Genomic DNA, 144179 nt, shown 5'->3' with positions numbered 1-144179 from the left:
CAGGCCATTGCTTCTCATATCGCCTCTATAGATATTGTGCTGCTCTTTACATATACATGCTGTGTATAAATAGGCAGTGTAGAGGATGATCCAGTAACTTCCTGTGAAATTATATTTGAAGGTTTGCTATTAATAAACTTCAGTCCAAGTCATTCACTGCCACTGCACGTCATCAATCATACAACGGTGCTAAAATGCCAGACTCTTATCAGAAACAACCCCAAATACCAGAACACATTCTTCTGATCCAGACTAAACTCTGTAAAAAACATGTCGAGATAAAGTGCCACAGCTTCTGGTATCATATGTTGTTCTATCTGCGACTGTCAGGCATGCCCATACTATGCAGAATGAGCCACAGCATGTGGGAGCATTGCAGTGCTTTGATTTAAAGGAAGTGGAATATGCCTCAATATTCAAACAAACAGTGTGTGTGCGGTGTGAAAAAGCAATAAAAGATTAAATGATTATTGAAATGCATCCCAATTTAAATGATGCCATTTCGAGTTCAACTTAACAGGAGAAGCCTGCTTTTCAACACAATTGAAACTAAAAGATGATTAGTGATGTAACAATAGTGTAATGTTAAAATGCTGTGTTACAGTTTGAAATAGGAAGATTCAGAAAGATTAGGCAATCACCAAAAAAGACTATTCATTAATTGTGAATCACATTGCTTGCTGCACACAGAAAGTAAACCTGACACATTTTTAAAAGCACACTCTGTAGTAATCCCATGAATGTCTCCCGCATGGTCTTGCTTGTCACAAAGTATATCCGAGCCATTAAGACAATCAAGTAAGACAATCGTGCTTCTCAGAATGGGCAGAGCATCTTATTAGCACACGAAAACAAAAAATGGAATGACTGATTTCCCTTAGGTTTTAACCTGAACTTATTGAGCCTGAAAACACATTTTACACCTGCAAATTACAAATGTGACAAATAGGCCTTCACATTCTAAAACAACAAAGAGTTTGCCGTAAAAAGCTGTAACTGCCTTAGACACATCATCTCAGATAAGCCTTCACATTTTAAAACAACACTTTGCTGTAAAAGCTGTAACTGCCTTTTATCATCAAACCTCAAACACAAGGTTCTCTTTTGAGACAGGCTCACAATGATCAAAGCCCAAATCCTTGCATAAAGGCAATTAGCCAACAGCTGCTCAGAAAAGTACATTCTCAAAGGCTTGCACGGTCTTAACGGGCTGTGCCATGCAAGACACTACTCCGGTTTTAGAGAGGCATGCACTGTATATGTCCTTTCCAATTATTCATTCTTTATTCATTAACAATTTTAACATTAGGTAAAAAACAAATCCGTTTAAAGGAATAGTTCACCACAAAATAAAAAAATTTCATAATGTACCATCATATTGTTGCAAACCTCTTTGACTTCCTTTCTTTTGTGGTAAACAAAGTTCATTTTCCTAATAAGATCGTGGTTCAGTTTAAGGTTTGTGGTTCAACTCTGGAAAATAACACTTTCAATTGGTATGTTTATTTTTCTCTAGGAGTAAAAGTCGTACATTTTGGTACGAGCCAACTTTCGCCATCTTGCACTGTTATTTCAGCTTGTCATGAGACCAGGCTGGTCTTTGCTCTATAAGCCTCCCTATAGTATCTATTGTATTCATTTCTTTTTCCAAACAAGTCCAGTTCCTCTGTATTCTCGGCACACCACTTTCCATAGGCCTTTGAGAGAGCATTAGGCTCAATCCACCATTTTTTTCTGTCTACTGATCCACTTCATTCTTATATTGAAGATGGTTTGTATGGCACAATTCACCACCTTTTGAACAAAATTGTACAGTTCTCCTGAGAGTGTGGAAACCATATGGCAAAACTCTCTTCAGCGGCTATTACACTCATTTACCTCTGCACTATTCCCACAATTAGACAGACTTATGTTCTGCGATGTAATAAAAATCCATCTGACTGGGAACTATAAAAAATAATTAGGCCTATATTCCACTTATATACCATTTAATATATTTATAATAATAGTAACATTTATTAAACAAACATATACAATATTTTTGCCAAAACACCATAGTTTATGCAGTACGTGTTTTTTTATTAGAATGGTGATGTATGGATCGAAAAGCCTGTAATTACAGTTGTGAATTACACAGTGATTTCCTGTTTACCTCTTGACTGCTGTTTAGAATGTCAGGGCAGGTTAATCTGGTTTCAACAAGCTTTGCACAGAGCCTTAAGGGTTCCCATATCTTGCGCTGTTTACCACAGGACTGCCCAGCTTGGCCATCGGATCTGCTGTGCGATTAAATCGTGTAGTGCTGTTTCATCACACTTTTAGAGTATTTGGTGTATTTGGTGTTTCCCATGTGCAGCAGTAAATGGCATAGTCCAATAAATAAGAGTGGGGCAATTTTGTCTTTGCACGGGTGGAAAAATCTGTGGCAAAATGTGACCATGTATTCGCATCAGCCCCACTACTTGACTGACCGGCCTGATCCTCGAAGGCCCACTGAGAAGACTCCCGGTAATCCAGATGGGCAGTCCAGTCCTCTACAGAGTTGATATTTTGAAGAACAGTCACTTATGGGCAGGTTTGAGGTGTATTGAAATACATGTAACATTAATAAGTATTTAAAATACAAAATATAAGTAACTGTATTCCACTACAGTTACAATTTAAATAATTGGTATTTAGAATACAGTTACAAAAAGTATTTTGATTACTGAAGAGATTACTTTGCATTTTATTTTCGATTGTATCAATTAATATTTAGTTATTTTTTTCTAGTGAGACCTTTGATATTATGGCAAAAATCATATTCTTGATAATAATTTTTGTATTTTTTTCCTGTACAAATATATAAAAATCCTTAAAACGTGATCAATTAGATTTACCTTGTTTTAGAAACAACACTGCATAAGATATTTAGGTTTTTCAGAGAATGTATTTTTAACATGTGTATTTTGTCTTACTCTACTGGCAGAGATTTATAGTCAAAACAATTGAAAAAATCTACCAGTGCTGAAGAAGTAATCCAAAGTATTTAGAATATGTTACTGACCTTGAGTAATCTAACAGAATAATTTAATTTAATAATTTTTCCTTCACATTGATGTCTTTTGTTTTAAATTACACATGCTTTTTTCTCCACATCAGAGCTGCAGAATATATAAAAGGGAAGGGGTGGTAAAATATTGAAGGACAAATTTTTTCAATCTGTTACACATTTTGTTTCTTTTCTTGCAGCAGCATTTTGCACAATCACAAAAGGTTTTACAGAGCAATTATTTTCTACATGGTCTCATATTGGCTAATCATACCAACATTTTTGCAAAATTATTTTTTACGTGGTTCATTCTACTTATTGCAAAATTACTGGTGAAATGATCACTAGAGGTGCTAATACAACAATGATTTTTATTCACTTCCACACAAATAATGAGTAAAATGGCAGATTATCAGTTCATAAACACTAACTTTTCACCCTGTTGCTCACACAATGCTATCTTATAACATTGAAACACTTTTATTGTAGCACATGACTTGTAAGACAATACATTATATGTTTGCGTTACATTAACTAACGTCTAGGTTACGTATGTAACCTCCGTTCCCTGATGGAGGGAACGAGACGTTGTGTCAGAGAAGCGACACTAGGGGTCTCTCTTGAGCGCCGATATTCACCTCTGAACTATGAAAAAAGGCCAATGAGAGTTGGCAACCAGTATTTGCATGTCCCGCCCGGACATACGGGTATTTAAGCGGCGCAAATACGGGAGTTCATTCAGGATTTTTCTGAGGAGCCGGAAATGGTCCGGCCACAACAGTGGCTCGGCTCAGCGACGTGGCAGGGGAGACACAACGTCTCGTTCCCTCCATCAGGGAACGGAGGTTACATACGTAACCTAGACGTTCCTTACGTAACCTAGACGTTCCCCTTCTGTCGCTCTCTCCACGTTGTGTCAGAGAAGCGACACTAGGGGTCCACTTATAAAAGCGCCACGCGCTGAGCCGTGTACGTGAACTGCTGATACAGGAGCGAGCAGGTATTCTTACGTGCAGGACCGACCAACTGTATCAGGCTGCACGTACCCTTCCCCAATGCCCCATTTAAGCCATCAGGATTCCTTATCGTTACCCTGGAGGGGGGAACAAGGTGCTGGCCGCCAACCTGGGAACTGGCCAAGCCTGGCTGGGCCTCTTTTCTCTCTATGTTTCTCGCATAGAGCAACTTAGGCCGGGGCCCTTACACGCATTGAGGGAGGGGGGGGGGCACGGCCTGGGTGTGATAAGCCAGGGAAATGGCGTCTACAACCCAGTGGGCGAGTCTCTGCTTGGAGACAGCATTCCCTTTCTGCTGTCCCCCAAAGCAGACGAAGAGCTGCTCAGAGCGTCTAGTGCTCTGTGTGCGGTCCAGGTAGATACGTAAGGCACGTACTGGACACAGCAGTGAAAGGGCTGGATCTGCCTCCTCCCGGGGCAGCACTTGCAGGTTCACTACCTGATCCCTGAAGGGTGTGGTAGGAACCTTGGGCACATAGCCCGGTTGCGGTCTTAGGATCACGAACGTGTCTGCCGGACCGAACTCCAGGCAAGCGTCGCTAACAGAGAACGCATGCAGGTCCCCGACCCTCTTGATGGAAGTGAGTGCGATCAGCAGGGCGGTCTTGAGAGAGAGGGCCCTGAGTCCAACTGAGTCAAGCTGCTCGAAGGGGGTTTCTGGAGTCCCGTAAGGATCGACCAAGAGATCCCAGGAGGGGAACAGGTTAGGCCGGGAGGGAGCTATCCTCCGGGCACCTTTAGGAACCTTACAATTAAGTCGGGCTTACCAAGAGACTTTCCGTCTACCGTAGTTGTGGTGGGTCATGATAGGGCGACATACACCTTGAGGGTGGAGGGGACAGCCTCCTCTCCAGCCTCTCCTGAAGAAACACGAGCACTGACCTAACTGCGCGACTTCTGTGGTCTTCGGCTCGGAAGAACACCAGTCCATGTAACAGACGCCACTTTAGGGCGTAAAGATGCCTGGTAGAGGGGCTCTGGCTTGATTGATTATATCTACTGATGGCAGATGGTAGACCGGCTAGATCTTCCGCGATCCCGGCCCAGGGGCCAGACGTGGAGGTTCCAGAGGTCTGGGTGCGGGTGCCAGAGCGTGCCCCGCCCCTGAGAAAGAAGGTCCTTCCTCAGGGGAATTCGCCAGGGAGGGACTGTCGTGAGGAGTGTGAGGTCCGAAAACCAAGTCCGGGTAGGCCAGTAGGGGGCTACCAGAGTGACTTGCTCCTCGGCCCTCCCTGACCTTGCATAGCACCTGTGCAAGAAGGCTCACTGGGGAAATGCGTACTTGCAGCAGCCCCGTGGGCCAGCTGTGTGCCAGCAGCATCTGCCCCGAGGGGAGCCTCTGTCCGGGCATACCAGAGCGGGCAGTGGGAGGTTTCTTGGGAGGCAAACAGGTCTACTTGGGCCTTGCCGAACCGGTCCCAAATCAGCTGGACCGACTGGGGTGGAGTCTCCACCTCCGCCGGGCAAGCTTTGTCTTGACAGCCGTCCGCCATCACATTGAGGTTGCCGGGATGTGAGTGGCGCGCAGTGACTCCAGTCGCTGCTGACTCCATAGGAGGAGACGACGGGCGCAGCTGTGACATGTGGAGGGAGCGCACTCGCCATGGCGGTTTATGTAGGCTACGCACCGTGGTGCTGTCTGTCCTGACTAAGACGTGTTTGTGCCGAATTAACGGAAGAAACTTCTGCAGGGCCAGAAAACAGCCAGCAGCTCTAGGCAGTTGATGTGCCAGCGCAGCAGGCCTCGGTTCCACCGCCTGCGGCTGTGTGCCCGTTGCACACGGCGCCCCAACCCAATTTGGAGGCGTCGGTCATGACCAGAACACGTCGGGACACCTGCTGCAAGGGTACTCCAGCCATTAGAAAGCAAAGGTCTGTCCAGGGTTTGAAGGTCTGGCGGCAGGCAGAGGTAACTTTACGCAGCGTGTCAGCGGCGCCATGCTCGTCTCAGGACTCGAGTCCGGAGCCAGTGCTGAAGTGGTCTCATATGCATCAACCCCAGCGGCACGGCCGCCGCGGAGGATGCCATATGCCCCAGGAGCTGTTGGAAACATTTTAGCAGTTGACCTGAAGCCCCAAACGGCTGAGGTGCCTGAGCACCTGGTCTCTGTGTGCGCATAGTAACTCTCGAGAGTGAGCCAGTATGAGCCAGTCGTCGAGGTAATTGAGTATGCGTATGCCGGCTACTCGGAGCGGGGCAAGAGCTGCCTCTGCGACTTTCGTGGAAGACGCCGAGGGACAGAGACAGGCCAAAGGGGAGGACTTTGTACTGATACGCCTGACCGCTGAACGCAAAACCGTAGGAAGGGTCGATGTCGAGGACAAATTGAGACGTGGAAGTACGCTGCCCTTCAGGTCTACCGCTGCTAACCAATCTAGATGCCGGACGCCAGATAGAATTTGTTTCTGGGTGAGCATTTTGAACGGGAGTTTGGACAAGGTCCGATTGAAAACTCGCGAGGTCCAAGATCGGTCGTAAGTCGCCGCTTTCTTGGGTACAACAAAGTAAGGGCTGTAGAAACCCTTCTTCGCTTCGGTTGGAGGGACAGGCTCTATCGCGCCCTTTAATAGAAGGGAGGCGATTTCTTCGCGACAGGGAATGGGCATGTTGGCCGTGTACTGCGGAAAAATGTACGCCCACGAAGGGGGTGGAGACCTGGCAAACTGAATTGGCGTAACCGAAGTCGAATGGTCCGGTGCAGCCAGCGTGACGGGTTGGGCAGTGAAAGCCACGCCTCTAAACTCCGTACTAGGGGCACCAAAGGGATGGGTGTTTTGGACGTACCTGGCGGGCTTCGCAGCGGTGCGGAACAGGTAACGTGGCGTCGGGAGGCAACGTGGCGTCCCGAGGCTCTGGTGCTGAGAATAAACTCAAAGCACTTACCTTGCTCCGCGCACCTGGCAGGGGGCGGGTTCGTGACTGAGGAGGAGTTCTGATGCTGGCGTCCTCTGGACTCGTCTGAACCGGCCGGCTGGGGAACAGTCATGGGGCTGAAGGCGGGGACACCGCGTCCATGGAGCCGGGACTGTTGAGGCCTGAAAGCAGAGTGCCGTGAGAACGGCATTTGCGGGCCATATGCCCCAGAGACAAAGGAAATAGCTCTTTTATTGAGAATTTGGGTACCGGGAGTCTTCTCAGTGGGCCTTCGAGGATCAGGCCGGTCAGTCAAGTAGTGGGGCTGATGCGAATACATGGTCACATTTTGCCACAGATTTTTCCCCCTGTGCAAAGATAAAGGGGTGCGGCAAATTAAAAAACAAAGGATTCTCCTCCCGGCCCTCCACCGGGGGACGGAGCGGTCTTACCACCTCTGGAGCTAACTGCTTGGACTCTGGGTGCGTTGTCTCAGGAGCGCCTGGGAGCCTTCCGGGTCCTCGAGGGGGTCCGTGAGACAGGGGGCATGCGCTTCCCACGGTTTGCTCGACGCTGGGGCTGAGAGCTGGGCCCGGGTTGAGGCGGAGCAGGAGCTTGTCTTCTGGCCGCGGGAGGACGCCCTCGGCGAGCAGACGGGGCATGGGCCGTGGCGGCAGGCTTGCGGCGAGGCATGATGTGAGAGATGGCCTCCGTCTGCTTCTTTACCGTGGAGAACTGCTGGGCAAAGTCCTCGACGGTGTCGCCGAAGTGGCCGAACTGGGAGACAGGGGCGTTGAGGAAGCGAGTCTTGTTGGCTTCACGCATCTCGATCATGTTCAGCCACAGTTGACGTTCCTGGACCACTAGAGTGGCCATCGCCTGCCCGAGCGCTTGCGCTGTGACCTTCATCGCTCTCAGGGCGAGGTCGGTCGCTGAGCGCAGTTCCTGCAGCCTGTCGGGATCAGGGCCACCCCCGTGCATGTTGGCGGCGCCTTGGCTTGGTGGACCTGCAGGAGAGCCATGGCATGCAGGGCGGAAGCGGCGCGTCCGGTGGCGCTGTAGGCCTCGCTGTCAGCGAGGAGGTTGCTCTACAGGTCCGGAAGGGAGTACGGGCTGAACTCGCCAGGTGGTAGGGGTACCGGGCATAGATGGATCGCAACCGCCCTATCCACCTGGGGAATCGCCAGCGTACCGCGGGCGCTCGCCGCCGAGGGTGGCGAGGGCGGACGAGCCTGTGGCGGTGTGACGAGTGGAGAGGGTGCTCTCCACGAAGACGCCAGCTCGCCATGCACTTCCGGAAAAACGGAACCGGGGCGAGGCTGTGAGCGGCGCGCAGACCCCAGGAACCAGTCATCCAGCCGTGATGGCTGTGGGGAGGATGGAGGGTTCCAATCCAAGCCCACGCTGTTGGCTGCCCGGGAAAGCATGTCAGACATCTGTGCATCAGCCTCAGCCTGGGCATGCAAGCCCGAAGGCGGCAGCCCAGGGGAGTCCTCTGCATCAGATGCCGCGCCCTCTGATGTTGCGGCGAGCTCATCGGCTTCCATCGCAAGAGGGTCGGCTGACTGGCTGTGAGGCGAGTCGTCGCCGCCTCGAGCACGGACAGGAATCAACGAGCGTGCTGGGGCGCGGGTGGTCCGAGGGGGCGTACCCGGCGGAGCTGCACCCGCAGCCATCCCCAAATCGCCTCCATCGCCAGCCGCATCATCCTCAATCCCGTGGGAAGAAGGAGCAATACGGGGGGTAAGCAAGCCACGACCGCAACGTTGTCATGGTCATGTTCTCGCAGTGAGAACATGAACCATCCACAAACGCAGCCTCGGTGTGATCGCTACCCAGACACACAAGACAGCGCCTGTGGCCGTCGGAAGCGGAGAGCACTCTACCGCGATCCAGAAACAACACAGGGGCGGAAGGGCATCTTTATAAAGACGCGCCCTTAAAAGGACGCTCAACGCCGCTGTGTTTTGCTCTTTTAGAGGAAATTACTCTTTAAATAAAATTACTCTTTTAGGGAAAAACTCGTGAGAGTTTTTAAATCTGCACTGTCGATGCTCCAGGGGCAGGAATGCACAGCCGTGCAAACAGGAGAAAGCCGCTGTTGTGCGCCGTGGAATCCAACAGTTATGCAGCAGAGGGATGACAGGAACTCGGTGTGTAATATGCAGCAGTTGCAGACACGACCATCGGCTCCGAAGAAATTTTCTGAATGAACTCCCGTATTTGCGCCACTTAAATACCCGTATGTCCGGGGGCGGGACATGCAAATACTGGTTGCCAACTCTCATTGGCCTTTTTTCATAGTTCAGAGGTGAATATCGGCGCTCAAGAGAGACCCCTAGTGTCGCTTCTCTGACACAACGTGGAGAGAGCGACAGAAGGGGAACTAATCAACTACGAATGCAAGCTTGTTTAAATGTGATTTTGCTCAACTGATGGAGCATTTGCACTTGCATTGCAAAGGACTAGGGTGCGATTCTTGTAGAGTATGCGAGTAGACACAAGAGCTGAAAAGCATGTTCTGTTGATTTAAAACCTAATGGGCATTGGCATTAAAAACGTCATCTATTTGGGATAACTGGAAGTTGATTTTAGTGCTTTTAGGATTCTGAAAAGATGTTTGAAACAATCATAATTTTTTACCTTTTGCACGGTGATGCTAGTGGTACAGAAATGACACACCTCAGCTTTAAAATCTGTAGTTCAGTCATATAGATCTACAGGGCTCTATTTCTTACTAAAAACTAACAGCTGCCACACTGCACACCAAGTGAATGGCAATTTTCAATTTTCAATCTGCCCATTCCATTCCCTCAAAAGCACAAAGTTATGTGCGATTTATGTACAAGGACACCAAGCATTTACTATCGGCTCTCACTCTAAAGAAAATAGCATGTCTATTCAAAGGTGCATTGCATTCCCGTTATAAAAAGAGATGAGTCCAAGCTCAGCAGCTATTCTGTGTGGGTGTGAAAGAGGGCCATTTCCCAGAGATGCTTCTCTTTAAACAGATTAGATGGTTAGCAATAATATTGCAGTGGAGAAATATATTTCTAATTATTTGTGGAAATTATGGAGGCTTGATCATGATTTGGACACCTGCCACTTAACATATCTGTGCATTTTAAACAATGGACAACTCTGAAGTAGAATAGAGGCAAATTGCGTTGTTGTATGCCTCTATTTTCTAAAAAAAAAATCTACATATTAGCAAATTAAGGCACACCTTCAAAAATACATTTAAACATTCTGAAGCAGGGTAAGAAGTATGAATATATTGCAATTTATTTCTATACCCACATTTTCTTTTTACTATTTTTATGTTCCTTGATTTTGCAAAAATCGCAAGATGGTAGGAAAAGTGGTCCTTGAAAAGTGCTCAGTGTGGAGGTGTGACCTGATTTCACACATTTGCTTGTAAGACAAATACACCACATTCCCATACTGTGTTTGTTTCTGTTTATCTCTGGAACAGCAAGTAGAGATACATGGTGTACTCTAGCTTGACTGAATGGTATAATTATGGGCATGCACAGCCTGGTGCGGGCAGTTCAATGCTGAGGGCACCAGATTGATTACCACACAATACAGAGCTGCTAAGAATATCGGAGGACTGCTAAATATATAATCCACACCAATAATGCTCCACCACTGCTATCACCACTCTTCTCCTTACTTGGTAATGAAACCTAGGTTAAAACACTTGCAGTTTGATTTTTTTAATGAGCCTAATTTGTCGAAAGACTGAATGGTTGTATTCTTTTATTATTATTATCATTCCATTAACTCCAGATTATTGACTAAATTCTTCACTTTGATTTAGAAGTGTGATAATGTAATTAAGAGTAATTACGCGTGATAATGTAATTAAGAGTGATATGTTTTAGCAATATTCTGATTCTGGTGGTAATGTATACTGAAGGGTTTTAAACTGTCCATATACAGTAATTTACAACCAAAAGCAAAAAGCTGTTACCACATTATTCTGTTTTGATACAGCTGTGTTCAGCATCCATAATCACCCATAATATTCATAGTCAACAATGTTTTTAATAAAGCTTTTAGGTTAAACCAGTCCTTCTCAAATACAACAGCTACAAGCAGGACACATTTGTCCAATTTCCTAAAATATTTAATGCAATCCCAGTGAAAAACAGTGCAATATCCTCTAGATACAACTATTTTATGTGTCTGCCACTTATGTAGCCATATATTCTTGAGGATAGCCAGAGATGGTGTTAAACACATGTGAATTATTGCAGCACCAGCCAGGTAAAGGACATATAAAAAAAAAAACATTGGAGGTACTGTACGGTTTCTCACACAATTTAAGTGACAGAACTCTGGTGGTCATCCAGAATTCATAGAACAATGGTCACATTTCACATTCGTATCAGTGTTTGCAAGGCAACAATATTTATATTCTCCAAACATTCTGGTTACAGGTTTAGTCTGTATCTGTTTAACCATCTAAAGCCACTATTTCCCAGCAGCATTGGCATAAAAGCTGTCATGACAACAGCAAAGTGGCTCTGATGTGACATTTCATCATGCAGAATCAAAGCCTAAACCCTGAGCTTACCTAAAATTTCATCACTATTCTTTTGATCCCTTCACTGCTATTTATTTTAGGAAAAGTAAAGCTAGTTCCTATTGACCACCAGCAACTATATGTTAAACACTAGTGGATGACTAATATCAACAGAGTCAAAAGAAAGGGAACTCACCAGAAACAGTCTGCATATTGTTGCTTGATGGTGAGCCACCAAGTGGATAAGGGATATCTTTGCACCACAAGCCCCCAGATAGTTTAATGTTGAGTGATGGGATGTTGGCAGAAGCATAACTGTGCAGTTTGTCTGCAGTAATGCAGTGAGTTTTGTTCTGAAGGTTGGCATGCTGCACTGTGCCAGCTCACAGACAACTTAATTTGCTTGTCTTACACCATGGAGACATCCAGACCATACAGCTGCCTGTAAACACATAGACAAGGCATCTACATTCAAGTTATGTATGCCATAGGAAGAATTGTTAGCCTCTTCATTTTAATGGTAGGCAGCCAATTATTTCAATGATGCCCTGATATAATCTCTCAGGGTCCTTGACATTGAGCAGTCAGAAGTACTACAGTAAAGGATATATGATGCTCCAAGGCCTCAACCACAATCCTCTTCAGAGCCCCCTCTTATCACAGTTTTTTTTATACTTTAAAGTTTGGAAAGTGAACTATTGCAGGGTAAACTTTGATAGTGGTGAATGGAAGTGGATGGGAGACCATGGCAAGCAAAGTCGGCATCAGGAGGAAATACATGGGGGGGCATTTAGAATTTCAGAGGGGGTCACATTTTGAGAATGAAAAGCCCCCCATATAAATGCATATTAATGCATATACGTAGATATACAGTATCTGATACTCTGCACCCCTTAATTATTATTTTATCAAAATATAATATATTTATACATCATTAGCAGGACCATACACAGTGCCTCTGCTTTCTTCACTGATCATGGACATTTTCATCTCGACCAACAGAGCAGTTTGTGAAAACTAAATATTAAAATGTGCACCTGATGAACGAAGCAGTGATTTTGTAAAATAAATAGATCATGCAACACAAAATTATTGCAAAACAATATGTAATTGTGTAATTAATTATGTTAAATGTTTATAAACATTTCCAGAGAGGTACATTTCAAATGTTTATATAAGAAGCACAAATATAAAGAAGTTACACTGACGAGCGGAGCAGCACTATACGGTCACTTTTCTGCACCTCGCACATGGACAGCAACTCTCTTAAGTAGCACTTAATGTGTATCCTCACACGTTCATGTTAAGTGCAGTTTTGGGAAATGCACATTAATATAACAAACATTCGTAAAATTGCTCTTAGAAATCTCTCTAAACTGCTAAGATCAATCGTTATGTGGAAACGTGACCCAGATCAGTCCAGAGCCTTTTGCTGGGAGACAAAATTCAAAACGCACCAACTATCTAATCCTTCACAATAGTCAATTCAGTTCACCAAATCATACCCACATATCAGACTTACCAGAAATAATGCTATGTAAATGCTATGAACTATAGCCCTTAACACGTATTTTTAATGTATTCCTACTGTCACTTTTTCAATGGGAAACAATTCCATTTGTCCTGGTTTGAGAATTTCCACAAATTTGTTGTATATGTTTTTTAATTCGCCAAGCTTAAGCTAAAAATCAGGATAATCAAAGACAAATATGATGATACTTCATATGTTTTAGGTTAAATATAATAAACAAATATATGTTATGTCCTGAAACATATTATTATTATTTCTGTTTTTGTTTTTCTTTGTTCTCATGTTGCCTCTGTGGACGAATTGTGTTATGTTTCATACTTCCTGACCACCGGGTTGGTGCTTCGTAGTGAATGTTCTCTTGCGGTTCCTGAGCGGTTCCCCGAGCGAGTAGCAGCCCTACCTTGAGCGTGGCTCGGTAGTAAGCTGGCTGTCGCTGAAGCACGCATGGCAGCCACACTTTGAGCATAGCTTAGCAACGAGCTGCCACTGTATTACATAAGCATTGCAATAGCCTTCCCTTGAGACAGCTTGGTAATAGGCTATTGTAAAGTGAAAACAGAGTAACTCCCCCTTGAGCCTTGCTCAGGAAAGCTTACTTAAAGTGGTGAGTTAATTAATTCTTTAAATTTTCAGTCTCTCTATATAGGTATTGTGTGTATTTGTATGTATGTATATATATATATATATATATATTATTATTGTACTTACATATATATACATGCACACACACACACACACACACACACACACACACATATATATATATATATATATATATATATATATATATATATATATATATATATATATATAAACCAGAGCAGTGTGTCCAATGTGCCAACACACTGGAGTCCTATGATGGCCACCAACTTTGTCCAGCATGTTTAGGGTTGGATCATCTTCAGGAAGCATTCTCCAATCCTTGCATGAATTGTTCAATAATTTCAGTGGCTCAGAGACAGGCTTAGGCTCGCTAGCCTTAATGGTGCACATGAAGATTATGTGACCAAGCCTACCCAAGGTTTTAAAATGTCACACACCTGATAAGGTTGAAAGGCCTCAAAAGAAGAAAAGTTAGGATTAGCACTGCAGGTGCAGTCGGTGTCATCTGTCATTAAATAAGAACCCTGCGAATGTCGTAGTGGAGGAACCTGCGTTATCATACAGGGTATACAAAACATTGACACAATCTCTACAGCAGCATCAAATACCACATTCAAACGCAATCTGTTGGAAGTAGAAGACTCATTATCTGATGCACAATTTACACCCTGCACTGAGCCACAACCAAATACGGCATCTTAACATTTTATGACATCTCACCAACATCTCAAGATTCTTCAAAAAGCCAGACATTCTCCCTGCAGACAGCTATGAAGCTAGCTCTTTCTAACCTGGGACTGGACACCCTGCCATCTCATGGGGCAGGACCCAGTGCCTTTTTCAGGAAAGCAACAGTGGTTAGTGATTTCTCTGTGCAAGCGTGTAGGGATTTTGTTGCTGAGTTTTCAACAGCCTTAAGTTCAGAGACCCAGAGAACATGGGTGAGCCCGGCAGGCCATACCTTTTCTAGTATGAAGGAGGTGGAAGAGAACAACCTAGCTAACATGCCTGCAGTAGACCCTTGCATTGCAGCGCTAGTAGTTTCACCAGACAAGGCACTGCAACCAAATCATGTTGCCCCAGTACTGAATGCAGATGCATGGATGACCTTATTGTTAAGGCTCACAGTGACCCGGGTGGGTGAGGATTTCAAATTCTCTCACTCACCTACTGCTAGCCTTATAAGTCTCATTAATAGACAATGGAGGAGACCAGGCACAGGATTATCTGCGTAATCCACTGAGTACAGACCTGCAGATGATGGATTACATGGCCCAAGATCTAGGCAGACTGGTATGCATACTAGTGTGTGGCCACTACCAAGTCTGATTTGATGCATGCAGAGCCATGATCCGAGCCTGGTCTCTCCTTCCAGGACATGTTTTTAGACCAGCAGTGAAGCACGTCCTGGACCACCGCACTTCCCTGGTCGAAACACTTCAACAGGAGAGTGCATGGAGAGCCTTTTAATTTAGACCCCCGGTACCCAGTGGGAGCTATTCAAGCCTCTCTTGCTTTCCCAACCCTAGACAGATTAGGCAACCATGCTATGATAGCCATAAAGTTGTCTCCCATGAGCCCTGAGCACAGCCTCCACAAAACCACCTTAGTGTTAGGAGTCATGACACCCATTCCAATGACCGACATTGGACATTGGGGCAAGGAAAACCAGAAGTGGACCCACCCTGGCCGATAATGGGGTTTCTGTCAAACCAAAGTTGTGTCTAGGACATCTTGGTGATGACAGAAATTACAGAAGGCTACAGACTGCAATTCCATTATCTGCCCCCTCTAAGTCCTCAACCCAAGGTTAACACGGTTTGAGAACCATATCGGGCCTTGATACTTCCTCAGGAGATTGGTTCTCTCATGAAAAAAGGGAGCAATAGAGAAGGTGGAGCCCCACACTCTAAAAAAATGGTTTTACTGAACTTATTTCATTATTCCAAAGAAAGTAGGGGGTTAGCGACCAATACTGGACCTCCGCCAACTAAACAAGTTTTTAAACGTTCTTTCTTTCCATATGTTGTGCACTGTGGATGTCCTATAAGGTTTTCGACAAGGGGACTGGTTCACCCTGGGGGACCTAAAAGATGCCTACTTTCACATTCCAATGGCCCCAGAGCACAGAAGGTTCCTTTGCTTTGCCTTCAGGGGACATGTATACCAGTTCAGGGTTCTTCCATTTGGCCTGTCTCTGGCTCCAAAAATATTTACCAGATGTTTGCAAGCAGTACTGACCCCCCTGCTGCTCCATGGAGTAAGGATTTTGCCAAATCTGGATGATTGGCCACTGTGTGCCCCTTCAGTGGAACAGGCCATCCATGATACGCATGTACTTTTAGCACACATAAAAGCATTGGGCCTTACAGTAAATAGAGAGAAAAGTAATCTGACACCCTCGCAACGATGCCAGTTCATGGGGATGATAATAGACTCTCAGTCAATGATGGCCTCACTACTACCGCACCGTAATTACACTGATCAGGAGACTGAGACTGAGATTATGAGTAACCTACTTAACCCTGCTGGGTCTGCAGGGACTGCTTACAGCTGCAGCACAGGTTGTTGCACTAGGGGAGCTTCATGTCAGACCCTTGCAGAGGTGGTAGACAGCTCATCAAGTACATCACAAGCATACGTTGGTGCGCATCTCTCGGAAGTGCTGGGCTGTTCTTCAAAGATGGCAATCAATGAACTTCCTTCAATCCGGAATGACCATGAGACAACTCCCATCATGCATGGAGGTAATAACAATGGATGCCTCCAAAACTGGCTGGGGTACAGTGTGGCGTCACAGAGGAGTACAGAGCAAATGGTCAGATCATACTGCACAGGAGCATATAAATCTGCTCGAGTTGTGGGCAGTTTGGCTGGGACAAAAACATTTCCTCCCTGTCCAATGGGGTTGTCATGTAGTTGTGCACGCAGACAACCTGTGTACCGTCTTTCATATAAACCACTATGGGGGTACCAAGTCACAAGCTCTGCTTGCTCTTACACTGAAGCTCTGGACATAGGCTTACCCCAGGTTGCTCTTGTAAAGAACACCATAGCAAACACCCTGTCCCGTAATGCACTGAAGACTGCATCCAGAGGTTGTAAAGAGCATTTGGCAGACATTCAGCAAGGCAAAGGTGGATCTGTTTGCCTCTGCAGATACATCTCACTGCCATCTATGGTTCTCGGAACAGGACCAAGACAGCCCACTAGGTCAGGATGCATTTGCACACAACTGGCCAGACCTATTGCTGTACACATTCCCACCAAACCCTCTCATCTATGCACTTCTAAACAGAGTCCAGAGAGAGAGAGACACCATGTTCTCCTTGTGGCTCCACGATGGCCATCACGGACATGGTTTCCCCTTTTGCTGTCACTCCTAAAGGGGACTCTGTTGGAGATCCCTCTCCGGAAGGACCTCCTATCATATTTAAGAGGGCAGATATGGCAACCTCGGCCAGAATTTCTCCAGCTGTGGCCCATAGGAGCAATTCCAGTCTAGCTCCATGCACTCCAGAAGTTAGACAAACTATTTTGGATGCAAGGGCCCCTTACACCCGTGAAATGTATGATAATAGGTGGAATATATTTCAGGATTGGTGTAAAGACCACCAGTTGGACCCAAAATCCTGCTCAGTCGAGTTGGTGCTTGTGTTCCTGCAATCACTGTTTGAAGCAGGGAGGTCAATATCCACCCTTAGGGTATATGTAGCGGTGCTCTCTAGTCACAGAAGCTTCATTGAGGGATCCTTGCTGGGCTCACATCAGCTGGTAGCTGCTTTTCTCAAAGGAGTGAACAGATTGCCACCACCCCAGAGGGCAAGACTACCACCTTAGGATCTCACTCTAGTCCTAGACATTCTTTGTGGGGCCCCCTTTGTGCCCCTTGACCAAGCCTCCATTAAGTGGCTCTCATTAAAGACCTAATGTCTCCTTGCATTGGTAACCGGCAAGCGTGTCAGTGAACTACATTCGCTTTATGTCATTCCGTCATGTCTCCACTGGGGGGTGCAAGATATTAGTGTGAAGTTGTGACCTAACCCAGCTTTTTTGCCCAAGATCTATTCAGCAGAGTTCATAAATCAATCCATTGAATTCTGAAAGTGATGATGATTGCCGGCGCCTACTATGCCCAGTCAGAGCATTGAGGCATTATGTCTCTGTAAGAGCTGGTATACGATGTATGGACCAGCTCTTTGTGTGCTTTTCTGCAGCAAAAAAGGGTCTCACAGTCTCTAAGCAACACCTTTCCTACTGGGTGATGGAGGTTATACAGAGAGCTTACGAACATGCTGGTCACACATTACCACAGGCCATTCCATTTGAGGTGTCGCAACATCCTGGGCTGCTCTTAGAGGAGTTAACCTATCAGAAATATGTGCAGCAGCCACATAGTCATCCGCCTGCACATTCACTCATTTTTACAGAGTGAATGTTGCTGTATCCACCAATCTGACATCAGCTGTTCTGTCCCAGGAGTAAAGGTTGTATATTAACCACTCCTCAAGACATTGTGGGCTCACATCATCCACTACAAAGCACCGCCCTGGTCACGCATAGTGAGCAAGAACAGAACAGGTATCTGAGGAAGTCTGTTGTGTTTTTTTTAAATTAATTGTGTTTTTTTATTTGGTATCAAAATCACACAATAATCAAATAGAGAATGACAATAACAATAATTGCAATAAAAACAGTATAAAAAACAACAACAATATTAATACAAAATATTACAATAAATAAAATAAATTAACAACAAAATAAAAGAATTAAGAACAATATACATAGGGGTATTACAATCAAAAACATATCTCTAATTACAAAATAAATACAAAAATCCTTAAAAACATTACTTTAACGTGTTGTTGATTATCAAGACCATTTTAAGATATTGGGGAGAGATCATTTGTGTATGGAAACATGGATCTATATAAATGACAAATTCAGCCATTTTAACAAAATAGATGATAGATGTAAATCCACCATAGACCTTATTCATGTTATCGCCATCTATGATTTTTAATGGGAATGACAATGAGACAGTGAGGCATATACTTACAGTCTCTTCAATGGGTTGTACTGCAGTTGGTTTTGAGTCATTCTGTGGACAAAACATTGATAAAATATCTGTTCAAGAACGTTCTGTATACAAAGAACTCCAGACAACATGCGTTGTTGAAAATCAAGGAGCTTTTTACAGCTTTATGCCATTCGTGCCATTGAAGAGATGGTAAGCCTATCCCTCACAGCCTCGTTGTCATTCCCATTATATAAGATGGTTCTAGTGTTAGAATTTAATTTGTTTCCTGTTTGGTTCTTGGATATTTTCATTACTGCTTTCAAAAATATTGACCAAATAAATTTATCTCCAATGTTGGTCTCTTAATTTTTTCTAGAGCTGTATATATATATGTGTGTGTGTGTGTGTGTGTGTGTGTGTGTGTGTATGTGTGTGTGTGTGTGTGTGTGTGTGTGTGTGTGTGTGTGTGTGTGTGTGTGTGTGTGTGAGCATGTATTTATCACTTTGTGGGGACCAAATGTCCCCATAAGGATAGTAAAACCCGAAATGTTTGACCTTGTGGGGACATTTTGTCGGTCCCCATGAGGAAAACAGCTTATAAATCATACTAAATTATGTTTTTTGAAAATGTAAAAATGCAGAAAGTTTTCTGTGAGGGTTAGGTTTAGGGGTAGGGTTAGGTTTAGGGGATAGAATATAAAGTTTGTACAGTATAAAAACCATTATGTCTATGGAAAGTCCCCATAAAACATGGAAACACAACATGTGTGTGTGTGTGTGTGTGTGTGTGTGTGTGTGTGTGTGTGTGTGTGTGTGTGTGTGTGTGTGTGTGAGCAAGGAGGAGGGCGTGGCCAGGCCATGATGGAGCACGGTCGGCTCTGAATCATCTGATCAGCTGTAGAGCGAGATAAGTGGCAGCCGAAGAATCTGGTTAGAGAGAGAGACGCACATGGCCACGTTGCATGTGTGTCTGTGTTCATTTATATTTTATGTTGTTTTAAGTTCATTTATATCATTAAAATTTATGTTTTCTGTTCAGCCAGTTCCCGCCTCCTCCTTGCCCATCCTTATACTGTTACAGTTGTGCCGAACCCCGGGAAGGAGATGTGCCTTCACGGAGTCCTCGCCGCTTCTGTCCACCAAAGGAGCAGCCATTGCCATCTGACTGGGGACAGAGGGGTCACTGACAGCCACCGAGAGCTAGAGGAGTGGTCCCCAGGCAGATGGCCACGGATGCTCCTTTGCCTGACGAAAGTGACAAGGACTCCTTCCCGGGTTTTGGCACCAATGTAACAGTATAAGGACAGGCAAAGAGGAGGCGGGAACCGGCTGAACAGTAAACATAAACTTTAATGCAAAATTCAACATAAACATAACACAAACAGACACACACAATGTGGCCACATGCATCTCTCTCTCAAACCACAAGAATCTCGCAAGAGTGTGATATGGCCCTACATCAGCACTGTATATGGCACTGCTATATACAGTGCTGGTTTAGGGCCATATAGCATGATTGCAAGTGTGATATTGCTTATATACAACAGTTCAATGAACAAGTAAAGAAATTTAGTACGTCATAAAAACGCATTTGTGCATGGAACTACTTACGCGGCAGACCAGAATCTGCCGTTGCTGGTCAAAACAAATGATGCGTCCAAGCCTTCTTCAGTAATTCAAAAATGTCACTTCAGAAATAGTATCATGACTTGTGCTGTTTCGAACAAGATATTTGTATGTATCCAATGCAGAAACTCTATGTAATGCTGAAGTTGTTTGTTTAAAGCTGCTTAAATGAATCTTCCTGGCTCCAGATAAGCTGCACTTAACAACAAGATGATAAACCTGATGACATTGACTGTCTTGATGTCAAGGGATTTAAAATCATTCATGCTTCTTTATAAAAATGTGCTTCTTTATCAAAATTTGCACCTTTCCATTTGAATTAGTACCATTTGTTGCATAAAAAATAGGCTATAATTTTCACAGCAAGTAACAACTTTTACTATATTGTGCATTTACAACTATTGAAATAACATCATTAATTAGAAAATGTTTCAGCCTATTATGTGTAAACAGCCTAAATACATTGATGATGCATGATACATTTTGCAGATTGATTATGTGGATGCAGGATAATTTTATCTAGTCCCAGTCGAGAGCGTTCCCTAGAAAATACATAATATTATCAAAATAATTATAAAATATCTATAAAACTCAACAGTGTAATTAGAAGTTGCATATACAAACATACATGTCTATGTACAGTATATATATCAGGATAACCCCTTGAGATGTAACATCTCATTTTCAAGGGGGTCCTGCACCAATCTATACAGACACAAAAGTTAACCACACAGTACAAAAAAGACACAAACACAAACATATACAAAACAATAACCCGCTCACCTACCCTTGCCCCAAATCAAATATAGCACAAATTTTAAAGTATTATGACAAATATTCGGCCGAATGCATTAAACAACCAATGCATCATTTATCAATATGCCTTATAACAAAATGTAACATGCAAGATAACATCACATCTCACATAGAAATGTCAAAGAAAATCAAGATAATTTTACAAGAAAAATCATAATTATATAGCCTACATACTACTATATGTATTCTACATAAATCATTTAATACCATTTGTCCCTAATTACAAGAACATGTAGTTTTAAGAAAAGAAAGAAGTGACGATTTAAATAAACCAAATGTAGAAATAGACCTCAAAAAAAGAGGAAGGTTATTCCAGTCATGAGGGGCTTTATATTGAAATGCTCTCCTACCAGCTACAGAAAGTAACCTTGGAACCGTAAAAAATGTTGGGCATTGGAGGTGTCTAAGTGAGTATGCTGAGCAATAGGGTATTAGGTGCTGTTTAAGATATGCAGGACAATTAGAATAAACACATTTAAAAATAAACTTAATCCAGTGATAATCCCTTCGTGGTTTAGGTTGCAACCAGTTTAATGAATCATACATAAAACAATGATGAGTTTTAAATGAACAGTTCAATATAAATCTGCAAAGAGAATTAAATATATTTAATTAAGGGGTTTGAGATTGGACTCAAAGGTATTAGTGTAAACTATGTCGGCATAATCAATAATTGGTATTACCAGTTGAGAAATAATTTTTTTTCTGACTTGAGCTGAAAAACAATTAATTGATCTGTACAAAGTATTAAGACATCCATATACTTTCCTAAAGATATTATCAATATATATCTTAAAGGTAAGGTTGGAGTCGATCCAAAGGCCCAAATATTTAAATTCCTCTACAATCTGCAAAAGGGACCCATCTAAAAATTTTATTTCAAAACAGGAAGCACAGCGGCTTTTTTGTATCGTGGAAAACACCATGCAGCAGGACTTCTTCATGTTCAACATAAGTTTATTAATGAACAGCCACTGTTGTACTTTATCAAAGTCAGATTGAAGAGTTCTTTGAACTTGCATCAAATCCCGATCAGAGGTATAGATGACAGTGTCATCAGCATAAAGCTCTAATTCACAATGAAAACAAACTTGTGCCAGGTCATTGATAAAGATTGAAAAAAGTAAGGGGCCTAAAGTTGAGCCTTGAGGAACACCTTTATCAACAATTAAATAATCTGACTGGAATCCTTGGTAAACAACACACTGACGTCTATTATGCAAATAGGAGTTGAACCAGAGCAGAGCATGTTTATTCAAACCAATAGTAGTAAAGCTTATCCAGTAAAAGGTAATGGTCAACCATATCAAAGGCCTTTGAGAGATCAATGAAAGCAGCTCCAATGAAATGACCATTATCAAAACCCGAAAAAACATCATTAGTAAATTTTAAGAGAGCAGTTGAAGTAGAAAAACCGGATCTAAAGCCAGACTGATGTGGAGATAAAATATAATAAGTATTAACGTACTCAGTTAGTTGATTAAAAATTATTTTCTCAAATATTTTAGCAACTGCACAAATTATAGAAATCGGACGATAATTATTCACATCAGATTGGTCTCCACCTTTGAAAAGAGGTTTCACTCTTGCAGCTTTCCAAATTTGTGGCACAGTATAGGTAGTTAATGATAGGTTAAAAAGATCTGCAAGAGGAAACATCAATATGTGAGCTGCAATTTTGATAAACTTAGCTTCCAGATCATCTGGTCCTGCACTACACTTTATTTTAAGGTCCTGTATTACATTAAAGACATCAGTAGGCATGATCTTTTTAAATGAAAAAGAGCCAGCAGGCATGGAAGAATACAAAGACCATGCCAAATCATCAAAGCAAACAGATTTTGAAGTACATAAAGACGAAAAATGTTGATTAAAAGCCTGAGCTATATGCAAAGGATCAGATAAAATGTCATTATCCTTGCATATTTGTTTCACAGCAGTTTTTTTATTTTTGTTAAGAATGTTATTTAAGTGATTCCAGAAGTGCCTAGGGTTATTAAAATCATGAGAGAAACAGTCTCTATAGTAATTAGATTTGGCATTCCTAGTTTCAGTTTTACATTTATTTCTTAACTGCCTGTATATTGTCCCATCTGATTCATCTTTTGAGAAACGATATTTAACCCAAGCTTTATCCCTTTGTTTGAATAGTTGAAGTAAATTAGAATTTATCCATGGTAAATGCCTACCTTTGACTTTAATCGTTCTAACAGGTGCATGTTTATCAATTACGGTTTTTACCTACATTTACATTTATGCATTTGGCAGACACTTTTATCCAAAGCGACTTACAGTGCAATTATTACAGGGACAATCCCCCCAGAGCAACCTGGAGTTAAGTGCCTTGCTCGAGGACACAATGATGGTGACAGTGGGGTTCGAACCAACAACCTTCTGATTAACAGCCCTGTGCTTTAGCCACTATGCCACCACCCATCTAATCCCATCTAATATCTAATAGATCACATATGTAATAATCAGCATTCATATTTTTACATTGCCTTATTGTGATATATTTATAGGGGGAACTCTGTATTTTAATTTTCCAGATGCAGTATATTATAGAATGGTCACTAAAACAGTCTGATAAAACACCCGATTTAATAATCCTATCTGGATTGGAAACAAGGATCCAATCAAGCAGGGTAGAAGAACGGCCATCAACTCTTGTGGGTTCTTTAATTAACTGAGTAAGGCTTACACTACCTAAAAGAGTTCTATCACCTGAGGAAGACCGATCCAACCAGTTATTATTAAAGTCACCCAATATGATCAGTTCATTGTGTCTATCCAGAGAATTAATAGTAGCCAAGATACCATTTAAGGAATCAGTGGGAGCAGAGGGAGGTCTGTAAATATTTCCAATAGTAAGCTGTTTGTTTTCATGAAAAATTATATTAGTAAAAAGACACTCAAAGTTAATTGGCTCAACACTAGGAGAGACACACTCAGAGACCAGATTTGTATCAACATAAGTAGCCACACCTGCTCCTCTTGATCAGCTCTATATAAAACATAATTATCAATTCCCACCTCATCATTAGTGATTTTGTTATGAAGCCATGATTCAGAAATAGTGATTATATTAGGTTTATGTAAAGCAACCCATACCCTAAGAAGATCAATTTTAATAGCAAGGCTCCTGATGTTGAGATGAATTACTTTTAATCCTTTAATTAAATCAATAACTCACAATAAGTAGGCATATAACAAATAATAGGGTAGAAGGAGCAGGTGGCGAGAACAGCAGTATTAACAAATTTAGACAAACAAAAACTAAGACAAATATAAAACGAAACAGACTAAACAAGCCGAACAAAAAATCCATAATTGAGCAGGATAAAGAATAAATGACGGAGTCTCGAAACCCAAAAAATAAAAAAAATTATATATATATATTTGCTTTATTTTAATCATTTATCAGTTCATAATGGTTACACAGTGAAGGCATCAGATAAATTAGCTAATGACTAGACAAATTATGATTAATGCATATGACAAAGACTATTATATTCTGGAGTGCCAGACTAAAAACTCACATTAGCTACATAAGCAGGGCAAAAAGGACAAACCCGATCAGGTCTCAGACTACAACAACCAGCCATCAGCATGGACAAAAGGAAATATTAAAGCAGAAAGTCAAAACAGAACATCTGCTGTCCAAAGCGGTATCAGTAAAAAAGCAAGCCTTCAAAAGAGCAATATGGCCTATCAATGCAAAGAGTAACAAGTTTAAATAATAATAAAAAAAAAACAAAGCCCAAAAACTGCAACACACAGTAAGGAAAAACACCAGATAGTTTTTCCAAGGAAAGCTAGGGGATGGCTTTGTTTTGAATGCTTATGGAAACTCAGATTTTACTGCTGATTGGATAGTTTAATTTGTTTTCGAGAAGTTTAGTTAGTTGTTTAGTTCATTTCTGAAACTATTTTCTGAGGTACAGTATATTTGTGCTTTTTTCAAAATGCTGTTCCTAAAAGCCTTTTTTTTCACAAAGTTGAAAGACCATGCCACAGATTAATGTATTGTAAATACAGTAGACACTTGTAACAACTCAGTTGCCATTAGGAAGCCTGGATAAAGTTTGAGCACTTGCACAGATAATCGTCTCTGTCTCAGGGTTTTTTGTTTTGTGCCTTTGATGGAAATGTTCTTTTGGTCTTGCATTTGACACAATTAATGATGTCAGTTGAGACTAGGAATGGAATAGTTTCACGGCAAACCTTGGTTTTAAAACAGATGGTATTCATACAGTGTATACACATGATATTGCTTGAATATAAAGTCAGTTTTTTTCTGAACTTTCATCAAATCCAAATCAATTATGACAGAATCAGCTACATTCACACAGCATCATTTAAACTTGATGTGATAAAGTAAATCTCTAAATTGCAACTTCCTCATTTTAGATTCAAATTTCACACAATTTTAAAGGCAACACACGTGTGTAGAGTATGAACAGAAAATCATGAACTCATTAATTCTGAATGCAATGCACACATTTTTACAAACGGTCCTAAAACCCCCACACACTGTGACTCCCCATCTAAATCACCAGGTAGTGCCAGCGAGTCTGGGAGTTAGAATGCTTTCTTGACGTTTTTACAACCCAAAGAGCCTCTCCAGAGACACTCGTGATATCGCCATCTACACACTGAAAATCTTAGACACACACGTTCCTACCATTTAAAACCCAGAAATGGCTTATTGTTAAGGAAATATGTTTTATTCCCGTATGCTTGGGTATTTCTGCTGTTATATCAAACTAGTTAAGATTGTTTAGTTGTGTAGTTAAACTCTGAGGGCTTATATAAAGAGTCTAAGAGTATATATTCACTTTTAAGTGTACCAAATACAAGTTTCTTGGTATCAAATTAAACCTTACGACTCGCCCTAGCTGAATATATATATATATATATATATATATATATATATATATATATGGTTACATTAAAATGTATTCTGCTATGTTTTACCATCTTTTGAGTGATTCAAACCACATCTGGACCCTGTTGTAAATTAGGCAAATGGCGAGCCTTGACAAGACAAAGGGAACCATCTCGCGCCAAAACTGAGGAGGTCATTGGGTCATTCCTCCCAAAGGAGGCGTGACCTCCCTACCTTAAAAGTCAGGACCTGGTGTGGAATCGCTCTCTCTTGTCCTCTTGCTCTCTTGCTTTCTTACTCCTTTTTCTCTTCTGAACCTCTTCAAGTTTTCTTCAACTTCTCTTCAAACTCTCGTCAGACATGTCTTTTGTTTTATTTGGCGTTTATCTCAGTCTTTTCCTTGTCTTCGGACAAAGCTCAACACTCTACGTTTTTGGAGCAGTCCGATATCCTCCGGGTGAAAGGACTCTCTCTCAGTTTCAACCATTACTCCTAAGATGCTTTGAACTTCCCGCGAGTGATCCACGCTCCGGAAGCACCAAGAGAAATCCTCCAGCTCACGGACGCAACGAGGACATTCACGCACACACGCAGTCTTGTTCAGCGACACAAAGGTCCATTTTGCAAGTATTATTCCATCTAAATTCAAATGTGTTAGAGTGTGTAATTCCCTTGCTGGCTCTTAAGGTTTAACTGTTGTAACAAGTTTGCTATCCCTGTAATCTCTTTATTTTCCTTACTATTTTACTTTGTTTGTTCTATGTTAAATGTTTGTTGTTAAATGTGTTCTACATTTGTTAAGTTTGTGATATATCCTAGTTCCTTGTATTAAACCCAATTATACGCTTGATTGTCTGTGTTTGTTGGTCATAAAGCAAAGCCTCTTTAATGTGCGATCTTAAGCTACGAGCTGATATTATCAAAGTTAGTTAACGTGCTTTGATTAAGTGAGCTTATACTAAGAATAAACCTTCTGGAGAATTGATCAAGAGTATCGAGCAAAGTGGTTTGCTGGACGAACTGGTTGGCTGCGGTACAGGTTAATTCCATTAAGGTGTTCTGAAAATTAATACAGCCTGTCTGCATATGATGTATATTCCTAATTAATTATAATTCGTTGTGTTTAATTATCTATATATATCTGAAGCAGACTTTTGGGCTATATAACCCCTGTTTTGGGGCAATTTAGAATGTATTGTTATCTAGTTTAAACCGTATGATTAATCATTGATTACAATCATTAATATTAATTGTACATTCCCCAAACCTGAACCAAGAAACCCTACACGTGCAACACACAGACATGTCAGAGCCAGAACCAGAACCCCCCCAAAATGGTTGAAATCCACAGAATGTGTTGAAAACCTAAAAGGTAACATCAGTGTTTCCCAGTTACTCCGTGTGTTAGGTTTTCCGCAAAAAAGTCAACTCAAGCAGGAAATACTTCAAACTAGAAGCACCATCTCCACTAGCACCATTATGAACATGAATGTAAGTGAAAAAACTGTAAATTAGATGAGTTAAAAAAAAAACTTTTACAAAAAACACCAGATAAAATACAGTTGTACATGATTTGTAATGATAATAAGTTGTAATAAGTTGCCTACCTTTTGGAAGAGCCTTCTTGTTGGTAACACACAAATTTCCTGCATTCATTTTCAGTTATAGTCTTTTATTGATGATTTCCTTTTGTGCATTTCACTGTATTTTCAATAACCCTTTCTCATCTTGTTTTTTTAACGAACAAATAACTTTTTACCCTAGTTTTTATGCCACACTTTCAAATGCATTGAAACTCACAGAAATAATTATTTATTTATTTAATCTTTACTTCTAATGTTTTTTCCACCTCTTTAAAGATTTTACTTCTTTATTATTATTCTTTTTTTTACATTTACCTCCCACCAAGCAGTTTCCAGATACACCATATGCAATTTGAGGAGCTGCTAAACATATGTATAAGATATGCATTCCATTTGTACCTCTCTCCAACAGGTTATTCTCTGTTTTAACCCTTAATTGAAAGTCATTTATATTACACTCCTTTCATTTTCAATTTAGAGCCTACTTTAAGCCCTACTAATGTGGTATGTTCTGCTCCATAGATCCCAATTTATTGGTTCAAAATTCTTCTTTTTTTAATTAGTGCAATAAAACTACTCTAAGCTGCTATAAACTCTGCATATGGCATTACATACATCTTAAATTATAGGTTAAGAATAAAAAGTTAATATCATTGATCTGTTTAAAATAAAGGAGTGTACATAGAACTGAAAACTTGTCTGCCCGAAAATGGCTTGCTCCAAAATTCCAATGTCACAAAGTGGAATAGAGAAACACAGGATTGTGATCATTTACACATCAACAATTCATATTCTGTGTAAAGAAACTTGGTTCACCCAGACAGGTTGATGAAACATGTAGGACGTAGGAAGATAAATACTGTTATTCATGTAGGTCTGACCTTTTGTGCACATTTTGTTTTGTGAACCATCATAATGTAATGCAAGCTTTGTACAGAGCCATTATTGAAGGATGGGGCAGTCACAAGTGTTGTTCAATAAACGTTTTAAACTGTTAAAAATCGAATGATTCGTGATTCAGCAAATCAGTTTAAAACATTTTTAATATATAAATATTAAATTAGTTACATGTGCGATTTAAATCATTCCGGGATGGAGCATGTTCCTCACAGCTCTCCCTCTCCCCTCAGATGTGTGCTGCACTCTTCCATCAACTTTCACAGGGTAACGCTTGCTCTCCGTTCCATCCGTATAACTCTCACTGAATCTTTCAGGCACCTTATGTCTGATATCTCCTCCTCATAAACAAATGAGAGCTTGCAATAGTGCTTTTGTTGCGAGTCAAATGCGCTCAAACCATTTGATATAGCTGCCAACTCACTGCATGGCCACTAAATGGTCACTAAAAAATGCCCCTTGTAATGAATTCTTCTATTTTTTTATTCGTAACCTCTGATATAGTGTTACAAACTGATGTTGATTTAATGTTTTGGGAAAAACGTAATACATTCTTAGACTTAAGAATTTGTATTAATGGATGTCGAATAACCAAAATAAGTGATTCTGCCTTCACTGCTGTGAGAACATTAACATGTTTATTGACACAGTATACGCCATCAACCAGATGGCTCTTTTCTCTCGTTTCTCCTCCCTTCCTGACTTCCCAGTAACCTTACGTCTCGTTTGCATAACCGTTGAGCTTTTAGTAGATCATTCCACATCTCCATTTTAGATAATTATATCTTGCTTAACATTCAAGGCAATGAACTTTGCTTTTCAACAATACTTTAACACTCTGTGATGTTTGTTTTAACTCTAACATAGGGACAATTCTTATACTCTTATTAAGTCATAAATGTAAAAAAAATTATACATTCAGCAACACTTCAACAGAAATATTACTTACAGAAGCAATGTCTCTTGAACTCTTTTCAAAACAATTTCCACATCTTTTCAATCAGCCCAGAAGTTTACTTATAAAGACTTGTTTGACTTTACTGCATATATGGATTCATAAATTGAGTCTGTTTGGTTCTACCACAGCACTCCCAGATCTTGTCAGTCTGATTTCTCATAAAAATCTGCAAGCGTGTGCCAATTGTTCTTTAGCCGAAATCGGTATACGTTAACTGCATTTGAAAACACTTCCTCCAGACTCTAAAGCTGTAAGTGTTTCAGAGCATATAAACAAGTATGACATCCATTTATATCCAGGAAAGATACCCAGCAGCCAGTTGTAAAAATAATAGTTTCCAGCTGAACAGGGTGTAAAACAGTGAATAGAAATGCTTATTTTATTGAATCTGCCCCACAACCAAAACCCAAATCTAACCCTAACCATTAGTAGACACAAAATGCAATGTTATGGATAAAATACAGCCATTTTATCATGCTCATGATTGTTTATACAAACGTGATTACTTCCTCGTTTGAATGTGGATTGAACTGTGGTATCCCATGCAACAGACGCAACGTGCTCCCAGTTGTGCCTTGAGGGAAATTAATTGTTGTTGAGCCGTTTCAAATATGCCCGATGGCAGATAGGGCATGTCAGTGAGTCGGCATACTGTTGCTGATACTAAGGTATTGGAACCTTTGGAAATAGCATGCCGACTTCCCATATATTTTTTTAACACAGTTAATGATGGGCAAGGAGGATCGCGAGAACCGACTTGTCAACATAAATCATAATTTAATGAAAACTCAAACCAAAAGCACAAACATAACCACACACGACGGTCATGCCCGTAATTCTCTCTCTCGAACCATCGTCACCGGCCGCCTTTATCCCTCGCGCGCCTCATCAGGCAGATTGGGGACCGGGCGCGCGATTTTCCGCTCCGGCCCTGCCCCCCTCCGCTCTACAGTATTCATGTTGATCTAGTTCTGGGAGTTGAGGGCAGTTTCGGTGTAGCATTAAGCACTTGTTCGGGTGATGCAGAAAGAGACTTTTCTACAGTTTCTGAAGGCTGCACCTTCCGCATACTGTTGAAATGATCACCAGTGGGGATCGCATGTTAATCAAATTGTAGCAATTTTGTCGCACAGTCCCATGAGGCACATTCACTAGTATAGGTAAAATTGTGCAGTTGAATGTTCCTGAACCACAGTTTCTGGCACTTTTGAATCAGTCGCCCAGACTTCACTTCGCTTGTACAAAATTGCTGACTCGATGGCAGGTATTGAAATTTCACATGTGAGCCAGTCTCTTTCTCCTTTCCCTAGAGCGAACAGCAACATCATCAGGGGTTGAAGGATGCAACAATTCAGGAACAACTGGCACTGTAGTGCAAAGCTGTCTACACATTAAGAGCTGGGCAGGGCTGTATCCATTCTCCAAAGGAGTAGATCGGTAGGTAAGTTATGCCAAGTAAGGGTCGGATGCTTTTTTCAGCAATGCCTTGATTGTCTGAACAGCACATTTAGCTTCTCCATTACTCAGGAGAATTTTGGGCTACTTGTAACATGGAAAAATCCATAGGTTTTTGCATAATCATAGAAGTTAAGAAAATTGTGGCCCATAATCAGTGATCAATGTCTCTGGTATGCCATGATGAGAGAAGATTGATTTTAGATGAACAATGACATCAGACGATTTGGTGGTGTTCAAAAGTGCAACTTCCATGTACTTTGTGTTTGAAAGCAAACAAATCTTTCCCGAGTCTCTGCCAAGGCCTGTCTGGATAAACTGCAGGCATGAGTGGCTCAGTATGATTTGTTCTTTCTTTTATGCATGCTCTGTATTTTTGTACAAGCTAATTTCAGTTAGGACAACTCTCTGAGTAGTATAACAAATTTTGTATTCTATATACAAAATATACTGCTACATACAGAGTCCCTTCTGGATACTGGAGTTCCTTGTGTAGACATATTTGCTTCAATGCAGGCGAACCATGACTCGTCATAGGTTATCCGTGGACTGTTAGGAAGAGACAGTCATAGAAGTAGGGAGAGATCTGGGTCTCAGGTCCGGAGACATGTGGAAAGAGGGCAGACTGGTGTTAGTTTGCATTAGGCAATATGTGATACTTATTAAAGTACAGGAGAAGTAAATACGTGATTTTTTGACAGCACATTTACACTGCTTTGCAGTGTCATGAGAGGTTTAGTTACTCAGCATAAAGACACTGCAGTTGCGGCACCTGAACAGCTGAGCATGTGCTCAGCAGGCCAAGTAGATGACAAACATAATGGATTATGATTGGATACCGCCGATTATGAATTAAGATGTGTAAGCCACAGAGGGAATATTCAAGTATTTAATATCTTGTACTTGAACAGTAGGTGCGATCTTGCAATACAGCCTCAGACCCTATTTGTATGTGCGCTCCGGCCCTGCCCCCCTCCACTCCACAGTATTCATGTTGATCTAGTTCTGGGAGTTGAGGGCAGTTTCAGTGTAGCATTAAGCACTTGTTCGGGTGATGCAGAAAGAGACTTTTCTACAGTTTCAAAAGGCTGCTCCTTCCGCATACTGTTGAAATGATCACCAGTGGGGATCGCATGTTAATCAAATTGTAGCAATTTTGTCGCACAGTCCCATGAGGCACATTCACTAGTATAGGTAAAATTGTGGAGTTGAATGTTCCTGAACCACAGTTTCTGGCACTTTTGAATCAGTCGCCCAGACTTCACTTCGCTTGTGCAAAATTCCTGACTCGATGGCAAGTATTGAAATTTCACATGTGAGCCAGTCTCTTTCTCCTTTCCCTAGAGCGAACAGCAACATCATCAGGGGTTGAAGGATGCTACAATTCAGGAACAACTGGCACTGTAGTGCAAAGCTGTCTACACATTAAGAGCTGGGCAGGGCTGTATCCATTCTCCAAAGGAGTAGATCGGTAGGTAAGTTATGCCAAGTAAGGGTCGGATGCTTTTTTCAGCAATGCCTTGATTGTCTGAACAGCACATTTAGCTTCTCCATTACTCAGGAGAATTTTGGGCTACTTGTAACATGGAAAAATCCATAGGTTTTTGCATAATCATAGAAGTTAAGAAAATTGTGGCCCATAATCAGTGATCAATGTCTCTGGTATGCCATGATGAGAGAAGATTGATTTTAGATGAACAGTGACATCAGACGATTTGGTGGTGTTCAAAAGTGCAATTTCCATGTACTTTGTGTTTGAAAGCAAACAAATCTTTCCCGAGTCTCTGCCAAGGCCTGTCTGGATAAACTGCAGGCATGAGTGGCTCAGTATGGTTTGTTCTTTCTTTTATGCATGCTCTGTATTTTTGTACAAGCTAATTTCAGTTAGTACAACTCTCTGAGTAGTATAACAAATTTTGTATTCTATATACAAAATATACTGCTACATACAGAGTCCCTTCTGGATACTGGAGTTCCTTGAGTAGACATATTTGCTTCAATGCAGGCGAACCATGACTCGTCATAGGTTATCCGTGGACTGTTAGGAAGAGACAGTCATAGAAGTAGGGAGAGATCTGGGTCTCAGGTCCGGAGACATGTGGAAAGAGGGCAGACTGGTGTTAGTTTGCATTAGGCAATAGGTGATACTTATTAAAGTACAGGAGAAGTAAACACGTGATTTTTTGACAGCACATTTACACTGCTTTGCAGTGTCATGAGAGGTTTAGTTACTCAGCATAAAGACACTGCAGTTGCGGCACCTGAACAGCTGAGCATGTGCTCAGCAGGCCAAGTAGATGACAAACATAATGGATTATGATTGGACACCGCCGATTATGAATTAAGATGTGTAAGCCACAGAGGGTATATTCAAGTATTTAATATCTTGTACTTGAACAGTAGGTGCGATCTTGCAATACAGCCTCAGACCCTATTTGTATGTTGGTATGAATTTGTTGCTGCATTACACAAGTGGTATGTCTTTCAAAGCGTATAATGCTTGTTGTGCGTGAGTGATCCTAGATGATGCATACCGATTTATGCAAATCGAACTAAAAACTAAAAGAGTATGCTGGCTGTGCAAATAAAGTAATCATATCCACAGGATCAAAGCATGCAAAAAACAGCCGTATGTCCAATTACTGCATGCCTGCTGATTTCATTTTTAATGACAGACTGAAACAATTTGTGGAAGGAAGCTTCCATGATGGTTGGCCTGGTATTACTGTGAGGAGGGTCTGAACAGTATATCTCTGGAAGATGCCTAGCAAGTGTTTCTGCTAGGGAAGACTCTAGACAGACACTGAAATGGTAGAATAGAAGCTGCATCTAAAACACTGGTTCTCAACCAGAGGTGGGGACCCACTAAGTGGCCTCAGCACACTTCCAAGGGCCCTCAAGATCTTTAAAATAATTTAGATAAGGATGATTGATGTAGGCTACGACCGTGGTGCTGTCTGTCCTAACTAGGACGTGTTTGTCTCGAACTAACGGGAGAAACTTCCTTAGGGTAAAGAAAACAGCCAGCAGCTCTAGGCAGTTGATGTGCCAACGCAGCGGGGCCCGGTTCCAACGGCCTGCGGCTGCGTGCCCGTTGCACGCGGCGCCCCAACCCAATTTGGAGGCGTCGGTTGTGACCAGAACAACAAGTCAGGAGGGTAGGCGGACTGGCTGTAAGGCGAGTCGCCGTCACCTCGGGGATGGACGGGAGTCAACGAGCGTGCCGGGGTGCGGGTGGTCCGAGGGGGCGTACCCGGCGGAGCTGCACCCGCTGCCATCCCCAAATCGCCTCCATCGCCAACCGCATCATCCTCAATCCCGTGGGAAGAAGTAGCAACGCGGGGGGGGGCGGCTGGAGTGGCTTGCTTACAGTTGTAAGCAAGCCGCGACCGCAACGTTGTCATGGTCATGTTCTCGCAGTGAGAACATGAACCATCCACAAACGCAGCCTCGGTGTGATCGCTACCCAGACACACGAGACAACGCCTGTGGCCGTCTGAAGCGGAGAGCACTCTACCGCATCCAGGAACAACACAGGGGCGGAAAGGCATCTTTATAAAGACGCGTCCTTAAAAGGACGTTCAACGCCGCTGTGTTTTACTCTTTTAGAGGAAACTACTCTTTTAAATAAAATCACTCTTTTATGAAAAAAACTTGTGAGAGTTCTTTAATCTGCAACTGTCAATACGCCCAGGGGCAGGAATGCACAGCCGTGCAAACAGGAGAAAGCCGCTGTTGTGTGCCATAGAATCCAACAGCATGCAGCAGAGGAATGACAGGAACTCGGTGTGTAACACACAGCAATTGCAGACATGACCATCGGCTAAGAAGAAATTTTCAGAATGAACTCCCATATTTGCGCCGCTTAAATACCCGTATGTCCGGGGGCGGGACATGCAAATACCGGCTGCCAACTCTCATTGGCCTTTTTTCATAGATCAGATGTGGATATCGGCGCTCAAGAGAGACCCCTAGTGTTGCTTCTCTGACACAACGTGGAGAGAGCGACAGAAGGGGAACTTGCAAACTCTCCCCTCATCACATCGTGGTATGCAAGAATAGCGTTTGGTTCTGTGCCCGGAATTGTGCATGGTCCTCGATCACTTCTCCACCCTCTCAGGCGGACGACAGCCACTTCTCCCCGGGCGGACCGGAGTCAACTTCGAGCATTGCAGGTAAGTATCTGTGCAATTGTGCGATCAACTCAAGGTGCTTTTTATGTCACATTTGACACTATTAGCAAGATTGAGCTCATTTGCTGAAAAAAACATCACGCAACAATGTATAAGCAGGTCTCTAGTATGCGAGCAAATGTGAGTGAAAATTACTGCATGTGAATGTGGAAAATAATTTGCCTGCACCGGATGTCTGACACCTGTCATCAAAGCTTATGAACTTATACCATCAGAATCAAAACCGTAAAGCCGCGGGTCCAGACGGCATTCCGGGCCGCGTCATCAGAGCGTGCGCGAATCAACTGGCTGGTGTTTTTACGGACATTTTCAATCTGTCCCTCTCCCTGTCTGTAGTCCCCACATGCTTCAAAACATCAACCATTGTGCCTGTACCGAAGCAAGCTATAATCACATGCTTAAATGACTGGCGTCCTGTTGCTCTGACCCCCATCATCAGCAAATGCTTCGAGAGGTTAATCAGAGATCACATCTGCTCTGTTCTGCCCCCCTCTTTGGACCCATTGCAGTTTGCCTACCGCAACAACCGCTCCACTGATGATGCCATTGCATCTACAATACACACTGCTCTCTCCCACCTGGAAAAAGGAACACATATGTGAGAATGCTGTTTGTAGACTACAGCTCAGCATTCAACCCCATAGTGCCCTCCAAGCTTGATGAGAAACTCCGGGCTCTGGGCTTAAACAGCTCGCTGTGCAGCTGGATCCTGGATTTCCTGTCAGGCAGACGTCAGGTGGTTAGAATGGGCAGCAACACCTCCTCATCACTGACCCTCAACACTGGAGCCCCGCAGGGCTGTGTTCTCAGCCCACTCCTGTATTCCCTGTACACACATGACTGTGTGGCAACACATAGCTCCAATGCCATCATTAAGTTTGCTGACGATACGACGGTGGTAGGTCTGATCACTGACAATGATGAAAGAGCCTACAGAGAGGAGGTGCACACTCTGACACGCTGGTGTCAGGAGCACAACCTCTCCCTCAACGTCAGTAAAACCAAGGAGCTTGTTGTGGACTTCAGGAAGAAAGACGGAGAACACAGCCCCATCACCATCAATGGAGCACCGGTGGAGAGAGTCAGCAGCTTCAAGTTCCTCGGTGTCCACATTACTGAGGAACTCACATGGTCCGGTCCACACTGAGGCCGTTGTGAAGAAGGCTCACCAGCGCCTCTTCTTCCTGAGACGGCTGAGGAAGTTTGGAATGAACCATCACATCCTCACACGGTTCTACACCAGCACTGTAGAGAGCATCCTGACTGGCTGCATCACCGCCTGGTACGGCAATAGCACCGCAAGCACAACTGCAAAGCCCTGCAAAGGGTGGTGCGAACTGCCAGGAACATCATCGGAGGTGAGCTTCCCTCCCTCCAGGACATATACACCAGGCGGTGTGTGAAAAAGCTCGGAGGATCATCAGAGACTCCAGTCACCCAAGTCATGGGCTGTTCTCACTGCTACCATCAGGCAGGCGGTATCGCAGCATCAGGACCCGCACCAGCCGACTACATGATAGCTTTTTCCCCAAGCAATCAGACTGTTGAACTCTTGATCTATCAGGATCAATAATTAGCACTGCACTTTATTAATCTATAATCTCACACTGGACTGTCAACATATTCTCCTCAATACAACTGCTATATATATATATATATACACATATATATTTCATATACTTCCACTTATTGTATTGTATTGTATATTCTGTTCTATATTCTGCATTGTATATAATTACTGTGTTGTGTAAGTATGTGTACATCTGATTTGTAAATTGTTTTGTGTAAGTATGTGTACATTTGATATGTAAATTGTTTTGTGTAAGTATGTTGTTTATTGTAATTGGTATATGTCTCGTCACTGTCATGACTGCTATGTTGCTCGGAACTGCACACAAGAATTTCACCTACTGTTGCACTTGTGTACATGGTAGTGTGACAATAAAGTGATTTGATTTGATTTGATTTGATTTGATTTGATTTGATTTGAAAACACCCTAACCTTAAATACAAATTACATTTTAAACTGCTGAATAAAAAACAAACAGACAAACTAAAATCGTTGGTGACAAACATGTGCGAGTCTGGTAAAACAGTGAAGTATCCATTTTACTTGCTAAGCTACATCACCTAGCAGTGTGCTCTGCTGGTGAAAAAAGCTACTTGTGTGACACACGATGCATGAGTAGATGCAATTTTCTTTAACTGCTAAAGATAGGGTTATATCATTGCATATTTATCTGACCTTTATGACACAACAATTTTGGTGTTTCTACACTAGAGGGCACACAAAATTATTTTTGCCAGTGAGAAATACTTGATCTGGGTTTGTACATTATTTTAGACTATGATGATATTTAAGGTTTATTTGCATACCTCATTGGTCACCTCACATACCCCCAGGGGTACGCGTACCCCAGTTTGGGAAATACTGCTCTAAAATAACGCTGTCTTGCTCATCTATGAGTTCTTTCGATAAAATAATCGCTTCCATGACTGGGTCGTCAGCTGCAGTTTATATATTGCGTTTAGCGGCAGCGTGGTGTAGGAAATTTGGTTGATGTAAATGTACACGGTACAGATTAAAGTGCTCAAGTACCACCACCATTATATATAGGAACATGTGTGTATGTGAGCTAGGAATTACAGTAAATTAAACTGTCATTATTCTACATTATTATGTAAGGAAGTGGACTTCAGGAGAAATCCCCCTCACTCAACCACCAATTCAGGTTCCTGGGCTCTACCATCTCTCAGGACCTGTAGTGGGATACCCACATAAACTCAATTATGAAGAAGGCTCAGCAGAGTGTGTACTTCCTTTGCCAGCTGAGGAAGTTCAACTTGCCACTGGAGCTGCTGACTCCATTCTACTCAGCCATCATTGAGTCTGTCCTGTGTACATATATAACTCTCTGGTTTGGTTCAGCCACCAAATCAGATAGAAGGAAACTACAATGGACAGTGAGGACTCCTGAGAGTATTATTTGCAGGTAGAATCATCCTGGACTCCACACACCCTGCCCACTCACTTTTTGAACTGTTGCCCTTTGCAATTCCATTAATAATGGAATTAGTCATGTTCGACAACCATTATAAATGTGATAAATTACAAATAACTAGATTATTTGTCTGAATAAAATGATCCTCCATTAAAACCGTAATACAACGTCTTGTTGTATCTGCTCATAATTTCTATTGTAAGGAATTAGCTTTAATAAGGGAATTATGATTAATTCACATATTGGAGCAATATTATTCTCATGGCTAATTTAAAATTATATTAGATATTTAGGTACAGCTTTGAAGCAAAATCTTTTAAAAACAGGGATGAGTTTATTTATCAAAATATACCACAGTGAAATTATCTTTGAATACAGACAAACTTTATTGCTATTCTAAACATAAAACTAATCCATCACATGGTGAGTAAAGTGACAGAATGATAAATATGGTGAAAGACTCCCGTTTGTAACGAGGACTCAGGCAAGTTGGGATCCATCTGCGGTTGTTTATTTATAAGCAAAACACAAGTCGTACAGGCAAAGTTGTGGGCAGGCAAACAGAGAATATAGCAGGCAGGCGATAGAGTAACTGGAACAGGCAGAGGTCTGGGCAGGCAGCAAACAAACGTAGTACGGAACAGGCAAGATGTAAACAGGGCAGGCAGCAAACTGACAGGGTCTAAGTAACAGGCTGGATCGGTACACAGAATAACTAGTAAGGGAGTCAGAGAATAACTTGCTTGGTAATGTCGCCGGGGCAAACAAGACTTCGCAAACAAGGACTAAACAGGCACGGTTAAATAGGGTAGGGTAACAGAAAACAGCTGGGGATTAATCAGACCTAGGTATGCGGGCAGAAGGGAAATGTAGTTTAAGTGATCAGAATTCGGGTGAAAGCAATCTCTGACGACTGAGGGAGGAGGCGCCTTCACCGGCATTCGTGACAGAGCCCCCCCCCGCGGGGCTGGTCTCTCTGGGTGGGCCCGATGGAACTCGGCGATGAGGTTGGGGTCGAGGATGTCGCCGGCGTCGACCCAGGATCTCTCCTCCGGGCAGTACCCCTCCCAGTCCAACAGATAATGGATCTGACATCAGAGACGCCTGGAGTCAAGCAGGCTCCACACCAGGAAGGCTTCTTCTCCGCCCACTACCAGGGGAGGGGGGCCGTGGGTCACCTCCTCTTCAGCCCTCGGATCGTCGGCCGGTTTCAATAGGGAGACATGAAAAGTGGGAGAGATACAATAATTAGCGGGGAGTTATAAACGAAAGGTTACAGGGTTAATTTTTCTTAAGATCTTAAAGGGGCCCACATACCTAGGACTGAGCTTCTTGCATGGTAGGCGGAGATGGAGGTCTCGAGTGGAAAGCCACACCCATTGGCCTGGAGCGTAGTCAGGGCCGGGGCGGCGGCGACGGTCTGCTTGTACCTTGGAGCAGTTCATGGCCCGTTGTAGGTGGACGTGGGCCTGTTCCCACACTGCCTCACTGCACTGAAGCCAGTTGTTTACAGCCGGGACCTCAGAGGGTTCGCCGGACCAAGGGAAAGAGGGGGTTGGTAGCCCAGGAGGCACTGGAAGGGGGTCAGGTTGGTAGATGGTTTGAGCAGGGAGTTTTGGGCGTATTCGGCCCAAGGAAGGAATCTGCTCCAGTCAGACTGGTTGTGGTGGCAGTAGATGCGTAGGATCCGATGATCTCCTGGTTGAGTCTCTCTGTTTGCCCATTGGACTGGGGGTGGTATCCTGAAGTAACACTTAGGTTGACGTTGAGGAGGCGGAAGAAAGCTTTCCATACCCGAGAGGTGAACTGGGGCCCCCGGTCGGAGACAATGTCCTCTGGCAGCCCGTAGAAGCGGAACACGTACTGGAACAGGTGTTCGGCGGTTTCAAGGGCTGTGGGCAGTTTGGGCAGGGGTATTAGGCGACAAGCCTTAGAAAACTGGTCTATGACCGTGAGAACGGTGGTGTTTCCTTGGGAGCTGGGTAGGTCGGTGACAAAATCTACAGCAATGTGTGACCAGGGGTGCTGGGGTACGGGCAGAGGCAGTAGGAGGCCGGCCGGTGCTTGTTTAGGGGATTTGGTGAGGTTGCAGGCGTGGCAATTCTTAACGAAGTCGGCGGCATCTTCGGGTAGCGTCTCCCACCAGAAGCGGTTCCTTAGGAGTCGCGTGGTTGTGGAGATGCCGGGGTGTCCTGAGTTCGGGGAGTCGTGCACCCAGTGGAGCGTTCTCTCCCGGAGATTAGGGGGCATGAAGGTCCGGTCAAGTGGACACTCTGGTGGAGGCGGAGCTGTGGCATGGGCCTGGGTAATGTCGGACATGAGGTCCCACTGGACTGGGGCTAGGATCAGCGCTGGGGGAACGATCGGTTCGGCAGAGAGACTTAGGGAGGTGGTTTCATGCTGCCTGGAGAGGGAGTCGGCTTTGACGTTCTTGGACCCTGGGAGGTAGGAAATGGTGAAATTGAACCGGGTGAAGAACAGGGCCCACCTAGCCTGCCTGGGGTTGAGTCTCTTGGCAGATCGGAGGTATTCGAGGTTTCGATGGTCGGTGAAGACCTGGAATGGGTGTCTGGCACCCTCCAGCCAGTGGCGCCACTCCTCCAGTGCAGCTTTCATGGCCAAGAGCTCCCGATTGCCGACGTCATAATTTTGTTCGGCCAAAGACAGTTTGCGGGAGAAGAAGGCACAGGGGAACAACTTAGGGGGGTCTCCCTGGCGCTGGGAGAGAACGGCTCCTATGCCTGTGTTAGAGGCGTCCACCTCCACCACGAAAGGGAGCTCAGGATTGGGATGGTGCAGGATGGGGCGGAGGTAAAACGCTCCTTAAGCTGGGTGAAGGCCTGGAGGGCATCGGTGGTCCAGTGGAGCTTGGTTCTCCCCCCCTTCAACATGGAGGTCAGAGGTGCGGCGACAGTACTGAAGCTACGGATGAACCGGCGGTAAAAGTTTGCGAACCCCAGGAAACGTTGGAGCTCCTTCACTGTGGTGGGTTGTGGCCACTCCAGGACGGCTCGCACCTTGCTGTCATCCATGGTCACCCCTTCTGGGCTGATGACATACCCCAGAAAGGCTACCGACTTCAAGTGGAACTCGCACTTCTCTGCCTTGGCGTACAGCTGGTGCGTGATTAGGCATTTGAGGACCATTCTCACGTGACAGATATGTTCCTCGAGCGAGTTGGAGTAGATCAAGATGTCGTCGATGTACACGATCAGGCAGCGGTTGAGCAAGTCTCTGAACACCTCGTTGACGAAGGACTGGAACACGGAGGGACTGTTGGACAATCCGAACGGCATCACCAAATATTCATAATGGCCGCTGGTGGTGGAAAAAGCGGTCTTCCACTCGTCCCCCTCTCGAATACGGATTAGGTTGTAGGCGCACCGCAAGTCCAGTTTGGTGTAGATCTTGGCGCTTCTCAGTTGTTCCAGGGCCGTGGGAACGAGTGGCAAGGGGTACCGAAACTTGACAGTGACATCGTTCAGACCCCGGTAGTCAATACACGGGCGGAGGGAGCCGTCCTTCTTGCCCACGAAGAAGAACCCGGCTGCCGCCGGAGAAGTGGAAGGTCGGATGAAGCCCTTGGCCAGTTCCTCCTCGATGTAAGACTTCATGGCGAGAGACTCTGGTTTGGACAGGGGAAAGATCCGACCTCGGGGCGGTGTGGCTCCTGGCTTGAGCTCAATGGCGCAGTCGAAAGGTCTGTGAGGAGGCAGCTGGGATGCCTTGGTCTTGCTGAAGGCCTCCCTCAAATCGGCGTATGCAGGAGGTATTTGGGTGGGTTGGTCGGGCGTCCCCAGGAGCTTGGCGGACCCCATGGTGGTGGGAAGAATAGGCCTTAAGCATTTTCCCGAGCACTCGGAGCCCCACTGCGCGATTTGGCTGTCTCACCAGGAGATGCGTGGGTTGTGAAGACGGAGCCAGGGGAGACCAAGGATGACTGGATGTTGAGGGGAAGTTACAACATGGAAGCGTATGGTCTCAGTGTGTAACGCTCCCACCTGCAGAACGAGGTCGGTGGTGGTGTGACTCACTTTGCCTGAACCCAAGGGACGTCCGTCTAGCGCCGCCACTGTTAAGGGAGGACAGCAAGCCGTCAGGGGTACGTTATGTTGCTTACAGAAATCAGCATCAGCTCCTGAATCAACCATAGCGTGGGCGCTTACACTGAAAGCCTGACTATGGAGCTCAATGGGTACCACTAGGCTGGTCCCGGTTAGGGTTGAGGAAAGCAATAAACTCACCCCGGGTCGTTGTGGTTCGGACGGTCGCGTCGGGCAGTTGGCCAGGAGGTGGCCGGCTAAACCGCAGTATAAGCAGAGGCGATGGGCGAAACGGCGCTCTCTCTCCTCCTGGGTCAGGTGAGTATGGTCTAGTTGCATGGGTTCTGGAGCGGCATGCTGTCGAGGTGCTGTTGCGGGCTGCAGAACCCAACCTGGCCGGTCGTCTGGAGCGGATGAGGTTGTCCACGCGGATCGCCAACGAGATGAATTGGTCCAACGGCACTCCCTCATCGCGACATGCCAGCTCTGACTGCAGTTCTGAGTTAGCCCCTGGCGGAAGAGGAGTTTGAGTGTGCTCTCGAGCCAGCCGGTTTGAGTGGCGAGGGTGCGGAAAGTGAGCGCATAGTCAGACGCTGAACGACTTCCTTGGCGGAGTGCCAGGAGTTGTTCCCCAGCGCACTTGCCGCCTTCTGGATGGTCAAACACTTCAATTAAACTCTGCATGAATGAGTCGAATGTGAACTGTGAATAACCCTGATTGGTCCAAATCACGGTAGCCCAGTCGAGGGCTCTGCCCATCAGCAATGAGCTGACGAAGAGGATCTTGCTTTCATCAGTCGGATATAGAGCCGGTTGTTGTGACAAAAAGATGGAACACTGCATCACAAATCCCCTGCACTTCGAGGGTGTTCCGTCGTATTTCTCCGGGAGTGCAAGTCGAGGGTTGGGCGCGGCTTGCGGAGGAGAGGTGGGCGCGGCCGCTAGGCTGGTTTGGTTCGCCGTGGGTGCGTGCGGGTCCTAGGTGCGGAAGTGGGATGTTGCGAGGCTTGGACGACGCGCATTATCTCCTCAATGGCTGACGTCAGCCGCCCGAGCTGATGTTGCTGTGCGGTCAGGCGGCTTGCCTGCGCGGAGAGTTCCTCGGACATGCAAGAGATTACCGCTGGATCGATGGATGGCGAAGTCTTCTGTAACAAGGACTCAGGCAAGTTGGGATCCATCTGCGGTTGTTTATTTATAAGCAAAACACAAGTTGTACAGGCAAAGTCGTGGGCAGGCAAACAGAGAATATAGCAGGCAGGCGATAGAGTAACTGGAACAGGCAGAGGTCTGGGCAGGCAGCAAACAAACATAGTACGGAACAGGCAAGAGGTAAACAGGGCAGGCAGCAAACTGACAGGGTCTAAGTAACAGGCTGGATCGGTACACAGAATAACTAGTAAGGGAGTCAGAGAATTACTTGCTTGGTAATGTCGCCGGGGCAAACAAGACATCGCAAAGAAGGACTAAACAGGCACGGTTAAATAGGGTAGGGTAACACAAAACAGCTGGGGATTAATCAGACCTAGGTATGCGGGCAGAAGGGAAATGTAGTTTAAGTGATCAGAATTCGGGTGAAAGCGATCTCTGACGACTGAGGGAGGAGGTGCCTTCACCGGCGTTCGTGACACCGTTGAGTGTGTGAACTGTAGAGCAGAGACTGAGAGACTTCCTCTGGACTTTTGGTGTCCCGAGTTTTCCTTGGACTCTACATGGCACGGAGGATCTGGATGAAGCAAGAGAGCCGAAGCGAGACCAAGGGACTGTTGCAAGAGCAGGAGAGAAGAGAGGAAGAGGATGTTCTTCATTGGGTAGGAAAGTTTTTAACTGAAATTGGCCACACCCCAAAGGTGTCCCGAGCCAATCAGAAGTGCCTTTTCAGAGTCACATGGTGACAATGGTACACATGGTACAATCCTTTGTGGAGGATTCTTACAAACTCCTGCTCAAAAGTAGAGCATGTTTAATCATGAACTTTTATATCTTGACAACAGTACAAGAGACATGACATTCGTTGTAAACGAGTAAGCATTTACATACTAAATATGACATTCTTTCATGAATATTATACATGTAAGTAACAAAACATGAAAATTATACTGGTTAAATCATTTGTTTTACAACATGGATAATACATTACATGTTGTGAGAAACCTGATTGTGAGGGTATAATATCCAGTTGAATAGTTACCATTCTTAGTAGATGATGAATGAGTATGAGATGAATCATACCAGATTCAATATTATAATAATTGATTTGTCAGTTATAAGTGATTACCAATCAATACACAGATTTGAAAATGTACATCAGCTATAACCATTCATTTGTCAGTTATAACAGTGATCACAGGTCATAGTCATTTTTAGAGTTATCTAGCAAGGCTAGGTAGTGTGTGCATTGTGGGTTTAAATACATTCTCATTTTAGAGAGTTAACACAGTGAAATACAAAGTTTTTACATCCTGTTGTTTGCAGGATAATAATCACGATGTCTCGTGATCATTATATCAGAGGACAAAACAGAGTGTGTTATGAGTCTTTCTTGGGAATTCCAGGGAGTGTGTTCTCTGTCTTTTATTGCTTGTGACCCCTACACCCAGGGGCCTATTTGCAGAGATGGTCTTAATAGCAGTTTAGGCTCCATGCAAGAGTTTTTATGACTCTCTTGGCTTGGTGGAGGGATCTGTCTGATCTGTGAATTGTGTTGTTGTGTTCTTTGATGGCTTTGTTCGTGGATAATCCTACAGTGGGCAGATCGGCATCACCGTTGAAACATTAACACTCTGCCTAGTAGGCTCAGGCATGCCCACGAGATAAGATTTCCTTCAGTGTGTTTGCAGATAGGGATTCTAAGAACTTGTACGATACTCGATCAGCTCCCCTATCTTCTAGGAAAAAGGTACTTTATGGACTGAAGCTCGAGATGAGACATGAAGGTGGGAAAACAAGGAGAAATAGCAAAAAGTTATGACTGCAGGAGTCTTCAGAAACACTGTGTTACCATGCTGCTACAGCCGTACTGCTACAATGCATATGAGGGTTATATAATTTGATGAGGGGAAAAAATAGGTTCTGATTGGTTAATGAAGGAAGGTGTGGCAGGGTGACCTATCAATCTGCGCCACAGAGTTTCCTAACTGAACTTAATTTGTCATTTATTTGAAGTGCCAGCCACCAAACTGATTGGCATGCACTCTCCCTGCACTTTGCTACTTCCTGTTGTCCTTTGTGACAGTTTGGCAAGAACATAATTTCTCAATGCTTATGGTATGACAAGCCTAGTGACCTTCACAAGCAATCCATCTTGCACTGTGAGAAAGGCACATTCTGCCCAGAACAACTTCAGAGGACCTTCATACCTGGCCCGGGCTGGCCAAACGTTTGCTCACATGGACATGCACTTGAGCATATACTGTCAGTTCTCAAGAGTTCCTTCAAAATTTCCATGTATGGAGTGTTGAGGGGGAGGTTATTTATAACCGAGTCACACAGACGTTCGTGAACTCCATCAATTCGGTGTAATTTGGATCCACTTTTGTAATGAGAGGTGCACGCAATATGGTATCAGCGGTTTCACAGACATTTCTCTGGCACATGGGCTATTGAATATCAGAATCAGAATAAGCTTTAAGGCCAGGTGTGCTCACTCAAACAAGGATACATTTTTTTTTGATGTTGATAGGAGAAACAAGCAATTGCACACAGAACATTACAGTGAGACACAGAATATATAACAAGATAAGAGTATAAATAGACATACAAAACAAATAGGACATATAACATAGAATGGTGTATGTACATGTGCAAGTGGTAATATATGTGCAAGGTAGTGGCATGGACAGTTATTGAATTAAATAGGAGTGAATTTACAAATGTACATGACATATTTATACATTATACTTAGTAGATAAGGGATTCCTGAAGGCAGTTTAATTGTTCATTTGGTAAATGGCCTGAGGGTAGAAACTGTTCTTTTGCCTGGTTGTCCAGGCGCTGAGTGCTCTGTAGGGCCGGCCAGAGGACAACAGTTCAAAAAGGGAGTGGGCAGGGTGTGTGGAGTACAGGATGATTCTACCTGCAAATAATACTCTCAGCAGTCCTCACGGTCCGTTGTAGTTTCCTTCTGTCTGATTTGGTGGCTGAACCAAACCAGAGAGTTATAGATGTACACAGGACAGACTCAATGATGGCTGAGTAGAACGGAGTCAGCAGCTCCAGTGGCAAGTTGAACTTCCTCAGCTGGCAAAGTAAGTACAAATTCTGCTGAGCCTTCTTCATAATGGAGTCTATGTGGATATCCCACTACAGGTCCTGACAGATGGTAGAGCCCAGGAACCTTAATTGGTGGTTGAGTGAGGGGGATTTCTCCTGAAGTCCACTATCATCTCCAGTGTTTTGAGCGTGTTCAGCTCAAGGTTGTTGTGACCAAACCAGACAGCCAGCTGTTCAGCCTCCCGTCTGTATGCAGACTCATAAACTTCACAGATGAGGCGAATGGCCATGGTGTCACCAGAAAACTTCAGGAGCTTGACAGAGGGATCCTTTGCAGTGCAGTCATTCATGTACAGGGAGAAGGGCAGTGGAGAGAGAACACATCCCTGAGGAGCACCAGTGCTAATAGTGTGGGACCCGGATTGGATTTTCTCTATTTTTTCCCTCACTTCCTGACTTCCCTGTAACCTTACATTTAATTTGCATAACCGATGAGCTTTTAGCAGATCACCCCACAGTTAATTGATTAAATTTACATTTTTACATAAATGGATAAGATAGTTTTAGATTGTTAGAAAAAATTAATCCCTCATAAAGGAAAAATTGCCCCTGAAACTCAAATAGAGGAGGGGGAATATTGACCATACATGTAGAAGTCTCACTAGCTCCTGCCTCTCTGTCAGAAAGCTGTTGATATACTGCCAGATTGTGGTTGGCACAGAGATGGAATTGAAGGCTGAACTGAAGTCCACAAATAGGATCCTTGCATAAATCCCAGGTCAGTCAAGGTGTTGCCGGATATAATGCAGTCGCATGATGACAGCATCATCCACAGACCTGTTTGCTCTAAGCAAACTGAAGGGGTTCTAGCAGGGTTCCAGTGATGTCCTTCAGGTAGGCCAAAACTAGTCTCTCAAATTACTTTATGACTTCTCTCAAATTACTTTATGGCCACAGATGTGAGAGCGACAGGTCTGTAGTCATTAAGTACTGTGTTTTTTTTTTTGTTTGTTTTTTTGAGACCGGAATGTTGGTGGAGCTTTTGAAGCAGCAAGGAACTTCACACTGCTCCTGTGATCTATTGAAGATCACTGGTATCACAAGTATGAGTACCTCATGAGTCTCATTCTGAAGCGCTGAATTCTGTGAGGAAGTGCGTCCAGAGCTTGAGCTCCAAGAAGACTCAGGAGAGGTTTGTGGTCCATTTCCATTTGAAACTGCTTTCCAATTAAGAAATCCCAGAATCTCTCACACAGGTCTATGTAAAACTCAGTGCCTCTTTTTCCACCTGTGCATACCTCTGTTCCGTCTGTGTGAATGAACATAAGGCATATGCAACAGGCTTCTTCGCCTCTGACCCTCTTTGCAACAGAATGGCACCCAATCAGAAAGATGATGTGTCTGCTGAAAGCTTAGTATCTCTGTTAGAGTCATACATGGCCAAAACTGGTGGAGAGAACAGCTCTTCTTTCAGGGTTTTTAAAGCTTCGACCTGGTCTAATCCCCAGGCCCAATGATTCTGTTTGGAGAGCAGATCTCTAAGTGGTTTAATCCTTTTCAGCAAATTGTGGAATTAATTTCCCGAGCTGATTTACCATACCTAAAAAAGACCTCAGCACACCGACATTAGAGGCCTGCTGCATCTTGAGGATGACCTCTGTTTTGCCTTGATCTGGCTTAATCCCCTCAGATGAAATTGTGTGGCCTAGGAAGCTCCCTGTGTGCTTTGACAGTTCACATTTGTCTATGTTTAGAGTGATGCCAGTGTAGTGGGACAAACAGTGAGTATTACATAGTCATCTCTTTGTAATCATTGTACCACACCCCTGGGTGCATTGCTTGTCCAATCAGAGTTCTTTATGGATCCTATAAAATGAAACCTTATGGCACTGCTTGTGTGTCAGAGCACCGCTTGTACGTCACTGCCTGAGGACCGCCCATTTTCTGGTTTCATTCATCCTACTTTCAAGGTATGTTGTTTGGCTACTAGCTAACTCTCATGTGCTCTGAGGTAATCGGTTTGATTCTTTTTGTCGATTCTGCGGTCAGCTGGCGGCTGTTATTTTCTCAATGATTCCCCTCAACATTATCCCTTGGACGTTTATCCGGCGCTGCTGAGTTACAGGTGTGTTGATGCCTTTTTGATACTTGCGTGGGAGTGCGATTTCTGTATCTACAGCTGGAGTTACGACATAAAGGTATGTGGAACTGTCGCTATTTAGGCGTATTTTTAAATGATTATGTTGTAAATAATTATTTTGTTTGCATTGTAGGAAGAACCATTGGGTTTTAGGAAACCTCTCAGCTGATTAAGCCTGCGTGGGCAACATACTTCAATGCTGCTGTTTTGTCTCTAGATTTGTTTTCTTTGCTTTGATTTGTTCGTTTTGATTTGTTTTCTTTGCTTTGATTTGGTTGTTTTGATTTGTTTTCTTTGTTTTGATTTGTTTGCTTTGATTTGTTTGCTTGGTTGTTTTGATTGGTGCTTTATTTAACCTCTCCTTTGGGTGATCGAGTACTATGTGAATCACCGCCATTTAAGTGCTATATTTATTGGCCTGTGAGGTTAATCTATTGTGTTCTGCTCATAGAGAGTGGTTAATCCATAAACTGAGGTTTTGTCACCATTTTCCCTGTCTAACAACTGCTACTATTCTTGTGCTGTTGAAGTGTTTCATTTCATTTATTATTATTATTATTATTTGTGGTTAACTTTGTTTCAGTTTACAGGAACCGAGACCCAGGGCAGGCTGCTAGCTATCCTCGTGTGGTGGGGACTTCTGTCACTGAGTGACGTGTGTTCACGCTTTCCTTCATTGGTGTGCTGATGTGTGTGTGGTGAGATTCGTGCACTGGGTGGTAAGATTTAATGATAGGAGCCTTGTGCTCGTTCGCTAGCTTATACCTGCCACTGGTAAGCCTCGGTTTCTTGTTGTGTAGTGTTTGTGTTTATGTGTGCAATTTCTGCCTGGGTCATACAGTTTTAATTATAACATGTTTTAAAGTTTCTGCTGGATAATTGTAGCCAATAAAGCTTTTGTATTTTTGGTAGCCACGTCTTGGGTCTTGATGTGAAACAAGTGAACCTGTGTGCCCTTTGTGGGTTATCTATTTAAAGATTGATATTTCCCTGTTTGACAGGGTGGCGTAGTCAGCTATACTAGTTTTGCCCTGCTTCCTCCTAACGCCATGTTACACCAGCATTATGCATTTTCAGTAACACTGCATGCAGCCTTGCATCATGCTCCTCCTGTGTTATCCCCAGAAAAGCCCATCATCCATGTGACACACCACCCCTTCCATACAATTTGTCATCTCCTTCATCATCCTGCTTTCAAATTGTGTTGGCGCAGAGGCAATTCCGAATGGAAGGTGATTAATAGAAACTCCTAATGGGTGTGATGAAGGTGGTGCATTGTGCAAATTCCTTTGTTTGGGGAATTTGCCAAAACCCCATGTTGGCATCAAGTTTACTGAAAACTCTAGAATTGTAATGTCTATATTCTCAAGCTGTTTGACCAGTTTAAGCTGTGTGATTGCTGGTCTGCCAAGCAATCTCTCCACCGCTTATAATGGTAATCTTCTGAAGACATCATTGGCTTCATCGCCCATGCAGTAGATGATGGTGTTCACTTGGTTCTCATGAGAAGACATATGCAGGTTGATAGCTTGGCGAAACCTCTCAAATCGCTGTATCCACTAGTTCACTCCTGTGTTTTAGAGAAATCAAACAGCTCCGGCGGCTTTATACTGAAATTAGCACTCGGCACTTGTGCGCACACATTCCGAACAGGTACTTTGTCGGTACCATCCATGCTGTCATCCCTGCTCGATGTGAATTTCACCCCTAAACTAAACTGTGAACTAGGCTACACTCTTTACAAGTGAACGAGTCACCACAAGCAGTGTACTTCTGACACCATGTCGAAGAACCGAAATAAATGAGTCCACCTTCACGGCTGTGGGAATGTTAACATGTTTATTGACACAACATATGCCATCAACCCAGATGCCTCTTCTCTCTTTTCTCCTCCTTTCCTGAGTCCCCTGTAAACTTATGTCTCATTTGCATAACCAATGAGCTGTCAGTAGATCACATCACAATTAATTGATTAAATTTAAAAAAAATTATATAAACTGATAAGACAGTTTTAAATTGTTTGAAAAGATTAATCTCTCATAAAGGAAAAAATAGTGAAAATCAAATAGAGGGGGCAAAGATTGACCATACATGTAGAAGTTCATTTCTGACACTGGGTGACTACTGAAAGTGATTTAATTGTGAAGAAACTTAAGCCATTATTTTCTTTGAAACTGAAAGTAGTCAGATGATGTTACTTTAATGTTGTAATAGTTTGATTAGTTTACTAATTCAGCATCCCTACTGTCATAGAAAACCTGGACATAGTAGGGAATTTTAAAACTGTGATTCAAGGCCTGAAAAAGTAATGCAAATTAATAAAAATACTTTTTATTGTGAAATCTGTTAATATCTGAAATATTTTATTGGCACATTGTACTCTTGTACTATTATTGTATTCCAAGTAGTCTGCATGTACACTAAATCAATTTAATGTGTTTTAATGTGTGTTTACTTTTGGTAGAATAAACAATGTTATGTAGTTTGCCTTTCTTTTTCTTCTTTAAGACACATTGGGGGAAGCATTTTAAGAATACTAGAAATTGTATTTATTTTTTAAATGCAGAACTGAATCGTTAATCTAATTTCATTGTGAATAAAATCAAATAATTTTGAATTAGCAAAAATCATTCTTAAAACGAATTGAAAACCTATGAATCGTGAATCAAATCGCTTTCAACCCAAAGATTCACGCCCCTAAATCTTTATATAAAAATATGTGCAACTTAAAAAGACATTACCTATTTTCAGTGAATCCATCTACAATCCCCCAATTTCCCAATTATAAATAAAGGAAAACAATTATTTTATATTGTGCCGCTGATGCTGAGTGCCACTTATGTCCTCACATAGAGAGGCCTTTGATTCACTACTTTGTATTAAAGGGGTGTTTGCACAAACGTACAGCACGAAACAGACAATTCAAGAAAACACATGTTTACATTACACTCAAAATCATTAGATTTATCTCTGCTTTTGATGTCAAAATGTTCACAGTCATGCATACGGCACTTGCAGACATTGGAAAAGCTGGTAAAATTGGTGGATGTATGCACAGGACTGTTTTTTTAATCTGGCTCCTGCAAGTTTCTATCCTGCACCTGAATGCTCCCATTTAATTAATTTGACTCCATATTCACCCACTCTCTGCCTGCAATAATTTTCTTCCGGACTGCTCCCGTTCCAGCAATGATTTTCTTCCGGACCACTCCCGTTCCAGCAACCCTGTGGTGGGGCAGTGGTGGCTCAGCGGTTGAAGCTCAGGGTTACTGACCAGAAGGTTGGGGGTTGAAGCCCCAGCACCACCAAGATGCCACTGTTGGACCCTTGAGCAAGGCCCTTAACCCTTGACTTGCATGAAGCTGGTCTCTTAACACTAAATGGACCATTTTCTAGCCTGAGTTTCACATCTTTTGATGACTCAGTGTGCGTTTTGCTCTGCCATTCTTCTGAAGACCCGTTGACTACCTGAATGCTTTAAATAATGGATCATTTAATGCACAATCAGTGTGCACATTTATTTTACATTATAAAAACATTAATTAATGACACAAAAAAAGAGATCCACATCAGATTTTTCAGGTAATTCTCTGACCGCCCACTCCCATCCACATGTCATGGAAGTACCAACCGCTCCCACCTTCAAATCGGAAATGTAATCCCGCGGGTTGCTTCAGGTTCTGCTGTAATTCTTCTGGAGTGCAAACCTCTAAACACCGGTAAAGGTGTTTACATGCAGAGCATAATCAGGGAAATGGGCAAAAATATGTGTGCTGATTGGTTTATGTATAAACGGTGTATGACCTTAACCTAATTAAAGAAAACCATTTAAGACATTAACATGACCTTACACGTTGTTGGCTTATTAAACAAGTAAGACATAAACATGCTCACTGTGTCCCAGCACCACAGGGCACCACACTCCATTTTAGAATCTCCTTGGGCACTTTTTTTTTTTATCCCCATCTAATATTTATGTTCATAAAATATTATAAAAATTCTCTCAGAGGCCTGACGCCACACAAAATGTCTGTCTTCGCTCACACTGCCACAGTCAGTACCAAAGAACAACTGTGGTTTCTGTGTAGCAAGAATTCATAAGCTCATGGGTTATATAAGTTCAGCTGTACATACAGAGACAACATGCAACCTTTTCTTTGTATTGTTGAATGCATTCTTTCACAGCCTGGGGTGTGTGATATAAAAACAGTAGGTCTCTTCTTGCAGCTCTTTGTGCATTCACCATTGCCACAGTCGTAGGTGCCAGTTGTCACATTTGTAAGTCTACAAGCACAAACATGAAATCACACCAGAGCGAGGTACAGCACACAAATTGATCTAATGCATGAGAATTAAAACGATATCAAACGATGGCTATTTGATGCATATCTTATTCTGTGTATCTTGTGGCCCCTAGCAGCTGAAATTGTATGTATTTTGTGTAGGTTATTCTGACACCATTGATTATTTCTAGACTTACTGAGAGGCCTTATGTGAATCAGGAACCTTCTCTGACTTTGTAATGAGACAAGAGCAGCAGAGAGAGCACCAAAAATTTATATATTTTTCCTGATGCTCAGCAGGCTAGCTAATCAATTCAAAGGACCACTGTTGATTCTCTGCTGAGCAAGGATGATGTGATTGATTTCAAGCTTATTATGTGAACAACAGAAGGGCTGATCCATGAAAGTAAAACATGAGCCAAATAGAATTACTATATTATTACAGTTCAGTTGTTTTGTGTCATTAATCATTCAGCCATATTAGCACATGGTTATAATTATAATAAGGCCCAGTTCTTGACATGGTCCTCTCTGATTGCATAATTAATACACAACTCCCCAAATGAATTAATGTGAAGGGATTATTTAATAATTCAGACCAAAATTATGTTTCTGGAATTTAAAGATGTAAAGAGAGGAAATGGGAAACACTTTGAATTTAAGCTCAAACAAGACTTTACTCACCCTCTTTTTGTTCCAAACCCATATGGCTTACTTCTGTGTAACACAAAAGATGTTAGGTGGTATGTCTCAATCACTATTCACTTTCATTGCATCTTTCCATCATTTTGTGTTCCATGGAAGCAAAAGTCAAAAGGGTTTGGAACAATGTGATGGTGAGTAAATGTTCTTTGGGTGAACTATCCCCTTAACATTAACTTTGTTAAGGGGATAGCATTATCTAAGAGAAAAAACTCAGTAAAAAGGAAACAAAGTATATGCAACTATATCTGATGGTTCTCAATCTCAAAGCAGTGGAAAAGCTAGATTAATAGTGGTAAAGGTATCTGAAATGGTGTTAGCTAATGGTGATTTTATCCATTCTATTACTTTTCAATATTCACTGAGGTTTGCTAGTGCCACAGCTGTAACTGTTTGACCCTATTCCTTTACCACTGCACTCTTGTTTAGGAGAGTTGCTGGAGGCATCAGTTTCAGAGAGAGCACAGGAAAATTCACAGGTGAAATGAATGTTACCGTTTGTGAAAGAGGTCTATGAAGGTAGAGAGGCCATGTTGTGCTGCGGTTAATTGATGCGGCCATGTTGTGCATTTTCATGCTGCGGTTAATTGATTGAGCTTTTTTTTGTTGAAGTTGCACGACCAAATTATGTTTATTTAACGTAACCCAGTTATGTGGGACCTGTTGACATAAAAAAGTTAAAGTCAACGTATAATTTTTTTGAGTGGGTTATATGTTCATTGGTTAGTTGATTGTTGTTGTTGGCTGCATTTATATATATATTTATATTTTGTTCTTAATATATGTTGTTTGTATAATATATGTTGTTTGTATATCTGGAGTTTGTAAAAAAAATAATTTCCTCCTGGGATTATTAAAGTATTTCTGATTCTTTAGCAAGTCTACTGTTGTGTATTGAGTTTTGACTTATTTTCTGTGTGTTCTGAGTGTGTTTTTATACTTTTCTAGTATCACTCATTTAAATGGGAAGCTTTTTATATCTTGTATGTTATACCTTTTGTACCCTTCTTTCATTGTATTCATCGTTTTTATTGTTAATAAACAAACCACATCCATCCCCCGCACTTTTGAAAAGCTTGCTACGCCCCTGATTGTTGCATAAAAAATGTATTGTTTATTGTGGATTATTTTTGAAGGATGCATATGAATTAAATGTGTGGAGTTTGACCACGTTTTGCATACACATGAGAACTGGGTAAATTTAGTATTAATCAGATCTTATTTAAAGGGGCATTCAGTAGTTCTCTAGCTAGCGTTAGCATTACTCTTCTTCGTGTACTTCAAGTACTGATGTTACAGTGGTGTTAGACACTGTACTGCCATCTTTCGACGTGGATCAGCATGATCATCTCTGCTGCCCCCATCAGCTATTATTGTCCCTCATATCAATAATTTTTGGAGACTGTCTACATTTCACGTTATTTCTAAAGACAATTATTACCCATTTAAGCAAACTGCTTAGTGTAAAATAAACCTCAATTATCTAGTGATACAGAATGTCATGGTAAGATGAGAATGGTTTTGATCATCAAATTCAGCATGTCCATGAATACTGTATTTGAAGAACCTGTTTAATTTCCAAGCAACCAACATCATGGTTTACACAAAATCCACAACAATCGCTGTGCCAAGTTACTTTGCACTAAACTAATGAAGACATAGATGTCTTACCATTACCGTTTTTTGACTTTGCTGATCTTTCTGTCTTCTTGCTTGAAGCAAGTTGCTTTAGAACCTTTTTTTTGCTTCTTCAGCAATACAGCTACTGGATCTCCCATTGTCTCAGCTGCAAAAGCACAATAAATAAAGTTTTTATTTAGTTTTTAAAGTTTTAAATACATTTTTGTGTGCAAGCTTTCTTGACAATAAAGCTCATTCTGATACTTTTCGCTCTTGCATTACCAAACAACAATGTTCTAAGCATAGCCAAGCATATCTATCTACACAGACAGCAGCCAATGAGCATGAGGATTCTCTTCAACGTTTAGTGAAACACCGCGGGTCATGTGATTTCAACACATTGAAGGAGGTGACCCACACCATGTAGAATAAAACACTTTTTATAAAAAACTATTACGAGTAAAGTCTTCATCTCATGTGAATGTACACCATTCAGATCAAACTTCACAAAAACACAATTCATTCGTTAATGTGTATATCTTTTTAAATTATTTACAACCCACCAGCTACAATTATAAAAAGACATTAAGTAAAATTCCAAGTAAAAAAAGTTGCTTGTCCAGAGAGAAAAAAGGACATGTATTGGTAACAAGCTCAAGTAGTTACATGTCAAATTTATTTGTTATATGTTTTCAAAAATTACAACAGATGACCAACCTAATTTGCTACTTTAGCAGAGTGGGGGTAGAGGACAGTGCTACTGATGCTAATATTTGAGGGAAAACCAGTAGAAAAGCTGACTACACCATCCTATAAGAGATGTGGTTACCAAAGTACAAAAATAATCATTTATTTTAGATGCATGTATCAGAAGGGCACTGGACACTCAATCATTTACAATTGTATTAAAATTATGAGCACATGCAATCTGCTGCTTGGTTCGCAATAGGCTTTACACTCAAAAGAAAGACAAATCTTTGCTTGTGCAACACAGAGGGCTGAGGTTTACCAGAAGCAGTTAGGCTTGTTGTTAGAAATAAAAGTCTTCTAAACCATAGCAGTGCCTTTTTCTCCGTCGTTTATTGAGTCGTGAATCAACACAAAGCATTGAACCAACGTTGGGGAGCAAAATAAAGAATAGAAAAGCTCGCCCTTCTAAAGTCTTGCATTCAAGGATATAGTGCGAAACTAAGAGGGAGGTTTACAGTATTATCCAATGAGAACACGCATTACATCATACAGATATCACAGATAACGATTCCATATGACAAAGGCTCCTTCGAATCCTAAGGATCCTTCGGACCTCTGTCATACACATTCATACAATATACACAAACATACAGAAAGAAAGAAATAAGGAGAGGAGGGGGCTCTTACACTCCAAGTTAATATGAAATAGATGTTTGATAATGTATTTGGAATGGAATGTCCCAACACAGCATTTTCTATCTTGGACAGACCTGAGATATACCTATTTCTGACACTTGCCAATTGTTGTGATCCCCTACAAAAAGACACTTCACCCACAGGTGTACACTCACTCACTCACACAAACCACACTGGTGAATCAGTTGTAAATACACAGCACGTGACAGGGGCACAACCACTATTTAGCGGGGAATGGCTAGCCCCCTACATTGGGGCCCTCAGCTCCTGAAAAAGACAAGAGACAATTAACAAAATAAAAGGATCATAATAAATTAACAAAACCAAAGACAAAAACTCTGGACATATAGATAACAAACAAGGGGTTTAACCCACAAGAAAATCTAGAAGTGTGAAGAGCAGGGGAGAGAGAGGCTGATAACAAATCACCCTGCTATGATAAACTTCAGACAAATAAAAACAAAAATGAAAATGTATTCCATCACAACAAAATAACACAGTTTCCAAATTCATGACAATCTCATTGGCTCAAGACGTACAGACACTTGTCTCTGTGAGTTCCAAAACAGTGCTTTCAGAGCCAGCGACCAAGTTTTAAATGGAAACATACCAAAACAGAACAAAACAAAATGTGAAACAAAACAAAACAGTGGAAGTTCAGTCCTGCAGTTTCAATGCAGACAGATGCATTCTGGTGTGCAGTTTATTTTCACCTAAGAGTCCGATACCGGAAAAGGGGTGGTCATTAGACCATGACGCGCATCTAGGTGGCATGTAGCCACCCTAATATATCCCACGCACACTGATAGCTATCAAACGATAGCTATTTGACTCTATCAAAACCTCTCCTAATACTGAGAGACGTGATCAAATAAAACAGATGGATGTGCTGTTCTTTTACAAACTGTATAATGCAGGTTGCATTAAAGTTAAAATATATTATACATGAAAGGTAAAGTCACCATTAGGGTTGCGCATACCATGCAACCCTAATAACAAGTACTAACAAAATATTGCGATACCAAAAAATGGTATGATATCATCTTGTTAATTTTAGTACTATATTAAAGTATGCTGCCATTAGAAAAATTGTAAGTAATGTGAGAGTTGAGAACAAATGAAAGATCATTTGAAAATAATAATAAGTCTTTATATGGCTAAGTGTGATCATCAAACAGCAGAAGGATCTAATTTAATGAAATATACACTCGCATATGCTACATGCCACAGTATGAAAAAGAGGCACCTCTCTGCCCTGTCATCTCCTCACAGGCACACACACGAACACACACGCACAGGCATGCACACTATTACTGCTTGATTTTCATGCAGTGTGTCAAATAGTATCCATCTGCAGAGCCACATATCAGTGTGTTGTGTGTGTATAAACGGCTGTGAACTCTCAAATTAACTCTTTCTCAGCTCGGAGATTTCAGCTCGCGAGTCACGGGATTATTGCTACTCATAGTATCAAAAATATTTTATTAAACGTTTATATTACTATTATCTGTTAGGGTTGCACGATTTGGGGAAAATGTCATATTGCAATTATTGAGGTTAATATTGCGATATGCGATTGCGATATAAACAAATGGTATCATGAGTCAACTTGCTTGGTTATCAAGGAAAATGCTCAAATCAATTACTGATAATGCTGAAATGTGTATTTTTCAACTCAAACATACAAACTAGCAACAACTATTAATCCACATTGTTTTCAAATAAAAATATTTTTACAAAATTAAATAATATTTATACATTACTGCAAATTTGTTATTTTCTCAATATTACACCTAAATAAAATAGAACAATAAATAAGAACATACAAATTTTCACGAAAATAAGATTGTCCAAACAAACAGGGACATTTAAGCAGGATGTAAACTGGATATACAAGTGTGGTTCACTCAAACCACTAAAACGGTTGTTGTTGTTGTTGTTGTTGTTGGTGTGTGTGGGTGTGTGTGTGTGTGTGTGTGTGTGTGTGTGTGTGTGTGTGTGTGTGTGTGTGTGTGTATTTATACACACACATTTTATTGTTGTTGTAATGTTAATGTTATTTTTCACATAAGATTGATCTTATGATGATCTCAACAATGATGCTACACGTTGCAAGCTGCAGACAGCGGGGGTGAGAGACGAGCATCTCCGTGTTAAGAGTGCGCATCAGCCTCTTCCCGTCTCGACTTCCGCTCAGATTGGGTCTCTTCCGCGACTGGTTGAAGCAGCTCTGACCGCGCAGAGAATGACAGTTTTAGAGTTTATGCTTATTTACATGTCACGCTCCCGTATTATATTAATTTTAATTACTGATGAATTAAAGACATATCGCCAAGCCGTGATCTGTGTTTCTGTGTTATTTTTTCTTGCCACCAGTTCAGTGTCGGTCTGCTCGGCTTCACTCTTCACCTGATTTCCACGCTGAACACCGGAAACTCACATGACATGACCACATGTGCCACTCCCTAAACTGGGACTGACAGGTCATCTTTATTATCGATGTAGAAAATGGGCAAACAGCTCTAAGAGAATGGGCTGTCACGTCCACACATGACATGCACTTATTTATTTAATAAAATTGCAGCATTTGCCGTCATATAATCTCACAGGCTGACATCGTGATTGCGATATGATTAATTGTGCAGCACTATTATCTGTAAGCAATATTTCATAAGCAAGTGTACTGAATATTAGCATGTTGTGATTCAACCATGGCAGCCTTTTGGCTCAGGTAATCAGTATGTTTTCATTTGAATGTTTTAAATGTTTTCGATACCAAAAGACAAGATGTAAAATAATCACCATGTCAACAACGCGTAGACGACGGGCAAACAACGTACAAACAATATGCAAACAACAAATTAACAACGCGTGATCTCAGATGTCAATTTCACATACGTCTGAGCCATTTGGCATCTTGTCCAGTTTGAATGGATGAGTGTCGTAAGTTCCCACTGGCTGCTGAGAACTAGGGATAAACCATTTCTGTAAGCCTAGGGGGGTTGCCTACTCACTCATAGACTCTATGCTACCACTATTTAACATGCTAAGGATCCTCTTGTTTCTTTGTCCTTTTCTTCCTTTTTTGTGTAGCCTATTGTCATGATACAAGGCACAGACACATGAATAACTCTTAGTCACAACTTCATTCAACATTCTACAACCACATGTTGTGCACTCTAACTCTGTGTCTCCAAGTCCCCCTCTTTTACCTGGCAAAGCAGGACCTCACAGTTAACATCACAATCTAACATATAAATGTCATGTCACCACATCTCCCCTCTTAAGAGTTGCCCCCCACAGACATTTCTTAATTAAATTATCAGTATAATCATGCATTTTACCCAACTCTTATGCATACTTGTCAATAACAGAACTTATAACACTCTACAATGCAACACATAATCGATGCTCATGTACACATTTTCACTTAGCTATAAGAATAACATGCACATTTAACTCTCCCTTTTGCAGTACAGCATTTACTAACACCTTAGTCCAAAACATTATCTTTAAGCAAGAGTTCTTTTGCAAACAAGTGTATGTGGTGTAACAGAAAAGACACATTCGCAGTTGTTTGTGTTGCACTGGTATCACTCGAGCTCATCTGTTGCATCATTGTTTCTCTGTTCAGTCTGTCTGTCTAGTGTTTCAGGTGTATCATATGTTTCAGGAACACTCTAAATATGTCTCCTGTTTCAATGAGATATTGTGCCTTCTTTTGTTTGCACAATGTATAATCTGGTGTGGCAGGGTGGAGGGCGAGGGCGGGGCACTACACACCCGGTCCCATAATTAGCCTAATACGGGACCAGGTGTGTAGGATCACGACCTGGCCCCGCCCTCCGCCCTGCCACATCTGGGTTCCACAGCTCTCCCGACAAATGTGGCTTTCTATCCTTTTTCTCCATCCAACTTGGCGTTCACACGTGGTCTAGAATGCGGATCAGGTAAGTTACGCACTGAATAGCGTCGGTTGTAGAAATACTTGTACGCTTGCTTTGTCTGGTTATCTTTGTTTTTCACTGCTCAAAGTCAAGATTCTTTTGCAGCATTGGAACTGTCGTTCTGATCTCTCTTCCTAACGTGAGTTGTCCTGGACTCGAACCTGTGGCATTTATTGGTGTGGAACGATAAATCAGAGCCAATTGCAGATCAGGCTGTCCTTAGTATTCACTTTGCAATAGCAATACTTCTTTCAGCAGACCCATTAGCTTGTGGGTAATGTTGAATTGATGTGGTATATTTGAAATTGTATCTCATTTTGAACTCCACAAACTCAGTAGATGTGAACTGAGTCAAGTTGTCTATCACCAGTTCGTATGGAATTCCCCATCTGACAAACATGTTTTTCAAGTGTGTTATTACATGTTGGCTCATAATGATCTACAGATGTGCAATCTATATGTCAAGGTCCTAGAACAGAAAGCAACAGGATGCAGTCCATTCTCTTGCTCCTGCAGAAGAGCAGCACCTAATCCATAAATGCTGGCATCAGCACTGACCACTGTAGCCTTGTTAGCCCTGTAGAATGCTAAGGCTGGTGCTGTGCTCAGCATATTCTTTACATTGGTGAATGCCTGAGTTTGTGCCTCACCCCAAGACCATTCTGTATCACTCTTTAACAGCTCAGTCATAGGATGAAGAATGGATGAAAGAGCTGGAAGAAATTTTCCCAGGTAATTTATCATCCCCAAGACTTGTCTCAGTTCTGTCACATTTGTGGGACAGGGAAGTTCAGTTATGGCTCTCACTTTGCTAGCATCTGGCCCGATTTAAACTTTCCCAATACTGTGTCTGAAAAAATGTCTGAAATACTGAATCTCTGATTTTCCAAAGTGACACTTATCTTTGTTCAGCTTAAGACCTGACTCACTGATAGTCTTTAGAACTGCTCTCAGGTTACAATCGTGCTCCTCTTTGTCTTTGACGTACACCAGTATATCGTCCATCATGGCTACTGTACCATGGTGGTGTTTCAGAAGAGTGCTCATTTCTCTCTGAAATATTTCTGGCTCCGAAGTGATCATGAAGGGAAGTCTACGGAAACAGAAACGACCCACTGGTGTGATAAACGTGGTAAGTTTCCTGCAGCTGGCATTTAGCAGTATCTGCCAAAACCCACTGGACGCATCTAACGTGGAGAATACACATGCACCAGACAATTGTGGTGAAATGTCCTTGAGAGTAGGCAGCATAAATCTTTCATGCATTTAATTTCTTGAGATCAACACAGATCCTCATTTTTCCATTCTTTTTGATCACAGGTACCATAGGAGCACACCAGTCGGTTGCTTCAGTGACCTCTTCAATAATCCCTGATTTTAGCATATTTTGCAGCTCCTCTTTCACTTTTGTTAGTAATGGAAAGAGAACACAATGAGGAGTGGAGAGACTGTATGGTTTAACATCTGATCTGAGCTCAATTCTGATTGGCTCACAATTTAATAGTCCAAAGTCTCCAAAAACATCATTCTCAATACTGACAGTGTCAATCCTACTCACCAGTTTTATTCTGCATGCATCTTCACGCTGAGCAGATTGTTAGTTTATGGTCCTTTTACAACATATGTTGTTACATTTTGTCCTTTCCTTTCTTTACAGGCTAGGGATTTTCCAATACAGTCCAGCTTTCCACCTGGACTCCGGATATCATCCGGAAGTGTTTCTGTCAGCTGAGGATGGCTGGGTTAGTTCAGGAATGTTCTTTCCGACATTACTGTAATATCTGTGCCTGTGTCAACTTTAAACTACACAGTAGCATCATTAACCGTAGCTTTACTTGCCACTCATCCTTGTTTACATCCTCAGAGACTGACCCCTGGAACCACAAGCTGTCCTTGTCATCATCATGTCTGGCACTGGTGACTTCTTTCACAGTCTTTGTTTTACATGCAACTTCAAAATGGCCAGTTTTGTTACATTTGCAGCATCGTTTTCCTCATGCAGGACAGGCCCCATAGTCATGCACATGTGCACATCTTGTACAGCTCACTTCGTTATTTTCCTCTCTTTGTCTGGTGTCTGCATTACTGAATTAACTTCCTGTATATTTCTTGAACTGCTTTGCATGTTTAAACTTGTGCTCCACTTTATTTACATCCGTTGTTCCTTGCACATCTGTATAGCTTTTTCCAGCGTCAAGTGTGTCTCCAGCTGCAGGTTTTCGATACATCGCTGTCTACTATTCCTATCACAATGCAATCACGAATGTGCTCATCTGTATTAGTCCCAAAGGCACAAAACTCTGCCAGCTCATATAAACTCTTACAGTTTCAACACTTTCACTACTCCGCTGTCTCCTCTTATGGAAGCACATGCGGTCATGTATCTAGTTGCATTTCGGCACAAAATGTTCATCAAACTACTACTATCATAGTAAATCTTCCTCTTCTACCGAAAATTTTAAATGTACTAAACATTGGTTCTGCCTGTTTATCCATTGCATTCAGTAATTAATTAACTTGTTCATCAACATCATCTTTGTCGAGCTTCGTTGCAATTCTGAAGCAAGCAAACTGCTGTCTCCACGCCGGCCAACTTGAAGGCTGTGTGAAATCAAAACCTTCAGGTGACTGAAACTTTGACATTTCCTTTCCTTTCTTTTTCCCTGATTAGAGGAGTACATGAAGAACTAATACTTCTGACACCATGTATACAAGGCGCAGACACATGAATAAGTCCTAGTCAGAACTTTATTAAACACACTAAAACCACATGATGTGCACTGTGTCTCCAAGTCCCCCTCCATTCCCTGGCAACTCTGGACCTCACCGTTAACATCCAATCACAATCTAGCATATACATTTTGTCACCACATCTATAAAAATTTAATATTTGGATTGCAGTTTATTGACTCGTCAAGATAACATTTCCTCCTTTCCATTAGTAAAAGTAAGTAAAATTTATTTCTAAAGCACACACAAACACAGCAAAGCTGACCGAAGTGCTGTACAGATGAATATACAATACATTAAAATAAAAAAACACACCAAGTACAGATGAATCTACAATACATTAATAAAAAAAATATTAGAATGAGAGTTTGTAATTAGGTCAGGTAGTAATTCGATTTGGTTTGTACAGAGGTACGCTACTGTTCCAAAGTCCTAGGCCACCCTGAATGTACTTGAGAAGCGTTTATCTAATTAGTTAAAACACTTTTTATGGACTCCAAAACATAATAATAAAATATATATATATATATATACACAACATTTAACCCCCAACTATTACCCCTCCCCAATCATGAACGCCACCCCAACACCCAACAAACACCCCTGTGGTTACAAATAGAATACACACACACACACACAAAAATAAAAAAATATCCACCCAACCCCCCTCCATTATATGATAATTAAATAATCATATATAATTAAACCTAAACCTCTCTACATAGCTACTCCCCGAGAGTCCCCCCAAAACACCAAATACCTGCCCCACTTCCTATTAAACAATTCGCAAACCCCCATCCCTCTGCTTGACATCTCAAAAGCCACCACCCTCCCCATCTCCGCAAACCACTGTGGAAATGAGGGAGCCCCATCTGACTTCCATCCCCTTAAAATAACCTACATGCACATTACAATAATACTAGCCAGGACCCAATTTTTTATGTGTTTGTCCCCCAAATTTATGATTGCTCCATTGCCCAGTCTAGGGAAAATTAAATTTGAGTGCCCAAAACGTCACATATGAGACTCTTGGATCTCAACATATCAAATAGATATGTAATGAAGCCCACCAGTCCACATCTCTTGAAAACCTTTTTATTAAGGGGTCAAATTTAACTAACTATATCAGACAAATTTGCTGGGAATAAAATTATCAAATACTTAATGCCCTGTTTGGGCAACTGGAAGGTGCTCAGTTGGAAAGCCATTACTGGGCAGTATGCTGTCAGCGACAAAGCCTAGGATTTAAAACAGTTGACTTTGTATCCAGAGAACTTAGAAAAGGAACTAATAATTCTGTGGAGGCAAGGCATAGATTTAGTAGGGTTGGAGACAAATAATAAAATATCAGCGTAAAGCAAAAGCTTATGCACCATACCTCCCGCCATCACCCCTGGAAAGTCCTCCTCATTTCTTATCGCGGCTGCTAATGGTTCAAGAGCCAGACAGGACAATAAGAGAGAAAGAGGGCAACCCTACCAGATGCCCCTATTCATTTTATTTTTCTCCAGAGTAAAATAATCTGAAATTAATCCATTTGTTTGTACCACCGCTACTGGGTGTCTATAAAGTAACTTAATCCATCTAATAAAAGCTTTCCAGAACCTGTATATTTCTAAAATCTTAAAATAATCCCAATCTACCATATCAAACACCTTTTTGACATCAAGTGAGATGGCAGCAACCAGAGTCTGATCATTTGCCACTGATCACATGATATTGATGAAAAGCTTAATGTTATCAGAAGAGCGAAGGCCCCAAATAAACCCCAACTGATTTATACGTATAAGAGATAACTTTACATAACTTTACTTAATCGGTTAGCCAGAATTTTTTTTAAATATTTTTTACATCTAACTGGATCAGGGAAATGGAGGGTAATTCTTACACTCTCTTGGATCTTTGTCCCTTTTAAGAATCAGACTGATCCAGGCTTGACAAAAAAATTCTCTGAGGCCGTCAGACAACAATCGGTGCTTCAGCTCTGCCTCTGCACTTTTAATATTACCTTCCAACTCCACAAGTTCTTGTACTTTGGAGTTTTTGATTAATGAGGCAAACTGTATGATCCGGTCCCTAAAAACCGCATTACGTGCCTCCCAAGCCACGCCTACAGAGGATACTGAGGACCAGTAGGTCTCGATATAAACAATTTCAGCCTTTAAAATTTGTTGGAATTCAGGATTAGGATTTTTCAAAAGGGATACATTAAAGTGCCAACTATATGATTTCTTTTTCTCCATATGTGGCAACTCCTCTAAACTCACCAGGGCGTGATCTGAGACCAAGATGTTTCCAACTGAGCAATCAACAACAGATGAAATGAGGGAATTAGATATATAAAAAAATCTATTCTAGAACAAATCTTATGGACTGATGAAAAAAATTATAGTCCCTACCAGATGGGTTCAAATGTCTCCAAATATCTGTAAGGCCAAGATTTTTACAAATGTGAAGCATCACTGTTGCTCTAGGGGGCTTACACACTTTTGCTTCACTATGATCAAGGACTGAGTCCATCAAAAGATTAAAGTCTCCTCCCAATATTATATCATGAGGGGTGCCAGCAGCTTGCAACATCCCTTCAAGATCTATAAAAAAGCCTTGATCATCAGCATTAGGTGTGTAATTATTACCCAAAATCAACCATTGCCCCTGAATTTCTGTTAAAACAATAATGACTTTTCCTAATTTATCTTAAATCTGTTTGAGACATTTGAATTGTAAATTACTGCTAAATGTAATGACTCCCCTGCTCTTAGTCAAGCCAACACTTAAGAAAACATGCCCAGCCCATATCTTCCCAACTTGTTCAGCTTCCTGCAGGGAAAGATGCATTTCTTGAAGAAAAACTGTGTCATACTTCCCCTGATCCAAACAAACAGAAATAAAACGTGCCCATTAACCCCATGCAACCGGCATCCACCCCTCTAAAATCAAACAGCCTACAAGAGCCCCCACAACAACTTTGCTGTCGGACTGCTCAAGTCCGGTGCCTCTATACAAATTTTGTGAGACAGAATTACACATATTACAAAAAAAAATTCTATAAAACAAACTTCAGGCAATAAGCATAATAAAACACAAAAAAGTTTCAGATTTATCCACAAGCTGTATTATATTATACAAAACAAACTCCAGCTGCTAGGTGGAATGTTCAGTGAGTCAGACCCACTAGGCAGCAACATGAAAAATATCACCCTGCAGCTATTGCCTGGTTGCCCACTAAAGCTAAGCAGGGTTGAGCCTGGCCAGTACCTGGATGGGAGACCTCCTGGGGAAAACCAAGGTTGCTGCTGGAAGAGGTATTAGGGAGGCCAGCAGAGGGTGCTCACCCTATGGTCTGGGTGGGTCCTAATGCCCCAGTATAGTGACGGGGACACTGTACTGTAAAAAAAAAGCACCATCTTTTGGATGGGACGTTAAACCGAGGTCCTGACTCTCTGGGGTCATTAAAAATCCCTAGGGAACTTTCTTGTAAAGAGTAGGGGTTTAACCCCGGTGTCCTGGCCAAATTCCCACATTGGCCCCTATCTATCATGGCCTCCTAATAATCTCCATCCCTGAATTGGCTACATCACTCTACCATCTCCTCTCCACCAATAGCTGGTGTGTGGTGGGCGTTCTGGCGCACTATGGCTGCCGTCGCATCATCCATGTGGATGCTGCACACTGGTGGTGGTTGAGGAGATTCCCCCATACTATGTAAAGTGCTTTGAGTTTGAGAAAAGCGCTATATAAATGTAAGTTGTTGTTGTTGCTCTGGGCATGTACATTCTCTAAGGCTATCCTTAGTATCTATTCTCAGTTTGGCCGGAAACATCAGAACAAAAGCGACCTTACGTTAATGTAAGAGATTCTTGCATTCCCTGAATCGTTCACATTTCTCTTGTCGAATTCGCAAAGTCTGGGAACAAGAAAATGCTGTGATTCTTCCAAGAAAGCCTTTATTTACTCCTCTTCTCGCGTAACAAAAGATATTTATTGGATGATCTCAGAAATTTGGCCAGAATTGATCGGGGCCTGTCTCCCTTAGCGGATCTCTGAGATGGAACCCTGTGCGCTCACTCGATTTCCAGCTTATGGCCCGTTATGTCGAGCAGTCTCGGAAAGAGCCTGTCTAGGAATTTTACCATATCTCAGCCTTCCTCGTGCTCAGGAATTCCTACATTTCGGACATTGTTTTGTTGATTATGATTTTCAAAATCCTCCAGTTTTTACCAAACACATTCCAAGTACATCTTGGTCACTAGCAGATTAACAGCTAATTCCTTCTCCGATGACTCCAGATAATCAATCTGTTTATCGACATCCCCCATTCTTGTAACCAACTCAGTGAATTTATTCTCCATGGTGCTGATCAATCGACGTATTACAGCAAGATCCTCCCAAGTCTGCAATGACCTTTGCCAGCATTGCCGACATGCTCAACAGTTGACGCTGAATCTCTCCCATCGCATCGTCCAAACGGAGTCCCTGGTCTGCGGCCCTATCTGGGCTATCAGCTTGAGCACGTTGAGTTTCCTTTTAATATCTCCAGAGCCCGGGAATTTAAAATTCTTTGACATATTGTCTTCATAGAAGAGTTAATCAGGGTGTATCGAATCTCACTGGTTTGACAAAAATAGTAATAAAACTAGCAGAGCTCACCGTTCACACATCCAACCCTTGCATGCCGCCAAAGACAAACACTTTATAATATTTAAGTAAACACGGATACAAATAAAAGTGGCTTATTGTTCCTTTCTAGATCCACGGATACATACAGTAGTTCGAAGACTTGATAAAAAACAGATGGAGACAGAAATTCTTCTCGACAGGTAAGCTCAAGTTTGCTCATTACTGTCAAGATTCAGATACATTTGTAACATAGTCTGAATATGTATCTTTACACTTACTTACCAGAAGGACCATCCTACCTAATGTGCTGGATTTCCCCCCACCGCACACCCAGCTTCCGTTTAATCCACCAATGTCATAGGATGACCTGATTCCTCCAACATTTTCTGTCTGGTGTTTATTTGTTATAGTGGTCATGTTCATTACAACGATACATTTTTACCACCTTTTATTTAATATGGCCTATATGTTCATAGACAATCAGAGTGCGAAAGGGCGTGAAGAGTCTAGGGGTGTTTGCAAAGCTTGTTTGGAAACATACTTTATTTTTGTAATTCCATTAGTTGCCACTAGTAGTGCAGAAATTACACACTTCACCTTTAAGGCCAACTGATTTTACTTTGACATAAGATGATAACCTTAATTATTTCCCAATTTTCAAAGCAAATTTCCAAAATATGTTACTATTTTGAAATACCAAAGTATCAAATCAAACTAAATACCAAATACCATTGTCACGACACAACACAGAGACAGACACAGATGACAGGTTGAACCCAGTAGCGGGAGCTTTATTGAAGATAAACTTTTTAGCTTTTCAGGCAAGTCAACAGGAGGAATTGGTAAATTAGGAATTGGTAAATTAGCTTGTAATGACAGAGTTCGTGTTTCCAGGGAAACTGCAGAAGGAGCGCAACTCAAGGAAGTCTGAGGACGATGAGCCCTTGGGATATCGTGGAAGAGGAATTCGAGGATATGAATATAGCTGCATGCAAGTATAATTACTCATGGTCAGCAGGTAAGTCTGAGTGTTCCTTGCAGAGACTATACAAGGATATAGTGGCGGGGGTTGAGTATTTATAGAGGGAATGTGATTGCATGATGGATTGGGATCAGGTGTGAGTGATTAGTAGTCCAGGGGGAGAGAGAACAGAGTGTGGGATGAGAGGGGGAGTCCGGTATGGATGTGAAAGGTATGATGAAACCTGTACACATCATTAGAAAGCAAAAGACAAGGGACACTCTACAGGTGTTTTAACATTTTCACTGCTCTGACACTTTAATACATGTTATCTTAATGCTATTTTAAAAGCAATCAATCACTTTCCTTCAGCAGCAGAAAATGGAGTGTAGAACAGTTTCTGTGCTGAGTGCAGTTACTGTGCAGAGTTGTTACTTTTGATCACGCTTAATCTGCGTGATTTACTCTTTAGATCACACCGTCTCCAGCACATGAGGGGGTCCGACATGGGGTGGCAAGTAGAGTGGCAAAGCTCATTTTTAAGGTGGCAGCTGCCACCCCCATGCCATCCTTATGGCCCGCCACTGGAATGGATCACCAATATAGAGACTGTGTCTGTTCCCTGAACTACCAAACCCCTCATAAATTAATGTAAAAAAAATTGTATTGGTCAAACTCAAAAAAGGAATAAAAATAAAAAACAATTATGTAATGGTAGGGCTACTAAAGATTACATCACTTTCATCCAAATCACTAATTGTAAATTAATTCATTAAAGATCATAGTTTGGATGCACTCTGTTTGACAAATTAGTCTACTCCCTCAGGTTATTGTTACAAAACATGAGCCTCGTCTGAAAGGTCAAGGAGGAGGTTTTGCTGCAATATACACTGATATTTTTAGTGTTACTCAAAGGTCTGTATTAAGGCGGTTTACACAGGACGCGGTGGTCAGCATGCTTTGCTTGTGATCTTGCCACTTCTCGTTTGTACAGGTATTTTCCATTCACACGAGAAGTGGTGCAAAACATGCCAGTATAAGTGCAATAATGCTTCCTACTGCTTCAGCTCAATTACTGCGTCTGAGGCGATTACCACACTAAAATAAAATTCTACTTATTTTTTCATAAAATGTTTTATAACTATAAATATTGTATTGAGCTATTTTTTTATGTTTATGTAAAATTATAATATCAAGGCTAAACAATGTAATTGTAAATATTGATGGTGTCTTGCCACCTGTATCCACATTTGATGAGTTCCGCATTTTTTGTTTTTAATTAATAAAGAAACAGACTGCATGTTACTTCATATTTTTATTGGCAAATGGGTATAGCATAAATAACATCACATCAATCATTTTAATGGTACGGCTACAAATGAATATTCAAAATCCACAAAACATTGCCAATAACCCACCTGGGCAAATGTATTTTCTGTTTATCTAAAGTTTATTTTTCAGACACCTGTTGCAGAGGAGAAATTTGAAGTATATTGTCAATGGCCCATTTCCAAACATAAGCTATACATGTTTCTGTAGTATATTTTCACCTGGTACACCAACTCTTCCACTCACAGCTTTTCATAAGGATGTTTTCCTATTTATGTCTCTATAAATACTCAAAGAAATGTTATACTGTACTGTATGTCAGGAGGAAATTCAGCAACAGCGAGTACATTCGTCTCAACGTTGTTTTTGACTACATAAAAGCTAAGTGTTGTTTGATTGGTTGTGAATAAATTCATCTTTGATTGGTCAGTGACAAGCGGCAGCCGCAGAAAGATAAAATATTTTTAATTGTGTGGTGTGCACTGCAAGCAGTCGTGCACAACCAAGCAGCATGATTCTGGTGAATGACCTTGGAATGCGGCGCCGCTTCGACTGTCTCATCTGTTTTGCTGCATGCCGCATCTCTCTCATTGAAAATGAATAGGGAAAGCGTGGTGACTGAGTCCCATATAAAACGATGCAAACTTAAGACACAAACACACACATGACGGACATGTCCGTAAATGACCTCTCTCTCCCGCACGATCCTCTGCAGTCGACCCTAATCCCTCTCTGATGCTTGATTAGCCTAATTCGGGACCGGGTGTGTAGGATCATGACCCGGCCCCGCCCTCCGCCCTGCCACAATTATATTTAAAATAATGGATGGCTAGAAATTTCCTCCAACTCAATTCTGAAAAAACTGTCTATCAATCCTACTATTGTCTTTGGACAATAAAATGGTCAAGACACTCTAAACACAATAATTCAAAGCAAAAAGGGTAATTGGTCAGCAAGGCTCCCTAGCCATGACCTTCTAAACGTCCACACAGAGTTAAAGCAGACTTTTCTTTGAAAGGTTTCCAAAAGACCATCAGATTTGCACAACTCTAATACTAACACATTTCATCTTAGTCCAGGAACATTCTAAACAAAGTCACGGTACTTTACCAATTTAACGTTCTAAAATTTACAGAATGCATTTAAATCCACGATTTATACAATGTCTAGACTTGCTAGGTAATTCTGACAATTGCTTTGATCTGTGGTAACTTGAATAACTGACAAATTAATGATTATAGCCTGATGTACCTCTTTAAAATGTGTGTAATGTTTTATCCATGTGGTATAACCAATGAATTAACCAGTATGATTTGTAACCAGGGACTGTCAGGTTTTGTTACCTACATGTATAATATCCATGAAAGAATGTCATGTTTAGTATGTAAAAGTTCGCTGGCGTATGCGGAGAAAGCTGATGACAACGAATTTCATGCCTCCTCTGCCATTTGCAAGATATAATGTTAATGATTAAACATGCACTATTTTGAGAGGGAATTTTGTAAAAGAATCAAAGGACCATAAAATCAACTGCTGGAAAAGACAGCCCAGTTGACAATGTGACTCTGAAAAGTCACTTGTGATTGGCGCAGGACACCTTTGGGTATGCGGCAAATTTCAGTTAAAATGTTTCCAAACAGGAAGAATGTCTGCACACTTCTATCTCTCTCATCGTCTTCTGCTCTTCTGACTGCTTAGACTTTGCTCTGGCTCTTCCCTCGTGGTCTTATCTGGATCTCTTCGGAACCAGATACATGCCATGTGAGATCCAAGGAAGCTCGGGACTCTAAGTCCCAAGGAAGCCTCTCACTCTCTATTGTCCATGAGAAGGCCTGGCTTCAAAGCCAACCTCATCATTCATATAGACAATAACCATCTGATCTTACATAGGTCCAAAACATCGACGGAACGAACTTTCAACCAAGCAACACAAACACAAGGAAACACCACGACACGAAAGTACATCTCCACTATTGTGCTCAAAGTGCTGGTGTATTAGTTAAATACTTTGTGTACTCCGATAGCAAATCAATGTAGACTCAAATAAGGCTAAATGGTTCTTAAGGCATTGTCAACAGACTCCATAACTGTCTCATGTATATGTATATATGTGTATGTATATGTGTATATGTATATATATATATATATATATATATATATATATATATATATATATATATATATATATGTATAGTTTTAGTGTGTTAGATTAGATTTATATTTAGAATAGCAATAAAGTTTGTCTGTATTCAAAGATAATTTCACTGTGGAATATTTTGATAAATAATCTCATCCCTGTTTCTAAAAGATTTCACTTCAAACCTGTACCTAAATACGTGTAATATTTTCAATAAGCCATGAGAATAATATTACTCCAATAAGTTAATTAATCATAATTCATTTATTAATGCTAATTCCTTACAGTAGAAATTGTGAGCGGATACAACGAGACGTTGTATTACGATTTTAATGGTGGAGAATTTTATCCAGACAAATAATCTAGTTATTTGTCATTTATCTCATTTATAATGGTTGTTGAACGCAGTGAATCGCATTATACATTTCATTCCCTAATAATGTACAATAAGGACAGTTTAATTTAGTTTATAGCTCACATATTTCAAGACACTAAATTCCATACATATAATGGTGCGAGAATGAGGGCATCTTAACGATTCCCATCTAAATTTATCAGTACCAAATGTCCTACATATTATGGTGTGAGAATGAGGGCACTTTAACGGTTCTCTTTATTAAAATTCATCAGTACCAAATATCTTACATACTTATGTAAGATATTTGGTGACCTATCATGCTATAATCCATCACACTCACTACGATTGCAAAACTCCTGCCTGTTAACAATATATCAAAATCCACAAAAATATTTCATATTTGGCTCCTAAACTATGGAATAGTCTTCCTAGCACTACATAGAAAATGAATTGACCACTAACAAAAACCTTCATTAGCCAAAATCAAAGGAAACTGAATCTACGTGTATTACCTCAATTATGCTAATTTGGGATTACTTCGAGGAATAAAACTGATAGTTTATACAAAATCATTTAGATTAATCATGGATCCACAACACTTATCTTACTAATTTTAACCACTAATAGTTTTAAACATAAATAACTAATATTAGCTTTATATTAATACATTTTCTGATATACCATAATTTTATGTACAGCTTTGAAACAACGGCTGTTGTAAAAAGTGCTATACAAGTAAATTGGACTTTTGCATAAGAAATTAAGTCATACGGGTTGGAACGACATAATCTTAAATTGACAGAATTTCCCATTTTCTATTCCTTTAAAGGTGCTATATGTAATGTTTTTTACTGTACTAAATCATAAAATGACCATAATATGTCATTAGAGAATTAGGAAACATGCTAAGTTGAAATACTGGCTTCTCCGATAACAATGCTGTAGCCAGTATATTCTACTTTGAAGTTTCATTCTGGGCCAGAATTTCTGTTTATGTTTTGGCCAGTGTGATCCCAACCACTGGCCACTCAACAACTAGTATTTTGACACCGCCGGGTTACCAGATTTGAACAAGTTTGCAGGCAAACAACACTGCGTGCTGCATCCATGGAAGCCAGCAAATGAACTGGATCAGAGAAAACAGATTCCACCCGAACTAAAAACCCTCACCATTTGTCTAAAAACCACCATGACCAGAGGCATAGTAAAACAAGGATAAATATTGGAGATGCCTTTGGAAGATGGAGACAGCTTAAAGCCCAGAAATCCTTTAAATCAGATGCTGAGTTTGCTAATTTGCATGTCAATATTCTGGCAACCCGCATCAGCTTCGAATCTGTGGTGGGGCTGACAACTCTCCAATATTTTGAATTTGGACTGCAGTACCCATTTCAAATGCTTATCAATCTTACATATAGCACATTTAAGAGTCTATATTCTATAAGAATTTCTATAGCATGTATTAGGAAGCAATTTCACTTGATGGTACAGAAAATTAATTATTCCTTTTCCATTTATTTTATTTGTTTGCAATTGTGATTTCCTATGTGATGTAGCCAAAGCATATTTAGAATGTTTAATTTGACATCTGGCCTTGGTTAATCTGTTAGTGTGACATGGAGTTTGGTCATATACATATTTGCAGAAATAGGCAGATAGCCAATAGAAACACGCAAATGCTAATAGACTCAAGCTTGCTCACAAACATTTGTAAATTCAACACTCATCCCAATTATGGTCTCCATATTAAAACCTGGTAATGAAGCGACTGCACAAATGTATATGAAATATTAGTTTTTTAAACGGCTTGATGTCTTGAGTTTATTTTGGACAGCAGTATGTGTGGAAAGAAGGATACAAAAGTAAATCAATATTTGACATTTTAACTGTTTGAATAAAAAAAAAAACTCAAACATCACAAGGATAAAATATATGCCAGTGTTCCAGTATAAATAAATTACCTGTCGTTTCCCAATGGAACATACTAAAATGAAACTGTCCAAGCATGCTAATATTGGTGCTATCTTTTACACATTTGATATGGCATCATTCATGCAGTGTAATTTTATTGTTCTCACTGTAAAATGTAACTACAAGTATCAATGTTAATTTTTAAAGGGCACTGTCCTTATTATTCACTTTTGTGATGTCATTATTGGAGCTGTATGAAGCCTAGGTGCATTTCAGAGCTGGGGTAACCATGGAGACAGCAGAATCCACTGATGTTAGCCCAATCCAGCTTAAATGTTGTACTTTGAGAGCCGGCTTTATTTGTCATGATTATACTCATAACAGATTTTTGAATTTTATATGAACACAGATATTAATTTTGTTCTGCTACTTTAATAATTTATATGGTCTCATAATGTACATTATTAAAAAGGCTGGCAAAGTGTTTTCTATGGCTGTAATGTCTGCCATAAAAATTACATATAATAAGAATAAAGTTACAAATATATTTCTTTGCACTAGACAAGGATTTTCTAGCCAATATGTGACCAATATATGCCCCTTTTTTATTTGTGAAGGGTCTATAATTCTGTATAGGGTATATCAAATATTCATGATATATACAAGATTTTGCTGGCAGTATTACATTTTGCAACATCGTGACTATCTCTGATTTAAAATTAAGTTGCAAACATTGTGTTAGATTTGGTAAGTTTAATTGGTAACACTTTACAATAAGGTTCCTTTTATAAACATTAGTTATAAAATAATATGCATTACGTATCATGGGCAAACATTTAATCTTTTTTACAGCATTTACTAAACTTTGTTAATTTTAGTTAATAAAAATACAACTGTTCATTGTTAGTTTGTAGTGCTTTAACGTTAATATGTACAGGACAACTTTTGATTTGAAAAATGTATCAATATACACTGGCAGCCAAAAGTTTAGAATAATGTACAGATTTAGCTGTTTAGGAAGGAACTTGGTACTTTAATTCACCAAAGTGGCATTCAACGGATCACAAAGTCTAGTCAGGACATTACTGATGTACCAAACAGCACCATCACTATTTGAAAAAAGTCATTTTTGATCAAATCTAGACAGGCCCCATTTCCAGCAGCCGTCACTCAAACACCTTATCTTTGAATAATCAAGCTCAATTGGTAAATGGCTCATTGGTAATTTGGTTCTAGAAAATCACTTGCCATTATATCAAACACAGTTGAAAGCTATTTGGTTTGATAAATGATGCTTAACATTGTCTTTGTTTTGAGTTGCCACATTATGCAATAGACTGACATGTCTTAAGGTCAATATTAGGTCAAAAATGGCAAAAAAGAAACGGCTTTCTCTAGAACTACGATAAATGAATGCTGTCAAAGTATTGTTCATTGTTAGCTCATGTAAACAAATGGAACCTTTGATAGATTAAACAAAAATAAATAAAAAATCACTCAGAAATGTGCACAAATGTCCCCATTAGGCATTTAACATCAATTTACAATAAAGTAACATTTATTGTAATAAAAACAAAACAGGTCTGTATGTTGGTCAGTATTGGTGATTATTACATATATTGTAATACTGTTGCATATAAATGCAAAGGTAACACTTTACAATAAGGTTCCATTTGTTAACATGAACCAACAGTGATTAATACTTTTACAGCATTTATTTATCTCAATGTTATTTTCAATATACTGTATATTAATACATTTTTTAAATCAAAAGATGTATTTGTTAACATTAGTTAATGCACTATAAACTAGCATGAAGTTGAACTAAAAATGAAAATTACATTTTTTATGAACTAACATTAACAATGATTAACAAATGCTGTACAAATATATTGGTAATAGTTTGTTCATGACTAATGCATTAACTAATGTTAACAAATGGAAACTTTCTGGAAAAGTGTTACCAACCAATGAAAACAATTTAGTGAAAAACCGTGTGGAAAACATAAAACATGTCTATATTATTTATTAAGTAACAGTATATTAAGCTATGTAAGGGATAATCCACGGCTAGGTGTGCATTAAACGATTTTAAATGTACGACGTGGAGGCAAAGAACCACTCAACGCAAAGCGGAGTGCATTTAAAATCATTTAACGCACACCTAGCCATGGATTATCCCGTTTATACCATGGTCACTTGCCAGAATTGATTAGTTACAGCTGTAATATATTTTTTGCAGTGCAAATTTGACTGGAAGTACAACATAGTTAAGTTAATTTTATCTAAGGGATGTTAGATCTACAGCCTGCTCTAAATCAGACACAGAGAAAGAGAAGTGCAACCGCCACTGATATATAGAACTTGATTGCTCATGACATCATAACAGTAAGGCCACTGCGCCGCAATATTGCTATGCCCAAAAATACCAGTTAACTTCATAGGAAATCCTCTAATTTCAGTGAGTAAACATTAGTCTTTCAATCACCGATTTTATATCTGAAATCTGCATGTACATCCCTGTAACGCAAACGTCCTAAACATGTAATTATTTATTTATTCAAACTCGGGAATTTTTGCTGTTTCTTGAAAGCCCGAGCGAGTTACGTATCTGTATGTCAAACAGTATTCACCTCTAACAAACTTCATCAGCGAACAGATCAGCTGAACGTAAACAAGTTCACTGAAACTGAGGTAAGATACAAACAGACATTTTCAGACTTGTTTTTTGTTCTTATCAAAAAGTGCCTTTTGCTCAAGGTCACCTGAATAAGAGTGCGCGCTCTCCCTCTAATCACACGTGCAGCGGGCGCCCAGAGAGAGAACGAGACATGTAAAGCAAAATTGGTTTAAACTGATACGGGTGCGATTTGGGGACAATTCATTAAACTAACTACATAGAGCACTTCAATATAAAAACAAGCAAATCCCTGGCATTTAAGGCGATTTAGAAATCCCAGTCAGATTGGCTCGGGCCAATTGATTTTTTAATAGATAGGGCTCGGGTCGGACTCCGGCTCCTTTTAACTTCTCTCCTTTCATTGTGCCCATAATTGTGCACTAAAATAATACAAGTAATATATAGCCTATAATTATAAATAATATAAAATATTATAATATTATAATTAATATTATAAATATTATACATAGCCTATACGCATGTACATGTGCATGTGCATTAGCATACACGTGACAGTTTACAGTTGACCATGCAGAGCATCAAGGAGAAGTTGGAGCTTGGGGAGTATCTAATGCTTCTGGAAAAGCTTCATTTTGGAAGAATTTCGATTTAGTTACCACAACAAACAAGGAGCCAATTGGTCATGTGCAGTGCAGAATCTGCAAAACTATTCTTGCTCGTGACAGCAAAAAAAAAGGAACATCTCATCTACAATGGCATGTCGAGCACGGCTGCACTACAGCTAGCTCTATTACCACGAGACAGTTATCAATGTCCGAGTTCTTCTTGAAGCCAGTGCCAGCTAATGCCAAATCCCAAGTCACCGAGAAGTGTGTGGATTTCTGCTGCGAAGACATACATCCATTTCAAATGGTGGCTGGAGGCAGATTTATAAAGTTAGCCCAGGAACTAATTAACGCGGGGGCAGTCTATGGTCGCTTGTCTGGTGAAAGTTGCTGCCTGACCCCACGACTGTCTCTCGCAGATGCCACGAAAAGGCAACAACAAAAAGAGAAGTGATTGTTGCTGAGATAAGAGGTAATATGTTCAGTTAATGTTGGGATGACCACAGACATGTGGACTGATGATTACCGCAAGGTCAGTTACATGGCGATTACATGTCACTATATAACATCAGATTTCATGTTGAAGAGTAATGTACTCACAACTGCCATGTTCCCTCACGATGATCCTAAAACAGCTGAAAATATCCGCAAGGAATTGCAGAAGCAGCTCGTGTCATTTCTGAAGTTTGATCCCTCTGTAATGACTAAGGCGGTGTGGGTAACAGACCAAGGTTCGAATATTGTTGCTGCCTTACGACCTTACCGGCGCTTGGACTGTCAGGATCACATCTACAACACGGTCCTCCGACATGCCTTGTACATCACTGAGTTGTCAGTAACAGTCCCAGAGGTTGGTGCAACTTTGCTGGATGTCAAGAAAGTAGTCCGGTTTGTGAAACAAAGCGGTCTGGCAAGCCAGTTATCCAAGACCGTTCCGCAAATGGGAGAAACATGTTACAGCAGAACTACTGGAAAAGCTGGAGAGCCATAGAGAAGGCCATAGAATGGTTGATGTGTACCCAGATGTTCTGGATTTTTTGGTATTTTTTCTACAACCCTTCTACGAAGCCCAGCGGGAGTTGGAAGGGGATCAATATCCAACTTTGAACCTTGTTGTGTTGTGGCACGAGAAGCAGACAAGTCATTTCCAGCCAGTAAGCACTGACATGCCTTATCAAGCCACCATCCGCCAGCGCCACTTGGAGTGTATTGGCAAGAAGGTCCAGATTCAGCCACTCCATAAACTGGCAATATTCCTGTGGCCAAAATTCAACCAGTTGCGGATGTTCTCCCTCGTAACTATTATCCATAACGAGCAAATGAAAACTAAAAAATTATTGTCACTAGAGGGGGAAATGCAACTGTCGTATCTGCAGGTCGGAGACGGTGAAACGAGGGTTCACCTGTCAGTCATTGATGCTCTAATTGGCTAGTTGCATAAGACGCCATGATTGATTTCTGGTTTACAAAGTGTGAGCTTAACCACTTCCGGTTTCGCTGGGTGCCTGACCTGAGACAGCTAAACATTTTATTTATATGAGGTGTTTACAAAAAAGAGATTTGAAATGTATTGTAGAATGTTGATGTACAGAACCTTATTGTAATGTGTTTGTAACAATTGTAACATTATTTAGTTCCTACCGTTAGTCAAGATTGTCGCTGCTGGTTGAGGCACACAACAATGTAAAATGAATGTTATCTCCTGTTGCTATTATACTCTCCTTTCTCTCTTTACTTGTAAACACACAAGTCTCATTTGGAAATTTCTTAAAGCAACAATAAAGTCACGATCCACGATCACTCCGTGTGTTCTCACTCAGTTTCAATGAGCGCTCATACAACCGGACGTAAACAAGCACATGCTAGGTAAAAGCTCACAGGCGTCATCTTGTGCCACAAGCCAATAGAGTTTGGGTATACCAAGATGGCTGCTTGAACATTTTCGGTGGCTTCACCACCTGCTGGCAGTTTACCGTTGTGTCTAGTGGCAGCACTTTAGCACAGAAACATAATCACAACCTTTAAGTTTAAATCGTCTTGATGGACAGCAAAAGACGCATTTAATAGGTCCTGATTTAAAACTCTCACCCTCTGTGCAAAACAAGTCGAATTTCATTATATTATATATATTGCATGTACACCAATCAGCCACAACATTAATACCCCCTGCCTAATATAGAGTAGGTCCCCCTTGTGCCGCCAAAACAGCACCAACACACATCTCTGAAAAGCATGCTGAGATGATATTCTTCTCACCACAATTATACAGAGCGGTTATCTGAGTTACCATAGACGTTGTCAGTTTGAACCAGTCTGGCCATTCTCTGCTGACCTCTCTCATCAACAATATATTTGCATTATATCTTTTGAATCTCCTTGGCTATTGCAGTTGTTTGGTCGAAATGATGGTTCCTCTGATTGAAAGAAAATCCCCCTTTTAGGCCATTTCACAGCAAATAGGTATATGAATATTATCAAATGGCTGAAAAATATTGAGATATTTTTCCCCAGCCCTATTTCCACATCTTTGACAGCTTTGTTAGCTCAAGTGGGAAAACTCATTTTTGGTGGTCAAGGTTTTACACAAAATGAACACACGGAGTATAACTTGTAAAGTGTGACAAAATCACTCTGACACACAGCTACAGGGAGCCAGAGAACTTGCCCAAAAGCACATTATACCTGCCACAGGATCATCATTACTGATGAAACCGAGACAGGGCCGGTAAGCCTGTGTGGAGGAGATTTGATCTGTCTTTAATCAGAGGTGTGAACCACAGCATCAGATCAGTGAGTGAGGACCTTAAATCACACATTTACTCGCCAGCTTTGATTGCAGAGGTCACAGGGGCCACCAATGCCAAAGTTGAGAAAACAAACAATACACATGTATTTCTCAGAGATTTGCAATCCATTAAATGAAAGTCTGGCTTATTTTACAAGCTGCAGCAAAACACCCTTTCCTTTTCAATTAAGTAGCTTGGTTTTCAAAACCCGCGTCCAACACTGTGCTGTAGAATTAATTACAGCAGTTCAATATGAGAGAGTGAGCTTAATCAGCAAGCATCCTCAAGATACTCTCGCATGAAAGCAAAGAAAACATTACAATTAACAGCGCCCCCAGCCCCTCAAAGAAACAAAACTAAAACATATGTAAGGGAGTAGGATAAACCATTTTTAAGTCTAAGTATGCACCTTTCTTCTTCTTGGATTGAAATGGCAACCGGTCAATTCAACGGTACCTTCATTTTTCAAATGAAAAAGGGAGTGCATCCAGGAATGTGTTTTTGTGGTTTCTGTTTTTCTGAGGGAAACAATTTTTTTTTTTAGAAATGCCATGTACAAAAGCATTCTGAGAAAGCACTCATAGCTCAGAATCCCAACAGTGTCTGGACATACAGGACAGCCACAAAGAACCTATCCATATTTTATATATTTACACACATCATATTACAGAGTTGTTGTGGTAAAAGTAACGGCAGATAAGATGGACTCACAATTAAATGAATAGTTTCTGTTATATGTCCTAATTATTTTTTCAATGGTTATATGTCGTTTCAAAAACATGGGCTTCAGGTGATCTTGACCAAGCTCATGAAACTGTTGCTGGGGAACAAGAGCGCCATCTTCTGATTAGTCAAATAAGGCAGGATTCACAAACTTTTAATTTGATACAGCCTAAAAATACAGATTATTTAAAATACATAAAATGCTTTGAGGCTAAATAGGCATCCATCATAAAACAAGACATCCACATTTCTTTCATTACATGTCTTTATTGTCCAAAGTACCATAAAATGACAACTGTACAACTGTACAACTCGGCACACTTAAGCAGAACCAGAGCACTAAATATCCAAACTGGGTTGCTGGTTGTAGTTGAAGACGCATAAAAATGTACATATTTACATAGAAAGACTAAGTGTGGTGATGCTCATCGCATAGGAAACTAACAAACGAACAAAAAATTATTCTTTAGAAACATAAAACATAATGCAAGTCCCTGGTACTGGACACAAGGATTGAGAAGAGCTGACAGTGGATCAGAGATGAGCATGGTCAGAAAAGGCACTCTGTGATGTCTATGTACAGATAATCCATCATGCAGTGAGAGCAGCTCACATCCAGGCTCACAGTAGTTCACTTTTTACATCCCCATTGAAAAAAGCACTATGGCAATTATGCCATAATTAAAAAAAAAAAAAATCCACATTAAGTACCCATATTGTTCAAGTTGATGTTGTAATTAATAGGGAAAAATAAAATAAAACAAAAAAAATTTACAAACATTGATGGCAATTTGTAGCTTATATTAAATTATGATGGGAATTTAAAAATAAAGACTCACATAAACACTTGTGAAGATGGGATGCCAGTTCAACAATAAGCATTCTAACATTTCTTCAGCACCACATCTGGCTCTGTCTTGCCAGCCCCAGCCTAGCGGTTAGTACACTTTGAAGATCAGCACCAGCTTTCGTTACAATACACAGCCTGAAAACTCTATGCAGGAGCTTTATATTTGTTGCTAAAAACGAACAATGCAATTAGATATTACTCTACTCCTTTAATATATTGTTTTCTTTGGTGTTTCATGATCTCATCAAGGCAGACCACGTTAGGCTAAAACTATATTTTTAAAAACAATTCATTCTTGCCAGGCACCAAATTTAGCCATGTTAAGCTAAAAGGCTACAATTCTCTATTTGATTCTTCTCTGTAATACATTAAGGTAAGTGTAAACATGATCGTTATATTGTTCAATGGCACTCGGTTGACAAAGGACCCCAGGATCACATGCATGTGCATTCTTACAACCAGAACTCCATGAAGCCCTCTTCAGTTGTCTCAATTCTATGTTCTTAACCATGTCCCCAAACCGCTGTGGACCACCTCTCGAACATAGGGGTGAAAAATATGTAAACATCTGGAAAGCGACAGAAAACTATTTCTGCCATTCCTTGTTAGATGTTTAGGAAGCCTCTTAGAGGACAGGGAATGACTTTGTTTTACCATCCCTCACAATAAGTTTTGTCCTTGCTTTAATTTGCATTCCCTCGCGATAACTTTTGCGTTCCCTCACAAAGTTATGCATTTTCTCACAATTATTTTGGGTTTCCTTACACTACATTTATTCTTTCCTTACCAAAGTTAACCATTTTGCTTTACTTCAGCAGCCATGTATGGTGTTTGTTATTTGGAGTAAAACCATAGTAATCACAACATTACCATGGTTTTAATACAGCAACTAATGGTTTTATAAACCACTGTACTAGGGTTGCAACGGTATGAGATTTTCACAGTATGATAACAGTCTCAGAAAATATCACGGTATGGTATTACACAATTACTATTATCGGTGAAAACAGAAGGGTTATATTATTTATCTATTTATTTTTGAGCAAACACTTTATTATAATTGAAACTTGAAACCATTTACTTTATTGAAGTATGTGTAAAAAAAAGTCTCCCTTTTGAAAACAAAATAAATAGAAAAAATAAGAAAGCTAACAGAATTATACATAATAAATCGAATTATAAACATGCTAAAAAAAATAGCATGTAACTATAACATGTTATATAACTAAAGCATGTTAGCATAGCATGTTAAATTAACTACTAAATGAAAAATAACATCAGCTGTGTGAGCTTTTAAAGTAATGTCCTATGATTATTAACAGTTAACATATACTGTAAGTGCACGACAGTGAGGCCAGACTGCTCCTGTCTGTATCTTTAACTCAGTGCTTCTCAACTGGTTTTGCTTCAGGACAGATTTTACATTGGAAATCAAGTGTCGACCTGCCATAGATTAAACATAACCCCTATTTAATATATCCTGGGTTGCATTTCCTTGTATGTTGTATAGTTTTGTTCATGGTTTTCCAGTACAAGGACATGCATCATGTGACATTATTTTTGTTGATGATGTCAACAACAAAATCTACAGGAAGTTTCTCTCCCCCTTTTAAAAATTGAAGAGCATCTTTACTTATATGAGCCCATTATTATCCCGTTTGTTAACTAATATTACATATTTATACACATATTACACAGAAGGAAAGTCTACTCATTACCATGGTTAGGTCACTGAGCTAGTCTTAAATAATAATAAATTAATGTATTTATGAAAAATAAATACTAACTGAAACATATCTTGAAACTTTAACTACAACTGCCACTGTTATAAAATGAGGTCTATTAGATTCTACCTTTTAGATTATTTCATATGAAACTATAACTTTTTGTCAAAATATAACAGTTTCTTTTACTCATGTAAAATCCTGAAACAAATTTTTAAAGGTGATGTGTGTAACTATTCATATTTTTAACTATTTTGGTAAAGGGGCCACATCGGGCTGTAAGTAGTGCATAGGGGCCACATTGTATTACTTTTGAGATACAATGTTCTGCATTGATTTGGTTTTTGTATCTTTTAAGCCCAGAAATATTTGTGTACTCAATTTTCTGTGACTAGTGAGACTATTCTGCAATTGCCTAAAGTATTATATTGCCCTAAAAAGATAGATACTTTTCTATCAGGCATTAAAAAACTGAATAAATGTGGAGATAATAAATGTATTTTGTCATCTCTACTTCCCTGTTAAATTATTATTCAGTTGTAATAATAATTAAAAAAAAATTAATGTTTGTCGCAAAGTGGGCGAGTTTACTTTGCACAAATAAAAAATACATTTACATATTCATCTCTGGCTTGCTTTTGCTCGCATGTCAATGATGCCGAGATCTACTTTTATATTTAATTTAATCACTGAGAAGGTTTACCAGCAAAATTAGTAGCACAAAACATCACAAGCAGCCTCAAGAATGGACAGAGTAGCCCTATAACACTTTTCCTTGAGCAGAATATTGTACTACAGATCGCTACGTTTGTTCAAAGGGGAAAGCGAGACGTGCATGGTTATCAGATTGCACAAAATAAGTATAACATTAGGCGGAATATTTCCAAATTGCGCAAGTATAAATCTCCATCTGAGGGTGGTGGGTTGTCTCTTATCTGGCAACCCTGAGCATGTTAAACGTTTGTGGAGACGCGTTAGGTCCCAATGCAAGTTAACTGAAATATCCAATGAAAAATAAAAACGCTTTTACGATAAATGAGCCGCAGGCCGTATGTTGCCTATGTCTGCTTTAGCTGTTTGCGAGATTATCATTAAATTTGCGTCAGCAGTCCTAAATATTCTATCACTTGGGTGGCCGCCGAAATATCTTCAATGGGAGAACCATGGCATTGCTCTTTCCCTGCTGTTTGCGACCCAGTCCGAATAGACCAGTTGAGAAACACTGCTTTAACTCACACACACACTCACGTCAGACCCCCTGGTCTCGCTTCTCTCAGACATTTTCTCCACTGCGCGGAGATTCTCCGTCCGGTTGCATTTTTTTCTCAATACCATAGATAAGCAAATGTACATGGTATGATAACCGTCAATTTTCAAACCGTGGTATACCGTGAAACCAGTATACTGCTGCAACCCTACACTGTACATGTACCATAAATTAACCATGGTGTTACAATAGTGAATATGTACTACAGTAATGTTTTTTGGTAGAATGATCATATTTATTACTACGGTTTTTGTCTTCCTGTATTACTGCAGTTTTACCTTAATTATCATGGTTAAAAAGACAGTTCACCCCCAAAAAAACATTCTCTCACTCAATCATCCTCATGCCATCCTAGATGAGTCTGACTTTTTCTTCTGCAGAACACACAAGATTTTTAGAAGAATATCTTAGCTCTGTAGGTCCTTACAATGCAAGTGTATGGTCACCAAAATTTTGAAGCTCAAAAAAAGCACATAAAGCCAGCATAAAAAGGAGTCTATAAGCCTCTGGTGGTTTAATCTGTCTTCAATAATATTTCAGCTCTGGTGGTCCGTACAATGCAAGTGAATGGTGACCAGATCTTTCAAGTTCCAAAAACCACATAAAGGCAGCATAAAAGTAATTAATACGACTCCAGTAGTTTAATCATTGTCTTCAGAAGTGATCCAGTCGATTTTGGATGAGAGCAGACCAAAATGTAACTCCTTTTTCACAATAAGCCTTAACATCAGCAGTCTCCTTAGTGATCATGATTTCAAGCTCAGTTACACTTCCTATAGCATCATCTTGTGCTCTGTGCATGAATCAAGCACTAGTAAGTGTATTCAAGCTTAAAATCATGATTGTGCCTAGAGATTGCAATGGCAAGATGTACAGTAAAAAAAGGAGTTACATTTTGGTCTGTTCTAACCCAAAATCGACTGGATCACTTCTGAAGACAATGATTAAACTACTGGAGTCATATTAATTACTTTTATGCTGCCTTTATGTGGTTTTTGGAACTTCAAAGATCTGGTCACCATTCATTTGCATTGTACGGACCACCAGAGCTGAAATATTATTGTAAAAATAAATCTTATCTGTTCTGCAGAAAAAGAAAAGTCATACACATCTGGGATTGCATGAGGGTGAATAAATGATGAGAGAGTTTACATTTTTGGGTGAACTACCCCTTTTAAAATATGGTATCTGTAGTCATATTTGTGGCTACTATGGTTTTACGATAAAACCATATGGTCATTCTAGTAAAACCATGGTTAATTAAAAAATATAAGGGAGGGATAAAAGGTATTGCAAAGGAATAAAAAATAATTGCGAGGGTATGCAAAACATATCACAGAGGAACACAAATTATTGCAAGGGAAGGCATACTTTTTGTGAGGGAATGCAAAACTATTTTTGGAAAATAAATTCCCTCCCTGTTCTCAAGGGGCTTAGTAGATTTTGGATATAAACTACAAAGCCATTGTTCTGCAACTCAAATGTCTGAAGATGTTTGTGTGCTTGTCCTTCGTCTGTTCACCTGCACGGGCCCTTTTATCATGCAGTGTGTGAAGAGGGGAGGGATTATTATGCATGTCATGACATCGGCGACAGCACTACAGCTAAACGAGGAGACCCAAGACAATGGATTGTATCGATCTCAGAGCCACAGAGCAATCATCCGTCCACACACAATGTAAAGACATCATTGTATAGGACCTCAGCTCAAAGCTATTCGACATCTCCTTTGACATCAATGCATAATGCTGTGAAAAGTGCAGCTCTGGCTGACTCCCCTCTACAAGGTGGACGGATCAATAAAATGTTTTTATGAGTTAAAAGCACTCTATAAAGAGTCACTATGGTTTCTGCTTCTCACAACCAGAGCCTTGTGAAAATGAACACCTTTTTAAGTCAGGTCAATGTTGCAGCTGTGCTATGGGTGAACCGATTTCTCTTTTTTTGCCTTTTTTTAAATATTTAAATATATATAAAACTTTCTCTTTTTGCTTTTAAACAGACAGTCTGTACACATCTGGTACCAGTACATATAAAATTACAAGAGTTGTTAAATTAGAAAGGATATGTTCCTTCTGATACGTCATATAAAAATATGCAGCTTTAGTAAACATATTCATAGTACTTTTTTCTAGTCTAACTTTACATTGCTACATTACAATTTCCGAGTTAGAAATATACCAAAAGTGAGAGAATGCCACCTCACGCTTTATTTCGGTGAGTCCAAGAGCTCTCAGTGGACTCAGTGATCTTCAGCACTGAGCAGCTGTTTGACTTTAAAAGCCGTTGTGCAGAGGTAGAAGCCTCAGAGTAAATAGTGTACTTGCCGCAGCGACCTTGCCCAGCCCTCTCTTTTCTGCATCTCTCTCTCCTGCACAGCCACATACACTGTACCAATGTCAGCACCTGCACATCGCTCCTTCCTATACTCCACATCCTGCAGCTCCTCTGCAGCACACGTCTCCCAGTGCACCTCCTTTCCCCCCTCCCTTCTCTCCTTCCTTTATCCCTCCCGACAGTCTCAGTCAATCTTCTCAACTTTTCCGATGATCTTCTCCTCGAAGATGGGCAGGACTGCATCATCCTCACGTACCTCCTCGAACACCACACCGCAGTCAAACTCATCGCTCACTTTCTTGAAATAATACCTAAGATGTGGTAAGGGAGAGATATTGATGGTGAATGGTACTTAAGATTCATCTCACCAAAGCTGTAAAGTCAAGAAATTCTGTTCAGATATACAGAGACATATAATCTAAATTGCAACACTAAATGACCCCATAAAATCTGAATTAAAGTTTTGTGGCTTTTAGTCCATGTGTGCTTGCTTTGAGGCCATCTATTTGCAAGAGTACTCTTAAATTTCACTTTTAGCAGATATAACGGTCTTTCTCGTCCTGGAAAACAGACCAAACATTTTTTAATAACTTGTGTTGCACTGTACAGATTTTGTCCAATCAAATTCTCTCTAGAATGAGAAGGTCCCTTAACTAAAGCCTATTGGCTAATTTAGAATAAAAAGGGACGAGGAGTCTTTCCACATGTCTCGCCCAAACCTGTTTCAATAGGAAATATGTCAAAATAAGACAGAAAACTGCCCAACAAGAAACTTTACTATCATCTAGCATTATATACAGTCATTTGATGCTGGGGAAAAAAATGTGTTTAAGAATATGACCAAATGAACACTATGGTCCCAATATCCTACTAATGCTAAAAACAATGATGTAGAAAGTGGGGGCAGGGGCTTACCTGTAGCTCCCTTTCTTGGTTAGCAGCTCCTTGAACTGTCCCAGCGTGACAATCCTCCCTTTGACGGACGTCCTGTACGGGATGGGCTCTCCGCAGAAGTAATAGGCCACAGTGATGTTCTCACAGGGCTGCTTCTTCATATTTTTGTGCCTGTAATGAACCAAAAGGTACTTAATAAAACATTATTTGCTTAATTAATGCAGAATATTTAGAGGAAGATGGGATAAAATGGCAAAAGTCTAGTGGCAAAATGAGAGAGACAAAGTCCACTAAGGATGTCTGAAACAGTCTTATTTATATATAAAGACTCTTATGCTTGCTCTGTAGGGCTTAATGTTGGCAAGAGTGCTGGTGGGTGGCAAAGGGTTGGCTTCGTGTTGCCAACTAAAACGGAGCTGTTGCTCCACACTACAGATGCCTGACAAATGCTGCCCACTTCTCAGAAAAAAAGATGGAACTGTCTGGCAGCGCTGCTTTCATCTCCTCCACACTGATGCTTTGATGTGACTAAACTGCTTATGTACATGAGCAGCAGGCAGATAGTACACATCAATGGACCCTCGCTCTTCTCCACCGATCAGAATTTAACTCAAGCAAGGGTGCCTTTGGATAAATTACTAGTCTAAACAATACTGCCACTTGACACTTCACTGCAACCATAACAGTGCTTAACCAGAGTGTTTAGGCCCTTTCCCACCTACAGTCCTGGTACTTTTCCTTTAGTAACTTTCAAGATGAGAACTCTTATGAGGAATGGGCATGTTGCATTCGCACTCACAAAGTAACCCCCGTAGTGACGTCATCTAGTATCAACCATTGTTCTTGTTATGTTATCTGCATGCAATTCAATAGCAACTACAACACTGACGGAGGACGCCGGGATCAGAACTACACTTTTCTTTGGGCTGTTTTATACAAACTTTGGCTGTATCTGAATATGTAGACAGCCATTAATTAATGGTTTAAACGACAGTGTTTGTGGATGAATGAAGCTCTCTGAACAGTTTAAAAAGCACCTTCCCCTTCTGTCGCTCTCTCCACGTTGTGTCGGAGAAGCGACACTAGGGGTCTCTCGAGCGCCGATATCCACCTCTGATCTATGAAAAAAGGCCAATGAGAGTTGGCAGCCAGTATTTACATGTCCGACCCCGGACATACGGGTATTTAAGCGGCGCAAATACGGGAGTTCATTCAGAAAATTTCTTCGGAGCCGATGGTCTGTCTTTTTTTGTCTGTCTGTTTGCTGCGAGTTACACACCACTAACGTTCCTGTTTCCTCTGACGATCTGCATGCTGTTGAATCTAGACGGCGCACAACAGCGGCTTTCTCCTTCGCATTGCAGGGCGTGCATTGTTGCCCCTGAGCGCTTCGACAGCGCAGACACACACACATACTGTGTATTAAAAGAGTTATTTCCCTTAAAAGAGTGAATTTCTCTAAAAGAGCAAAACACAGCGGCGTTGAACGTCCTATTCAGGACGCGTCTTTTTCAAGATGCCCTTCCGCCCCTGTGTTGTTCCTGGATGCGGTAGAGTGCTCTCCGCTTCAGACGGCCACAGGCGCTGTCTCGTGTGTTTGGGCCGCGATCACACCGAGGCGGCGTTGTGGATGGCTCATGTTCTCAACGCGAGAACATGACCATGACCACGTTGCGGTCGCGGCTTGCTTTCAACAGAGAGCAAGCCACCCCAGCTGCACCCCGCATTGCTCCTTCTTCCCACGGGATTGAGGACGATGCGGTTGGCACTGGGGGCGATTTGGGGGCGGCAGCGGGTGCAGTTTCGCCGGGTAGCCCCCCGCGAACCTCCCGTTCCCCGACACGCTCGCTGGTCCCCGTCTACGCTCGCGGCGATAGTGGCTCGCCTCACGGCCCGGCTGTCTATCCTCCCGAGCCCGAAGCAGATGAACTCGCCGCTGCATTGGAGAGTGTGATGTCTGATGCCGAGGACTCCCCTGGACTGCCACCTTTGGGCCAACAGGCCCAGGCTGAGGCCGACGCTCAGATGTCTGACATGCTTTCCGGGCCGCCGTGAGCGTGGGGTTGGATTGGAACCCTCCATCCTCCCCACAGCCTTCACGGTTGGATGACTGGTTCCTGGGGGCAGCGCGCGTTCGCGGCCACGCATCCCCCCGGTCCCGTTTTTCCCGGAGGTGCATGACGAGCTGACGTCTACGTGGAGAGCCCCGCTCTCCGCTCATCTAGGTGCCACCCGCTCCACTCTCACCACCCTCGACGGCGGAGAGCGCCAAGGATACGGGGCGATTCCCAAGGTCGATAGGGCAGTTGCGTACCATCTATGCCCCGGTAGCCCTACCTCCTGGCGTGGCAGCCCCGTACTCCCATCCAAGCCCTGTAGGACAACATCCTCCCTCAACGCAAAGGCCTACAGTGCGGCTGGACGCGCTGCCTCCGCCCTGCATGCGATGGCCCTCCTGCAAGTCCACCAGGCCAAAGCACTCAGAAACATGCACGGGGGTGGACCTGATCCTGATGTGCTGCAGGAACTGCGCTCAGCGACCGACCTCGCCCTGAGCGCGACGAAGGCCACAGCGCAGGCACTCGGACAGGTGATGGCCACCCTAGTGGTCCAGGAACGCCATCTCTGGCTCAATCTGGTCGAGATGCATGAGGCCGATAAGAACCGCTTCCTAGACGCACCTGTCTCCCAGATTGGCCTTTTCGGTGACACCGTCAAGGACTTCGCCCAACAGTTCTCCGCGTTGAAGAAGCAGACGGAGGCCATCTCTCACATCATGCCCCGCCGCACACCTGCCGCTACGGGCCCTGCCCCGTCTGCCCGCCGAGGGCGTCCCCCTGCGAAGAAACCAGCTCCTGCTCCGCCTCAACCCGGGCCCAGCTCTCAGCCCCAGCGTCGAGCACCCCGCAGGCGGCGCGACGCCCCTGTCTCACGAACCCCTCTAGGACCCGGAAGGCTCCCAAGCGTTCCTGAGACAGCCGACCCAGAGCCCAAGACGTTAGCTCCGGAGGTGGTAAGACCGCTCCGTCCCCCGGTGGAGGGCCGGGAGGAGAATCCTTTGTTTTTTCATTTGCCACACCCCCTGACAGGGGCTGTGGTACCCACATTCTCAATAAAAGAGCTATTTCCTTTGCCTCTGGGTCACCTGGCCCGCAAATGCCGTTCTCACGGCAATCTGCTTTCAGATTACGACAGTCCCGGTACACCGGACGCGCCGATCCCGCTTTCCGCTTGCCTACGACTGCCCCCCGGCCGGCCGGTTCAGACGAGTCCAGAGGACGCCAGCAGACCTCCTCCTCAGTCACGAACCCGCCCCCTGCCGGAAGCGCAGAGAAAGGTAAGTGCTTTGAGTCTATTCTCAGCACCCCAGCCTCAGGCCGCAACGAAGCCGCCCGACGCTGCATTACCTGTTCCGCCCCGCTGCGAGGCCCCGCCGGGTATGTCCAAAATACTCGTCCCTTTGGTGCCCCTAGCGCAGAGCTGGGAAGCGTGGTTTTCGCTTCCCAACGCATCACGCTGGCTGCACCGGTTACGCAATTCAGTTTGCCCGGCTCCCGCCCCCCTTCAGGGGCGTCCGCTTTTCTGCAGTACACGGCGAGCATGCCAGTTCCCTGCGCACGGAAATCGCAACCCTCTTAGCCAAGGGCGCGGTAGAGCCCGTCCCTCCAACCGAAATGAGGAAGGGTTTCTACAGCCCTTACTTCATTGTACCCAAGAAAGGCGGCGGCTAACGACCAATCCTGGACCTGCGAGTTTTCAATCGGGCCTTGTTAAAACTCCCGTTCAAAATGCTCACGCAGAGAAATATTCTGGCTGGAGTTCAGCATCTAGATTGGTTCGCAGCGGTAGACCTGAAGGACGCGTACTTCCACGTCTCAATTCTGCCACGACACCGACCCTTCTTATGCTTCGCGTTCAACGGCCAGGCGTTTCAGTACAAAGTCCTCCCCTTCGGCCTGTCTCTGTCCCCTCGCGTCTTCACGAAGGTCGCAGAGGCGGCTCTTGCCCCGCTACGAGTAGCCGGCATCCGCATTCTCAACTACCTTGACGACTGGCTTATCCTAGCACACTCTCGAGAGTTACTATGCACACACAGAGACCAGGTGCTCCGGCACCTCAGCCGCTTGGGGCTTCAGGTCAACTGGGAAAAGAGCAAGCTCACTCCGGTTCAGAGCATCTCTTTTCTCGGGTTGGAGTTAGACTCAGTCTCAATGACAGCACGTCTCACGAGCGAGCGTGCTCAGTCGGTGCTGGACTGCCTCGCTTCCTTCAAGCCAGGCACAGTGGTCCCTCTAAAACTTTTCCAGAGGCTCCTGGGGCATATGGCGTCCTCCGCGGCGGTTGCGCCGCTGGGGTTGATGCATATGAGACCACTCCAGCACTGGCTCCAGACTCGAGTCCCGGTACAAGCATGGCACCACGGCACGCATCGGGTAAGGATCACCCCCGCCTGCCTCAAAACACTCCGACCCCGGACAGACCTCTGCTTTTTACGGGCAGGAGTGCCCCTGCAGCAGGTGTCCCGACGCGTTCTGGTCACAACCGAAGCCTCTCGGTCCGGGTGGGGTGCCGTGTGCTGCGGGCACGCAGCAGCGGGCCGTTGGAAAGGGGCCCCGCTGCGTTGGCACATCAACTGCCTGGAGTTGCTGACCATCCTTCTCGCCCTCAGGAAGTTCCTCCCGACTCAGGTCGCTGCGTGCCACTTACATCCCCGGCAAGCTCAATGTCGTAGCGGACGCGCTATCACGACAATGCCTGCCAGGTGGGGAGTGGAGGCTTCACCCCCAGTCGGTCCAGCTGATTTGGGAACGGTTTGGCAAGGCCCAGGTAGACCTGTTTGCCTCCCAGGAAACCTCCCACTGCCCGCTCTGGTACGCCCAAACAGAGGCTCCCCTCGGGACAGACGCGCTGGCACACAGCTGGCCCTCGGGGCTGCGCAAGTACGCATTTCCCCCAGTGAGCCTTCTTGCACCGGTGCTGTGCAAGGTCAGGGAGGACGAGGAGCAAGTCACGCTAGTGGCCCCCTACTGGCCCACTCGGACTTGGTTCTCGGAACTCGGAAAGGACCTCCTCTCTCAGGGACGGGGCACGCTCTGGCACCCACGCCCAGACCTCTGGAACCTCCACGTCTGGTCCCTGGACGGGATGCGGAAGAGCTAGCCGGCTTACCGGCGACTGTTGTGAATACAATTAACCAAGCCAGAGCCCCTTCTACCAGGCACCTTTACGCCCTAAAGCGGCGCTTGTTCGCAGATTGGTGTTCTTCCCGAACTGAAGACCCGCTGAGATGCGTGATTAGGTCAGTGCTCCTGTTCCTACAGGAGAGGCTGGACAGGAGGCTGTCCCGTCCACCCTCAAGGTGTATGTTGCCGCCATTGCCGCCCACCACGATCCTGTAGACGGCAAGTCTTTGTGTAGGCACGACCTGATCCTCAGGTTCCTGAGAGGTGCCCGGAGGTTGAATCCCTCCCGGCCAGGCCTAGTTCCCTCCTGGGATCTCTCGGTAGTCTTGGCAGGACTCCAGAGACCCCCCTTCGAGCCGCTTGAATCAATTGGACTCAGGGCCCTCTCTCTTAAGACGGCCCTGCTGATCGCTTCGCCTCTATCAAGAGGGTCGGGGACCTGCAAGCGTTCTCTGTCAGCGACACTTGCCTGGAGTTCGGTCCGGCAGATACGTCTGTGATCCTAAGACGCTGACCGGGCTATGTGCCCAAGGTTCCTACCACACCATTCCGAGATCAGGTGGTGAACCTGCAAGCGCTGCCCCGGGAGGAGGCAGACCCAGCCCTTTCGTTGCTATGTCCAGTGCGCGCCCTGCGCATTTACCTGCACCAGACGCTCTGAGCAGCTCTTTGTCTGCTTTGGGGGACGGCAGAAAGGGAATGCCGTCTCCAAACAGAGGCTCGCCCACTGGGTTGTCGACGCCATCACACTGGCTTATCACACCCAGGCCATGCCCCTACCCTTGCGGGTCCGAGCTCACTCAACAAGGGGTGTTGCGTCCTCTTGGGCACTGGCCAAGGGCACCTCCCTAGCAGACATCTGTAGAACCGCGGATTGGGCAACACCCAACACCTTCGCGAGGTTTTACAACCTCCGCGTTGAGTCGGTTGCGTCTCGTGTTTTGTTAGGTCCGAGCCCGTAGAACTCGGTAACACGTAGACCGACCGGCCGGGTGGATCAGCTGCGCCCAGCGCCCTTTCCTGGCGTCAAGGTTAAGTAGTCGCCTTTTTCCCAGAGCGCCCACTCCGAGTCGGGACCCTGGTCGATTCCTCCCCAGCCCTCCGGGTCCAGCGGTTCAGTGGAGGAACTTCGCCGACCCAAGCCACTGTGGGTACCCTGATGGCTACCCTGTACTGGTATAGGTGCTCCGCAGGTAAGGCCTCCTGCTCGGACTCCCCGTGTGTATTTCCACGGTTCTGTCCCCTCTGGCGGACCCCGTGTCTCCCTTAGGCAGTTACAGCTGCCCGGTCGCCGTGCTGTAGCAACTCCCCCTTTCGAGGCTGGATCTACCACCGCACCATACTTTCCACACGAGCCCTAAGGCGGCCGTGTGGCGTGTCTACCACTTTTCCTCCCCAAGAAAAAGGGCAGGTGTGGTCTCCGCGAGGGTCTGGGTAAGACCCCTTCCCTATATCGTGTAAGGGCCCGGCCGTGATTGCTCTATGCGAGAAACATAGAGAGAAAGAGGCCCAGCCAGGCTGGCCCGTTCCCATGTTGGCAAACATCGCCTTGTTCCCCTCTCAGGGTAACTAGAAGGATCCCTATGTTCAGTATGGGGCATTGGGGAAGAGTGCGTGCAGCCGAGTACAGGCGATGCGTGGCACTGGATGAATCCCTGCCCGCCTCTGTATCGGCAGTTCACGTACACGGTTCAGCACATGGCAAGATTGGAATGGGTCCCCTAGTGTCGCTTCTCCGACACAGCGTGGAGAAGCGACAGAAGAGAACGTTTGGTTACGTATGTAACCTCCGTTCCCGAGGGAGGAACGACACGTTGTGTCTTTCCTCCGCCATGTCGCTGAACCGAGCCACTGTTGTGGCCGGACCATTTCGGCTCCTCAGAAAAATCCTGAATGAACTCCCGTATTTGCGCCGCTTAAATACCCGTATGTCCGGGGGCGGGACATGCAAATACTGGCTGCCAACTCTCATTGGCCTTTTTTTATAGATCAGAGGTGGATATCGGCGCTCAAGAGAGACCCCTTGTGTCGCTTCTCCGACACAACGTGTCGTTCCCTCCCTCGGGGAACGGAGGTTACATAAGTAACCAAACGTTATTTCACCCTACCTTCATCCAACCTTATACATCCTTATATTTATGTTATTATTTACTCACCCTCATGTCATTCCAAACACGTATGCTGTCATTTTTCTCAACGATTTCCGCACAGCTTTTTTGCAAAATGTGACAGTAAAAACGACCATTTATTGTCAAGAAAAAGAACCATAAAAGTAGACTAATATCATTATATTCCAAGCCTTTTGAAACCATACAATAGCTTTGTGTGATGAATAGATTGAAATTTAAATCATTATTTACTCTCATATCATATCACTGATGCAACTCAGTATGGAGCTTTCAAATCAAATATGGCACAAACTTCATTAATTCTAGAGTGTTTCATGAGTGACCAGACGTCATGACATCAAACCTGCTCATAGGTGCCATATTTGATTTGAGAGCTGAATATGGAGTTATATTTACAGTCCCTTCATCACAAAGCTATTGTATGGCTTCAGAAGACCTGGAATTTGGTACACAAGCCATATCAAATATTTTGGCAGTGCTTATATTTTTTATTTTATTTCTTTTTTTTAGCTTTTTCACATGTATTTTTGTGTTTCATGAAAATAATAGCATATGGGATTGGAACACCATATATGTGAGAACATAACATTAATTTTTAACTCACACACACACACAATTTATAATGACTCCAATTTTTGGATGAACTACTTCTTAAACTAAGCACTGGAAAGGAAGTGTAGCTCTACATATAAACCAAAAAAAAAAAAGAACTACATGAAGGCACATGCTCCACCGACCTGCTGCAGGCTTGGCGTACACATGCGGGTGCATGTACTAGTAGCATGGGATGTAAAGGGGAGTGCTATGCTCTATGGATAAATATGAAGGGAGGGGTAATGCTAGGACAGTGGCACATACTCAGACTCGTGGAGCTCTGTGTCGGAAACAGCGGGCACCACACTGAGCGAGGGAAACAGAGCGGGCCTGACAGCAGCGCGACCCCTCTGGATCACCTCCATCACATACCTGAGGAACAACCCCGTTTTAGACACACCGGCTGCTATTGCAGGCTCAAAACACCTTAATACACACATACACCTAAGCCAGCCATAATGTGTGTTGAAACATGTCGACTAGAAAGGGGAAGAGGGGGAAATAGCAGCCAGCCTTGCATTAATCATCTGCTATCAATTAGGTCATAATGATATTGTGTTACAATTTTAAAACGTTCCTGTTGATGGAGGCAAATAGCCTGTGATTATTGCTATACAATAACAAAACAGGCCACCATGTGTCAAATAAGAATTATCACGAGTCGATACTGTTTGAACACTCATTTACAGAGGATGCGACTTCTCACCTCTGCTTGGCTGGCAAAGTTCCAGACTTCTTCCTTTCCTCTTCAAGCCGCCTTCGCGCCTCCTCCAGTTGTGTGAGGGGGTTGGGGGCAGGGTTGGGAGGCATGGTTGGATCCTGGATGAAGGGATGGGAGGGCTGTACATTGTTGCGGAGCTGGGCGGTAACCCAAGGGTGCACTGCCCCTGGCCTTTCCACCGAGCTGGGCCTCGACACCTCATGACCCTGGGCTTTCTTGGATCCTGAGATACTCCTAAGGAATAAGCATGACAAAAATGAGCTTTAACACCATCAGTCAGGTCCAGTAATGGGTCCAACACCAGGACCAGACAATATGTAATACGACAACGTTGCTCCAAGCAATTTGTCTGTAGGTGAAACTGCAACTAGATGGCACTCAGCAGATATTTGATGCTTTACATACTGTTACGAGGAGCGGGATTTTGAAAAAATGAGATTTCACTATTGGCGGGACTACCCAGCTCAATGCAGCAGAAATAGAATCCAAGCCATCAACAAAACGGCCTGTTGTTCAAAATGTGTCACTGCTGGTTAGAGCAAAAACTCTGATTTACATGGAAGATATCACTTTTATGGCTTGACAATTTATTGTGTCGTGATATGTAGCAGCACACATCTTATCTCTGGTAGGTGAACAACATTTTTGCCAACTAATTGTAACTTTGATAGGTAGAGTTTAGCTGGCTAGTGAAGTCAGCCTCTAAAAGTGACTATAGATTGCTTCCATTATAATGAACGAAGCTGCGCAATTTACATTCAGTCATTTAACAGACTCTTTTATCCAAATTTACAAATGAGGAACATAACACGCTTGTTTTCAAACAAAAGTCAACAATGTCTGCAGTATTGCACCGACAAGTTCTCAGAATAGCTTGAGTAGTATAAAACCTAATGCAGATGAAATAGACAGATGAAGAAGGGTTTTTTTTTTTTTACAATCAAAAAACCTTACTTTGTCTGCAAGTCACATGCTTACAGCATTAATTGCTCCATTGGTTATAATAGGAGTGATCCGATGTTTCCATCCTTTCCACTGAGGAAATAATTGTGAGCATCTAAACTACGATACACTTCCATCACCTCTCTCGGTTAGATACTCACAGAATCAACACATCTGGATAAGTCACTTCAGGCAAACATTTGATGTTGTTTGATAAAATATGTTAACTCAGTCTTATTTAAAGGATCCAGTAATGGCATCTCATCATTTATTTTCAGTTTTTGCACATACAGTATCTCATTTGTTCTCTCTAAACTCTAAACGTATGCTCTAGTCGTTTTATTTTGACAGTTCTGGGTTATAAAAATGCAGCTACCAGCAATGCTTCAGGGCAAGACATGCACAGTAGCGTTCTAATTCCTGTGTTATTGATTACGTCCTTGAAAAGGTGTATAGTAATTATAATAATATGTAAGCACAAGCAGCATGATAAAATAATTACACTGCAATTACAAGTAGTTCCTTTGTATCATTGTGTATTTACATGGGTAGTTACTGAGTAACATGAACACTAAAATGACATTTTAAAAACAGTTCTAAAAACTCAGAGTAACGTCTAAAAAACATTCTTGTGAATTGCTGACAATAGACCTCCATGAGTGATTATTGTACTAAACCTTCAAGATAAATGCACTTATGGGGCTTTTCCACTGCACGGTACAACTCCACTTGACTCTGCTCACTTTTTGGGGGTTTACCACTGTGGATAGTACGTAGTGCCTGATACTTTTTTTAGTACCACCGTGGTTGAGGTTCCAAGTGAGCTGAGCAGATACTAAATGTGATGTCAAAATCCAGCAGATCACTGATTGGTCAGGGAGAATCGTCACTGGATTTCTTACACGCGACATCAACCCGCTAGTTTTAAAGTTAGCTACAGCGATAACAGTATAATTTGTCCACTCGACTTTCGAATTGTGAAAAAATAAATGGCTGTGCGCAAAACGACGCCATGGTCAATAAACAAGATGCAGACGGTCCACTCGTTAGCAATGAGTGAAATGATCAGCTGCTGGCTACTACCGGACCTACCAACAGTGTAGGGAAAAGGTAAAAAAAACTTAAAAGTGACTACAGAACCATCAATGAAAAGTGGAAGTGGTTCAACCAAATGGGAAATGGAAAGCAATGGGAGGGAGACTGCCCTGGACTCAGCCACGACGGAGGATGGTATGTTTTGTTACATTAAATTGAAAGCTTCACTTTATTTAGTTGACCAGCTACTGGAAGCTTGCTTCTAAAACAACCAGGCCAATTGAACTGTTACACTTGTGTAAAATCATCATGCAACAACTGCTTTATGCAGCACAATGAGCTAGTAGCTAACAGCTAGTGGACGTGTTATTGTTTTGGTCAGTTTGTGTCGTGTTTAAGATGATGTCAAGGCAGTAGAGGCAGTGCAACTATGACGATCAGCCTATAATCTCACCCACGTTGAGGGGCAGTGGAAATGCAAGCTCTGAAAAGTAAAGCGAGTAGAGTTGAGGCGAGTCAAACTGTAACGTGCAGTGGAAAAGTGCCATAAGAGGTTCGTTCGGCAGTAAGGGTACTCACCCATAAGGACTCCTCTTGGAGCGTCCAGTCTCCTTCTCTCCCTCCATCATCCACTGCAAAATCTTCTGGTTCCTCTCCATGTCATCAACAGGCAAGGGCTCTCGTAGCTCATGGTTTCGTGCATCATCTTTTCTGACAGGTCGCTTTGACAGCGTGCTACCTTTACTGCTACAATAAGAGACCATGACATAATCACTGAAGCTGTTAAATGATATGGTTTCATTAAAAGGGATAGTTCATCCAAAAATAGAAAATGAAATCATTTATTCATCCTCATGTTGTTCCAAACCCATTTGACTTTCTTCTGTGGAACACAGGAGATGCTAGGCAGAGCGTTAGCCTCAGTGACAATTCACTTTTATTGTAAGGAAAAAATTCCATGAAAGTGGGTGACTGAGGCTCACATTCTGCATAATATCTCCTTAAATGTCCTATGGAAGAAATAAAGTCATACAGGTTTGGGACAACATAATGAGAGAATGATGACAGTAGTATAATTTTTGGGTGAACTGTCCCTTTAATAACTCCAATATATAGGAATACCAAAAGCCAACATCAAGGAGCATACCCATAACCCATGGGGTCCATGGCACTGGGACCAATGCTCATTCCGTCTGCGTAGTTGCGTAACTTGGATCCATAGTGGTGTTGCTCCATGTTCCATGCAAAGCCGGCATGCATCCTCATGGCTTCCGCCTCCATTTGCTCTTTGGGCTTTCCCCCAGCGGCATAGTGTGTATGGTGAAGGTGTTTGTGATTGTGCAGGTGTGCTGCCTCACCCTTTGGACCTAAACGAACTTGGTGCTTACCTTGTGCACCAGACAGTGGCATCATCAGCCCTGACATCTTGCCCGCGGGTAGCCCATCTGGTGAGCGTGACTTCGGAGAGTGGCGACCTGTGCCCGGAGATTGGCAGCCGGGGGTTTTCATGACACGCTGTACATGCTCATCCAGGATGCTCTCGGGGTTCTCCTCGTGCGCGTCCCGCAGCTGCAGCCCATTGTAGCTCATTTCCGAGTATCGACCACCATAATGCTGCACCTGGACAGCAGGAGGCATCCGGTGGCTAGCCAGAGAGGGGGCAGTGGAGATGTCTGCATCATCGCCTTCCTCTTCCTACAGGACACAGATTAACAATGATGACAATATACATTTTAAGAAGTCAAGTCATTTTTATTTGTATAGCCCTTTACACCACACACATCGTTTCAAAGCAGCTTTACAGAAAATCAAGCATTAACAAAAAAATGGGGGAAAAAAGTGTAGTTTGATTAAATATGATTGAATAATTCTCCATAAGATGTTTGTTAATGGAGAAAAATAACCTTAAGAGAAACCAACCAGTTCCTCCCCTGGCTAACCAGCATGAATATAATGCAAATATTAGTTATTTGTGTAAAGTGCAAGTCATGGTTTAAAACTGAGTAAGTGTTAAGGGTCAGTGTTTAAAAAAAATTGTTTTTATTAACTTTAAGATTAATGACTAATGTCTTTGAAGTCTGTCCTGGAATAAATGCAGAAGTTCACATTGATGCATTGTCCTTTGTTAGTTGGCTGATGAAGGCTTTTTTTTCAATTAAATGATAGTTTATGTATTCCATTTCAAGAGTGTAGTCCATCAATAAACAAAGGTGATGCAGGCAGGTTCGGTGGGGTCCATCGTAAGTCCAAGGTTCAGGCAGAGGCATATAAAGTATCTGATGCCTTACAGTTGGAGTTGGCATCAGTTCATCCTCTGAAGTCCATAGTAAAAGACTGAAGAGATGTCTGGCTATCACCGGCTGTAAAATCAGCCATTCAGTTTGATCTCATTCAATAATTAAAATAAATATTGTGACTCCTAATATGCCAAAGGGAATGCCATTTGATAGACCTGAAACAGCCTAATGTAGAGAACAATGAGCTCCATATAATCATTGTGCAGTTACAGGTTTTAAACGGCAGATGTCCTCATTTCACAGGCTTGACCAGATTAGCTTCTATTTATATGTCTTTGTTATGGTCACTTTCAAAACAGACAATGACCTGAAACAGAGCCATGGTGGAATTTCCTTATGGCTCAATATATGACTTTCACATTCAAGGAAATTATGAAAATCACAGTTTTCTACTCATCACATTAGAAGTGACCAGACGAGTGTTTGCTTAGGATTTAATAATGACTTGTTAACATGTTAGTCACTGGTTAGTTCTGGCCTTCAAGGTCAAACTTGTCTTAACTGGGTTTTTTTGTTTGTGTTTCTTGTTAAATCAGTGGAAGTAACACGGCATTCATTTTGAGGATTTTCAAAATCAAGTCAGTATTGCAACTAAATACAGCTTTAGTCACATTCTGCCATTTTAGTGTAGCCAATGAAAATTGAATTCATTTTTATAATTGAAAATCTGATTGTAATTGAACTTTTTCTGAAAACACATTTTATTTCTCTACGTTTTGGACTTCCGTCTACACAGACCGCATTTTAAAAAAGTAAAAAAGTGAAAACATTTTCCAGAGTGGATGCATTTAAAAACACTCTTCATGTTATAGTGTGGACTGGGAAAACGGATATATCTGAAAACAATGGCATATTTGTCATGAGACACAGTCATGTGATCCATTCAACCAAAACAATCTGATGGGTTATAGGGGCCTGTTGTGCCTGATTTTCACTTTGATAGCATTGTTAAAGTTACGTTACTTTGTACAACATTCACATTGCATTCCTCCAAAGGTGACGGGAAGTTTACTTGTCTAGCATTCATACGGTCTGGCAAAAGGTGTCAATTTTCAGACATTTTCATAATCGATCGTCGTGGAAATTAACGATCAATTAATCTATAAATCGTTAACGTTAATATCGCAAAACGCACGTGGAGGACTCAAAATAATATGTGCATGTAGCATACAGTTTAAATAAAATTTTAATGATTTCACTTAAGTAATGAAGTATTGGCATTGTCCTCTTAAAATATTCTTAGTTAAGTATTTTAATACATATAGGCAGTGTTTAGAACAAATTTATGAGTTTAATAACTGTTCATGATTTAGGCTACTGCTAAAAATAACTTGTATACTCTACATATTTGAGTTCATTAAAATTTCACGATGTGAATTGTGAGATATTTCGGTCCTTTGGACTTATATTTATTATTTGGAAAAAATGAAGTCTAATCATAACACGCTGCATAAACAGGACTTGACAAGAACGGTATGAAGCTGTACAAAATCTCCCTGATTACATCTGTTCTTGGACAGATATTTTATCAATGTTTTGTAAGTGGAAGGATCCAAAAACACTTTAAACTGCAGTACAACCCATTGATGAGACTGTAAGTCTATCCTCACAGCCTCGTTGTCATTCCCATTCAAAATCAAAGACGGCGCTAGCATGAATAAGGTCTAGAGAAACGCTCCAACATTGTTTACATTGAGCCCACTTCATGTCTGATCTGTGAGGCTCTTCTTCTATGATTTGGATAAGAAGCATGCAGCGTCAAGTGCCCTCTAGCAGCGGATGACAGTATAGACAGCCTTATCAATGTCTGATTGGATGATTACTAAACGTATTTGTCCTGAAATTAATTAATAGATGATCGATAAGCTTAATCGATCAAATTATTAATAACAATTAATTAACCAATACATTTTGATTCATCATTAACATCCCTATCTGGCACCTTGCAATCTTATCCTGTTGCATGCATATTAATAACTGTATATAATATCACAGGGTTCCAGACAACAAAGGAAAAAATTATTTAGAGCCAGTGGCTTCTAAACTGAAACATTTAGGATTTTTGGTTTTATTTACCAAATAACAAAATTGCTCGATTTAGGTTGTTGTTCAGTTTTTTCCACATAACAGATATTTACATACATTTTCGTATGCATATAGTAGCATGTTCCCTTCTTGAGCACCAATGAATGTTTGCCCCTTGTGTTATAGTTGTGTAGGTGCCCCTCAATTGTCCTAAGTCACATCATGGCTCCTGCTGTCTTTGTTTTTGCGTGGAACTAGCTTGTCACAGCAGAAGGGGTGAAAAGTGGTATGAGACACACTGGTTCGCGCTCTAAAGATGTATTCAATGACTCACAAGATGATATCTGATGAAATCGCATGAACGCACACAACCCAACTGACACCAGTGGTGAATAGAATTTAAATTATTGTTGCAATTGCTTATTTTTGGTCGCATTTGTGACCATTTAAAATCGCAGTCTGGAGTCTTGTATAAGCAATGTGAATAGTAATCAACATACTGTAGTTTTGGACAGAGGTCAATCCAGAAAGGATCACTCCCAGAATATGGGTACTGTAAGTTTGAGCAATTACATGTTTAAGTATATTTTTTATGTGTAAATGTGTGTTTTAAGGTATTACAAATGTATTGCATTGTGTTCGTTTTAATGCAGCCATGCATTAAATGTCACACGTGTAAACGTGTTTTATGCTGATGTGGGCTTAACCGTACACAGTGTTCTCTTCTTTTGGTCTCTTTGCTGCCAATTTGAAAATATATCTGGTGAGCAGCCCACATTACACAATTTTGCATGTTTTTGCACTATTCTTAATTATAGTCTTAATGTGAATTCATGACATATTACTTTCGTTTGTCAAAAATGCAAGCACATTTTGCCTTCATATTTCTACCAAATGTGCATGTTTAGTTAGTTGTCTTCTCATTTGAACACTGAAACAGTATCGGGTAATCTGTGTGCAATACTTTAATTCTCTCCCCAGGTAGTGAAGCCCAAGGAGATAAAGGAATTCTGAATATTTATATTTTTACTGAGCAGCTGTGCAGGTCAGGGCTCTGGATGATCTTTGACACAGATCGTGCCAAAAACCAGGAGTGGAGGTGGGAAACAGCCCACAAATCCAACCGCAATGCGCAAACCAGCCAATTTATGATTGCCCTCTGTGGCTTATTCGACCTCTAAAAACTGGACACTGTGACTCGCTCTGAATTTAAATTTAATTATGCTACAATAATAAATGACTGTGTTACAACCAAGCGGCATATCAGAATTTATTCAGCCTTGTAAAGGCACATTAGCTGTCAAAGGCATATTTAACTGTCAGAATCCCTGCCGCCCCTGCTCAGTGAAGAAGAACCAAGAAAAGGTAAGTTGGATATAAAGAAGGCTGGTTAGCTGATGGGGAAAGAAAACTTAAAACAAGTTTGCTGAGTGCTGAACAGGGAGCTTAGAGAGGCACCGATAAGAATATCAATTAAGAGACAATGACATTCCTCCTTCGAGCTTTTAATAACTCAGTCACTGTTCCGTGATGGAAGTTAATCTTACAGGAGGCCAAACTACATAAATAATCTGCCTTGAGACTTAACACCTGGCTTTGAGTCGGGAAAAAGATTCCCATTTGCGGTTTGTGCAAGCATTTCTTCATGCCCCGATTGACTTCAAACAAAGTCATTACACTGAGGCAGACTAGCATGTAGCTCAATCTCGGCAGAAGATTCACCTGACACTGAAGAGAATGACTACAGAAATGAGCAGAGTCCCCTTGATAAGTTGGGAAGTCTTCAGAAGACATCCAATTGCCTTGCATGTAAAGAGCAGTGAGACAAGCTTTACCGATTGAGACCAATCAAAATAAAAGTAGCTTTGTGATTTAAAGAAACAGCTGAGAAAACAGATTAAATGTATCTACTCTAGCTCAATATATAGTAGTAAGGGGATGATTCCTTAACATGTTAGGATGCACTTACCAATCTAACCCTCTTGAGCCTCTCCTCCAGTTTTTCTTGTGCCTCGCGTTCCCTCAGCACCCCCTCAAGCCTGCTGATCAGCTCCGCTGCAAACTTCTCAGGCTCAACGTGAATATCCTTTGGTATCCGGTTTGTGCGCTGATGGGAGGAGAATGCCAGTCATTGCTCAAGGTCACCATTCTCAATTAACATAAGATAGCTGCCAATTACACAGGTATGTGAAGATAGTTCTGAACAAAGCATTAAGCATTAATAGAGGCAGAAAATACAAATATTTTGTATTAAAGATTTTTTGGATATTGTGCCACTGAGAACAAAAGCACTGAAAATAACTTTCCATGCACAGTTACAATAGTGCCGCAGCAGGTATTTGTACAAGAACACACAATGCGTAATTGAATATTTAAAGGAAGGACATCAGCTGAGGAATTGTCGGTAATAAGTGGCGAGTCTTTAGGAACCGGTGTACAACGGCAAAGCCAATTGCGGTCGGATTGACGTATGTACATGCTGGATGAAGCAGAGCAACAAATTTGTATCAGAGCTACAAATCATATTATATGTGGGGTTATTGGATTATCTGATGCAAACATACCTATTGTCCAATACATTTGTGAATAAGGGACTAATGTTTATAGAGATTCAAAATAGTTATGGAGTCTTAAATACTCCAAAAACCGATCCACAAGTTCAGTGTTGCGTTTCAATCAGCCACCTAGATTCCTATGTTGTGAATCAGTATCTCTGGCACTGGCAAGGGTGTCCATCCACTGAACTTTGGAACACTTCTGACTCAATTACCTGCGACACAATTATGAGTGCTCGCATTAATTAACAACATCACTGTATGAATGACACCGTCACGATTTTTCGTTGTAGACATTTAAACGTACAGTGATATTTTGACAAATAAATGACAAAGAAATACAAATATGAAAGAGTATTTTTAACCTTTTAACAAACGATTTTGCGATTGAGACTCTAGAAATGGACAGCTCCCTCATAAGAGCCCTGACTACTGAACTATGGAGCTGATTGAGACACATCCCAAGTCATTAACCATAACATCTCACACTAGCAATGTGAAATAAAACGTACAACAAAGACCTCACTCTCTTTGATATGTTGGATAATAACTGTGCATCTAAGCAGCTTATGCGGCCTAGGAGAAATCTGCTTATAGGAGTTAATTGTTCCTAAAGGACTTTATGTACCATGTAGTTCTTCAAACCAATGGGACTTCAAACAATAGAAGTCCAGGAAATGTATTATTCCAAAAGTCTGGGAAGAAAAAAAGAGAGGTGGGGAAGGAGGACAGACACATGAATAAATATAGTTGCAGGCAAGGCCTGGATAAGGTCCAATAAAACTTTACAGGAACTGTTAAAATTTTGATTACAGGGCCAAATCTGATCTAAAGTCTGTTTCAGCTCTCTTTGTTCTGGCCTACTGTTTGCTTAAGATTCATCAGTCTCCTCCACAGCCCACACGGTTACATGCCCAGTGGAACTGCAGAATCTGTCAAGTCTTGACAAGGCGTTTTGGTTACTAACATGCCTCCCTGCTGCAAAGCACGCTTACAGAATATAAGAGACCCTTTTAAACTCAAGTAAAACAGAACGGGAGAATGCAAGCAAAGAAAAAAAGGGGCGAGAGGGAGTAAAGTTTTAGATGTTCCATAAACATAATGTGAATGTAACGTTAAAAGAAGACAAATAGATAACAGATAGACATAGGAATCAAAGGTTGATTCGAGTTAGGAACATTTGTACATCTGTGACTTGTCATTTAGGTAATCAGATTTAGGTGCAAACATGGCAAAATAGGCAAAGTGGCTTCGGAACGTCGACATATAGCTCTGCCTCCACAGCTCTCAGTCTATATAGGATGAGTGAAAGGCCCCAGTGAGAGGAAGTGTACGTTTGCTCTGTTAAATTGGGCTCCATCTCAGAGGCTCCAATTATGCTGGAGCTGGTGCAGTGTGAAAGCCGAACCATCAGAAGGGAGGCTTCACATCTGCTGGGGCAGTGCAGGCAGAGCTGACGAGAGCATCAAGAACGCTTTAGACAGCACACTCGCGCTTGCTCACTCTCCATCAGCTATTCGCCGGCACATGATCAAAGCTCCCCAGCCACCGCTGTGCATCTTAAGAATGCACATTCATTTTAGGAGCGATGGGAGAGACAAGGCAGGGGGAAGAAAAGAGAGAGTGAGAATGACAGGGAAAGACCCTAAGATGATGGACGGAGACAAGGCACAGAGAATAAAATAAACCAAGGTGTGGGGAGTGAGAGAGGGGGGAGTGATGGAAAGAAAGGTAGTGAAAAAAATTGCTTTGTAGAGTCAACAAGGTGCTCTGGAAACACAAAGCATACTTACAGGAATATGAGGTAGTGGCACTCGGCCATTAACTTTGGCACTTTCGTTGATCTCACGTCGATGTGGTTTTCGATATCTATAAGGTGGTACACCATCTCTGATGGGGAGAAGCATAAAGGGATTTTAATTCTCAATCTGTGTCAATACATCAAAAACTAAATTAATCTCTTACATAACACATCCTGATAATTCATGACAGGTTAGAGTGTTAGTTCACTTTAATTTTAATTCTGTCATTTACTCAACTCAACCTCATGTAATTACAAACCCATACGATATTCTTTCTTCCATGGAACATAAGGGGACATTTTTAAGATGATGCACTGCTCTTTTTGACTAAGGCCGTCATTAGACATTTGCATCTCGCGCAGTAGCAAAATGTGGAAAACTGACGTAAACTTTGCCTTAACATCCCCTTTTGTGTTCCACGAAAGAAAGTCATACAGGTTTGGAATGACACAAGGGTGACTGCATATGTAAATATTTTAAAACAAATGTGTATATATATATATATATATATATATATATATATATATATATATATATATATATATATATATATATATATATATATATAATCATGACCACTCATGTGAGATGAAGAGTTATCATATCAGTAACCTTATAACAGCTCTTTTATTCTACATGGAGCACGGGCGACCTAATGGGGGCAGCCATGTTGCATCACATGACCAGCTAAATACCCCTCTCTTAATCAAAAGTAACTGCCCTGTTATTGGACATTTGTATTCATGGATTAAATCAATCCTGATTTACTGTGCATAGTGAATTTCTACAATGGCACTGGTAACTGAAAACTACTGTGTTTTGAAGGGTACAGCATCCAGGCCACTAGGTGTCAGTGTAAGCCAAACTTCAACATACGAAAAAATTACTGAGTGCATCTTTAAAGTAATGTCGGCTATACGGCCGTGGATACAAGGCAGTCCTTGTGTGAGAACAGGACACTTTTAATCAACATAGTCAGACTGCAAAGCCTAAAGTGTTTCCAGGCATTCAAGTTTTTGTTGTTGAACTGAAAATGGGAGCACGCCCTCCCCCGTCTGACTGAATCCCTGGGGCACCGGCGGCATAAGCAGCATCAGAGCGGAGCATGTTTGGGGTCTCTCTCTGACAAGAGCACAGGGAGTCTTTAAACCCCTTGGGTCCTGCTGCGGACCCCTCTGCATCTACACATGGCAAACCAGCCTCTAATCTAGCCAACTTCATACATGTTTTTTCCCCTGATGTTCCTTTAATATTTTTGTATTTTTGTAACATGGATCACTGGTGCCATCTCTGAATGTAGCACATTCTCTGTTGCCGTCTTTCTACCTAGAACTGCTCTAGTTCTCCAGACCCACAAATCCTCCAAAAACACTTAAAAAAACAGGACTCCACTTCCTGTGAAGGAGAAAGTAAATAACTTGCTAAAAAGGGCAAATGAGAGCTGGCTGCATTAAGCCCAAAGTATACTTCTGTCAGACACGTGTGCTAGGCATATGCATACAGGGCGCGTGATGCACATTTTGTCATGAAAAGAGTGCTCAAGCGTGTGCAGCATGATTTTTATACCGCAATGTTTCTGAATGTGCAGAATGTGCATTGCGGCAGGAATTATTTGCACTAATAAGTTGGTCCACAAGGTGGCAACACTCACCAGTGCGCAGTTGCTATCACAAAAAAAGCACTAGAAGATGTACTCATCAGAAAAATAACATGAGACAAAGGTAGAAACAACAACAGTGTGCGTGCACGTCAAGAGTACGTGTGTGAGGAGGTCAGAAGATACCAGCATCTGTTTAACTAGAGTCTGAAGGACTATTAAGACATCTTTATAGGTCTAGGCCCCTAAATAGTTCAGTATCACGTAGCAATTGTAGCGTGCAAGTGCCAGCCACCTGTGTATGCGCACAGTCAAAAGAAGTATACTTTGAAAGATTAGCATTCAACTGTATGCAGACGCTAAGCATTCAAATCAATATCAGAGTATACTTTGGGCTTTAGCTGGTTTAAAATATTTTATTTTCAAAGACTTTAAATTCATTACAGATGGGCATATAAATGAATAGCAACAGAAAATCATTGCATATTGCAATATTTTCTCCATCCACCCATGACCTCTCATGCTGCTTCAAAGCAACCATTTGAAATAATTGCATAAGGGCGAAATATTTTTGTAACCATGAAATAAGTGGACAAATTTGATTACACCTAAGGCCAAAAAAGCTCTTATTTTGAGACTTGTTTGCTTTCAAAATGTAATTTCCTGTACTTCCTATAACCTGCTTGTCTACATTAAAATGTGATGGCCATTTCGTTTGTTTTCAGGGAAAGTTAATTTTAAGGGAAACAAGTCAATGCCTACAAATTACAGCCTGCAGTGCCTCATACCTCACAATTTGAAGCTCTATAATTAGCATAAGTAATGACATTTAGAGGCTATCAGTGGTGTGGATAATGAGCAGATGGTCCTCCTCAGAGGCGAGCAGATTTGTTTCAGTTCCTAGAGCAGAGCTGAGGGAAAATTGCACTAATTCTGTGTGCAAGAGACACTGCTCTGAGATCAGCCTCAGCTTAAGACACTCCAATGACAAGTAATATCGAGCTTTGTCTGCATGTCTTCCGTTTGATTGCTCGAATGTCTAGGCTTCTGCAGAACTGGCTGCAAATTTCCTTTGAGCAGGAAAATCCTGCCAGTTTGACTTGAGGACACTGTAGTGAAATTGAATCGCTGTAAGCTGGAATGTTCCACCAGCTTGGGATAGTGAGGCAGGATTGGTTTCTTGTGAGTAGTTGTGTGTATTTTTGCACCTATAGATGTATACGTACACACTGCTGTCGGTTAGGGAGAGAGTGTCAGCATCACTGGACATGCTCTGTTGCTCGCTATCGTTGGCGCTGGTGGCGGGAGCCATCGCATAGCCGGTGTTCACGTAGTATGGATTGATGGGCTCCCTCCATGGTGTAGGTCTGTTGATGAAGAATGGGACAAATGAGACTCCAGTTAAGAGTTGTGCTTTAAGAAAACAATATTGTACATTCAAGTGAAACATATAGATACTATGTAAGCTTAAAATCATACATTTTTAAGTATCAGACAACATAATGTTGTCTGATACTTAAAATTATGACCAATGTCTAACAGGTTTGATTTATTGTTCTGTGCTCTACCTGATCTGTCTTAATCTTGATGTACAAAAGGAATTATAAGTCTTAGGGTGTAAATTAGGCATCATTAATATTGTCATAACTAATCAAAAGCATTAATGAAGGCAAACAACTAATCAAAAGCTTCATCTAATTAACGTTAAGCATTTCCTAAATGAGCTTTATGCTGGGCAGAGGGAACATGCAAACATTTGTGTTCTCAGAAAATGTAATAAATTTGCAGCTAGTTAATGCTGACAACGAAAACATTCCATGCAGTTTAGGACATCATCTACTCATATGAGAACCACAGCATGAATACATGTTAGGATGATTAATCAAGTGTTAAAAGCTCTGTTCCTAAAATCTAGCCAATTCACATTTAGCTGATCTCTTTAAAAGCAAGGAATATTCTGTGTTCAATACAAGTTAAACTCAATTGACAGAATTTTTCCCATAATGTTGATCAAAAAAAACATTATTGGATTGTCCCTCCTTTTCTTTACAAAAGCAAAAAAAGAGGTTACAGTGAGGCACTTACAATGGAAGTGAATGTTGGCGATTTTTTGAGTGTTTAAAGACAGAAATCTGAAGCTATTTATTTTTAAAAAGTACTTGTGTATTATTTGAGCTGTAAAGTTTAAATAGTTGTTTTTAAAGGTTGTTGCAGGATTTTAGGGTTTACAGCTTTACGTTGTCATGGCAACAAAGTTGTAACAAAGTAAAATTGGATATTACTTTACACTGAAAAGTTAAGCAATTTTATCACACTATAATCATATTAATATGCATAATGTTTACTTCTTGTGGCTGTACTTTTGAAACAGTGAGTATTATAATATTTACAGATTGGCCCCATTCATTCATGGACATTTGTTTTTGTATGATGTATTGAACATAGTTGTTGTGAATTCTACTTATTTAAAAATGTCACCAAGGTACTGTTATCTTTGGCTAACATAGATGAACTTTTGTCAAAATTGTGATCCTAATTATTTGTACTAAATTATTTTTAATAAAGAACCTAAGTGTTAAAAAAATATATATAAAGACTATATTTTGTTCTACTGCATTTAAAATATGCTACTAAAAATAAAACATATAATTCTTTGTGGTGAAGCCAGTGAAAATGTTGACAGGGAAAGTATAATCTGAACTACAGCCTTGGTCAGGCCGGCAGACAAATAATTTTTATAATAACCTTGTTGAGTCCTGGTTATTTAACCTAAATCCCAGATGTTGTTTTTGAAGAATCACCATTGTAACAGACTGGTCAAACTTGCTGGCTAGTATAAGATATTGAAAAGGTGTGATGGGACAATAAGGTGTAGATTGTTTCAAAAAAAGTGTTTGGCCAACAAGCAGCTACACTAAAGCTATAATGAATCAGAACTATCTTGATAAAGAAACTGACATTAATATTTCATGTTAACAAAGCCCCTACCTTAATAAATCCAGTTTAATACTACAATTAAATTAAGTATTACTTCAACATTTGACTTTTTTTTTAATGGCAAACATTTTTTTATTCCCTCCCACACAATTTATTTGGCTAATACCAACAGAGGCATATAACACAATCCAGGATAAACAAAATCAGCATACAAGAGAGATGATGAAAACAAGAGGCAATGAAAAAGGTAGTCCACCCTGCAATACAGATTTCTTCTTGGAAGAACGACAACTTCATCTTTCTGTACAACAACTTACAACATTGATGCGGTCTTAATGTTTGCATACCTATACTGGTGTGCCAGTTGTGTCTAATAAGGTATACTACAGTACAGTACAAACAAAATGCTTCTGTAATAATTCAAATATATATATGCAAGATGCACCTTAGCTTACCATATAAAGAGCAGGAAGTATGTAAATTTTTTTCTGCATATTTCTGCTGTGGTATTCTCACTCAGTTTAGAAGTGCGATACAAGACCTATTTTTTTTTCAGGCACTTGGGAACGGCCAGGAACTGTTTGAACCAACTGCAATTGAGACAGAAACATCTCTTTATGACCAGTCTAAACAGAGAGACAAAATGAAATGGAGACATTTCAAATACAGAGAATGCGAGAGATGGAGAAAACAAGGCGAAAGAGAGAGATACCCAGGTTTTCTGTGGTCTCCAGTGACTATCCCTCACTCTCAACCCATTCACGGTCTTCTAATGATTCAAGCAGCAGCCATGTCAATATTCACAGTATTAGAGATAGGCCAAAAGCCTTCAGAGACATTCACCAGCCTTCAGCAGCTCTCACCACATGCCCAGCATTCCCCATTCCATTTGATTATTTACTAAACAAAGGCTCCAAAACAGGCAGGGGGCACTTGGAATCTCTGAATCATTACTGTGATTCAAAACAAATCAATCTGTTTCTTTTCCCTCAGTAACACACACATGCCTGGATATAACTGTGCAACCACATTAATTACTGTGACATCTCTCATTTAAAAATAAAGAAAAAAAAAACACATACTGTAGACACATTAGGATTTAACTGACTCCCCTTGCAGCCCATTACCACTTAAAAATCCCTGTATCTAAAGCAACTCCACTGGAACAAAAGCATGATGTGCATTTGAAAGAAACCATTACCTGGATACAGGCTGCATTGCTGCTCTCAAGATTTGTGCACCTCCCCACACTCAGAATAATTATGAGCTCTTTGTCATCCCATTTTAAATGTGATCACAGCTGACTCCAGACACCTACAGATTAAATCCTCAAAGGCAGCTCTGTGCTGAGAGTACAGGTAAGAGACTAGCATTCAGATTACACGTTACATTACCTCTAATAGACCCACATAATCGCCCAAAACAAAAGAGCATAACTGGATTCTGAGTGACTGCCACCCTCGATACAGCTACTAGCAAATTTGCGGTTTAACACAAAGTCAATAGTAAAACTAAATGTATAAATAAATATACCTATATACTGTGTGATAGAGACATTCCGATGAAATTCATAATAATTGTGGTATTACAAGATTTGTATATAGAAGAACCAACACCATACTGTCTATAGGACTACAATTAGTAATAATGACCATAAAAATCCTAATTTTAACAGAACTATCAAACGAGTCAAAATTGAACAAATGCCTATTTGACAACAAGTTCAAAGGTATATTGAGGAAGAAACTTAAAGTCCCCCTGAAGTGCCTTGAAAAATGTATTTCCTAGTAAAATATGAAGTTGGAGCAGGACTTTTCGAACAGCCTGTCTCTTTTTTTAAAATAGCCAATAGGTTTGTTTACATTGCAGCACCCAGAAAAACAATACACACACATCTGCTGCTTCTCATGCCAGAGAGAGACGGTGTCGTGATCTGATGTCATAGTGATTCCATTGTCTCATAGGACTTTTTAATGAGTACTATATTCACTGCTTTAGTAAAAATGCTACAAAATCCTTCTATGATGTGTCAATACAACTTTGTAAATACGACATTTAATGACTTCTAAATTATTTGATGCACATGGTAGTATATTACCACAGCTATAGATTGTGAAATTTCTTGTCCTGTGTATTTTCAGTTAGCTTCCATTTGGCAGCCTATCTGCTACAGAATTACTGAACTACAATATTACAAAATATTTTACTTACTTACACACCTTACAATCTTATGGCACTATTCCAATGCACATTAAGGTTCGCCTCGACTACTCGCTTTACTTTTCTGAGCTTGCTTTTCCACTACTGTGTAGTGCCGCCGTGGGTGGGATTATAGGCTGATCATCATAGTTGCGCTGTGACATCAAATGCGACACATAACAATAAACAATAACACAACAGCTAGCTGTTAGCTACTAGCTCATTGTGCTGCATAAAGCAGTTGTTGAATGGTGATTTTACACAAGTGTAGCAGTTAAATTGGCCTGATTGTTTTAGAAGCAAGCTTCCAGTAGCTGGTCAACTAAATAAAGTGAAGCTTTCAAGCAGAATACAGAGTTAATGTAACAAAATGTACCATCTTCCATCGTGGATCAACGCCAGTCAAGGGCGTTCTCCCTCCCATTGCACGCCGCTCTAAATAGCATCCATTTGGTCGTACCACTTCCACTTTTCCTTGATGGTTCTGTAGTCAATTTTATGTTTTTTTTTTTATTTTTTACTTTTCCATACACTGCTGTTAGGGCCGATGGTAGCAGTGACTCCGCTGTGCGGCCAACAGCTGAGACACTTCCTGAAAGACTTTTTCGATTCGCTCATCGCTAATGAGAGGAACCTCTGCACCTCGTTTATTGACCCCGGAGTGATTTTGCGCACAGCCATTTCTTTTTACAATTCGAAAGTCACGTGATCAAATGATACTGCTATCGCTGTAGCTAACTTTAAAACTAGCGGGTTGATGTCACATGTCAGAAATCCAGTGACGCTGGTAGTGACAATTCTCCTTGACCAATCAGTGATCTGCTGGATTTTGACGTCACATATAGTATCGACTCGATTCGCTTGGAACCTCAACCAAGGTGCTACTAAAAAAAGTATCAGGTACCAGTTACTATCCACAGTGGAAAACCCCCCAAAAATCGAGCACAGTCGAGTCGTAATGTGCAGTGGAAAAAAAGACCCATTAAATGACCACCAGCAATTATGATGGGAAAATTATGAATTGTGGCCTGAGTGGTTAGCCCCTGGGTACACTATTCCACGGGTGGACACAATTCATCATGACACTTGACTGTTCAGCCAGGAAAGCAATCTAACAAATTCTGACTGCCTTGAGGACCAAGAGATGATGTTAACTGATCCGTTTCTATATAACCAGCCCAAAAACAAACACAGCGCATCACGGTTTTTGCTTACGACAAATCATACTTTTTAACTAAATTAATTTTAAATGGATATATTTGCAGACAAAGGTCTCCATTAAAAAAAAAATCATGTAAGGGAACAGGTTATTATAAAAATGAAAATGTACATTTATTCCCTTCATAACTTGTATCTTACTGTAATTTGTATCAACTCCATCAGACACACTAAAAGCATGCTATTTTAATTTGAGCCATCCGACAAGAGTGTAAAGTCTTTTATTATCAAATTATTGTGTTCAGTAAAGGAGTTAAGTGATAAAATACATTCTATATTTTTTTTTTCTGTTTTCACACTATTCTGACAAAATGTTATATTTTTCAATCTTAAACATTTGTTGTCCTCAAGAGACATTTTGTTTTTTAGTTGTTGGTTGGTTTGTTTTTTCTCAATTGCCTATATATATAGAGAGAGAGAGAGAGAGAGAGAGAGAGAGAGAGAGAGAGAGAGAGAGCAGAGAGAGAGAGAGAGAGAGAGAGAATTAACTGGTTTTGATGTTTGAAGTCTAAATGTAAAAACAAGATAATAATGTAGGGTTTTTTTAGGAAAATATGAAGCATTTACATTTTTAAAAGCATAGTGGGCTTATTAAGATCCTTATAAGCCCACTTCAGACTTTTCACATTTACAATTAAATAAAGTAACTTAATTTTGTCAATTTATCACAAAACATAACATAAATGTTTAGTTGAGAGATTAGTCTTTGATTTAATACTCATTTTAGTGGAAGACATTTCTATCAGAAACATGTATAACTTTGATTTGGGTGGGCTTAATTGGGTCTTTTCCCCTCATTTTTCCCTATTTTATTATTTGATTTATAAGTTTGAAGTTAAATGAATATTCCTTGTACAATACAAGTTAAGATCAATCAACAGCATTTGTGGCATAATATTGATTTCCACAAAATTCTGACTCATCCCTCCTTTTCTTTAAAAAAAAAGCAAAAATCAAGGTGACAGTGAGGCATTTACATTGGTAGGGAATGGGGCCAATTTTTTAAATAATCATGTGTAAACATGACTTTAGTGTGATAAAATCACTTAACAACATTTTCTGTGGAATGTTATAACCAATTTTACAACTTCTTTGCCATGATGATGTAATGTCAACAAACCCTAAAATGATTGTAAAAATGGCAATTTACACAACTTAACAGTTCAATTAATTTTGTGGTAATCAATTATGTATTATGCCACAAATGCTGCTGATTGAGCTTAACTTGTAATTACCCCATAACATTCCTTTAAATATTTAAAAATTGTTACCTCCTGCTGAGGACAGGTTAAGTTACATGTGCTTCCAAGTATAGAGCATGCATTTAAAAAATATATAAATTAAATTATAGTAGTTTAATTATAGAATAAATGAAGTATACACATTTCCTTTGGTATTTCTATTCGTATGAAAGTCTTAATTTTTAACATAAATTTGACATGTGTGTAAGACATGTTTTGCCCAATATCTCAAGAATCAGTGATAGATTACCTTAATAGATATAGACTAAAATCAGCAAAACTATACTTTTGATTTCACAGGGTCTTAAAGCCAGAAAAGTACAGATATTATTTGATGCATTTATTTAAGATTGCTTGGTTCAATCTCAAGGCAGAAACTGTTTATCTATTTGTCTTGTTATTGTTTTAGTGCAAGAGTTCAAAATCACAACAGATAATGACAAAAATAATTGTCATATTATTCCTACTGGAACAAATTCCTCTCCGCAAAATTGATGACTAGATTAAAAACGGTTATTACTTCAACCACTGCTCGTATAGACTTCATTTGCTTTTATTACGGGACAAAGACTTGAAGGTTGCACATTGCAAAAAATAACTGCAGTGCAGTCCTATTAGAAAGCTAACTCGTAGTATCTTTCCATAGTAAGAAACTTCTGAAATTCCTCACTTCTTATTACTTGTCAGCAAATAAAAGACATATGACTTCTGCAAAATTGAAATGCTTGAAACCCTAAAGCATAGACCTTAAAGGCTATTTAAAAAATAAACGTGGTGTCTTTTTGTAATTCCAGCCAAACACTTTATGTAGGCCTAATGAAAAAATCATTTGAAAACAACCTCACAAATACTTTGCTCCCGCTAATTAAAAACACATCAGGTCCAGAGGCAATGGAACAGACGTTCAGCTGGGTGAAATGTGGAGGCCGTTTTTGTGGCTTAATAATATCAAGTCTTTCATCAAGTCTTACGTTTTGTCATGTTATAGCTAGTTAAAAGTGGTACCCCTTAACAGCTTTCAAAAATTAAAATGCCACACAAAGCCCTCCAAAGGCTAAACATAAACTGTCGAGAGAAGACACAAGTCAAAGTAGCAAAGGGAGAAGATAATGCACAACAATCTCAAAAAGACAGATGCATTTCCTTTTGTAAACCTCCTGGGGATGTTTCTCATCTTTATACCTCACCTGAAAGAGCGTCTAAAGAGCTGAGATATTGGACAGAACAGGGTTACTGCATCATCAACAGATGTCAAGGTTTGCATGAGACAGTTGAGAGAAACTGGGTCAACTTCTAGGGATAGATTTCCGCAATTTTCATCTTTTTGCGGGAGGAGTGCCAGCAGTTAACACAGTGTAGTTGAGCACATCAGAGCAGCAAAACACAATGTATGCTTGAGCATTTTACAGAGGCTAAATCAGGCTATGTAAATCCTCCTCCTGCTCCTCCATGCCTGCTTAGAATTTAAGCTTTAGCTTTGTTTTTTGGGGGCAAAGTCTGAAGAATTCTGCAGAATAGATTTAAACATGTAAAAAAAAAAATAATCGGAGCTGACAGCATTACACTAATATTGGTAACTGAAAGCATGACCATATTAGAACTGGGCGATATGTAAAACTATATATTTGATCAATAATGGCCTTAAAAAATATTGCAATATCAAATTACATCGTCAAGCCCCCCCCCGCCGAGGGTCAGTGAATATTTTTTCTTTATTGAATTAATAATAGCCTACAAAATTAAGAAAATAGAACTTGATTTTAGGTTCAAGGTGAACCAGTCTTATTTTTTTATGATTTTAATCAATTTCGTCTTTGATTCTTTAAAACAAAGATAAATATTACTGAACCTGCAGAGTAGCATTCACGAACTGCTCTGTGGAAATAAAATGAACTAAACTCACAGCACCTCCTGAGATGAACGGAGATCATTTGCAGCATTCTCATAGACGACATTAGTCTTGCAAAAAGTTTTCAGACGAATGAAAGAGAAAAAAAAGAGTGATAAATCTTTTACATGTTTACATAAAGTGTGTTTTTTCAAGAGCATGTCTTGGTGTCTAACAGTATTTATTTCCTGTCATGTGTCACTCCTAGATGTTTTACAGGGCACCAGATTGTGAATAAAATGGTCGCAAATGCAACCAAAATAATTGATTGCGACATAAATTTAAAATCTAGTCGCCATTGGCAACAGTCGGGTTGAGAGCACTCATATGTGGTTTCATCAGATATCATCTTATGAGTTATTGTGTACATCTTTAAAGCGTGCACCACCAATGAGCCACTTTTCACCCATTCTGTTGTGACCACACACAACAACAAAACCAGAAAGAGTCGTGACCAAATGACTCATTTGAACCGGGTCATTTTCATGAATCACCCGAATAGAACTGAGGGTGTGAACTCAGGAGCTCAGTTTAGCAGTTTGAATTAGAGCCACTTTCTCAGCAAACCATCCATCTGTGTTCACAACTGGGAGCCCAGACATTTCAAAATAGGAGTCCCAGGTTCATTTGGGGCATCTTTATAATTAAAAGTCAAGCACCACTATATATATATATATATATATATATATATATATATATATATATATATATATATATATATATATATATACACAATGTATATGAGATCCAGCTTCTGACACATAGGATAATTCAGGGACTCATACACAACTATTACACAAGGTGCAAACATTCATTGATGCTCAAGAAGACACCACACTACTATATGCATATTATACTATATGTAAATATCTGCAATGTACATTCTGAAGAGCAGTACTAAATAAAAAATGTATCTCTTATATTTGTATATATTCTGAACATTTATAGACAAAAGGGGAATGCAAACGTACCTATCTTCTAAACAATATTAAACCTTTGATTAATGAGTTTTCAGCTGTCTTCCTTTTCTTCGGCTTTCTATCTTGTTTGTGAACAACAATCTAAATAGAGCAATTATATGATTTGATGACTAAAAACAGCCATTAGGCTTCTAAATGTTTCAATTAAGGAGCCAATGGCTCCCAAGACATTGTTTTTAGTCTGGAGCCCTGTCTTACAGGTCACCCACCTGTTCTGGGTAGATGAACAAAATTACCTGTACATGAAATACCTGCATTTGGACGAGGAGCTTGAGAACTGGATTCAGCCTCGTCACATTTGGCAGGTGCATGTGCTAGTTTCACACCCAGGGCTACGGTTTAATATTTTTGGCGACTTCCCAGATGTCGATCATCATCTGTCGCAATCGTCATCAGGACATTTGTAAGATATCGCTATATCTGACTACATCGTCCTACAGCCCAGTCCTAGATCAAATTAGCCAAAATATTTGCCAAAAAATGTAAGGGTTGGCAGATGTGTAGAATTATATGAATGATTGGCATTCCAATTCTGAAGAGTTCTGTGGGCAAAAATGATATGTGTGCATGAACATTAGTTTATATTAATGCCTGGCAGAATAGTTTTTCACAACAATTATGATTTAATTTAACTATTAGTTGCTATTGCTATAACTATTGACGCATGCACAAGATTACCCTTCTTCACCTGTGGTAAAATCACCTCAAGTGGATTATTGCTTTAAAATGTCATTGCGAATGCACCTGTCGATATTTGCTTTTAAATCACGAGTGAAAAAGCTTTGTAATCTTCAGCAGAGAATGTTCAAAGGCCCACATGCACAGCTTTCTATTCCAGCAGGACAAGGATTAAAGTATTTAGCAGTCACATCTCTAAATCCCATTTTGCTCATATGGAAGGACTTGAGGCTCTGATGCATCAAGTGATTTGCTGTAAATTTCACAGCATGGCTTAAAAATCTGTCTCCACAGATTAAATGATGTTGGTATGGTGCACAATGTGAACGAGAAATATCTGCACTAAAAGAGTACAATGGGCCATCACAACTGGTGGCGAGGAATGCCTTTGGAATGTCTGAGCACAAAAATTCATTACAAAACACAATCCCTTAAACATACATTCCAATATGCTTGTACTCCGGGCAAACTATGGATGGTATGAGACAAACAGAGATATAGATCTATGAACACATTTTATCGTTCAGATACAGAGCAAATCTATACACACCTGTGGGCTTCAAAGTGCATTAGAACACAAGTGTATATGAAGGCATCTGTAAAATCCATACTTAAGCTAAATAATTTTTTTTCTTTCTTGCAAATCCAGTTTTTCCTTTGTGCACATTATAGAGAACTCGTGTTGTGGTTTTCCAGAAGAAACCTTTATTTGACTACAAAAGCCTGCCATTCAAGAGGCACCTGCATGGAGAACACAAAGGGTACCCACTTGCACCAACTCGCAGTAGGTAAAGGCACCACTGCAACCCACTATCTGTCTTGCTACCACAGTCGCAGGTACTTAAAGGTTTCTGCCTATACTGCATTCCTCTCATCTCCTGTGGAAGGCTGTGCTTAACTCAAGATACTCGTTTTATCTTTTTCTTCTGGCTGCGACTGCACCAGGAGGGGGGAAGTGGAAGGAGGGAGAGGGGAAAGGGAGAGAGGCTTTTCAAAGCTGCAGGGATTTACCTGTACTCCAGGTTGTCCTGATATCTTTTACTGCTGGACACCCGCTGAGGCACAGTTTCCAAGAGCAGCTTCTGAGTCAGCCTGTTGCTTGGGGTGGGGTCACTTTCAATATGCTGCTCCTGTTCCTGGTCACACCGCCACTCCTCGTCTTCATTCAGAGTCGGTAAGTACCCTGGCAAGACCTTGCCATTCCCTGACATTGAGCTCTGGTCATTGAACAGCTTGGGACTCTCCCCACCTGTCCTGGTGTATTCCAAATAGATGTCGGATTTCAAAAACAAAGGGTAGGTGTTCTCCTCCATCATAGTCTGAATCTCAGTTTGAGCTTGGTCAAACATGGCAGGGTCAATATGAAGCTTCATCACACAGTCCTTGATGAAGCTTTTTGTGGCTGGTTTGATCTGTCTCGAGACAATTCCATTGTTATCCAAGATATACTTTTTGTAAATGGCTTTTGCTAGTTTCAGCATCTTCTCATTGCCTTCGTTAGTCTCCTGCTTCCGGAAGCCGCTGCAGGCAAACCAGAAGTCCAGCATATCAGCGCAGTCCTCCTGTTTGAGGAAAGTTCTGAACAAGTGGATGCCATCTTGGTCATCCAGAAGAGAATGTAAGGACTCCGCCCACTTCAGGTAGGGTGGCGTTGGGGAAGCACTACCCTCGGGCTCATAGCCCAGATCCAGGTCAGGTCTTCTGGGCGTCGCTATGGAGGCCTCGTTCTTGAGGCTCTCGCACTTTGAGGAGTAAAAACTGTGGCCGTACTGCCGTCCATCACTGGACACCAGATCGCCCTCCTCTCCAGGGACCGGGGGTCTGGGGGCATCCTCAGTGAAGTTGCCACCCAGGTCTGTCAGATAGCATCCCTTCTCTTTTACACTCATACTCACAGTGTCCATGCACCCAGTCCCAGTACAGCCCACAAGGCAGAAAGTTTATATCCAGACTTCTATTAATGCCACAGCGAAAGAATGCCTCCTGTAAAAAAGGTAGAGAAGGGAAGAAAAAAAAACATTCATAAAGGCTTGACACTATCAAAGGAGAGGGGTCAGTCTTTGCAGAAAACAGTCCAAAACCCTCTGAACCTTGTTTAAAATAGTGAGGCTAATTCCAAGAAGTAGAAATTGATAAGCAGAGGTTACAACTCATTGTTCAAGATGAAAAGCCACTGAACTTGAGAATAATACATTTTAAATGTAGGAATGTCCCGATACCATTTTTGAGAACCAGTAAATCCTTTTTGATACTCGTAGTAGTAGTAGTATTACAGTGAATTTTACATATAGTAGTGAGATATTTCTGACATAATTTTTTCCATTGTAATTGAGTGTGGCACACAGGTGAAACTCATTCTCCAATTATCTTCCCGCCCTGCTTGCAACATTGGGCTTTTATTTTACCGGAAGCTTACATTTTTTAGTTTCTGTATGTTTCCGACGGTAGCTTCTTACTTCCAGAAAAGCATGTCACTATGTGACTCAAAGTGATTATTAAACTTTAAATGACTGCTATTTAATTAAATATGTAGTCTGTATGTGCCTCACACTACAAAGTGAATTAGTGCTCTGCTCGCTGTCATCTGCTAGTAACAGCACGCTCAAGGCTCATGATGGTGTTTTCCGTGTATGAGCCAAGGAGCTCCAAAAGGTATGAGTAGTCGGCGTCAGCACAACACTGACTACACACTTTCACTTTGAAGCGAGCAGCACATGCAAACTATATATTTATCTTATTACATCGCAGCCTTTGGATGAGATTTTAATTTGTATGCTGTTTACCAAATGACATTCATACATAAGATGGTATCGTTTTTGGTATCAAAGCATTTTAACGAGCATGAGTACAAGTATATGAGCGTTGTATCGGACCCAATTCTGATACAGAATCGGTATTGGGACATCCCTATTTAAATGTAAACATCCTGATTTATAAACACATTATTATACATTATAACAAGAGAATAAAATTATGAATGAGACAAAGCCTTAAAGAAGGTCTTCAGTATTGCATACAAAGACACTATAATTCTAATCTGTGATTAAGGAAAACTGATCTACTCCTTTTACTCAAGTCCATCAGTATAATAATTACTAATTATTAAACTGTCATCATAAGCTTTTTAAATGACATTCCACGTGTCACCTTGTGCATGCCTTTACATGATTAATTCAAAAGCTGTGTAAAAATGTGACCGGTTACCAGCCGCTAGATCATACATATCAAGCCAAATTATGATTGCTTCTCATTCACATTCTTGCTGGAGTCAATAAGTTTAATAAAAGAAGCATTTTACTCCAACCATACACCGAGGCCTTTCTGATTAGACAAGTACAGGAATTAAAATATTGTCAAGAGTCTGAAGAGCTACTACAAGTCAGTTACATTGTAATAATGGTCCAAAGAGTGATGAGGATCTCAGTTCACCTTTTGAGCATGTGAAATTTAGTTTCAACACTGCAATGCTCAACATTGCCATTAAATCTGACAGAGGTCTATATCTATCTTAAAGAAAAGAGGGCAAAAAGGCAACCCATCAAGGCACAAATACTATTAAACTCACCTATGACCAGCTTTATGACTCCAACCATAAATGTAACACTTTCAAGTTCCGACCCTAAAACCTGTGACTGCCTGCCAACTACATTTCGTCTGATGTTCTTGATAATCGAGCTGAGGGGAAAATAAACCTTGCGCTATCCTTGACTAAGCCAAACAATAACTTTAACAGCTCAAACTTCAAGGGAAGCTACAATGGCGATTGTAAACGGGCTAACATAGCACCAAAATACACTCGACACAAAATTATTATTTTTTATTACATTATTAAGTCGATTTAAAGCCATAATTCACAACTGCACTGTTGCTTTAAAGCAAAGGTTTGCAAACCACAACTACTAAAGCGGATATTAAGAGGCTACTAACAAGCTACAAACCAAAACAGATAAGTAAACTAAATAAACACAACGGAAAACAAACGCATCTAAGAGCATAATGAGCAAGGAATGGACGTACGTGCGGTGCGAGACCTTCCCGAATAAGTGAAAATATATGGTGGAAAAAAGACTTCCACCATCTTTAAGTGTATTAGCCGACAGTGCTAGTTAGCTTGCTCTGCTGATACACTGAACTGATCCGACTCAACTAGTGTGAGAACACGTTGTCATTGCACGCTTAGCCATCTTTAACCACTATAAACACCAATGTATCCGATCATCCCAATTACGCACTACTACAGCATGAAAAAAAACAGGAGTGCACAAACAAATCGCGTTCGCCCTCGGTGCGGATTTTTCCTTCCCTGACGACATTACAACACCCCTTTCGCTGCCCTCGCGATCTGCTTTGAAGTGAGCCCCACATTCATCGCATTCATGTCTCGGCCTCAGCAGCAGCAGGAGCGGATGGGGGAGGGGGAAGTAAGAAACAAACTCCATACATACACACACATAAACCAGGCCCTTCCGTAGCCCAGCGAGTCTAGTATGCAACTTTGCAACACTGATTTGCACACTCCAACGCGCGCATCTCGATCAATGCTCACGCGCCCGACCTCGCGCGCCTTTAATCCAACATCGAAAACCGAGCGCGAGAGATTTATCTGCGCGTCCACGACCTCGAATAGGATTCAAATAAGAGCAGCGTTAAAAGTGACAGCACATTTCATCTCTCTCTCTCTCTCCGCTACCGCAACCCCCCCATTACACCCGAGCCAAGAGGAGGAAAAAAGTGCTCCGTACTGTACCTGTGAGAACCTACTTTCCGTTTTCGAGCGCATCGGGAATAGCGTTGAACGCGGCTAGATGTGAATCGTGTCATCGATGCGGATCTCGGAGTTTAAAAATAACAAAGAAAACAGTCGGTTCTCCACCTCTCCATGGCTGACTCTCACACTCCTGTGCCCGTGTGCGAGTGAGTGAGAGAGAGAGTAACAGGAGATGCGCAGCGCCGCGCACGGCCAGAAATCACACTGCCGCCTGGAGAAAGAAATAAAAGCGAGGAAACCCTGGGGTGCGAAGCGCGCCTTCAATACACTTCCAATACAGTCGAAAACAAAAGATCTGTAATCGCCACCGTTGTATAATCTTCATGCTGATGTGCCAGTCTGTATCCCTTTTTTTTTTTTTTTTTTTTTTGAGGCTACAAATGTGCACAGATGCATGCTTTTGGTTGTGCATCCACAGAGACAGAGGACTATCACATTGAAGAAATGATCTCAATCTTGTCATGCAATCTGGTTTTGATTTAAGATATCAAGCTTTATCCACTACAACGCTGTTTGGCCCATGCTTAAAACAGTAAAACATAACAAGATTAAAAGAACAGTTCACCCCAAAAAGAGAATCTCCCACTGTTCAATCCCCCTCATGGAGGATTACTTTCTTTATTCTGCGGAACACAAATTACATTTTTCAGAAGAATATCGCAGCTCTGTTGGTCCATATGATGCAATTGAATGGTGACCAGAACTTTGAAGCTCCAAAAAGCACATAAAGGCAGCATAAAATTAATTTGTATGGTTTAATCCATATATTCTGAAGTGATGTAATCGGTTTTGGGTGATAACAGCCAGGGCCTGGTGGTGACAATTCTAGGGGCCCACAGGCCGGAACTCCAGTAGTTACCGTACAGGCCCATATAATGTGACTAAATGATCATATAGATACAGCTTGTATGCCTAAGAGTTCAATTAAACCACAAAAACATCCAAATCAAAGTCCCCCCCAAATGGATTAGTCCCAATGGTTTGCTAGCACTAATATAAATTACCACAGGATGACAAACAGTTCCAACAAACTGGAAAGTGCCTCCCAAACCAATGAAAACTATCTATCAGCATTCAGAACATCAACGCTGTTCTGAGAACAGTTTTAGTTTTTTCACTATGGTGATTCTGCTTTACAAGTCTGACGCTGAGACTGAGAAAGACACACACTAAAAAGAATCAGGAAAAAACTAAACAAATCTGGGTACCAGAAATGATTGGAGAAGAATGAGCGGGAGGCCTGGATAACTGTAAGAGTCCAGTCTATCAAGACATACTTTTCAAGACAGGTTAGCATACAGTAGGGATGTCAAACGGGATGGGTCCTGAACAAATCTGGTCAAAATCCACATCTTGGCAAGATATTATTTTAAACAGTCGGATTGTATAACGTGCTAGGAAAAAATCAGATGTGTGTCAAAACACGGGATGCATTAGGCTTTGCAGTGTAAATGCAGCATTATGCTATAGACCTCCCACTGTCTGATATGTTTTTACTTAAACAACAATATTGTACTTATTGGCTGGATACCTTAAGTAGCTTTAATTATTTTCTTGAATTTACTGGAATACTTGAAACTGCTGTTAGACACCTGAAAGACGTGTATTTGTTTATTTGTTCTCATCTTATTAATTACCTTTTGTCTTGAATAATTGCTTGAGAACTTGAAATTATGTTTACTTGTGGCTAAATGCCAATATAAAAATGTTACTTTTTTAAATAAAAGAGCATAAAACAACATACGTTATTACTTTTGGTATGAAGAGGTGTGAAATGTAACTGCCATTGGTATATCGAATACTGAAATATTGGTATTAAAGTGAAGACTTCTTAAGATGGTCAACTGTTACATGACAAGTACAAGTTAATACAGCACTATCTAGAACAGTTGGACATCAAAGACTTTATAAGTGACTTGGTCCAGCATTTGGATTTTGGTTCAGCAAAGGTGTAATGAGGTGAGTAAAGTTAAGGTGCTCAGTGGTCAATGGTTTAAATAAGTCAAAATAACTATAGAACTCACATTACATTAAAAGCCTTTATTATTCCATGACTGTAGACAAATTTGGAAGTATTAAACGTACCTAGCGCATGCATCATGCACTAGGAATTGTAATCAAGCTTGAAATCAAGATGTTGCGTAGAGACTGCAATAGCAAGATTTATGGTGAAAAATTAGTTACTATGCATTTTGGTCTATTCTCACCCAAAACCAACTAGATCACTTCAGAAGACATGGTATAAACCACTGTAGTCATTTGTACTTTTGTAGTACTTTTATGCTGCTTTTTTGTGCTTTTTTGAGCAATTTGTTTTACGGACCTACAGAGCGGAGATATTCTTCAAAAAAATCTGCATTTGTGTTCTGCAGAAGAAAGAAAGTCATGCACATCTGGGATGAAATCAGGGTGAATAAATGATGAGAGAATTTTCATTTTTGTGTAAACTGGCCTTTTAACTATGAAAAACCCTCCACGATGTGAGAGAAGAAGTTGGAATCAAGGCACAATTTCTCTCCAACTGACAGAAGATGAAAGCAACTTAAAAAAGAAAGCAGGAGATTAACACATTGTTCTTTTCTTTCGATCATGAAAAAGCATGTCAGCAGGAGGCATGCATCTTTATAATCCTTTTTTATACACAAGAAAGTTTTTGTCCTGTAAACCATACAAGTCGCTCTGGGGGAAAAAAAATGTGTTCCCCCCACATTTCTTCACCTCTCACGAAGACTAAAACCTTAACTTGTTTTAAAAGCAAGAAATAAGTCATCTGACTGGACGCAGATAGCCATATGTATCAGAGAGTCAAAAGCCTAGCTAGTTCTGGATTTAAGAGAAAGTTGAGCAAGGGCATTCGTGTCTTATGACTTAATGCAGGCCATATAGTGTTAAAGGACCTGCTTTTGAAAAAAAAAACGAGCAGGCCTTAAAGACGAAGATTATTTATGCTCTGAACCTCTGAAGTTGTGACTCAACACCTGGATATAATCAGGCATGTAATCTCATGGATTCATTGTGAAAAGTTCAAAGGGCTTTGGAATGTGTAGTTCCTTTCCTTCTTTGTATGACTTTATTTGATTAGCTCATCTGAAAATGAAAGAGCAGTTTGTGGAGAACCATTAATTTAATGACACTGTAAAAATTGTTCATGGGCAAATCAAGATGGGGTGTAGCATTCATCTTGACTTCATCTTTGAATCTGACACACCAACATTATTTTGGCAACCTTGGCAAATATTATTTTTGTGTATGTACAGTATATATGTATTTTTCACACAGCAAAAGAGTAGTTCTAACGATTCACATGGCTTTATCCTATCATGTTTTTTGCTTTAAATAAATATACTAAAGCTTTTACTATTATGAAAATTACTTTGTAAGAATATTTATCAGAATTCTGTTATTCTGACTGTTATTCTGATCTCTGACTGTTTCACAATTTATTTATTTTTGGCAAATTTGAAAAGCAATCAGATGACAAATTAAATAAGAGGGTAGTTTTCCAAAACAATGCAAAATGTTTGGAAATTACAAAGACACAATATTTGGCTATTTCTACCTTGACGGACTAAAACACAGATTAGATTGCATTAATAAAAAAAAAAACTGTTATAATAAAAAAATAACTACTTACAGGAACAGCATTGAACATGCAACACAATAAGAGCCGGCACTGACCCAAATTTACAACACTGTTAGGTTAGTGAAGCTCTTATTATCCATTCTAAGCACATTATTATTCGTAGGTATTTGTATAACATTGACACGTATATTTATTGCATTTGGATAGGGGCTGAAACACAATACGGACGTTTCTAAAACGTAAAAGTTTTTGTGTTGTCATGAATGTTGAATGATATGCATGCAACGACAACTATCAGTACTATACTACATTACTGTACTGCGCAATGTTGATAGACATGTACCTAAGTGGCCTTACGCACTATGCAAGTTATATTCCCTTACTTGAGTTAATTAAAGGCGCACTCAGTAATTAGTACATTTTTCCTCATTGAAAAAAGATTTACAGTATTGCTAAAAATATAATAATTTTTAATCATTAATATATACAGTACTGTAGATATAAACATGATAACTCACATGAGATGAAAACTCCAGTCATAACAGTAGCCTAATGAAAGTTGTTTAATTCTATATAGAGAGGATCCCCTCATGGGGGCCGCCATATTAGAATCACATGACCAGATGAATACTACTTGATTAATCTCAGTAACTGCACTGTTATTGGACACTTTAACTCAGGGATTACATTAATCATGGCTGACTGTGATGAGCAAATTTCTACAATGGCATCTTTAACTGAAAATTGTTGAGTTTGCACAATGCTGCATCCACAACCCATGGTGTCAGTGTAAGTCCAAGACAATATAAACAAAAACGTACTTAGTGGATCGTTAAGAAGAATGAAAATGTAAATGCATTACCTCAGGAAATCTTATGTTTCCCCCAACTCTCCCTCCATTGGCAGAAGATTCCATTTCAATACCATTTACAAAATCAAGTTCCAGTAAAAACGGCATCCTGCTCTTTTTCAGAGAAACCAAGCTGCTTGTCCCCCAAAAATCTGTCCATTCCAGGTTATTTACTGTGTCCATTCGAATCTGAAACATAAGTTTGAAGAATATTTAACATCACACTTAGTTATGTCTGGTTCAACAGTGTATATTTCTTTCTTTCTAACAAACAGTCATTTTAAATCCCGGTTTTGGATAAATTAGTTCATAGTGACATTGACTATATTTTTGATTAATGAGTCATTATTGTACATTTTTGTATATTGGGAGAATATAGTATATTTATATAATATATTGTGGTATTTACTAGCCCATGCATAAAGTAAAATGCATGGTCCTTCGACTATATGTATATACTGTACTTACTGTATAGTCAAAGAACCATGCATTTTACTTTATGCATGGGCTAGTAGTACCACAGGGTCTATTGGGCCAGTACTCAAATCAGATGACATCAGCAGCTGCAAACTCAGATCTATCCTTGCCCTTCCTAAGGCCTGGCTTTGATTACTGGGCCCCCCACCACGAGCCAACACATGGCCATGAGTGCATACCAACTCAGTACACAACCTTTGAGCAACCACTTGGAAACAATCAAGGGGTAAATAATTTAATAGGGGTAAATAGTTTGGAAATGGTTTGCAGAGATTGTACAGATTAGGAGAGTATTTACTAATTGTTCAAAGCCAGATTATTCTTGCATTTGGAACATTCACAAAGGGAATTACAATTGATGGTGAGCAGAATTCGTTGCCACATATAAAGTGATTTGGGAAACTGTAACCAGAGGTCAGTGTCAGATGGGAGAATGTCAAATTGTTCTATCATTGTTCTTCTACATATAGTGAAAGTCACAGTCCCAGAGGAAACTATTGGAATTATTTGACAGCTGTGTTTGGTGAGCTTTTTACACGAGGCTTGGTTGAGGTTGAGACTGGCAGCTGTAGCTGCCATTCTGCTACCTGTTGAGTGGCCTTGGAACTCTCAGACAAATGACATGACAGGTGTACTTGCAGCTTAAGTACCTGCTCCTCTACAAAGCAACTGGTAGGCTGCAAAATAGACAGCAAGACTGCTCATCAAGCATACATTTTGGATTTTTTGCTGAATTCATCTGTAAGGTATTCAACTCGTATTACAAAACATTATTGCTTTGTCAGATAAATCTGGTCAAATTAGATGCAGGGCTGTCAAAAATAGAGGAGAGCTGGTATAAAAAAAATGCTGAATCATTGTAACATCAGTAAAAACGTTAAACATCATGTGCATGCACAATGCAATCCGCCACCTCCTCGCAAAATAACAGCTTCAGTAACAGCATGCATATTTTTAAACAAGCTGTTTAATTAAAACTTCCTAACTTCGATTTTAGTCAAATCATCATCAGAAACTTACAATTGTCTATTCTTTAAGAGTTACATAGTGTTGTTTTTGATTTTTTTATATAGCTTAGGTATTATAAATGTAACATCTGCATTTGTGTACTTGCAGTTTAACTGTAATTCTGACTGATATAAGGGTCCCACTTTATTTAGGTGTCTTTAACTACTATGGACTTAAGCATTTGATACAATGTACTGATTATGTACAAATGTGTTGTTGCATTGTACTTAATTAAATGACCAACTAACCGTAATCCAACCCTTACCCTAAACCCTAACCCTCTGAGAATTTTGCAGAACAACATGTAGTTACACAATAAATGTTATATATTGTGTGTATTTAAAGTTAGTACATAGTAGTTTGACACACCTAATATAAATTGGGACTGATTTACGTTATAAATGTAATGGATATGGAGGACAAAACCTGCAAAAATAATACATAAATAAATAAATGTAATAATAAGAAAATAAATAAAGGAATAAATGTCTTGATAAAACAATTATAATTAGTTTTAATAATAAGTTATTCCTGAATGTATTTTTGTATTGTTTTTCCTTTATTTATTATTTTCTCTTTTTATTTTTTAAAACTTTTTTTATTCTTTCATATGTTTTTGTTTTTTATTATTATCTATTTATGCATTCATTTATTTTTATATTTATTTATTCCCACCTGTATTTATTTCCATATTTAAATATTCCCACATGTATTTATTTTTGTATTTATTCGTACATTTCTGTCTCTTGTATGATAATTATGTGCGCGGGTCCTGCTTACCATTAGCTTATTGTAGATTGAAGCGTGTGCTCGATTACTCTTGACTTGTTTTGATGTGACATCAGGTCATCGCCATATTGTGTAAACTATAGCTATTTGTTGGGCTAAAAACATAAAAGTCAATCCAAGATTTATTGGTTATACTACAATCACAAAATAAATGGGGAACTGTCTCTTTAACAAAACCACAAAATGAGCAAGTTTCAGAAATGATATGATTTAACCTTATTCTTTTCTTTTTTTTCTGTGTATATAACTTCCTATTTTGATGTCTGCAAATCCATAATATTGTTTTCTGTTGTTATGATTGTTCATTGTAAAAGATACAACCATGCTTCATTTCCCTGATCGTTTATGTATGTATACATCTGCAATAAAAACAAATCTATAGCTGACACTTCACATATGTTTAGAGAGTTGCGTAACTTGTGAATGAAGTCGATAACCACACATCAAATGACTGTTTCATTTAGAGTAGAGGTGATTATTGATGGTTTAAGAGAGCTGTAGGCCGGTATCTAAATCTGTGCGAGTCAGGGAGTGCCAAGGTGGGACGTCCATCTTATTTGCTTCCGATAAGTACTATTGAGCTCTCAACCAATGATGCACTGGAGCTTCGCAAGGACCGCCTCCTTAATTTCCATGTTGCACACAGAAAAGTAAAAATAAATACATGTATAAATAAATAAATATACATGGGAATATATAAATATGGAAATAAATAAATATAAAAAATAAATGAACACATAAATAAAAAAAATAAAAAAAATGCAAAATAAAAGAATAAATAAAAATAAAGTTAAAAATAAATATAGAAAATAATAAAGGAATAAAGTCATACAATAATAAATTCAGGAATAAATTTAATAAAAAACGAACTATTGTTTATCAAGACATTTATTCCTTTATTAATTTTTTAAATTATTATTACATTTATTTATTTATTTATTATTTTTGCAGGTTTGGGCCTCCATAATGGACATGGCGATTAAGACAAATTTAAAAGCTTATGCTAAATATTCTCTGATTAAATGAACAAAAAAGTGTTACAATTGTTCCTGATCTCCTATAATGGCACTAACAAAGCAACTTTTCAATTATTTTTGGAGCCACGCACTAACTGACTGTCAGTCTGTCTGTCTGTCTGCCAGTCAGTCAGTCTCTCAGTGAGTCAGTCAGTAAGTCTGTCAATCTGTCTGTCTGTCTGCCAGTCAGTCAGTCAGTCTCTCAGTCAGTCAGTCTCTCAGTGAGTCAGTCAGTAAGTCTGTCTGTCTGTCTGTCTGTCTGCCAGTCAGTCAGTCTCTCAGTGAGTCAGTCAGTGAGTCAGTCAGTAAGTTTGTCTGTCTGTCTGTCTGCCAGTCTCTCAGTGAGTCAGTCAGTAAGTTTGTCTGTCTGTCTGTCTGCCAGTCTCTCAGTCAGTCAGTCTCTCAGGCAGTCAGTCTCTCAGTGAGTCAGTCAGTAAGTCTGTCTGTCTGTCTGTCTGTCTGTCTGCCAGTCTCTCAGTGAGTCAGTCAGTAAGTTTGTCTGTCTGTCTGTCTGCCAGTCTCTCAGTCAGTCAGTCTCTCAGGCAGTCAGTCTCTCAGTGAGTCAGTCAGTAAGTTTGTCTGTCTGTCTGTCTGCCAGTCTCTCAGTGAGTCAGTCAGTAAGTTTGTCTGTCTGTCTGTCTGCCAGTCAGTCAGTGAGTCAGTCAGTAAGTTTGTCTGTCTGTCTGTCTGCCAGTCTCTCAGTGAGTCAGTCAGTAAGTTTGTCTGTCTGTCTGTCTGCCAGTCTCTCAGTCAGTCAGTCTCTCAGGCAGTCAGTCTCTCAGTGAGTCGGTCAGTAAGTCTGTCTGTCTGTCTGCCAGTCAGTCAGTCTCTCAGTGAGTCAGTCAGTAAGTTTGTCTGTCTGCCGCTATAGATCTAAGGGTGACCATGCCTTTTCTGTGCTAGGTCCTAATCTATGGAATAGTCTCCCTTTCCACGTGAGGTCAGCATCATCACTAGACATTTTTTTTCTCCCCTTTTCTCCCCAATTTGGAATGCCCAATTCCCAAAGTACACTAAGTTCTCATGGTGGTGTAGTGACTCACCTCAATCCAGGTGGTGGAGGATGAATCTCAGTAGCCTCCGCATCTGAGACCATCAATCCGTGCATCTTATCACGTGGCTTGTTGAGCGTGTTACCATGGAGATGTAGCGCAATTCTCCGCGACATCCACACACAACTCACCACGTGCCCCACCGAGAGCGAGAACAACAATATAGCGACCATGAGGAGGTTAACCCATGTGACTCTACCCTCCCTAGCAACTGGGCCAATTTGGTTGCTATATATTTGGTTGCAATTTGGTTGCTTATAGGAGACCTGGCTGGAGTCACTCAGCACACCCTGGATTTGAACTCACCTGCTCCAGGTGTGGTAGTCAGTGTCAATGCTCACTAAGCTACCCAGGCCCCCCTCATCATTAGCCATTTTAAAATACAATTTAAAATGTATCTTTTGAATAGATCATTGAATATTTTGAAATGGATTAATATATGAAAATGTTTTTTTATTTTATTATGTTTTATTTTTTTACTTTAAATCAGTCTGTTTTTATATCACGGTCATTTTGTTTGTTTGATCTGTAAAGCACTTTGGGTCAACTTCTGTTGTTTTTAAATGTGCTCTATAAATTAAGGTTGATTTGACTTGACTATATCTGCAAGAGTTATTTCCAACTTCAAGGACCTCCCACACCATAAACACAACTTGGTAACGTAGTGGTACGTCACACACGGCATGATAGCAGGTCCATAAAATTAATTACCTTTGATTTTTCCCATTTGCAATGTCATCACAAACATTCTTGTTCAAACATTTGTTACATCAACATGTAATTCACTGTAGATTGATGAATCACACTTTAGCCATTTCTCCCTTCGGGTCATCAAAAGCAAATAATTACACCAAAGTGGGTTTTTTTTTTTTGTGACCAGGTAAGAGAAAGCACATATCTGAGATTATACTTTGTTTTTGTAAAGACTGGACTTTTTTTGTCAATTTTTTGTAATTAAAAAATGAAAACATCTTATAGACACTGAGGGCTAAGTATGCATATGACACATGTTAAATGTTTATCTGTATTTGAATAGTACCTATTTTGAGTGTTGCACAATGGTAAAAAAAATTTACTTTTTAAATTTTAACAACAATTATATTACAATTAAAATTAAGTGGGCAATTTGGAGTCCTCTCTCTACCTTTGTCTACCTAAAAATGCAGATTAGATTGTATTCATTCAAAACCTACAATGATTCAGACCCTCATTAAGGGGGGCCTGGCTAGCTCAGCGAGTAAAGACGCTGCCTACCACACCTGGAGTCGCAAGTTCGAATCAAGGGTGTGCTGAGTGACTCTAGTCAGGCTTCCTAAGCAACCAACTGGCCCGGTTGCTAGGGAGGGTAGACACACATTGTGTTAACCTCCTCGTGGTCGCTATAATGTGGTTCTCGCTCTTGGTGGGGCACGTGGTGAGTTGTGCGTCGCTGCTGCGGAGAATAGCGTGAAGCCTTCACACGCGCTATGTCTCTGCAGTAATGCGTGGACTGATGGTCTCAGACACGGAGGCAACTGAGATTTGTCCTCCATCCCCCAGATAGAGGTGAGTCACTACACCACCATGTGGACCTAGAGCGCATTGGGAAATGGGCATGCTAAATTGGGGAGAAAATCAAAATGAAAAAATAGACCCTAATTAAGGGGGCAGGACAGGTATAGAGAATGTGAAAATGAAGCATGACAGCAAATGTGGCAGAAAACACTAGTTTTTGGCCCAAGGTACAGTCATTTACATTTTTAAAATCATCTTTGACTAAAACTTGTGGTGACACCCATCCCTTTGTGGCATCTCACGACAGGTAAGATAAGCAATGTCAAGCACACAGCAGTCTAATCACAAACCTATTGTATGTGATTACCCCATCTGCACAGATTCACCACTATTAAGTGCAGGACCAGATGAGTGGACTTCCACAGGAACCCACAGAAGGCATGTTTCATTTGCAAATCTAAATCAAAAACCCTCTTTTACCAAAAATGAGATGTGCATTTGAAAATAGAGTTTCAAATAATAGAGAAAAATATAATTAATTACACTTACCAAATAAAATGTTCATCAAATCTCCCACAACTAAACGTAACTTTCACAGTTAGTTGCTTTTTGTACTGTGGGATTCTCCTCTACAACCAACTGTAAGTGAATGAAACATTTTCTTCTTAAGATCCCGAAAACATTGCTAAACCCTTTATACATACAGTATTTATTGATATTAGATATATGGAGTAATTCTGTTCTGATTCCTAGTACAGCTATTGCCTTTAAATACAAACAGACAAATAAAATATGCTCTATTCATTTTCACTGATTTCAGGGCATTCAGGGATTTCACTAGCCTAGAAACTGCACAAAAGACATTCCAATCCCTCAGCTGCATGTCACTAGTCCTTGTATGCACTGCCTTGGCCTAACCATTTCAGTTGCTGTGACAGACTAATATGCAGCTCAAGCTTTCGATAAAAAGGTGATGACAGCCATGTTAGGTGAATGAGAATCTGAAGAAAGGGGTGAGTTCAGCAGGTGTTCCTTTAGCTCCTAATCAGTGTGTTTTGGAAGGGACACTAGTTTGCATTTCTGATTCAAGCAAATGGCATTTCCACTAATTGACAAATACAAATGTAAACAGATAAAATATTTAGCCTGCTTATTCTGTTAAGTGTGAGAATAGTTGTAGGATGCAATGGTTACAGATTTTCCCTAAAGAAACAAGTAAATGTCAGGATCCTGTCACTTTGTCAGTCATGCAGTAGTGACTCATGCTTCATGTCTCGTCATTTGTGAGCGCATGGCTTTGGGTTCGGTACTCTTGCCATACTCACTTCTGTCAGTCTTGTGTTTTTGTGAGTACAAAAGGCTTTGTTTGGAGTCTTGTGTGTTAGCATTGCTTTGTGTTTGTCTACCATGTGCTTCCTTGACCCCGCCTCCTCGTTACCATTATCACTCTCCCTAGACTAGTCCTCATCATGTTAATTGCCTTCACATGTTCCTCATGTGCTTTGCCTCTATATATTGTGCCCTCTTTCTCTTGTATTTGTCAGATTGTTTTGTTTGTTTCTCTTATTTGCTGGTTGGTTCCTGTTCATGCTATCATTTTTGTTTTGTTTGTTTCCTCTCCCACGTGAGGTTTGTTTGTTTTCTGTTTATTAAAATAATTTAATTTAACAGAACAATTTCATTCAAGTGTTATGTTTTTACTGGAGTCTTTGACTTCTATCTGTTAAACTGCACAATTAATAATCTCAAAAAGTCACAGATATCATGTGTGTGTGTGTGTGTGTGTGTGTGTGTGTGTGTATATGTGTATATATATATCCTAGAAAAAGTGTGTATGTGTACACACACCTTTTATCTAGGAATCTTTTTCTAGGTGATTTTCCATGAAAATTGCTTCTTTTACCGTAGGAATTTTTTGTGGTAAAAACAATGAATCCAGCATCTACAACATTATGTCCAAAAATGATATGACTTATTCTGATGTCATGATATAAGTCCTCTTGACTAGAGAAAGAAAACCCATTTCTGCCAAGCGCTCCTCTGTGTTGGTTTTTGTTACAGCTGCCAGTGCAAATTTACCCCTCCTTGTAGGCTGCTTGAAATAAGCTTATCTTTTGAAGGGCCTGATCAGTTGACAAAAGCCCATTTAGATGTTAAAGCCAAGTGCTGCTCTTCTCATTTGTACAAAAGATAATTATTCCTTCAAATAGGTTACTTCAAAGCTCCTTTTAGTAGTTCTGTAAAAAGGAAAAACAATAGACAAAGAAGCACATGCCTGAAATGTTTGGGCTGGGTGCACTACGAAACAGACAATGAGGGACTAGTCGAGAAAAGCTGATTTATATTTGAATGATTGGGACATCATAAAGGGAATGTGTCTTTGGTGTATTGATAAACTGCTCTTTTTAGCGCTTGGGAGAAAGGTTGTGTCTTAAGACTGTCAGAATGCACTCTGGAGTCCTGCTGATATCTTTTGTCATAGCTGAATAAATCGTGACTAACAAGGCCAAGACTGGATTAGGCACAGAGGATTAAAGTTTGTTGCTTGGAGTTTGACAAATACTAAATTACTGATAAATGTTTCCATAAGAAAACATGCACAAAATGCTATTTTCTGCTGCTATTTCTTTCTCGGCAAACAATGTTTCGATAATGACACGGGACTACAGCGAAACATCTACAAATGGGCGAAAGAGTCTGATCGTGGATTCTAACAAATGCACAGTCAGAGAAGCTTAAAAGCTGGTTATTATCACCAAAACTTTGAGCTGGAAATGCGCAGCAAGCGGTCGTAACAATTGATGCGCTGTCTTTGAAAGCAAGAGGGCCATATGAGAGGTGAGCCTACAAGACGAGACACATCGTGAACCGTAAATAAAGAAGACAAACAATGCAACATGGAGGGAGATGAAACGGCCACCATTGCTATTGGTGGTATAATGCTACACAATTGATGCACACACTATCTTCTTGTTAGGTTACCTCAATGTGGGCACTTTTCAGTTCTTCTTAAATGTAGACCAACCTGATTGTCTCTCAACAGATCCGGTCTTGCATTACGCAGTCTGCAAAATGCCCAGCCGCCATCTTTAAGCACATTTGGTTTTAGTTTGCGATGGTCCTCCCCTCCATTTTTCTTTATCTTATTGCTTTCCACCCAGCGCCCTCTCTGTTTGTTAGGAAGGGTCTCCTTTTGACATCATATCATGGTATCGACAGGTTGATGGACCGCTCGATAGGGATTCGGCGTGAACATGGAGCCCTCGCTGCTGTGCTTCAACAAATCGTGGATTCACTGACCATGCTTGATTATCTCAAAACATATCCGCTGAGGACAAATATTCTTTCCAGATCTGAGGCCTTTGATCTGATGAAGGCCTGATTTGAAAGCCCCCTCCAAAGAGCCCTTTAAAGACAGCATTCCCTCAGATGTTCAGAGTAATGAGATTTAGAGTGCTATGATTAATCTAGGCCAATTTTATACACACACACACACACACACACACACACACACAAAAGATATGGATATATGCATACTTTGACCGATCAAATTAACTTTGCACGACAATTCCTCCAATCGACATATAAATTGTGAAACACGTGAAAACCAAACAAGAGCCCAGCTAGAGATCTTTGATCATGCTTTGGGAAAAAAATGTATCTGAAGAGGCTTCAATAATCATATTGAAAACTACTGCCATGCTGTTTTTTCTCGCTTCCATTTTCCCAACATACACAGTATCATAGCAAGCTCCAATTATCAAGCGTTTCTTTTCATTATTGGTGGCGTCATGTTAATGGTAATCTCGTTGACCACCATCTCCGACTATAGTATCCAAGAACAATAATGCGAGTTAAGCCTCAAAATGGTTGATGCTCTCACCTGCCTCTCCTGCTGGGTGTCTCCTCCGCTGTGACTTCTGCGGTCCGCCATGACTGGGCGCAGTCACCTACTTGCCACCCCAGAGTACTTTCTGATACTCATGAATCTCTTTCTGTTTCTTACTACTGTGTTGCTGAAAGATGTGCATCTTTACTTTATGTTACAGCTTCTGCTCTGCAACCTGATTGGTGGATGCAAGGACCAGATGATAGACCTCGGAACCCTATTGTAACTATGGCAACAGACCCCACAGGCATGAGTGATTTGCCTCTAATTGCAAAGTAAACATTACCAATTGAACTGGATGTCATCAAAAAGTGTGACGATACTTAGGGTGACGATTACAAAAATGCACTAAGCTTTAAAAATGAAAACAAAGCTAAGCACTGTCCGATATACTGCCCATTTTAAGCAGGATGAAAAGGGAAGCACAAAGACCATAGAGTAGCGGTCCTTTCCAAAAACCTATGCTCAGTAGTTCGCATTTAATGCAAATGCTATTTGATGTTTTTTTCTGTAGTTCATTCATAAAAAAGAAAAAGAAAATAAAAAATTTTAGAAATAATTCAGAAATATACATAGCAAGCAGAGACACAAAATCGCTGTAGGCAGACGAGATGTGGAAAGGAAAATGTGGAAAAGTAGAAAGATGATATTGCCTTTGTTGGGTAATGTTATCAGCTGCTTACCTTTCATACGGATTTCACACTTGCTTGTCTAGTAGGAGCCAGGGTCAGACCCAGCAAAACCTTCCCACAATGACCAATTTTCCATTCAAACCATCCTGGCGAGGATCCTTGGTATTGCCTGCCACTTGCATTTGCATTGGCGCCGCCACTCTCAAAGAAATTTACCACACACACTTTGTCTTTTTTTCAGGACTTCTCATCGTGCTGTCTTTGCGGTTTGGGTCCGCTAGAAGTGGACTGTTATTGAAACAATTTTGATTCCACACACCGCACATTCAAGAATAGCAATGTGACTACTGAGAAAAGAGAGTCACTACAAAATAGCAGCTGGCCATTAGTCTCAGTGGCCCCTCAGCACATTGCACAGGCTAATATGTTTAGGGGATTGACACAGGTGGGGGGGTTCTTGACTGAGGGAGGGAGACTGCATTTACGTTACATTGAAAATGTTACATTATATTTTTGAAGCTTTTATCAATAAAAACTGTGGTAACCAGTCATTTACTTGCACAGTATTATTTAACAGTATTTTTATGCTGAGAAGGAGCACAAAAAAAGCAGTTTAAAAATTATAAATGTATTTAACTTTGTAAATTAGAAGTAAATTATTTCTTCAAAACCTGTTCAGTTGCCCGTTCTTCTTATAATAATGCTACTACATTGTAATTACAATGTCAGTACATGTTAATACAATGTAATAAATTGCAACTAAGCTAATTAGATAATATAACCCTATGTAGGTAATATAATGATAGTTTGATATGATTGGGTATCCTAAAGATTGACTTAAGCTGACCACAATAACTACATTGTTGTTTTACTTTAACAATATTCCCAAAATAACTGGGAGTTTGTGGATGTTATAGAATTGCATTTGTATGTATAGTAGAGGAAATGGCAAACAAAACAATCTTCAAAGTGATATTATGTGTGGAAATCAATACAGTAAAATGTTTTATCAAACATTCTGACATTTGATGCACTGGGAAATAATATTGCTGATGAAATATGGCCAGTTCTCTGGTTTCCTTCAGCCCTATGTGGGCAGAAAGGGCAAATACAAAACAGAAGCAACACATCATTAAAATAGTGCATACCACCGATAGAGCAATTCAACAGAACCTATGACATAAAAGCAAAGGCACCAGAGGAGATTCAACATCCATTTGTTTGGATCGTAAAAAAAAGAAAATGCTGAGCAATGCTGTTGCTGAGGTCAGATGTATAGGTCATTATAGAACAGACTGTAGTGTTATTCAGAAGAGAATTTTCTGAATAATACAGTAGATTCAACCATGTTTATTGCCACTCAAACATTCTCTCAAAATCTTGTTCACACGGATTTGATGGTACTCGTGATGAGCTCAGACAATTGTTGTGAGGGCTACTTTAAGTCTGAGATTGCTGATTATACAGATAAGAACATAGAAAAGTGTCAAATAATAGGAAGGGTTTGATTTCAAGGAAACTGACTGCAGGAGGAGTGGCTTAAAAGTGTCAGCAAAAACAGAGTTAAATATCCTGAGGGTTGGGAGGTGTGTCAAAAGAGTATCTAGTTTCTTGCTGGTAAAATAAGGGCAGCTCACAATTCATATAACTTTAATGTTACACCTTTAAAATAAAGCTTACATAATAATATATCATACTAGCATCAGAAACCAAATCTAAACTGAATGAATTGCTCCCACAAAGGAAGGCACTAAATTTCAATCAAAAATTACAACATTTAATGATAAATCATCAGTTCTAGATCTCTGTTATCCTCCTGGATGTCTCATGATGAAATCTGTTTTCCTTTGTAAGGCAGACACACTGTCATTTTATCCTCGGGATCAACTAGCAGAGTTATCTTACATGAGCTACTCGGAAAGTCTTTTCTTACCTCAAACAGTGAACTGTTTCACCTAACATAATTCACAGCTGGAAGACATTCTCAAAATTCCCTGTTCTCACAAAAAGGGTATGAATGGACTTCAAGTTGTCTATTGCATGAATAAAAAATGCCTCATTAAGGAGTGTATTGAGGCTCAGAGATGGTTTTAAGATTGTGGTGCAGCACTGATTTGAAGATCAATGGAAAGCAAAGGTGTTCAGAATGCTGAATCAATTCTGCATAACAATACAATCCAACACCTCAAAGCTCACTCCATCCCCCCAGTGACACAACTGACTTCTGGCATAAAATGGATAAGTTGTGTGTTGGTTTTGATATTTAAAGAAACCCCTTAAATCAAATCTCACCTCACAATGTCTATGAATTACAAAGAATTATTCTCTAAAATACACGTTTCTATTTTGTACATTCAAATGCGGTATAGACACATATTTTAGTATCCACACATAAAATAAATGTGAATTTGCCTTTAGTTATTTTGGTATATTCAAAAGGGTTTAATTACTTATTAGTTAACTACATTGGTTAACATCAACTAAATACTTTTTCAGGATTTATTAATCTTCAAATAAAAATAATGTTCATTTCAACATACACTAATACATTTGTAAAATTACAAGTTGTATACTGTATGTTAACATTAGTTAATGCAATATTAAGTAGCATAAGTAAATATGAACAATTGTATTATTTTTGAAATAACATTAACCAAAGTTAAGAAATGTTACATATTAAGAAGTAATACATATTGTTCCCTGTTAGTTTATTATACATAATGCATTAACTGATGGTAGCAATTAGAACTTAATATGAAGTATTACCATATATATATTTCAAGTTAGATATTTTTTGTATATATATTATATATTTGAGAAGTTACTGTATCAGTGGTTTCCATTGATGATTCTCAATGGCCAAAACAATTAAATATTGGGATATTATCTAAAATAATATATATATATATATATATATATATATATATATATATATATATATATATATATATATATATATATATATATAGGATATAGTATATTTACAATAGCAAAGCCCATGACTTTTAAAGGCTTTATTAATTTCCATGAGTTTTCCAGGCGACCATGTAAATATATATCTTGAGTAGCACAGATGGTTTGGTCAGATGCACTTATTATATCCCTGTGTCCTTTAATCTTCCCTATATATATATATTAAATATATATATTATTTTTGCATTAGTCTAAAAGGAAGTAATATGTATTTTCTGACACAATGGCTGTGATCTGTGAACATGTACTGTGTGAAAAATATCAAGAACGTTTAATAACAATATAGAATCTTACATGAATAGAACTTTTTTCCTCTCTTATATATAGAAACAGTAGCACAAACACATCCTTATAGGTAGATGTCACACAGCATGCTTTGGAAATAAATAACTTTCAGAGCATTATTCAAAATATGTTCCTTGCCTGTACAGTGTTTTTCCCAATCTCAGTTTAGAGCTCAGCATGCTCAGGTTTCAGCAACAGAAATGAGCTCCTCTTGCATTTCCACCCCCATCTTTGTACTGCTCTCCCCCTCCCACCTTTAGCTGTCTTTCTCAGAGACTCTTGTTTATTCCTCCCCTCAGGCTGTAAGATTGGAACCCGGGCCCGCCATGAAAGAGCACACACAAAACAATGGAAGATTAAAGGACACAGAGATATAAGGAGTGCATCTGACCAAACCATCTGTGCTACTCAAGACCATTTTTTTTACCCTGTGCTTACATACAGAGGTGTAAGAACCGCAGTGAAGGCAACCATATGTAGGAAGCTTTAACATAAATATTAAAAAGAAATATGAAGATTTATTAGAGCAGTGAGAACAAATAATAAATCTGCTGTACCTGCAGTTAACCCTCATAGTACCATTAACAGATACCACAAAACCATAAATAACAAAAAATAAATGTAAACGTATGTCTTCCCTTCGTGTCTATGCATTGATACAAGCAATCGTATTTAGGGAGTGAAACATTCTAGCTGATGCATCTTCTTTAAAAGAAAGAAAGAAAGAAAGACATCTGTAGGTTGATTTCCCCAAACAGTGTAAACATATCAACCAATTGTGTGTGTTTAGGGTGGGTGTTTGTCCGATCAATCATTATTTTTTGCAACTTGCTTTGATAAGAAGAATAAGAGTCCCTACAGGTCCCTTATAGTAGAATATATACACTTATATAAACTTTAACTCTTTAATAAACATAGAGCCCCTAAGCAATATCCTACTTGGAGGCCCCCACTCCCCCCTTTTTGAGCATTCTCCCTTCTCTCTCATGCCACACGAGGGCCCTCTATCACTGTCTAATTGAGCCATAACAGCTGACTGAGTCTTAATGCTGATTTATACTTCTGCGTCGAACTTACAGCATAGGCTACGCAAAGCTACGGCGGTAACGGTGTAGCCTACGCCATAGCCTGA

The 144179-nt window shown here is 40.8% G+C and overlaps 1 protein-coding gene across 3 annotated transcripts; it reads right to left on the bottom strand.

Moving 5' to 3' along the window:
- Positions 1-86011: 86011 nt before the first annotated feature.
- LOC127647977 (axin-1) lies at positions 86012-125137 on the bottom strand. Of its 3 annotated transcripts, none has more exons than XM_052132521.1 (10): positions 124993-125137; positions 121243-122214; positions 110317-110457; positions 107485-107581; positions 105106-105243; positions 99962-100509; positions 99394-99561; positions 96823-97071; positions 88232-88381; positions 86012-87627 (listed from the first exon to the last, which is right to left on the bottom strand). In XM_052132521.1, exons 2-10 carry the CDS (start codon positions 122133-122135, stop codon positions 87501-87503), a joined length of 2511 nt encoding a protein of 836 aa, XP_051988481.1. In that variant the 5' UTR covers positions 122136-122214; positions 124993-125137; the 3' UTR covers positions 86012-87500. The 3 variants fall into 3 exon arrangements, with proteins under 3 accessions (XP_051988481.1, XP_051988480.1, XP_051988482.1); XM_052132520.1 differs by having other exon boundaries at positions 124979-125131; XM_052132522.1 differs by lacking the exon at positions 124993-125137 and adding an exon at positions 123797-123928.
- Between the last annotated feature and the right edge of the window lie 19042 nt (positions 125138-144179).

Source organism: Xyrauchen texanus, chromosome 8 (genome assembly GCF_025860055.1).
Source record: "Xyrauchen texanus isolate HMW12.3.18 chromosome 8, RBS_HiC_50CHRs, whole genome shotgun sequence".
NCBI lineage: Eukaryota > Metazoa > Chordata > Actinopteri > Cypriniformes > Catostomidae > Xyrauchen > Xyrauchen texanus.
Note: the sequence above shows the minus strand (reverse complement) of the source record. Positions and strands in the feature narration are given on the sequence as shown.

What these genes read in the sequence shown, in the direction of transcription:
- LOC127647977 (XM_052132521.1), bottom strand. Translation starts at nt 122,135, where the DNA reads ATGGACACTGTGAGTATGAGTGTAAAAGAGAAGGGATGCTATCTGACA. An exon ending in CAGGACAACCTGGAGTACAG is followed by an intron (nt 110,458 to 121,242) that starts GTAAATCCCTGC and finishes CTTCATCAACAG; the next exon opens with ACCTACACCATGGAGGGAGC. An exon ending in TCCCTAACCGACAGCAGTGT is followed by an intron (nt 107,582 to 110,316) that starts GTACGTATACAT and finishes TCTCCCCATCAG; the next exon opens with AGATGGTGTACCACCTTATA.